The sequence below is a fragment of the Lampetra fluviatilis genome, chromosome 74 (genome assembly GCF_964198595.1).
Source record: "Lampetra fluviatilis chromosome 74, kcLamFluv1.1, whole genome shotgun sequence".
Classification (NCBI taxonomy): Eukaryota; Metazoa; Chordata; class Hyperoartia; order Petromyzontiformes; family Petromyzontidae; genus Lampetra; species Lampetra fluviatilis.
The window spans coordinates 456,891-578,786 of record NC_136348.1 but is presented as its reverse complement, the minus strand read 5'-3'; the positions used below and the strand labels follow the sequence as shown (position 1 = coordinate 578,786).

Sequence of the window (121,896 nt, the reverse complement as noted above, 5' to 3'; positions counted from 1 at the left end):
CCACCACCCGACACAGCCAATTAGTGAGGTTTGTCACGTGCAACTGAATGTGCCAATTTAGTTACGAGTCCAATTCAGTCCAGAATCATTGTCACGATCAAGATTGCACCGCTTTCAAAGTGATGCATGGGTTATTCGCCCCCTGCCTATCTTTCCCCGATGATTTGTTCTGTTTGTAACCAACCAGCGTCGATGCAGGTCGTTAACTCGATTCGTAAACGTCAACTAGTGGGGTTTCTCCGGTGGTGCTGCTGCTGAAGTCACTAATTTGCACCTTTTGTTCCACGTGACAAACCTCACTTATTGGCTGTGTCGAGTGATGGTGGTGGGTTCATGTACGCGATCTGACCCAAGCACCTTGGATTATGAACACGCACGTCCGTTCGCTACACTCGTTTCTTTGTCTGCTTTCATTTCAGGTTCAAGGTTGAAGCAATCACTTCTCTATACACAGATTCGGAATTGTATCCCCGCCCCTTCCTGTTTAGGACGCCGTGGTGGCTGGGAGATGTTACCTCCCTTGCCTGGTATGCAGGAGGACGTGGGTTTGATCCCGACCCTGATGACGCCTGCTGCTGTATATTTGGAGTCTACGCGTCTCGCTCTTCCCGCGGTGGTCACTGCGTGCATTTGTCTCCAGGTCCTCTGGTTTTCCCTGCACATTTAGAATCAACATCACGCATTCGCAGGAATTTGCCTGTCGCTATTAATTTCTACGTGATGATAAGCCACTTCGTTGAGCTATCATTCGTGATGGCCAGGTTGCTTCTGAAGGAGAGCTGCATTGCAGTTCTGTAGGCCTTACACTTTGTATAATAAAAGTTTGTTTAATGTCTCTCTCTCTATATATCCATGCATTTAAGAGTATTTGGCTGCCGCTATGAATTCCCACACGATGATGGTGATGATGATAAGCATCTTGGTTGATAAGCCTCTTGGTTGATAAGCCTCTTGGTTGATAGCCAGGGTCGCTCCTGAGAGAGCTGCTAACATAAACAGTTTCAGTTGAGTGAACCCCCAACTCCGAAAAGACTCCGAGGCAATTTTTTATTTTGTCAATCGTCAAGCAACACAAGCACGGACAACGAATAGGCCAGGCACGTTGTGGAAATCGTCGCATTGTGAAATGTACCATAGCTATAATAAAAGTTCGATATTGCACTGAGCCTATAGCAGATAAGGGTTATCTCCTATTCGACCTTCAGTGGTGGTTAGTGCAAATATCTTATCGTGGGACTAAATCACCCCCAGGTGGTGTGCCCGGTTCTCACTGTAGCCGATTGGGTTTACGCAGACACGGCCCAAACACATCACAACACAAACATGAAAACGTATATTAAAATAACTTAATCGTATATCATGGGAAATTGCGAGAGGTTTAATCACATAGCTTATCTTTGGTATGGTGTCAAAGCATTAGGAGTTCAGCGAAATGGCTCCCTTTAGAATTGCCAACGCATTGCTTAGCAAGTGGTTGAAATCCACGTTACAGCAACAGCGGGTTGCCGCGGTGGCTAGGAGGTGTTGTCTCCCTCGCCTGGTATGCAGGAGGTCGTGCGTTCGATCCAGACCCTAATGCCTGTTGTATATTTGGAGTCTGCCTCTCTCTCTCTCTCCCTGTGGTGTCCACTGCGTGTTTTTTTTTCCGTGTCCGGGTTTTTCCCCTCCACATTTAGAATCAACGTCACCACGCGTCTAGTAAATTTGGCTGCTGCGGAAATTGCCACGCGACGATGACGATAATCAGTCACTTCGTTGAACTGCTCTAATTTGTGATAGCCAGGTTCACTTCTGAAAAAGAGCTAAATAGCTCAGTGGGGCATGAGCTGGTTAAATAAAAAATAGTTTAGTATTAGTTTAGTTAGCTCAACCAAGTGGCTTATCATCGCGTGAATACGTAGAGACGTTGATTCTAAACGTGGAGGGGAAAACCCGGAGGACCCAGAGACAAATCCACGCAGTGACCACCACGGGGAGAAAGGAGAGACACAGACGCGTTAGTCTACAGCAGGCATTAGGGTCTGAATCGAACCCACGACCACTTGCACACCAGGCGAGGGAATTCACATATCGTTCATGCGGCTGATGGGATGTGTCAGATATGGCTGCATTGATTATGTGGAGAGATGCCTAGCCCGCCGCCTCTGTTGGATTAAATAGAATTTTACTTTACGTTGTGATATAATCAGACGTGCATTTGCTTATTTATTGGTTATCCAGACCGTCATTGTTACGGCTACTCTTCTTGTGATCCAACAGCGTTTGTATGTATGTTGTATGTATGTTGTACATATGTGTGTGTTGTATTATGTATGTTGTATGTTATGTGTATGCATGTGAACTTCTTTGGCACCGTGCATAACCATCCGTGTTCATTGTAGGTGCGGGAAGAGGACAACAAACTAAACAACAACAAGCAGCAGTTCTAAAGAAATGGGTTTGTCAATCAAGACGTTGAATTTAAAAGTGCAGGATAGCCCCCTGTGGCTTCCTACTATGGGAAGGGGAGACGGCGTTCCGGGCAGCCGCAGAAGCGCATCCGAAAGCGCCGCACGATGATGGCCACCAGAGTTCGCGTGATGGCCGTTTATGCTCCTTAACGAGGCCAGCGGTGAGGTGTTGTTGTGGCGAGCACTTTGTGTGTGCAATGAGCACCACTTTTATCATGGATTCGTCCTGCGTAGTCAGATATTTTTTGGCATCTGGTCATCATCGTCGTCATCACCACCATTTTCATGGTCCGGTAGCTTTTGCTTCAAAGCAGTGCATTATGAGATCCTCCTGTAGGATTATGCGTCGAACTAAACCCCTCCCCCCCCATAATTAAAAGGCACCGCAGTGGCGAGATGTTAACTCGGTCTGTCTTTCATCATCACGACGGTGGCGAGATGTTAACTAGCTCGCCTGGTATACAGGAGGTCGTGGGATCGATCCTGACCCTGACGATGGCTGCTGCCGCTGTATATTTGGAGTCTGCGTCTCTCTGTCTCTCTTTCATCATCACGATGGTGGCTAGGAGATGTTAGCTAGCTCGCCTGGTATACAGGAGGTCGTGGGTTCGATCCTGACCCTGACGATGGAAGCTGCTGTATAATTGTAGTCTGCATCTCTCTGTCAGGGGGTCGCTTGTGAACAAGAGCGACTACACAGCAGCTCGGCGGGGCCGTACAAGTGGTACAATAAACAAAATAGTTTGATAATAATAATAGGGTTGTTCCCCTTTTTTCCTGACAACAAAACTGAAAACTTTTTTTACGAGGAATCATGTCTGCATTAACCAAAAAACACACTCTGATAATATGATGCATTGTCCTTGAAACTGATTGGTCCACACCAGAGACGGCTTTCTTTTATTCCTTGTAAAAAGGTTTCAGTTTTGTTGCCAGAAAAAAAGGGTAAAAACCTATTATTATATTTTGGTCCTGGCAAAGGAGGCCTCGTGATGTAGATGCTTACCCTGAGCGATCATTACTCTGATAGTGCGTTGTCTTTTAACTGTACGCCTTTTGGCGATTTTTAAACCGTCATCATCTATATCCATTGCTTTAGAACTGCTGCTGCTTGTTGGTGTTGTTATAGTTTGTTTTCCTTCCCCGCACCTCCAATCAGCGTGTTTGGCTACATTCGGTGTCAAAGTTTAAAATACACACAACATACACACTACTATACACTACATTCTATGTATAACACATACGTACAACATGATTACACTTTACACACACGATACATACACCACACATATACTCGTGCTCTCGTGTCAAAAGCAGGGTAACGGAGATCACCAAAGCCTTCTTTGTTACCCCGGCTGCCTGTGAATGAGAATGGTTTGAAAGCGTTTTTGTTGATGTCAACATCATTGTTTGTTTAAATAAATACACTTTTTTTATTTTGGCAGGTGGCAGGCCACCGAGCTGTCTTTCCGCGTTCACCTCTGTGGGTCTCTACAGTTCTCTGTGGGTCTGTGGATCTCTATGGGTCTTTGTGTTTCTGTGCGTATATGGTTTTCTGCGTTTCTGTGTGTCTCTGTGGGTCTATACGGGCCTTAATGGGTCTCTATGCGTCTCTATGCATCTCTATGGGTCTCTGTGTTTCTGTGGGTCTCTATGGGTTTCTGTGTCTCTGTGGGTCTCTATGGATCTTTATTGGTCTCTGTGTATCTCTATGTATCTTTATGTAGCTCTATAGGTCGCTATGCATCTGTATGTCTCTGTGTATCTCTATATGTCTCGGTGTATTTCTATAGATCTCTACATATCTCTTACTCTGTGTCTATATGCATCTCTGAGTCTCTATGTATCTCCACGCGTGACAGAATTTGGCTGCTTCTAAGGCATCATATGTGATCTCGTCTCGTGTAGATTCACAAAGCAGCACCGGCACTTTATCACAATTATACATCATCATAAACTTGTACTTTGGATGGTATTGGTTAAAATGTAGTGGTAGTGACTGGGGTTGGGGTAGTGACAGGGGCTGGGGTGGTGACAGGGGCTGGAGTAGGGATAATGACATTGACACAGAGTGACACTCAGACACACAACAAGAACAACCGCCATTCGTCATTAAGTGGTGGTGACGTCACCACGGTGCTTGTGCCAGGCTATGTGCACGTTAAGGCCATGTGAAGTGTCGAATACCTGCTGGCAGGAGGTCACGGGACAGACCCAGGTGCCATGAGTTGCTTTACTGAGATGACTGGCCGATGCACCACCTGTGCCCCCGACTGTGCATACTTGCTGTGTTTTAGCCACCCGGCGCACTGCTCGTTGTTGTGAGCATCGCTCCCCGGCCCTCCATTGCTGTTGGAGGGCAACTGCCTCCAACTGCCAAGTAGCGTCCTTCACGAGCCTCCTCCACAGAGGCCGATCATGACACGGCTGGTACCAGTCATCGGCAACTACACTCAGCTCCACATCCTCTTGTGCCACATCAAACCCATTTCTTCTCTAGCCCGTGCCACGCCCATTTAGCCCCCTCTATCCGGCTGAACAAAATATATTTAGGCATACGTGCAACATGACCCAGCCAACACAGCCTTGCCTACCGGAGCTCACCGATCTTTAAATGATTTGTGAGCTCCTCACACAATCCAGCTTGGTTAAATCCAGGATGGATCGTAGTTCGGCTAGCCTAAATGTTTCTAACCAGCAAAGATGTTTCAATAGGGGGGGTCCACGTTTCGCAAGCGTAGAAAAGAGAGGGCAAGAGAAGACCCGAAGCTTCGTTCCAGAGCGACAGACCAGGTAGCTTCCACACAGTGGTATGCAGTCAATGAAAAGATAATGCCGCTCGACTGATTTGAGGTGAGACCTCTGCTTTCAAACCGAAGCTGGTCATGAGCACACTTCCCAGGTATGGAAAACTCTCCAATCTCTCCATAATTTCCCCATCACCAATGAGGAACTGAGGGTGTGGAGTGTTTGATGGCACAACATACCCAGGCAGGTGTTTAGTTTTAGTGGGGCTGATGGTAAGGCCCCACCTTTTCATGGCACACTCAAGGTTCATCAGCAGCACCTCCAACTGCTCCTCTGAGCAGCAATCGCCAAATCATCAGCATACATAATGTTGATGATCCTCCCATTGTATCTATACAATATGGAAATTCCTCCTGTACAGCCATCGAAGGCTTCACGAATTATGTGGTCAAAACATATGTTACATAATGTGGGAGCCAGAGGACATCCCTGTCGCACCCCAATGTGAACAGGCAATGGTTCCGACTCCCAGCCACGTCGTTTTACCCGGGCCTGCCCACAATCATGAATGTCCTTAATGATTGTGAGCACAGTCATGGCCCCGGAAGCACGAAGAACAACCCAGAGCCCAGGCCTACTGATGGTTTCATAGGCCTTGACCAGGTCAATAAAGCAGAGATGTAGGCCCTGTTGGAATTTCCTACACCTCTGCTGTAGTAGACGGACAGAAAATTTGGCATCTGTGCAAGGCCACCCTTTCCTGAAACTACCTTGGGGTTTAGCAAGCCTCTCCTTCACCCCCATTTTGCCTCGCGATGTTATCCAGGCTGAGGGATTTCCCCTCCCCCAAGACCTCAGAAATGCTCAGAAAATCTGCACACATTTCTTTCCCCTAATGATGGTGATAGGTGTGGTGCTGAAAGTTACTTTTTTAATGGAGTTAAACAGTGATTTGTGATCGCGGACTGCTGAGACAGACTCCATCTCCTCAGCAACCCGCGACCACCCATCCTTGCAGCGTATCATGGCTCTCCAAACCTACGAGCGAATGCTGCAGGAAACCTCTTTCTCCGACATGGGATGCTGTAGACAGTGTTAGTTAGGCCTGTCGCTTTGCTCAGCCAGCCGGAACACCACCTCCATCAGCCAAAATGGCTGGAAGGTTTAGACCGTGTACCCAAAGCAGCCATTGTAGCTTTATGAGGCACAGTCCTAAACCTTACTCATTTCCCCTCGGCATCAGGAGGAGGGGACGATGCCAACCCCAACTGCAAGAGATGAAGAAATTCTTGCTAGCAAATTTCATCAGCTAGCTGAGACCAGGCCACTGTGGGTTTGAATGGGTTCCTAGATGTACACCTACCACCAAAGTGGAAGAATGGCAAGCGCATCTTACAGATGACAAGCCGATGGTCAGTGGGCAGATCAGCTCCACGGTAGGCGCTGGTGTTAAGGACATTCGCCCGTATCCACTGTTTTGTCACTATATAGTCTAGCAGATGTTCTTGCTTGGACCCAGAATGCATCCATGATGTTGTATGGATGCGCTGATGCTGGAACAGCGTGTTGGTAATTACATCCCCAATGGACTGCACAAGAGTCTAGCAGCCTTCCACTGTTGTTGTTGAGCTGATCTGGCCCCATGCCTTCCAATCACTCCAGCCCAGATGCCAGCATCATGACCAACTCAGGCATTAAAGTCTACCAACAGGATGACTCTATCCCGAAGGGCCACTTTAGCTAGCACCTGTGACAGGAGGTCATAGAAGGCATTAGCCTTGCCTGCATACCTCTACTGATGTTCGTCTTCGGTGGGGGCAAAAGTACCCACCACAACCATTCCTCCGCCTCTGGCTGATGGAAAGATGAGCCCACAGTAGCCTGGGGCTTACAGCTTCCCACAGCTCACAGGCCATGCTCCTACGCCCCCATCATTATTTTGTTCAGAAGAAGAGCCACTTCCTGTTGTTTAGCAGTCTCCTTCCCGGAGTAGAGGATTGTCCACCCCTCATGGTGGCAGGAGCCAGGGCCAGTCCACCAGACCTCCAGAATACCACAGATATCCAGGCAGCACTGGTCCAGTTCCCGACAGAGGAGTGGCAGCCTCTCCCTCAACAGTGAACATTCGAACATTCCACGTGGGCAGCCGCAGCGTCTTTTTGCGTTTCTGGAGGAATCCCAAGGGTAATGATTCAGTCTCCTGGCTTTTGTCGAATGCTGTTTGGCCAGGAGACGTCATAGACGTCTGTCTCCCCGGGGCCTCCGGCACAAGCTTAGCTAGATATTAATCGCGTGGTTTTGTGGTAATTAATTGAAGGTGGATGGGTTATAAGCCCCTCACACTCATCTAGAGCCCCCATTTGGCCGCTGTGGTGGCTACAAGTGCCATGAGGGGAATAGCCGATTTTGGAATTGGCCTCCCCTGCATGGTGTTGCTCACATTCACCACAGCATTACCATCCTGCGCACACACAGGACACACACATGGACACATAAAGAGACACATAGAGACACACAGGGGGTCCTTACTTGTATCTAGCCGTAGGCTGTTCCTCTAGCCAATGGAATCGGCAGCAATAGCAACAGCAGCAGACAGTTGACGTCATGTGACCCTGAAAGACAAATATCCCCCATGTAGCCTTTAACAGACTGTAGAGACAAGGGCTGTTATTGCGCAGCACCTATGAAGGTAGTGATGATGATGGTGGTGGCGGTGATTCATTCAATTTTTTTTTTAACTCGCCACCGCTAAACCAGGTACTCATTTGAGGCTGAGTCGACCTAGGAGGCCCAGAAATGGTTCAGATAATCGTCACTGGTGTTGGTCATGAGCAGAAAACAAACTCGGGTCAATGAGTTCGTAGTCCAGCGTGCTAACCACTACACTCCCGCCACTATAACCACCACTACCACCACCACCACAATCGCCACTACCACCACCACCATCACCATCCCAGTCAGGGGTGCCACGGTGGCTAGATGTTAACTCTCTCGCCTGGAATACAAGAGGTCGTGGGTTCGATCCTGACCCTGACGCCTGCTGTATATTTGGAGTTTGCATGCCTCTCTCCCCGTTGGCATGTGGATTTTTCTATGGTTCCTCCGGGTGTTCCCCTCCACGTTTAGAATCAACGTCACACGTTTAGTCATTTGGCTGCTATACATTTCCACATATTTCTAAACGTGGACAGATAAAACCGGAAGACCAGGAGACAAACCACACCGACTAGGACGGTTGGCTGTGTACGGCGCGAAAGAAGTTCGACGTACAACATTACACGACACACCACTTCGTTGAGCTAATCATTTGCGATAGCCAGGGTGGCGGCTTCTGAATACAAGTTCTTCGCAGCTCAGTGGGGCCTTACGCTTTGGTAAAAAAAAAATTTGTCATCTACAAATGTTACGGGAAATGAGCACAGGAAGTGGCAGCAGGTGCCTCTGTGCGATAACAACGCTCGAATCCATGACAAGTCAAACCGCCGAACCCACCACCAGTGACTTTTGAAACACCCCCAAAACCCACTGAGGGGTTTTTCCCCCAAAATGAATTCCGGGCAAGCAAACTTGATGCTTGATGATAAATCTAACGGTTGTTCAACTAAAAACTCCGCCATTGCGAAATGGGGTTTTAAAGGATGCTTCTTCGTCCTCCTGGCCCTGATTCCAGTCGGTATTTGTGTTTCCTAAATGAAAACTTATTACAACTCGACATTGTTTTTTTGTCACCGTGTGTAAGGCCAACTGAGCTTGTTAGTTTCTTTTTCAGAAGCGACCTTTCAAAAATGGCTTTCACAAATGATAGCTAAACGTAGTGGCTAAATTATCATCGTCATTGCATAGAAATGGATAGCAGTAGCCAAATACTCTAAACACGTGGTGACGTCGATTCTAAATTATTAGGGGAAAAACCGGAGGACCCGGACAAAGATCCACGTGACCATGGGGAGAGAGAGACGCGAACTCCAAATATACAGTAAGCGTCAGGGTCGGGATCGAACTACCGACGACCTCTTGTATTCTAGGCAAGGTAGTTAACATCTCACCACTGTGGCTAAACGCATAGATACCCATAGAATAGATAGAAACCTATTATTTTTGTCTTTCGGTGACTTCACCGGAAATGGTGCTGTCCACCCACCCCCTCGTTTTCCACAGTGTCGGCCTTCATAGGCGCTTCTGCTGCTACTCGCTACTACAAACAACACTTCCCCAACAGCCTTTTAAGGCTACACAGGGGATCTTTGTCTCTGTAGGCAGAAGTAGCGCCGCAGTGAAATGAGCTTTCACTCACCACTTCCTTTGTTGCCAGAATCTCTCTCTGTAGACACAAACACAGACAGACACACATCATGCACACAGAGACACATCACGCGGATGATGAATCACACGATGTAGCCATCGCGAAGTCTCATTCAGATGATGCTGGATGCAATTACCAGTGAAATGTCACTGTACTCAAATTGTAACTGTTGTGGATTTATTCTCCAACACACCAGTGGGTTGAAGTGGTAACTAATTGACGCGTTGTTCACGTGACAAACCCAAAAACCTTTATTGTGAATAATATTGGTTGTTAAAGCCTCGTTGCTAAACTATCTGTGTGTGAGTCACAAACACACTGTGAACTTCCCTGCTTAAGCCCTGTTTGCGTGACGAATGGACACATCTGGAGGCCATTACAGAGAACAGTGGTGCAGTCATCTGAGGCCAAATCTGGTCTCTGCCTAAAACCAAAAAGTACAAACTGGTTTTATTTCACCAGGTGTAAGGCCCCACTGAGCAAATGTGTAGCTCGTTTTCAGAAGCGACCCTGGACCATCGCAAATGATGTCAGAGTCAGAATGTTTATTTAGACTGCAGGAGGAGGAATCCGAGGAGCTATGAAGCTCTTTTGTCACAGATGTCTAGTAGGGGCACAGGGGCAATAACGTTACAATAAGCACACGATACACAATCACGATAGGAGTGCAACGTACAAGAAAGGAAAACGAATCATGCAAAAACATATAAATACAACACTGAACCATCCCCATTGTACCAGGCAAAGCCCACCGAGTTATTAATTTATTTTTCAGAAGCGACCTGGCCATAACAATGGATAGCTCTACCAAGTGGCTTATTATCACCACGAGGCCAAATACCCTAAACACGTGGCGACATCGATTCTAAGTAATATTTAAAAATACTTTTTTTTAAACACGCTTTTATGAAAAGTACCGTACGAGTAATGGCAGAACTCCACAACTCCAGGAAGTGGCCGCACAGCTTGCCATAACGCAAGGGGCTGTGGTGATTTACAGCCAACGTTAGTTGAGCGTGGACAATTATACCCAAGCCGAAACATAAGATATAAAAAAGATTGTTTAAAAAAATGTTTTTGATGGAATATAGTATTATCATCAGTAAGACATAAGTATACCAAGTTCGCAGTCGATACCACATTGGGAAGTGGGTTAAAATAGAGTTACAAGATTTGAGGATACGACAACAACAACAAATATAAGCGCGTATATACCGGAGGGCACGGAGAAAAATCCATGCGACCATGGGGAGGGAGACATGCCAACTCAAATATACAGCAGTATCAGGGTCGGGATCGAACCCACGCCTCCTGTATACCAGACGAGGTAGTTAGCGTCTCGCCAACGTTAAGGCAGCCAGCCTGCTAGCTTGGTGGTTGGGTGACCCATGAGGTCTCAGGGTGTGCGGTTTGGCCTTGATATTATGTCGAGGGCACCTCCAATTATGACGGTTGGCTAGGTACGGTACAAAATAAGTTCAACACACATACATAGACTCATATCGAGACCCAGAGACTCATCACACAGGGAGCCCTAGACTCGCACAGAGACCCATAGACTCACACAAATAACCAGACTCACAGTGAGAGACACAGACTCACACAGAGACCCACAAACTCACACAAAGAACCATAGACTTACACAGATACCCATAAACTCACCACCACACAGATACCCATAGACTCACACAGAGAGACACAGACTCACAAAGAGACCCATAGACTCACACATAGACTCATAGTTTGTTGTTCTTTACCTCGCATCTCCAATTAGCACAAATAAGTTCAATATACAGTTTTGTTTATTACATGGATACAAACGTGGGAAGGAGAGGCTACGATGTGAGTGTGTTTATGTTTGCATCGTGCTGTGTTGAAACTGGGCACCACTCACCGCTTCCTTTGTGGGAGGAATCTTTCTCTGGAAACAGAAACACATCGGAGACACATCACGTGGACGGTAAATCACGCGGCATACCCATAGGACAATTCATTTCGGTTTCTTTGAAATTAATTTGTGTGTCCTTATGTCTGCAGCCAACACAGCCTTGCCTGCCAGAGTAGCTCACCGATTGGAATGTGTCTACATCATTCAAGGATCTGTGAGCTCCGCACACAATCCAGTCTGCTTAAACCCAGGATAGATCATAGGCAGGCCAGCCTGAATGTTTATAACCGGTGCAGATGTTCCATTAGGGAGGTTCACGTCAGGAGACGTCATGGACGCTTGTTACCCTGGGGCCTCCGGCACAAGCTTAATTAGATTTTTATTTCGCGATTTTGTGGCACACACATGCACAGACACATGCACACACACGCATGCATGCACGCACACACACGTACCTGTTGGAATCCTGGTTGGAGACGCTGAAACAACACAACGACAAGAACATATAAATCGTTATTAGTGTTTATCACACTTAGTCCACAGCACTGCCTGGCAATTAAACATTACTGTCCGTATGTATCTACGTATGTTTAACTTATTTGGTACTGTACGTATTCAAATTGAGTAATCGGAGGTGCGGGGGAAGAACCAGAAACGAAACACAACAACAACAACAATCTGCAGCAGTTCTAAAGCAATGAGTTGATGACGATGGTGAAGATGATGTTAAAGTCCATCATAGCTCCCAGTGGCTTCCTAAAATCGGTAAGGAAGAACGTTCCAGACGGCCGCAGAAGCAGCAGCACATCTAATTGGCTTTCTGGAGGTGGCGGGTTTAACGACACATATATTTACGCGATCTAACACAAAAAAACCTCTATTATGGTTCTGTAGTGTATAGTGTATAGTAGTGGGTAAATGGTTGTTGTGAGTTTCAAGTTGATTTTGTTTTAAAACTACAAATAGACTGTTTTTAATTACCAGATATAAGGCCCGCAACTGGGCTGCTGTTTAACTCTTTTTCAGAAGCGACTTCATTGAGCTGCCATCACAAATGATAGCTGCTCAACGAAGTGGGTTAATCATCAGCATCATCACCTGGACATCGATAGCAGCACCTACATACTCTAAACGCGTGTTTCTAGAGGTTCGTAGAGGCCCATACAGACACCACTGAGATCCACAGACTCGTATAGAAACTCACAGAGACCCACTGAAACCCATACCCATAGAGACCCAGAGACTCACAGATACCCAGAGACTCATGGAGATCCATAGAGACCCATACTCACAGAGATACATACTCATAAAGACCCAAACTAAATTTTTTGTACTATTTTATAATTCCTGTCTTTGCCAGGCAAACGTTTAAAAAATATATAATAATGAACCTGATATGATTTTTGACAATTTGTATCTACGATCAGACACAAACAACTACTCCAAACATTAGTTTTTTTTCCGAAAAATAAACTAAAATAGTTGACGACTTGATTCAACATCTTATATTTAAAGACGTACCCTTCGAAAACTGCTCAATTTGAAGATTCCGTTCTTTTTTGTATTAGACAAAACAAAAATGTATTAATGTAATAGTCTACACGAGGGGAAGCTCTCCTATATTTTTTTTACCGTTGTCGAATTATTCAGATGTGAACATCACAAAATGCGGATTTTTTTCGTTCAAAACCGCTTGAATCTGAAATCTCAAAAACAATAAAAGATAGAACCCAACTAATGATTCTCACTGTAGTTTTATTTGCCATCTAACGCTATCTTATCTAACTAAAAAACCCAAAATCTTATATTTTGAACGGTTTCTGAATGACACCAGGAACAACACGTGTTTATGGGTCACTTAAAATCGAGATTTGGGGGCCTAAAAAAAAAAAGAAAACTCTCGGATTTTCAGATTGTTTATGTTGTTTGTGTCATAAAAGCTACATGTGTAGCAAATTTCAGCTTTCTACCTAGTCGGGAAGTACTTACCCCTAAAGGTTTTTGAGGCATACAGATTAAGGTCTCTATTGGGAAAGATTTTACCAGGAAAGGAACACTGGGGCTGTGTAGCTCTTTTTTCAGAAGCGACCTGGCCATGGTAAATGAGAGCAGCTCAAGAAAGTGGCTTATCAAGTTGGAATTTACAGCAGCAGCCACATACTCTAAACGCGTAGATACATGTACATTTAGTGTATAGTCTATATAGTGTAGAATGCAGTAGTTTAGCCTATAGAAGTATTAATAATACACATATAATAGCCCAGATCTGTCCTTCTGTGACTGTGAATAACACCCCCAGATTGGTTGAAGTGCGTCACGTGACCACGAGCCAGCAGCCAACCAGAGGTGTGCCCCTCCCAAACATGCACGCTCCCGGATTGGTTGAAATGCGTCACGTGACTGCGAGCTGGCCACTTCCTGTTGTGGTGCGCCCCGCACCTCGGAGGCCCGAGAAGCAGCAACATCATGGCCACAACGCCGGAGACGCAGCCACGGAAAGCTGAGGGTCGATCCAGTCACACACGGCTCACTCGTACACAATCGCATGCAGCTCAGAGGAGACGGGTGAGTCAGAGTGAGGCAGAGCCGTGCTCTGTCCACTGCTGCCCTGAGGGACCCCCGTGCTCTCCGCTGCTGGCTTGAGGGAGAGCCGCGCTCTCTCCACTGCTGCCCTGAGGGAGAGCCGTGCTCCGTCCACTGCTGCCCTGAGGGAGAGCCGTGCTCTCTCCACTGCTGCCCCGAGGGAGAGCCGTGCTCTGTCCATTACATTAGTACTCGAGGTTTTTGGTGCTTAAATCCACTGCTGGATGAAGGCCCATCGCACGCTGTGCGAGTGGATCGTAAGGATTTACTTGACCAGTCTGTTAGGGGCCGCCGCACGCTGTGCTTGTTGGGGGGTGCCGCAGGCTGTGGTTGTTCAGGGCCGCCGCAGGCTGTGGTTGTGCGGGGGCGCCACAGGCGCACTACTTTATCTATCTTTGTATGACGAGTATGATGAACGCTTGAGAAAGAGAGAGAAGAGCGAGGAGAGGCCAAGGAGAGGCGGCCCACTCTTCTCTCTCTATTTGCCTTCATCATGTTCCTTAAAGATATTTCCACTTCCAGTAACAAATTATGGACGAGGACGAAGATGCCATCGCAAAAAAGCATCGAAAGGCAAACGAACGAAAGCAAAGATGGTTGGCCAAGCAAAGTCAGGAGTCGCTCGAGAGAATTCGTGCAGCACATTGTGAATCTCAACAATGTTGCATCAATCGACAAACTGCTGAGCAATCGCAGCGTGAAGCAGATGCCGCAGCTCATCGACTTGGAATCGTGGCAGAAAACCCTAAACAATCGCTGTCGCGGCGTGCAGTGTTCATTCAATCATCACTTAGTTCCAGGGCGTCAGAAACAAGCGATCCGCAATTAAGTCATCAATTTCGATGACAATCGAGTAGAGGCGCACAGTAGTAGTGCACTGAACATCATCTGCCAATTCTGCAACTCGAGGAACTTCATTCCAGGATTTTTCTGTTGCGTGTAGTCACTTTAAGATGTTTCTTGTTCATGTTTTTGTTTGTTGCAGTTGCACCTGATTCAAGAGCCGCATGGCTCACAGGGTTATACCTAATAAATGAAACTGAAATGAAACTTAATCTCAGAACGCCCTGTTGATCGGAAATTCACTTCGTGCTGCCTTAAGGGCAAATTCAAGTTGCCAAAGGACATCAATGGAGTTGTGCTGGAAAATCCTGAGTTTCTCCGCACATTGCTGACTGACCCAACTCATCTGCATCCTCTCTTCCGCATCACATACGATCCTACAACAGCGTGGTCTGCTTCGTATCGATGGGAACGAAGATCGTCGATTTGCCAGGACGAGGCCCATATGTCTTCAAGGTTGACGGCCAGACATATCACCGCACATCTCACCTGCAGCCACTTGACAATCAAGCACCGCAGTACGTGCAGCTGTACGTGCTTGACAGCATGCACGCAACAGAGATCCATCAAGAGCACACCGCGAATGCTCAGTGTCGTCAACCTATCCTGGACGAAATTGATCGCTTTTTCCGCCGGCACAACAAATTCGCTAACAGCTACCAGTTGATGTGCGAAGTCGAAGCACGAGAAGTTGACCGGGCACTTCAAGCGGGAGAAGAAATTCCGTTGGTCAGCATGGTGCTGAGATGTGATTGTCAGTCGGATCAATTACGATACAACGCACCAACATCAAACGAAGTCGCGATGGTCTTCGTCAATGAGGATGGCGAGTCGCCGTTCGAGCGTGACATTCACATCTACCTGAGGAATCCACAGAATTCCAATCAGCAGTTCATCAACCTAAATATTTTTAGTACCAACATGGATCCCATGACGTACGCGATTCTGTATCTGTACGGTGAGCCCAGATGGCAACCGAACTGGCAGTGCGAGGCTTACGAGGGAGCACAACTGAATAGAGTTCGGAACAATGTCAGCATGCTTCAGTGTAAAGGAGCTCAAAGAGCGATTCGAGGCAACTTCAATCCAGTCATGAGTGCCGGAAAGCTGACTCAACAATGGTTGGTGGATTCGTACCTGCAAATCGAGGCCAACAATCTCAACTACAATCGCAAAAATCAGCAGTGACTGCGAACAGAGCAGTACCAAGGTTTTGCAGACCACGTCGCAAACTTAGCCCAAAACGCAAACATTGCAGCTGGCGTCGCAGTCATCCTCCCTTCAAGCTTTGAGGGATCGCCGAGAAACATGCGCAAGCGATGCTATGTCGATCTTTGCGAGATGGGGTGCACCCAATCTCTTAATAACGTTCACCACAAATCCGAGCTGGCCAGAAATCACCGACAACCTTTGACCTGGCGAGCAGCCATCAACTCGACTTGACTTGGTGGCACATGTATTCAAAATAAAGTTGGATGCTCTGATCGACAATCAGATTAAACACGGCGTGTTTGGAGAATCTAAGGCGCACGTCTATGCCATCGAGTTCCAGAAGCAAGGCCTTCCACACGCCCACATCTTGGTGACTCTGCGAAATTCCAACGCGGGACCATTCACGACTGCACGAGATTGTCACGAGATGCATGATGCACGGTCGTGCGGCACTGCAAACCTACGCGCCCCCTGCATGAACGATGGAAAGTGCAGCAAGGAGTTCCCAAAAGTTTTCAACAACACCACAATCCGCAATGTGGGGAGAGTGGTGGGAAATCCGAGCCACCTGATTGGCCGGGAAGGCCAGTGGATCAGCGCCGAATTCTCTTTGATGTAGAGAACAATAAAAGGCGAGAGAAGGTAGAGATAAAGTTGGTCGTGTTCTGCTCAAGTCAGGATCGGAGCAGTCAGTTTGCCGGCCACTGGATTGTCTGTGAGACGAGTCTCAGCGCAGCCAGGCCCCACTCCCAGCGAGAACCTCGTGCAGCCTAGCCTCTCCTCGGCTTCCCGCACATCCGAGCCAAACCGTGAGTAGGTAAGATAAGAGTTGGGGTTTAGAGATTAATTCCAAGTAGACGAGGTAGGTCGGGTTTAGACCATCGGGAGATAGGTTAGCCTTGCCTTGCTGACTCAGACTGATTCGGGTAATAGTAGCTCGCAGACACACCGGGAATAAATCGTTAGTGATCGATAACAGCCTCGTGTGGTTTTTACGAGTGTGAGGAAAGTGCATGGTGGTGTGTGCGCTCACCGTAACGCGTGTGGTCAGTGCGTGGTGCCACGGTGGAAGAAACGCTGCACCCGAAGGACTCCGCGAGTGCGTGTTTCGTCCTGTGACCCCTGACCCCCGCGCTGTGTGCGTGCTTACACCAATCCCGAATATCCATCCCAACAGCCCTTTAAATCATCTCCAAAAAAAACCCAATCGGCTACGCGTATACGAGTGACGTCCCTGCCCTCTGACCCCTGACCCCCCGTTCCACGCGTGTGATTGGTGCGCGAGGTCGGGAGAGCGGAGACGTTGCGTTTGAGTGTCTGCGCATATACATGTGAGGGCTGTGGTGTGCCGAGGGTCTTCTACTAACGTTGGGAGGAGTGTGAGTGAGGAGCGAGGAATCAATTCCAGGCAGCCGAATCATGCCCCACAAACAGGACCCGAGGACTCGAGGGGCTGCGGCGCGAGGAGAGGAGCCGGAGAGCGGCAGCCCTCTCCCCGAGAACGAGGAGTTCAGCAGCAGCGGCTCTCACACGAGTGAGGAATCTGGAGGCGGCAGCCCTCCTCTGGTCAACCCCCCGCCGGGGGAGGACCCGGGGGCCAGCAGCCTCAACAGCTGCTCACCTCGAGCTCTCAATGTCCTGAGTGCATTGTCTTTGTGCTATTCACCTTTTGGCGTCCTCTGGTCTAACACTGTTTGAAACTAGGCTCTACTGAAAGCTCTCTCTGGTATGGACCAATCAGTTTCAAAGACAATGCATCATATACTACCAGAGCATGTTTTTTGTTAGCATGTTTACCACAAGCATATATGGTTAATCCAGACATTATTCCTTACAAAAGGTTTCAGTTTGGTGTTTAACATCTTAACACCTGTTTTATTGCCAGAAAGGGTAAAACCTATTTTTATATGGATGTTGTATGTATGTAGAACTTATTTGGCACCGTACGGAGATGACCGCGCTAATCAGAGGCTGTAAAGCCTCCTGGCGAGTCTGGGCTCATCCCCAACGCCCACCCAGCCAGATTTGCGATTTAATGAGGCAGTGCAACATATGGCCAATGGTTTTTTTGTTTAACAAGGTGATGAGTCTCATTTTCACGAGCGAGCAAGTTGGGGAACAGCTGAATGGGTGGGTGAGATAGTGAATGAGCGAGTGACTGAACAGGCGAGTGAGTGAATGAGTGAGTAGCTAAGTGAGTGAGTGAAAGGGTGAGTGGGTAAGTGAGCAAGTGAGTGCATGAGTAAGTGAGTGGGTGAGTAGGTGAGCGAGTGAATGAGTGGTTGAATGACTGAATCAATGGGTGGGTGAGTGAGATGGGTGAGTGGGTCAATGATTGAGTATGATGATAAGTTTAAGTTTAAAGCCGCTTACACGATGTAACACAATTTTTGTTCCTGGGTAGTAAGTTATTTCGTAATTGATTATGCCTAAAAAGTATAGAAAATGGCTATTGTTCCCCACAAACATTACTTTTGTGACCAGGACAGCTATATTCTAGATTTGAAGCTTTCGTGACTGCAAGGATTCATACTCTTAGTTTTTTCGGTAAAGTCACGTAGGTAAAAAATGAAATTCAAATTAATAAAAATAAAACAATAAAATCACGACGTTTCGGAGGCAACACAAGCTTCCGTCTTCAGGTGAAACCGTCACAGCAAAATATCTGTACCTTATATAGTGGTTAAGGGGGGAGAATGCTAAGAAACCCACTAGTAACATTAGCAAAAACGAACGCTCTGAACTCGAACTTAAAAAAGAGAGATGATATAGTCATCCTCTCGGCAGACAAAGGCAATGCCACGGTCATCATGGATAAAGAATCATACAACAACAAAATCCTGGACCTACTTAATGATGGTAGTTACTCCAAAATGAAAAGCGATCCTACTAACAGCCTAACGACAAAAACCAACAGTATCATCACTAGTTCGACTTCCCTAATCGAACCAACTAAACGTCCCTCTCTAAAACCCTCGGCTGCTAGACCTCCCAGACTCTATGGTCTTTCCAAGATCCATAAAGAAGGCACCCCGCTACGACCCATCGTGTCAACGATTAACTCCCCTACCTACAACTAGCCCGTTTTCTATCAGACACTCTACTTCCCTTCACAGGCAAGACCTCTTCGGCAGTACTCAACTCAACCCAACTAGTCTCTTTGGTCAAGGACATGGTACTATCTCCTGATGATATCCTCGTTAGTTTTGATGTAGTATCTCTGTTTACCAAAGTTCCAGTGCCTGATACCCTAACAATAATTGAGGACTTGGTCCAACATGGATTGAATTCGGATGTACCTGCGCTGGTTAGGCATTGCCTCACCAACACTTATTTTACCTGGAATGGCACCTTCTACAAACAGAATGAGGGTACCCCTATGGGCTCCCCCTTGTCACCAGTGATAGCCAACATGTTCATGGAAAAGTTTGAATCAGACACCATCCAGACATCCACACTGCATCCTTCCCTGTGGAAGAGGTATGTGGATGACACTTTCGTCATTTGGCCACATGGCCTCCCAGCATTGAACCACTTCTTGGACCACATCAATTCCAGACATCCATCCATCAGATTCACCATGGAAGTGGAGAAAGATGGCAAACTACCATTCTTAGATATTCTGTTTGAGAGGAGACCTGACGGATCCTTGGGACATTCTGTTTACAGGAAAGCCACCCACACAGATTCCTACTTGAAACCGGATTCTCATCACCACCCATCTCAAAATAATTCTCTCATCAAAACGCTATACCACAGAACTCATGGCATTTCTGACCAACACCACCTGGCCAGTGAATTGAGACATGTACATCGGGCCCTCAGGATGAACGGATACTCTGAACGCACCATCCGCCAAGCTGTTTCTCCCACCATACAGAAACAGCCACTTGAAACTCCGATCAAAACTGTCACGTTACCATACATAGCAGGCATGACCAAAAAGATCTCCAAAATTCTAAACAAACATAAGATCCAAGTCCGATTCAGTACAGTACATAAAATCCGTGATTTGATTCCATCTGTGAAGGATGTCATCCCTGACTTGCAATACCCTGGAGTCTATAAACTGAGTTGCAGCTGTGGTGACTGTTACATTGGGGAAACGAAACGCCATGTCTCTGATCGTGTCCGCGAGCACAAGTCAGATTTGAAACACGGCAAAATTGAGTCGTCTGCCGTTGCCGATCATTGCTACAACTCGGTGGGCTCTCATGAGATTGTTTTCTCCGAGACTAAGGTGCTCTGCAAGCCTTCTGGCTACCATCAAAGGGTTGTATATGAAGCCATTCAGATATACAAACACAGACATAATTTCAACCGTGATGATGGGTACAAACTTAGTAATCATTGGAAATATGTTATCAACCATGCAAAAAAGATTTAATTACACATTTTTGGACCATCTTATCTGACAGGCACTATTTTACTTCACCGAGTGTTAACATCCCTAACGTTTAACAGTACTCTTTATTGTCAGCCAACACTGGTATAAACATGGGCATTTCCGCTCCTTTTCTATTATGTACATCCACAGTTACTTGCGCAACACGTCCCTGACCACGAGTCCATTCATCCCACAGTGACTTGCGCACAAACAGCATAACAAAGAGCGGCTTAATCGTATCTAATTCATTTACCCACCCCCCCTCTCCCCCCTGCCTTCGATTTCTCCCTTGTCTCACGCGCAGCCCCCCTCCCTTTCTTATCTATGACCCACCCCCTCTCTCTCCGCCCTCCGCCGATCCCCCCTTTGTCTCACGCTCAGCAGTCGTTTATGATTCTTGGGCTACGCCCATTTCTACCATTTATAAGCAGCCTGCATCAGCAGCTTTCCTCCTACCTTATATCACTTCTTGTTGCAGCAGCTCTTTCTCCTTCGTCAGCAGTCCCCCTGTTGTGTTGATCTCACCTGATGATGGTTGCTTGTGTTGCGATCGAAACGTCGTAATCTATTATTTTCTACTTACGTGACTTTACCGAAAGAACCAAAGAGTACGAGTAAAAGATATATCCTTAACAGGCTGCCGGGGCAAGTGCTGGTAGCGAGCACATTTACGTGCGCCCCACATTTACATGACACATGTGCACACACTCACACTATACATCCTATGGGCCCCAATCCGTACCCTGGCAGGCACTCTACTATCATCATCCAGTGAGTTGCAACCACGGCACACAGACACTCGTTGCTGATACAGTGGGTTCAAGAACTTATGGCAATAGATAAGCAGCACAGCAGCAGGCCCTGCTATTTTAGCTACTCACACCACTGGGAGTAGCCAATATGAGTGTCGCAGTGGAAATTCTACAGCTGGATGTGTCATACTGCACGTGCAATCTCATTCAGACTCTACTAGTCTAGACTCTACTAGTCCAGCAGCTAGAGCTGAAATCTGTACTGTCTGAGGTAGCAAAAATTGAGTAAACATCGATTTATTTCCACGGCTAAAACGAGTGAATTACTGGAGAACCCCACTCATTTCAAAATGGCTATCACGTAGCTCAATGTGTTGTTGGCCACTTAAGGAAATAGGATAGCCATACAAATGGCTATTCATGTTTGTCACTAAGTCCGCAGCACTGCCCAGAAATTCCTATCCACGTTAAATCCAGACACTTGTTATCTAGCTTCTGCAATCACTATCCAGGCTCGAAACAGCTTAGCATCATTCAGAGTGATTTTGTCATAGATCAGGGCATGAATAGGTATCTAGGAATGAAGCTGTGTATTTAACAATGACGTAATTTATTGCGAAGATTTTGGAGTGTGCTAGAAGAAGTCTAAAGTATTCACAGCTGCATAGCAGGGCCTGTTGGGACAGAGACGCTTACACACGCAGCTGCACCGAGTCGCGTCTCCCCATCAGACTATTCACAAATACACATCAGAGACTCACAGACACTGCACTCACCAACAACAACGTCGAAGGATTCTTTGCCGACGTCAGCATCGGGCATATTCCTCACCTCACACCAGTATCTTCCATTGTCATTGTGCTGGACAGGATTAATGGAGAGTTGTAGAGATTTCTTGACCAGGTCAGCAATGCAGGACATGCGCATTTTAAAGGCATCAGGTATTTGCTTCATCGAGTTTTCTATATACTTGCAGATCTGCAAGACGAGAGACATGATTAGAGGGCGATGGAGTCACACCAGATGGCTTGAAGAGGAAGATTAAACCCCGATGACAGACCGGGTTAGTGCTACACACACACCTGAGATGCAGGGCCGTGCATTATCCAATAGGCCACAGTCGGCACTGTGCCGAGCACCTACGGAAACTTAAAGGGCCTTACTAAACTAAGCATTACTTTTACGAGAATTCACCGTAACGAGCAATTTGAATTTGTATGAGAATACGTTTTATTAGCCACACATACTTTTGGTGAATATGCAAACAAAAACATGCTCTGGTAATATACATCAATTTTACAGGTAGGAACAACAGTTCCACACTGCCCACCAGGGATTATTTGTCAGTCGTGCATAGCCCCTCCCAAACATGTACGCTCCCGGATTGGTTGAAGTGCGTCACGTGACCACGAGCTTTCTGTCGTGCACGAATGCGCTGTCCAACCAAGTTCCTACCTGCCCACTCCGAAAGAACGTGTTTAATTGGCCCAGTTTGTTCATATAACAAGCAACCCATTTGCAAAACGAGCAGATGCATCCCATGGGGGGTGGTGGGGACCCACCCCGACCTCCACAGCTGTTGGTTTAGCAGCTACGCCGTGCTAAGTGGGCCGCATGTGGGTGCATGGGGAGCGGTGGGTGGCAGGTGGGGGCCTCGTTGCAGCACTGTAAGGAGTGGGTGGGGGAGGGGTGGGGCAACGATTGGCACTACGTTGCGCTACAAACCCGGCGACCAGAGTTTGATTGCTGCTCACGGCTAATGCCGGCGACAATTATCTGAACTGATCCTGCACCTCCCATAAGTTGGCTCGGACTCAAATGAGGACCTGGCACGGTGTGTAACCATCACCATTGGGGAGACAAAGGTGGGCGGGCGGGCGTGGTGCTGGCCACTCACCCCCTTATGTGATGTGCCAGCCTTCATAGGTGCTATTCGCTAACAGTCTCTTCAGGCTATACAAGGGGTGTCTTAGTCTATGTATGTGTAATGACCGAAAAGATCCCAAGCCAATGTGCAGCCTAATGGTTATTTCAAAGATACACTAAGATCTACGATTGGTGGAAAGAGGTCTCCACGGGGATTGGTCGGAAGGCAGGCTTTTGAAGTGATTGGAGGAAAAGGTTTTAATGAGAATAGGCAGGAACCAGAGTGGAAACAATGGGCAATGGTTGGGAACCATTAGAGGGGAAAGACAGGGATTGTCTAAGGGAAATACAGTGAGGGAACATTCGAGAAAGGGGACTGGAAAGATATAAAAGGACAGAGCACAAGGGGAGGGGACGTTTGAGGGAAGGGACGAGCTACAGCATGAAGAACCAAGTCCGGGCTCAGTATAGTCAGTGTCTTTAATAAAGAGGCTACAAGTATCCAGTCATCCGAGTCCTTACATATGTGTAGTGTCCAGCAATGGCAACTGCAGTGGACGAGCAGTACACACTCGGGTGAGCATATACACGGGTGTGTCGGCAGGGCGGAGAAACTGGGGCAAGGGTCATAGAAGACCCCATCTGGAAGCCCCTGGAACCCGCTAGTTGGTTCAAAAAGGGAGGCGTGGTGAGGGCGGAGCCAGGATGCGCCAGGTAGCATAAAAGCAGTGGAGAGCGGAAGCTCGTGGCTGCCGGTTCTGGGAAGTGGACTCGTCTCGTCGTCGCTGTCGTCTTCGCTAGATATTGCGCGGCCAGATAGTTGTTGGCTGTCTCGGTCGGCGCTGTCAGTGTAACACGGTCAGGGTTGTGTTAAGGCTAGGCTAGACGACTTGGGAGAAGTGAGGGCGAACCTGTGAATCTGAAAGTGTTGAATAAAGAAGGTACCTCCTCAAGAACCTTGTCTCCCGCTCCACTGACACTACATATGTATGTACATTCAACTTCTTTCGCAGCATGAGATCTCTTTTACCAGTGGCAAAATATAATGGTAGGTTTTTACCCTTTTAACTGGTACAAAACTGACACCTTTATAGGTGTCAGTTTTGTACCAGTTAAAAGGGTAAAAACCTACCATTATTCTTTCGCACCGTACAACCATGCTAAATCGGAGGTGCGGGAGAAGAACAAACTAAATTCAACAAAAAAAGAAGTTCTCAACAAATGAGTTTGTCAATCTAGATCAGGGGTCCTCAAACTACGGCCCGCGTGCCACATGCGGCCCGCCGAGGACATTTATCCGGCCCATGGTCACTGATTGGGCTGCGCTCGTGAGCACTAATTGGGCTGCGCTGGTGAGCACTCATTGGGCTGCGCTGGTGAGCACTCATTGGGCTGCGCTGGTGAGCACTCATTGGGCTGTGGTGGTGGGCACTGATTGGGCTGCGCTGGTGAGCACTGATTGGGCTGCGGTGGCGAGCACTGGCCCCCTGTTTAAAAAGTTTGAGGACCCCTGATCTAGATGATGATTTAAAAGTGCATCATCGCTCCTAGTGGCTTCCTCCGTCTGGAAGCGTTCCAGACGGCTGCAGAAGCGCATCTGAAAGCGCCGTGCAATGATAGGGTGGCCATCGTCTTTGTTCAATTGCCAACAAAAAGCCACCACTGCTGCGAAGATGAGCGGAGTTTTTCGTTATGGTTTATGCTCCTTGACGAGATTAGTAGCGAGGTCTTGTGGTTCATTTATGGCAAGCACTTTGTTTGGAATGCGTGCGACCTAAAATGTATTCATTTGGTAACCAAAAGCCAATGCAGCTCGGCGAGCACTGGACGGACATGGTCCGGTCTTGCAGTACCTGTCATGACACATGCCAAAGAATGTTGTACATGCTGCGGGTTGGTAATATTTTTGCAAGATGTCCCATGGAGTTGCAGTAATCGAGCCTAGTCGATTCTATACGACACGTCACCGTGTCGGCTGTCATGACTCAATAGTGGTTGAATGTGTCCTAGAGCCCTGATATGATAATTACAGAACATGACGATATTTTCCACGTGGTGATCAAATTACATATTCTGGTCGAGTATGGTGCCGAGGCTCTTTAGAGGAGGAGAAAACTGAATCCTGGTGTCTGCGACCACCACACTTGATCCTCCCACAAATTATTTCCCCTCAGCCCGAGTACAAACCAGGAGAACTTCCGATTGTTTTGGATTAAGCAGCATTTTGTTTCGTGCAAACCACACGTGCACCACTCGTGTGCAATTTTCGAGGTTACCAAGGCTCTCCGTATCTAACTTTGACTTCACTGCAGTGTACAATTGTGTATCATCAGCATATTGATGGCACTTGATGTCATTTGATAAGGTGACATCGACAATAGGAGAGAAGTATCTTAAAAATAGGAATGGGCCCGAGTACGGACCCCTGTGGTATGCCAACTTGGCATGGCATAGGCGGTGACTGTTCATCACCCAGCTTGACGAACTGTGATCGACCATGTAGGAATGACTCAATCCATCACAGTGCCGTGCCCGATACACCAAACCTTAGCCACCCAATGAGTATCTCATGGTCGATAGTGTTAAAGGCAGTTGAGAGATTGAGGCCAACCAACGTTGCAGTGCACCGGTCATCCACGATCTTGTAGAAGGTCATCAGTGTTCTTTAGTAGGGCCATCTTCGTGCTGTGGAACTTTCAGCACACCGACTGCAATGGGTTGAATCTTCCAGTCATGGGGAAATAACCCAGACACACAGGTGCTTTATGACCTTTGAAATCGTACTCGGCTTTGAGATCGGGCGATAGTTTGCTGTGTCATTTCTCAAGCCAACTGTTTTCAGGAGCCGTGTTACCTGCACCATTTTTAAATGGTCTGGTAAACAGCCCTTCGCCAAATGGAATATTTGCCAGGTGAACTATCAGCAGCGCAAGCACGCCCGAGCATGATTTGAGAATCGACGTGTGGATGTAGTCGAGCGGCGAAGTCTTATTTGCCAGCCGTGTGACGAACAATGACACCCCTGTCACCGATGTTGGTGGCAGGGTATCGAGTTTTGCATTGGTTCCAGGTTGATCAAATATCGTCAATACGATCTTGTGTGAGAGTGTTGATTTCAAATGTGTGGCTATAAGGAGGTGACATCATCTAACCTATATAATTCATTCTTTGTCCGTCCATCCGTCCGCGTACGCTCCCTACCGGGGGATTTAGCTCTCGGACCGTGGGGTTCGGCGAGATTAAATTTTGCAGGTGGGCACGCCCCCGGCCCCGCGGTAAACTTAGGCATTTCCGATTTTTCGTCTCTAAACTTTAAATCGGACCGATTATCGATTTAGTGAGATTTATCTTTATTTATTTAACGCTTTATTTATTTATTTACTCTTGCCGGCCGGCGCGGACCACGGCGGTTGCCCCTGGCAACGGGTAGAGACGCGTTCGCTGCGGGGTGGACGCCATTTTGAATTACCATTAAAAATATGCGCACGCATTAACACGCCATTCTGAGGTAAATTCATCAAAGTTTCACGTCCTCTTCACTCCCCCCCCACCCCAATGTGTGCAATTACTATTATAGGGTCGGTAGATAATAAAATTATAGCGATTAGACAGTATTATTGTAGCGCGGGGGGGGGGGGGGGGTTAACGGCCCCAGTACACAGCCTCAGCTGGGTAGGCAATCTAGGCAAGGCCGGAGGCTCTGCACGGTACTAGGCCTCGACACCCCACCCGTGTCAAGCGACGACTTTGTGGTATAAACTCGATAAACCCGGCGGTGCCCGGGGGGAAAATACATTTAAAATCTTCTGAAAACTTTAAAACATTACATACCAATGAAAATAAAACTGTGTAATTAAAACTCTAAACCCGACCGCGCCAAGAATCGATTCTCTGAATCGCGAAAAGGAATCGAAGGTTGTAGATTCACTTAGAATCGCCTTATTCCCGTTTAATATAAGTTGGTTATAGAGTTGATATAAACTGCTACGAATGGGAAATATCCCGCGTTGACCGGGGCTAAAATATAATTAAAAACTCCTGAAAACTTTAAAACATAACATACGAATGCAAATAAAACTCTGTAATTAAAAATAGAAACCTCCTATGCGCCAGGAATCGATTCTTTGAATCGCGCAAAGGAATCATCGAAGGTTGTAGATTCCTTTAGGAGCGCCATTAACATGTGGTGAGGGGGAGAGTGGTGAGTGAGGGGGAGAGTGGTGAGTGAGGGGGAGAGTGGTGAGTGAGGGGGAGAGTGGTGAGTGAGGGGGAGAGTGGTGAGTGAGGGGGAGAGTGGTGAGTGAGGGGGAGAGTGGTGAGTGAGGGGGAGAGTGGTGAGTGAGGGGGAGAGTGGTGAGTGAGGGGGAGAGTGGTGAGTGAGGGGGAGAGTGGTGAGTGAGGGGGAGAGTGGTGAGTGAGGGGGAGAGTGGTGAGTGAGGGGGAGAGTGGTGAGTGAGGGGGAGAGTGGTGAGTGAGGGGGAGAGTGGTGAGTGAGGGGGAGAGTGGTGAGTGAGGGGGAGAGTGGTGAGTGAGGGGGAGAGTGGTGAGTGAGGGGGAGAGTGGTGAGTGAGGGGGAGAGTGGTGAGTGAGGGGGAGAGTGGTGAGTGAGGGGGAGAGTGGTGAGTGAGGGGGGGAGTGGTGAGTGAGGGGGAGAGTGGTGAGTGAGGGGGAGAGTGGTGAGTGAGGGGGAGAGTGGTGAGTGAGGGGGAGAGTGGTGAGTGAGGGGGAGAGTGGTGAGTGAGGGGGAGAGTGGTGAGTGAGGGGGAAAGTGGTGAGTGAGGGGGAGAGTGGTGAGTGAGGGGGAGAGTGGTGAGTGAGGGGGATAGTGGTGAATGAGTGGTGAGGGTGGCGAGTGGTGAGGGTGAGTGGTGATTGGTGAGGGTGAGTGGCGGTTGGTAGTGGTGATTAGTGAGGGGTGAGTGGTGAGGGTTAGTGGTGAGCATGAGTGGTGAGGGTGAGCGTTGAGCGTGAGTGGTGAGGGTGAGTGGTGATTGTTGAGGGTGTGATTGGTGAGGATGAGTGGTGAGTAGTGAGGGTGAGTGGTGAGGGTGAGTGGTGAGTGGTGAGGGTGAGTGGCGGTTGTGAGTGGTCATTAGTGAGGGGTGAGGGTGAGCGTGCGTGGTTAGGGTGAGTGGTGAGGGTGAGCAGTGAGGGTGAGCAGTGAGGGTGAGTGGTGATTGGTGAGGGTGTGATTGGTGAGGATGAGTGGTGAGTGGTCAGGGTGAGTGGTGAGGGTGAGTGGTGAGCGGTGAGGGTGAGTAGTGAGGGTGAGTGGTGAGCGTGAGTGGTGAGTGGTGAGCGTGACTGATGAGGGAGAGTGGTGAGGGAGAGTGGTGAGGGAGAGTGGTGAGGGAGAGTGGTGAGGGAGAGTGGTGAGGGAGAGTGGTGAGGGTGAGTGGTGAGGGTAAGTGGCGGTTGTTAGTGGTGATTAGTGAGGGGTGAGTGGTGAGGGTGAGCGTGAGTGGTGAGCAGTGAGGGTGAGTGGTGATTGGTGAGGGTGTGATTGGTGAGGATGAGTGGTGAGGGTGAGTAGTGAGGGTGAGTGGTTGTTGTGAGGGTGAGTGGTTGTTGTGAGGGTGCGTGGTGAGGGTGAGTGGTAAGAGTGAGTGGTGAGAGCGAGTGACGGTTGTGAGAGGTGATTAGTGAGTGGTGAGGGTGAGTGGTGAGGGTTAGTGGTGAGGGTGAGTGGCGATTGTGAGTGGTGATTAGTGAGGGGTGAGTGGTGAGGGTGAGCGTGAGTGGTGAGGGTGAGTGGTGAGGGTGAGGGTGAGCGGTGAGGGTGAGTGGTGATTGGTGAGGATGTGATTGGTGAGGATGAGTGGTGAGTGGTCAGGGTGAGTGGTGAGCGGTGAGGGTGAGTGTTGAGGGTGAGTGGTGAGCGGTGAGGGTGAGGGTGAGTGTTGAGGGTGAGTGGTGAGTAGTGAGGGTGAGTGGTGAGCGTGACTGGTGAGTGGTGAGGGTGAGTGGTGAGGGAGAGTGGTGAGGGAAAGTGGTGAGGGTGAATGGTGAGGGTGAGTGGTGAGGGTGAGTGGTGATTGGTGAGGGTGAGTGGTGAGGGTGAGTGGCAGTTGTGAGTGGTGATTAGTGAGAGGTGAGTGGTGAGGGAGAGCGTGAGTGGTGAGGGTGAGGTTGAGTGGTGAGCGGTGAGGGTGAGCAGTGAGGGTGAGTGGTGATTGGTGAGGGTGCGATTGGTGAGGATGAGTAGTGAGGGTGAGTGGTTGTTGTGAGGGTGAGTGGTGAGGGTGAGTGATGAGGGTGAGTGGTAAGAGTGAGTGGTGAGGGTGAGTGACGGTTGTGAGAGGTGATTAGTGAGTGGTGAGGGTTAGTGGTGAGCATGAGTGGTGAGGGTGAATGATGAGGGTGAGTGGTGAGGGTGAGTGGTGAGGGCGAGTGGTGAGGGCGAGTGGTGAGGGTGAGGGGTGAGTGGTGAGGGGTGAGTGGTGAGGGTGAGTGATGATGAAGAGTGGTGAGGTTGAGTGGTGAGTAGTAAGGGTGAGTGGTGATGGTGAGGGTTAGTGGCGAGGGTAAGTGGTGAGTGGTCAGTGGTGAGCGGTCAGGGTTAGTGGTGAGGGTGAGTGGTGATGGTGAGGGGTGAGTGGTGAGTGGTGAGGGTGAGTGGTGACGGTGAGTGGTGAGGGAAAGTGGTGAGGGAGAGGGGTGAGGGTGAGTGTTGAGGGTGAGTGGTGAGGGTTAGTGGTGAGGGTGAGTGGCGATTCTGAGTGGTGATTAGTGAGGGGTGAGTGGTGAGGGTGAGCGTGAGTGGTGAGGGTGAGTGGTGAGGGTGAGCGGTGAGGGTGAGCAGTGAGGGTGAGTGGTGTTGGTGAGGATGTGATTGGTGAGGATGAGTGGTGAGTGGTCAGGGTGAGTGGTGAGCGGTGAGGGTGAGTGTTGAGGGTGAGTGGTGAGGGTGAGGGTGAGTGTTGAGGGTGAGTGGTGAGTAGTGAGGGTGAGTGGTGAGCGTGACTGGTGAATGGTGAGGGTGAGTGGTGAGGGAGAGTGGTGAGGGAAAGTGGTGAGGGTGAATGGTGAGGGTGAGTGGTGAGGGTGAGTGGTGATTGGTGAGGGTGAGTGGTGAGGGTGAGTGGGGAGGGTGAGTGGCAGTTGTGAGTGGTGATTAGTGAGAGGTGAGTGGTGAGGGTGAGCGTGAGTGGTGAGGGTGAGGTTGAGTGGTGAGCGGTGAGGGTGAGCAGTGAGGGTGAGTGGTGATTGGTGAGGGTGCGATTGGTGAGGATGAGTAGTGAGGGTGAGTGGTTGTTGTGAGGGTGAGTGGTGAGGGTGAGTGATGAGGGTGAGTGGTAAGAGTGAGTGGTGAGGGTGAGTGACGGTTGTGAGAGGTGATTAGTGAGTGGTGAGGGTTAGTGGTGAGCATGAGTGGTGAGGGTGAATGGTGAGGGTGAGTGGTGAGGGTGAGTGGTGAGGGCGAGTGGTGAGGGGTGAGTGGTGAGGGTGAGTGATGACGAAGAGTGGTGAGGTTGAGTGGTGAGTAGTAAGGGTGAGTGGTGATGGTGAGGGTTAGTGGCGAGGGTAAGTGGTGAGTGGTCAGTGGTGAGCGGTCAGGGTTAGTGGTGAGGGTGAGTGGTGATGGTGAGGGGTGAGTGGTGAGTGGTGAGGGTGAGTGGTGACGGTGAGTGGTGAGGGAAAGTGGTGAGGGAGAGGGGTGAGGGTGAGTGTTGAGGGTGAGTGGTGAGGGTTAGTGGTGAGGGTGAGTGGCGATTCTGAGTGGTGATTAGTGAGGGGTGAGTGGTGAGGGTGAGCGTGAGTGGTGAGGGTGAGTGGTGAGGGTGAGCGGTGAGGGTGAGCAGTGAGGGTGAGTGGTGTTGGTGAGGATGTGATTGGTGAGGATGAGTGGTGAGTGGTCAGGGTGAGTGGTGAGCGGTGAGGGTGAGTGTTGAGGGTGAGTGGTGAGGGTGAGTGTTGAGGGTGAGTGGTGAGTAGTGAGGGTGAGTGGTGAGCGTGACTGGTGAATGGTGAGGGTGAGTGGTGAGGGAGAGTGGTGAGGGAAAGTGGTGAGGGTGAATGGTGAGGGTGAGTGGTGAGGGTGAGTGGTGATTGGTGAGGGTGAGTGGTGAGGGTGAGTGGGGAGGGTGAGTGGCAGTTGTGAGTGGTGATTAGTGAGAGGTGAGTGGTGAGGGTGAGCGTGAGTGGTGAGGGTGAGGTTGAGTGGTGAGCGGTGAGGGTGAGCAGTGAGGGTGAGTGGTGATTGGTGAGGGTGCGATTGGTGAGGATGAGTAGTGAGGGTGAGTGGTTGTTGTGAGGGTGAGTGGTGAGGGTGAGTGATGAGGGTGAGTGGTAAGAGTGAGTGGTGAGGGTGAGTGACGGTTGTGAGAGGTGATTAGTGAGTGGTGAGGGTTAGTGGTGAGCATGAGTGGTGAGGGTGAATGGTGAGGGTGAGTGGTGAGGGTGAGTGGTGAGGGCGAGTGGTGAGGGGTGAGTGGTGAGGGTGAGTGATGACGAAGAGTGGTGAGGTTGAGTGGTGAGTAGTAAGGGTGAGTGGTGATGGTGAGGGTTAGTGGCGAGGGTAAGTGGTGAGTGGTCAGTGGTGAGCGGTCAGGGTTAGTGGTGAGGGTGAGTGGTGATGGTGAGGGGTGAGGGGTGAGTGGTGAGTGGTGAGTGGTGAGGGTGAGTGGTGAGTGGTGACGGTGAGTGGTGAGGGAGAGTGGTGAGGGAGAGGTGTGAGGGTGAGTGTTGAGGGTGAATGGTGAGGGTGAGTGGTGAGGGTGAGTGGTGAGGTTGAGTGGTCAGGTTAAGTGGTGAGGGTGAGTGGGGAGAGTGAGTGCTGAGGGTGTGGTGAGAGTGAGTGGTGAGGGTGAGTGGTTAGGATTTGTGATGATGGTGAGTGGTGAGGGTGAGTGTTGATGTTGAGGGTGAGTGGTGAGGGTGTGTGGTCAATAGTAAGGGTGAGTGGTGAGAGTGAGTGGTGGGTGGTGAGGGTGAGTGGTGAGGTTGAGTGGTGAGGGTTAGTGGAGAGTGGTGAGTGGTTATTGGTCAGTGGTGATTGGTCAGGATGAATGGTGAGTAGTGAGGGTGAGGTTGAGTGGTGTGGTTGAGTGGTGAGGGTGAGTGGTGGTTGTGATGGTGAGTGGTGAGTGGTGAGGGTGAGTGGTGAGGGTGAGTGGTGAGGCAGAATGGTGAGGGTGAATGGTGAGAGTGAGTGGTGAGGGAGAGTGGTGAGGGTGAGTGGTGAGGGTGAGTGGTGAGGGTGAGTGGTGATGGTGAGTGGTGAGGGTGAGGGGTGAGTGGTCAGTGGTGAGCGGTCAGGGTTAGTGGTGAGTGGTGATGGTGAGGGGTGAGTGGTGAGTGGTGAGGGTGAGTGGTGAGTGGTGACGGTGAGTGGTGAGGGAGAGTGGTGAGGGAGAGGGGTGAGGGTGAGTGTTGAGGGTGAATGGGAGGGTGAGTGGTGAGGGTGAGTGGTGAGGTTGAGTGGTGAGGTTAAGTGGTGAGGGTGAGTGGGGAGGGTGAGTGCTGAGGGTGTGGTGAGAGTGAGTGGTGAGGGTGAGTGGTGAGGGTGAGTGGTTAGGATTTGTGATGATGGTGAGTGGTGAGGGCGAGTGTTGATGTTGAGGGTGAGTGGTGAGGGTGTGTGGTGAATAGTAAGGGTGAGTGGTGAGAGTGAGTGGTGAGGGTAAGGGTGAGTGGTGAGTGGTCAGTGGTGAGGTTGAGTGGTGAGTAGGAAGGGTGAGTGGTGAGGGTGAGTGGTGGGTGGTGAGGGTGAGTGGTGAGGTTGAGTGGTGAGGGTTAGTGGAGAGTGGCGAGTGGTGATTGGTCAGTGGTGATTGGTCAGGATAATGGTGAGTAGTGAGGGTGAGGTTGAGTGGTGAGGTTGAGTGGTGAGGGTGAGTGGTGGTTATGACGGTGAGTGGTGAGTGGTGAGGGTGAGTGGTGAGGGTGAGTGGTGAGGCAGAATGGTGAGGGTGAATGGTGAGAGTGAGTGGTGAGTGGTGAGGGAGAGTGGTGAGGGTGAGTGGTGATGGTGAGGGGTGAGTGGTGAGGGTGAGTGGTGAGGGTGAGTGGTGAGGGTGTGTGATGACGAAGAGTGGTGAGGTTGAGTGGTGAGTATTAAGGGTGAGTGGTGATGGTGAGGGTTAATGGTGAAGGTGAGTGGTGAGTGGTCAGTGGTGAGGGATCAGGGTTAGTGGTTAGGGTGAGTGGTGATGGTGAGGGGTGAGTGGTGAAGGTGAGTGGTGACGGTGAGTGGTGAGGGAGAGTGGTGAGGGAGAGGGGTGAGGTTGAGTGGTGAGGTTAAGTGGTGAGGGTGAGTGGGGAGGGTGAGTGCTGAGGGTGTGGTGAGAGTGAGTGGTGAGGGTGAGTGGTTAGGATTTGTGATGATGGTGAGTGGTGAGGGCAAGTGTTGATGTTGAGGGTGAGTGGTGCGGGTGTGTGGTGAATAGTAAGGGTGAGTGGTGAGAGTGAGTGGTGAGGGTAAGGTGAGTGGTGAGTGGTCAGTGGTGAGGTTGAGTGGTGAGTAGGAAGGGTGAGTGGTGAGGGTGAGTGGTGGGTGGTGAGGGTGAGTGGTGAGGTTGAGTGGTGAGTAGGAAGGGTGAGTGGGGAGGGTGAGTGGTCAGTGGTGAGGGAGGGGTCAGGGTTAGTGGTGAGGGTGGGTGGTGAGGGTGAGTGGTGAGGTTGAGTGGTGAGGGTTAGTGGAGAGTGGTGAGTGGTGATTGGTCAGTGGTGATTGGTCAGGATAATGGTGAGTAGTGAGGGTGAGGTTGAGTGGTGAGGTTGAGTGGTGAGGGTGAGTGGTGGTTATGACGGTGAGTGGTGAGTGGTGAGGGTGAGTGGTGAGGCTGAGTGGTGAGGCAGAATGGTGAGGGTGAATGGTGAGAGTGAGTGGTGAGTGGTGAGGGAGAGTGGTGAGGGTGAGTGGTGATGGTGAGTGGTGAGGGTGAGTGATGACGAAGAGTGGTGAGGTTGAGTGGTGAGTAGTAAGGGTGAGTGGTGATGGTGAGGGTTAGTGGTGAAGGTGAGTGGTGAGTGGTCAGTGGTGAGGGATCAGGGTTAGTAGTGAGGGTGAGTGGTGAGGGGTGAGTGGTGAGGGTGAGTGGTGAGTGGTGACGGTGAGTGGTGAGGGAGAGTGGTGAGGGAGAGTGGTGAGGTTGAGTGGTGAGTAGTAAGGGTGAGTGGTGATGGTGAGGGTTAATGGTGAAGGTGAGTGGTGAGTGGTCAGTGGTGAGGGATCAGGGTTAGTGGTGAGGGTGAGTGGTGATGGTGAGGGGTGAGTGGTGAGGGTGAGTGGTGACGGTGAGTGGTGAGGGAGAGTGGTGAGGGAGAGGGGTGAGGTTGAGTGGTGAGGTTAAGTGGTGAGGGTGAGTGGGGAGGGTGAGTGCTGAGGGTGTGGTGAGAGTGAGTGGTGAGGGTGAGTGGTTAGGATTTGTGATGATGGTGAGTGGTGAGGGCAAGTGTTGATGTTGAGGGTGAGTGGTGAGGGTGTGTGGTGAATAGTAAGGGTGAGTGGTGAGAGTGAGTGGTGAGGGTAAGGGTGAGTGGTGAGTGGTCAGTGGTGAGGTTGAGTGGTGAGTAGGAAGGGTGAGTGGTGAGGGTGAGTGGTGGGTGGTGAGGGTGAGTGGTGAGGTTGAGTGGTGAGTAGGAAGGGTGAGTGGGGAGGGTGAGTGGTCAGTGGTGAGGGAGGGGTCAGGGTTAGTGGTGAGGGTGGGTGGTGAGGGTGAGTGGTGAGGTTGAGTGGTGAGGGTTAGTGGAGAGTGGTGAGTGGTGATTGGTCAGTGGTGATTGGTCAGGATGAATGGTGAGTAGTGAGGGTGAGGTTGAGTGGTGAGGGTGAGTGGTGGTTATGACGGTGAGTGGTGAGGGTGAGTGGTGAGTGGTGAGGCAGAATGGTGAGGGTGAATGGTGAGAGTGAGTGGTGAGGGTGAGTGGTGATGGTGAGGGGTGAGGGTGAGTGGTGAGGGTGAGGGGTGAGTGGTGAGGATGAGTGGTGAGGTTGAGTGGTGAGTAGTAAGGGTGAGCGGTGATGGTGAGGGTGAGTGGTGAGTGGTCAGTGGTGAGGGATCAGGGTTAGTGGTGAGGGTGAGTGGTGATGGTGAGGGGTGAGTGGTGAGGGTGAGTGGTGACGGTGAGTGGTGAGGGAGAGTGGCTAGGGAGAGGGGTGAGGTTGAGTGGTGAGGTTAAGTGGTGAGGGTGAGTGGGGAGGGTGAGTGCTGAGGGTGTGGTGAGAGTGAGTGGTGAGGGTGAGTGGTGAGGGTGAGTGGTTAGGATTTGTGATGATGGTGAGTGGTGAGGGCAAGTGTTGATGTTGAGGGTGAGTGGTGAGGGTGCGTGGTGAATAGTAAGGGTGAGTGGTGAGAGTGAGTGGTGAGGGTGAGTGGTTAGGATTTGTGATGATGGTGAGTGGTGAGGGCAAGTGTTGATGTTGAGGGTGAGTGGTGAGGGTGAGTGGTGAGGGTGTGTGGTGAATAGTAAGGGTGAGTGGTGAGAGTGAGTGGTGAGGGTAAGGGTGAGTGGTGAGTGGGGAGGGTGAGTGGTCAGGGGTGAGGGTTAGTGGTGAGGTTGAGTGGTGAGTAGGAAGGGTGAGTGGGGAGGGTGAGTGGTCAGTGATGAGGGAGGGGTCAGGGTTAGTGGTGAGGGTGAGTGGTGAGGGTGAGTGGTGAGGGTTAGTGGTGAGGGGTGATTGGTGGTGGTGAGGGTGAGTGGTGAGGGTGAGTGGTGATGGTGAGTAGTGAGGGTGAGTAGTGAGGGTGAGTGGTGATGGTGAGTGGTGATGGTGATGGGTGAGTGGTGACGAAGAGTGGTGACGTTGAGTGGTGAGTAGTAAGGGTGAGTGGTGATGGTGAGGGTTAGTGGCGAGGGTAAGTGGTGAGGGTGAGGGTGAGTGGTTAGGGTTTATGGTGATGGTGAGTGGTGAGGATGAGTGGTGAGGGTGAGTGGTGAGGGTGAGTGGTGAATGGTGAGTGGTGAGGGTAAGTGGTGATGGTGAGTAGTGAGGGTGAGTGGTTAGGGGTGAGTGGTGGGGATGAGTGGTGAGGGTGAGTGGTGAGGGGCAGTGGTGAAGGTGAGTGGTGAAGGTGAGTAGTAAGTAGTGAGGATGAATGGTGAGTGGTGAGGGTGATTAGTGAGTAGTGAGGGTGAGTGGTGAGGGTGATTAGTGTGTAGTGAGGGTGAGTGGAGAGGGAGAGAGTGAGTGGTGAGCGTGAGTGGTGAGGGTGAGTGGTGGTGGTGAGGGTGAGTGGTAAGCGTGAGTGGTGAGGCAGAGGGTGAGTGGTGAGGCTGAATGGTCAGGGTGAATGGTGAGATTGAGTGGTGAGTGGTGAGGCTGAATGGTCAGGGTCAATGGTGAGAGTGAGTGGTGAGGGTTAGTGGTGAGGGTGTTTGGTGATTGGTGAGTGCTGACGGTGAGTGGTGAGGGTGAGTGGTGAGGGAGATTGGTGAGGGAGATTGGTGAGTTGTGAGGGTGAATGGTGAGGGTGAATGGTGAGGGTGAGTAGTGAGTGGGAGTGGTGAGTGGTGAGGATGAGTGGTGAGGGTGAGTTGTGAGTGGTGAAAGGTATTGTCAAAGCCCACCGGGCTTTGACAATACCTTAGTATCTGTGTATATGTAGTAACGCTCACGACTCGTTCACACCGGAGTTGGAGGCACACTTGTTTATTTAACACCAACGTTGTGACATACACATTTGAGGGGGTATCGGCCCCCTCACCCGTCTATCTGAGGACACACCTCTCTAGCTAACCCTAGCCTGCCTCTGAGTCCTCCACTAATGGGCTAGGGGAGGCTATCTTGGCCCGACACTGGTCAGTCGGGCCCGGTACCCAGAGTCCAGACCAGCACTGGCTCTGGCTCTGGTACCACGCCACTGGCTCGAGCCTGCGCGGTCCTGATAAGGACGGCGTACCAGGGGGAGTCCAGGGCTCTATCTCAGACGTCTTCCGCCTCCTCTTCTTTAGCTAAACATCACTCCCGAGCCCTTCGATACAATCCCCTTTTATACCCAACCCCTCCCTGAGGGGTGGGGCCCCGGGGGATCATAACGACCGAATCGACCCCCCAGGGTGTCTGGCGCGGACGTCGCAGAGGGCACCTGCTTGTGCACACATGTAGCCCCGCCTACTGTGTTTGTTTACCATAGGCTGCCATGCATAACGGGCTCTCTGTAACAGCCCTACATCACTCCCCCCCACATAGCATGCAGCCGTCCCGGCTGCCAACATACAAAATTTGACAATAAAGGTGCCTTCACCCCCTGACGTGTGCCTCACTATTTTTGAACCATAACAGGAACCAGAACAAGACACAACAACAAGATGAGAAACAACCCGTCGCACCCCCCCGAATAAATACGAATTCCGTAAAAAAACAGCTTATATACAACCAGCAGGGAACCCACCCCGCACACACAACAAACGGTGAACCCAACATATGTACATCCGAGGAGCGGGAAACACACCATCCACACAACAGCCAATAAACACAACAGCTATGTACACATTTTCCGGCCTCACAACAGTTTGCGCATTTTAGCGCGCGTCCTTGCAGCGGGCCCCTCACACGGGGTAACCCCGCGTGGCGGACCATCAGGTGGCGACTGTCCGTCTTGAGGTGAGCATTCCTCTGACTCCGCGTGACCCTCGGTATCCGCAGGAGGGGTGATCGGGCGTGAGCCCGTCACTCCTGATGCTCCTGAAGGTGGCACAGCCGGCAAGGCATTTGGTGAGAGCGACAGAGACGGACCCAGCAAGTCGGCCGACCCCCCACATGTTTGGCCACGCGCGTGTGAAGTGGGGTTGTGTACCGCAGCGAAGGGTTTTAATCTGGAGGGGTGCACGAACCATCGCCGCTTCCCCCACTTGATGCGCACGCACTGCGGACGTAACACCTCCACCACTTCCACAGGGCCCCGCCACGGCCGCACAAGTTTAGAGGAGGTTGCCAGTGGCACCTGGGGGCAGTGCAACCATGCCTTGTCCCCCGGCTTCCACTGCAGCATGTGCGCTCGACTCAATCTGAGGCGCTCATTTGCCTTCTGACGGAGGTCAGAGTTTTGCATTGCAGCATCCCGTGCCTCGGTCAATTTGTCCAGATTAAATTTAACGTGGTCAGCCAGATTAGTTTTTCCCTGCGGCACGGGGATCCGCAACTGGGCACGAACAGGCGGGTCTGGTTCTCGGCCGTACATGAGGTAAAAGGGAGAAAACCCCGTAGCCGCATGGGGTGCCATCCGGTACGCCGCCAAGACCCCCTGAATTTGTAGGTCCCAATCCGTTTGCGAGTCCGAAACTTGTTGTGATAACATGGACGAGATGGTGCGATGCAAACGTTCGACCATCCCGTCAGTTTGTGGGTGATATGGGGAGGTCCGAATTTTCTTTGTGCCCAGGAGATCGCAGACTTGTCTGAGTAGTTTACCGGAAAAATTTCTGCCCTGGTCGGTCAGCAGCCTCTCCGGAGCACCTTTGTCCAGGACATAACCCTGAACAAAGGCCTCCACGATGGCTGCTGCCGACTGGTTGGCCAAAGGCCAGGCCATAGGCCAGCGTGTAAAATACTCGACACCCGTCAACAAATATCTATTCCCTCTGGGGGTGGCGGGGAATGGTCCCAAAATGTCCAGAGCGACCAGCTCGTTTATCCTGGACACTTTGATCGATTGCAAGGGCGGGTTAGACTCCCGTGCCGGCGGTTTGCGTTGTGCACATTGAGGGCACGATCCCAACAAATCCCCCACATCCCTCGTCATGCCAGGCCAGTAAAAATCAAGTTGCAGCAAGGCGAGAGTCTTTTGGGTCCCCAGGTGTAGGAGGCGCTCATGAGCGGCCCATACCACCCTACCCCGCAACCCAGTAGGGACAACCAGCCGATGTCGACGTGACTTCCCGTCCCAATGCATTAGCAGACCTTGGCACATTTCCCATGCGTCGGAACCACCTCTTTTTCCCCCCGCCGCACCGCCAACGCGACGTCGCCACCCGAGGAGGGAGACATCCTCCATCTGGAGGCGCCCCCATTCAATGACGGGCAACCCCAACAGGGAATCTTTGCCCTGTTGTTCGATCGAATTAGGAACCATTGCATCGTCGTCGTTGGCGGCCGCCAAGACAGGTACCGATGTGTCCCCTGGAGGCCTGCAACGTCCAGACCCCAGGAGGCATGCACACTCGGAGGTGGTTGGCAAGCGTGACAGAGCGTCCGCGTTGGTGTGGCGAACGCCCTTACGGTATGTGGTTTGGAAATCGTAATCCTGGAGGACCTCCAACCATCGGGACAATTGTCCCGATGGCTGTTGAACCCTCAGGGCGTACTGCAGTGCCGCATGATCTGTGCGGACGGTGAAATGCCGACCGTACAGATATGGGCGATACTGTTGGACGAAATGGACAATTGCCAACAGTTCCCTACGGGTGACACAATACCGTTGCTCCGCTGGAGACAACACCCGACTGCCGTACGCAACCACATGTTCCACGCCGTCAACCACCTGGGAGAGCACGCCCCCAATACCCGTGTTGCTCGCATCGGTGTCGAGCAAGAACGGTTTTGAAAAATCAGGGTAAATCAGGGGAGGAGCGTTTACCAAAGCATCCCGAAGGGAGCAAAAAGCAGCCTCCTCCTCCTGACCCCAGCAAAACCGAACCCCTTTAGATGTTAAAGCATGTAGGGGTTTGGCGATAGTCGCAAAATTAGCGACGAAGCGTCTATAATACGACGCAAACCCAATAAAACTCCTAACCTCTCCCACTGAGGTGGGAGTCGGCCAGGAGCTTACACACTGCGTTTTGGCGGGATCGGTAGAAATACCTGAGCGCCCCACGATGTGCCCCAAATAACGCACCGACTCGCGTAACAAATGGCATTTTTGGGGCTTAAATTTCAAATTAGCAGCCCGCATCTTTAGGAAAACCGCCCGCAACCTCTGGAGATGTTCCTCAAAAGTTTTGCCAAAGACAATGACGTCATCCAAATAAATCAGGCACGACTCCCATTGCAATCCAGCCAAAACCAATTCCATCAACCGCTGGAAAGTTGCCGGCGCTGAGTGTAAGCCCATCGGCAACCGGTTGAATTGAAACAGGCCGTGCGGAGTACGGAAAGCAGTTTTAGGCTTTGAATCATCGTCCAGAGGAAGCTGCCAGAATCCCGAAAGTAAGTCCAATGTGGAGAAGAATCGCGCTCCCGCCAAGGCGTCAAGCGATTCGTCCATCCGTGGGAGCGGGTATGCGTCGGCAACCGTAATTTGATTAAGGCGCCGAAAGTCAACGCAAAACCGCAACGAACCGTCCTGCTTCTTAACCAGGACGATCGGCGCTCCCCAAGGGCTGTTGGAGGGAGAAATTATGTCGGCGGCTAGCATGTCATCAACAGCCGATTTGACATGGTCCTTTTCGGCGGGACTCAACCGAAAAGGATTTTGGCGTATTGGCGCGCTGTCACCCGTATCAATATGGTGACGCAGCAGATGAGTGCAGCCCAAATCGTATTTATCCCGACTGAAAACGTCGGAAAATTCCCTCAGTAGTGTCTTAAGACGTTGGCGCTCTAAATTTGACAGGTCCGTCGATCCCGCGCAAAGCGCCTCGAGCCACCCTTCATCGCTGTCTGAATGTGGTCGCGGTGCAGGGGCAGCGCCGACATGACTCGCGACGGGTTCCTCACAGGGCACCGGCGTTGCGTGAGCAAGCACGGTCCCCTGTGGGACCACCACCGTCTGCGAGCCCACATTGAGGACCGCGATGAAGGGTTCTCCATCCCCTCTCACTATGGTCTGGGCCGGGAGTAAATTAGGTCCACTGACCCCGGCCCTAGACGGTCCCAGCAAAACCCCTTGAGCCCCAATGCCCTTAGCGAAGGGCCGCCGAAGTCTCAAAGGAATTAACATTTGCGCCCCCGGAGGAACGCGCACCGTTCTATCTACGAACGCCGGCACCGTCGCGAACGCCGTCCGGCTCGTAGCGGGGGATGGCAAAAACGCCATGCGTCGGCCCGATGGGAGCTCAATGCATCCCTGGTCGATTAATATCCTAATCGGCATTTTGGCCAGGAAATCCGTCCCCAGCAGGCACGGAACCGCCAGCGAGGAGGAAACAAAAATCGGCCCAGATAATTTAATATCCCCGACACAAATTTGGGCTCGAATTTGTCCGATGATGCCAAGTGAACCCCCGTTAGCAGCAAAGAATGGCACGTTAACAGGCATCAAAGGACGGCTTTGGGCAGGGAGAATGTTATAAATCAACTCCGAAATAATGGTCGCCGATGCTCCTGTATCGACCAGGATGCGCACCTCGACCCCATCGATGTGACCCACAACGGCCGACGACCCTGACGACGCGGCTACAACCCGATGGGCCAACACGGACCACTGGCTGGGTTCAATCTGAGTACCCAGAGCGGTGCGTGTTGGTGCCATGGTACGCGATATTGGCCCCCCCTTCGCTGCGGTGTTTAAGTGTGCGACGGGCGTGTGCGTGGGCCAAACGTGAGGGGTGCCGCGACTCGCCGGATTATGATGGTGGAGCTTGTGACGAGGGCCGGCGTCCCGTTGAGGTGTCGTCCTGCGCTGCCCAGGAGAGCGGCACCCCGAGGCGACGTGGCCCCGGATGCCGCAGTTGTAACAGCGTGGAAGCGCTGGTGACGACGATGGATGTTGTAGACGGCTTGAACCGGCCCGGTCCTCCCGTACTCCCGCTCCATGCTGCCGTTGATGGTCGATGGCGCAAACCTCTTCCGCCGGGAGGGTGGCTGCAGCGACGGCACGCCCGCTCGCCGCCTTGCTGGCCTTCCGTCGTTGAGAGGACAGGTTTGCGTGGAGAAGACGGGCCGCTTGGAGGGAGCACATCTCTGCATCGTCGTGTGCGACAATGACGATGTCTAAGTCGTCCGCCAGCAAAAGTATCTTCTCTGTCACCATGGCGTCGACACCCTCGTCATCCATTCGTGGAAAGGCCTCCTTCGCCAGTGCCAGGAGGCTTGTGCGGTACGCCAGGGGCGACTCCTTCGTCCCCCGCTGGCGATCGTAAAAGAGTTGGCGACAGTCCGATGGTGGACCATATACCGCCGACAGCACCTGCATCGCCTTCCGCAGCGTGGAGCGCCTCTCCTTCGAAGCCGATGTTAGAGTGGCGAGGGCGTCGCTGTCGAGAAGTGCTGGCAGCGCGCGGAGAGCCTCGGCGTCTGTCCACTGTGCCATCTCCTGGTGAGCGAGGAAGCGCCGCTGGAAGCCGCCCCAGTCGCCATCCTCGCCCACAAATTCCTTGAGTGGAGGTAGCCGCTGATGTAAGGCAGCGGCTGCAGAGGAAGAATGCACTCCCTCGTCCGCCTCACTCAAGTCAGCGTCGGCACGAACCAGCGATGGCATCGCCGGTCGCACCCGTGGTGACGTTCCGCCCGTTGGTGGTGACGCGGCAGGTACTGTACTCCCGCCGTTGGACGCGATGCTTAGAGCGGCCACGCCCTCAACAGCAGCTGCGGCGATGGCGGGAGTTTCAAAATGTTGCTCCGTGGAAATGGCGGGAAGGCGCTGTGATCGTCGGCTGCCGTTGCCCCGTGGCGGTCCCGCAGCCCCCAGCTGCGTGATGGTGTCGAGCATGGCGGCTGCGGCGTACAGCAGCTCGGTCAGCTTCGCGTGCGCCTCCCTCAGCCCCTCCATCGACGGCTCCCCTTCCTCCAGCTGCTGTGGCGTGGATGCGCCCAGCCCCGGCTGGTCGATGGCATCTTCAGCCGTCTCGGGCCCTCCGACTGCAGTGGTGTCTTCTGCCTCTGGTACCCCGACTCGAGTCGTCCGGCGTGTATCCATGTTCGTACTTTGTTTCACTTCTGACGCCAGATGTAGTAACGCTCACGACTCGTTCACACCGGAGTTGGAGGCACACTTGTTTATTTAACACCAACGTTGTGACATACACATTTGAGGGGGTATCGGCCCCCTCACCCGTCTATCTGAGGACACACCTCTCTAGCTAACCCTAGCCTGCCTCTGAGTCCTCCACTAATGGGCTAGGGGAGGCTATCTTGGCCCGACACTGGTCAGTCGGGCCCGGTACCCAGAGTCCAGACCAGCACTGGCTCTGGCTCTGGTACCACGCCACTGGCTCGAGCCTGCGCGGTCCTGATAAGGACGGCGTACCAGGGGGAGTCCAGGGCTCTATCTCAGACGTCTTCCGCCTCCTCTTCTTTAGCTAAACATCACTCCCGAGCCCTTCGATACAATCCCCTTTTATACCCAACCCCTCCCTGAGGGGTGGGGCCCCGGGGGATCATAACGACCGAATCGACCCCCCAGGGTGTCTGGCGCGGACGTCGCAGAGGGCACCTGCTTGTGCACACATGTAGCCCCGCCTACTGTGTTTGTTTACCATAGGCTGCCATGCATAACGGGCTCTCTGTAACAGCCCTACATATATATGTAAGGTTATTAAGAAATATATTTTTCACCCGGGCAACGCCGGGTACTTCTGCTAGTCGGCTATAAAGGGGATCTTGCAGTGGTTCATCATGTGTGGTAGAAATGTTACATTTAATGTTTTATTAATTTCTTTTCAAATTATGAAAAATTTATTTCTCACGAAAAAGCTGGTCAAGAGTGGGAACAAATGTGGGGCTGAAACGTAACTTAGCTTTTTTACATGGGAGGGAGTCAATGGGAATATGATGATCGTTTAACGAGTTTGCTAAGCGACAAATTTTCGCAATGTTATCTCGCTTGTCAAGCCAGACACGTGTGCATTATACATCATTGGCAGTCCCTTGTCAATCCACTGCTGGATGAAGGACTTTGTACACCCTGCGTTGCTCACAGGAGAGGGATTGGGGTTTGACCATACTTCACCACGCTGGTCAGTGCTGGGTTGGTGATGGAAGATGGGGCCCGGGACCAGTTTGTGTCTCACTCTTTACCACCGATGTGAGCCGTGGCCTGGAATCGAACTCAGATTGCCACAGAACAACTGCACCACCGCTCCGCCCAACCGTCAATACAATATTTAAAATATTTCACCATTAAATGCAAACCGGTGGCCATGAATGATGTGAGAGTCAAGGAATACAAATAAAATTAGATTGAGTTTTTGGCTTAGATCGCCCCGTGAAAACATCGTGTGTCATAAACCCTGCCCCAGCCAACACAGCCTATGAATTAAGTAGTCACGAAAACAAACAGGCACAAACTATCACTTCTTCAGCACAACAGCGGAAATACTGGAGGGATATCCACACGCAGGATTTTCACGATTCTGACCCAAACGTAAATTATGAAACACAATATTGATCGCTAAAGCCTCAGTGGGAAACCAGATTAAAATCTTACACATCACGAAACTGACCTGCTGCTCTTGATCATTTCCAAGAATCCAGCTCATTTCAGTTTTTAGACCTGGCTCTTTACTTGATGAGAAGCTGCAGGAAAGTTTTAAGTTCTGTCCAGGATTGACCTTCGCTGGGCCCGTGATGGTAACGTTTACTGCTTCAAGAAGAGTGGCGTATTCTGTAAAGATAGCAAACCGCAACTTCAGTGTACACAGTGGAATCTCTCCAAGACAGAAAAGGGGTAGCCAGAATCCAGAACTTTTACAAAAGGATTCATGGAACATTGACAGGGAGTTGACAGCACGGGTAGCTGGGGGAATGGAGTCCCCGGCTTTGTGGGAAGCAAAGGAGAAAAAGCGACCTCCCATTAAGTCAAGGTCAGCTGGGGGCTTCAGAGAAAATCCTCAGCTGCCGGGGTAGAGAGTAGGTGGAGGGAAGTGGAGTGAGATGAGAGGGGAGAGGTAGGAGAGTGTTTGGAGGGGAGTAGAGTGAGATGAGAGGAGAGAGGCAGGAGATTGTAAGGAGGGGAGTAGAGTGAGATGAGAGGGGAGAGGTAGGAGAGTGTGTGGAGGGGAGTAGAGTGAGATGAGAGGGGATTAGAGTGACATGAGAGGGGAGAGGCAGGAGAGAGTGTGGAGGGGACTAGAGTGAGATGAGAGGAGGCAGGAGAGTGCGTGGAGGGGAGTAGAGTGAGATGAGAGGAGAGAGGGAGGAGAGAGTGTGAGGGGAGTAGAGTGAGATGAGAGGGGAGAGGGAGGAGAGAGTGTGGAGGGGAGTAGAGTGAGATGAGAGGGGAGAGGGAGGAGAGAGTGTGAGGGGAGTAGAGTGAGATGAGAGGGGAGAGGGAGGAGAGAGTGTGGAGGGGAATAGAGTGAGATGAGGGGGAAGAGGAAGAAGAGTGTGTGGAGGGGAGTAGAGTGAGATGAGAGGGGAGAGGTAGGAGAGTGCGTGGAGGGGAGTAGAGTGAGATGAGAGGGGAGGGGTAGGAGAGCGTGTGGAGGGGAGTAGAGTGAGATGAGAGGGGAGTAGAGTGAGATGAGCTGGGAGTTGAGTGAGATGAGAAGGGAGAGGGAGGAGTGTGGTGGGTAGTAGAGTGAGATGAGAAGGGAGAGGCAGGAGAGTGCGTGGAAGGGAGTAGAGTGAGATGAGAGGGGAGAGGTAGGAGAGTGCGTGGAGGGGAGTAGAGTGAGATAAGAGGGGAGAGGTAGGAGAGCGTGTGGAAGGGAGTAGAGTGAGATGAGAGGGGAGAGGTAGGAGAGCGTGTGGAGGGGAGTAGAGTGAGATGAAAGGGGAGAGGTAGGAGAGAGTGTGGAGGGGAGTAGAGTGAGATGAGGGGGAAGAGGAGGAAGAGTGTGGAGGCGAGTAGAGTGAGATGAGGGGGAAGAGGAGGAAAAGTGTGTGGAGGGGAGTAGAGTGAGATGAGAGAGGAGAGGTAGGAGAGTGCGTGGAGGGGAGTAAAGTGAGATGAGAGGGGAGGGGTAGGAGAGCGTGTGGAGGGGAGTAGAATGAGATGAAAGGGGAGTAGAGTGAGATGAGCTGGGAGTAGAGTGAGATGAGAAGGGAGAGGGAGGAGTGTGGTGGGTAGTAGAGTGAGATGAGAGGGGAGAGGTAGGAGAGTGCGTGGAGGGGAGTAGAGTGAGATAAGAGGGGAGAGGTAGGAGAGCGTGTGGAGGGGAATAGAGTGAGATGAGAGGGGAGAGGGAGGAGAGAGTGTGGAGGGGAGTAGAGTGAGGTGAGAGGGGAGAGGGAGGAGATAGTGTGGAAGAGACTAGAGTGAGATGAGAGGGGGGGGGGGTAGGAGAGCGTGTGGAGGCGAGTAGAGTGAGATGAGACGGGAGTAGAGTGAGATGAGAGGGGAGAGGTAGGAGAGTGCGTGGAGGGGAGTAGAGTGAGATGAGAGGGGAGAGGTAGGAGAGTGCGTGGAGGGGAGTAGAGTGAGATGAGAGGGGAGAGGTAGGAGAGTGCGTGGAGGGGAGTAGAGTGAGATAAGAGGGGAGAGGTAGGAGAGCGTGTGGAAGGGAGTAGAGTGAGATGAGAGGGGAGAGGTAGGAGAGCGTGTGGAGGGGAGTAGAGTGAGATGAAAGGGGAGAGGTAGGAGAGAGTGTGGAGGGGAGTAGAGTGAGATGAGGGGGAAGAGGAGGAAGAGTGTGGAGGCGAGTAGAGTGAGATGAGGGGGAAGAGGAGGAAAAGTGTGTGGAGGGGAGTAGAGTGAGATGAGAGAGGAGAGGTAGGAGAGTGCGTGGAGGGGAGTAAAGTGAGATGAGAGGGGAGGGGTAGGAGAGCGTGTGGAGGGGAGTAGAATGAGATGAAAGGGGAGTAGAGTGAGATGAGCTGGGAGTAGAGTGAGATGAGAAGGGAGAGGGAGGAGTGTGGTGGGTAGTAGAGTGAGATGAGAGGGGAGAGGTAGGAGAGTGCGTGGAGGGGAGTAGAGTGAGATAAGAGGGGAGAGGTAGGAGAGCGTGTGGAGGGGAATAGAGTGAGATGAGAGGGGAAAGGGAGGAGAGAGTGTGGAGGGGAGTAGAGTGAGGTGAGAGGGGAGAGGGAGGAGATAGTGTGGAAGAGACTAGAGTGAGATGAGAGGGGGGGGGGTAGGAGAGCGTGTGGAGGCGAGTAGAGTGAGATGAGACGGGAGTAGAGTGAGATGAGAGGGGAGAGGTAGGAGAGTGCGTGGAGGGGAGTAGAGTGAGATGAGAGGGGAGAGGTAGGAGAGTGCGTGGAGGGGAGTAGAGTGAGATGAGAGGGGAGAGGTAGGAGAGTGCGTGGAGGGGAGTAGAGTGAGATGAGAGGGGAGAGGGAGGAGAGTGCGTGGAGGGGAGTAGAGTGAGATGAGAAGGGAGAGGGAGGAGAGTGCGTGGAGGGGAGTAGAGTGAGATGAGAGGGGAGAGGGAGGAGAGTGCGTGGAGGGGAGTAGAGTGAGATGAGAGGGGGGAGGTAGGAGAGTGCGTGGAGGGGAGTAGAGTGAGATGAGAGGGGAGAGGCAGGAGAGTGCGTGGAAGGGAGTAGAGTGAGATGGAGGGGAGAGGTAGGAGAGTGCGTGGAGGGGAGTAGAGTGAGATAAGAGGGGAGAGATAGGAGAGAGTGTGGAGGGGAGTAGAGTGAGATAAGAGGGGAGAAGTAGGAGAGCGTGTGGAGGGGAGTAGAGTGAGATGAGAGGGGAGAGGTAGGAGAGCGTGTGGAGGGGAGTAGAGTGAGATGAGAGGGGAGAGGTAGGAGAGAGTGTGGAGGGGAGTAGAGTGAGATGAGGGGGAAGAGGAGGAAGAGTGTGGAGGCGAGTAGAGTGAGATGAGGGGGAAGAGGAGGAAAAGTGTGTGGAGGGGAGTAGAGTGAGATGAGAGGGGAGAGGTAGGAGAGTGCGTGGAGGGGAGTAAAGTGAGTTGAGAGGGGAGGGGTAGGAGAGCGTGTGGAGGGGAGTAGAGTGAGATGAAAGGGGAGTAGAGTGAGATGAGCTGGGAGTAGAGTGAGATGAGAAGGGAGAGGGAGGAGTGTGGTGGGTAGTAGAGTGAGATGAAAGGGGAGAGGCAGGAGAGTGCGTGGAGGGGAGTAGAGTGAGATGAGATGGGAGAGGTAGGAGAGCGTGTGGAGGGGAGTAGAGTGAGATGAGAGGGGAGAGGGAGGAGAGAGTGTGGAGGGGAGTAGAGTGAGATGAGAGGGGAGAGGGAGGAGAGAGTGTGGAAGAGACTAGAGTGAGATGAGAGGGGAGGGGTAGGAGAGTGCGTGGAGGGGAGTAGAGTGAGATGAGAGGGGAGAGATAGGAGAGCATGTGGGGGGGGAGTAGAGTGAGATGAGAGGGGAGAGGTAGGAGAGAGTGTGGAGGGGAGTAGAGTGAGATGAGGGGGAAGAGGAGGAAGAGTGTGTGGAGGGGAGTAGAGTGAGATGAGAGGGGAGAGGTAGGAGAGGGCGTGGAGGGGAGTAGAGTGAGATGAGGGGGAAGAGGAGGAAAAGTGTGTGGAGGGGAGTAGAGTGAGATGAGAGGGGAGAGGTAGGAGAGGGCGTGGAGAGGAGTAGAGTGAGATGAGAGGGTAGAGGGAGGAGAGAGTGTGGAGGGGAGTAGAGTGAGATGAGAGGGAAGAGGTAGGAGAGTGCGTGGAGGGAAATAGAGTGAGATGAGAGGGGAGAGGGAGCAGAGAGTGTGGAGTGGAGAAGAGTGAGATGAGAGGGAAGAGGTAGGAGAGCGTGTGGAGGGGAGTAGAGTGAGATGAGAGGGGAGAGGTAGGAGAGCGTGTGAAGGGGAGTAGAGTGAGATGAGAGGGGAGAGGTAGGAGAGAGTGTGGAGGGGAGTAGAGTGAGATGAGAGGGGAGAGGGAGGAGAGAGTGTGGAGGGGAGTAGAGTGAGATGAGAGGGGAGAGGGAGGAGAGAGTGTGGAAGAGACTAGAGTGAGATGAGAGGGGAGGGGTAGGAGAGCGTGTGGAGGGGAGTAGAGTGAGATGAGACGGGAGTAGAGTGAGATGAGAGGGGAGAGGTAGGAGAGTGCGTGGAGGGGAGTAGAGTGAGATGAGAGGGGAGAGGTAGGAGAGTGCGTGGAGGGGAGTAGAGTGAGATGAGAGGGGAGAGGGAGGAGAGTGCATGGAGGGGAGTAGAGTGAGATGAGAGGGGAGAGGTAGGAGAGTGCGTGGAGGGGAGTAGAGTGAGATGAGAGGAGGCAGGAGAGTGCGTGGAGGGGAGTAGAGTGAGATGAGAGGAGAGAGGGAGGAGAGAGTGTGAGGGGAGTAGAGTGAGATGAGAGGGTGAGAGGGAGGAGAGAGTGTGGAGGGGAGTAGAGTGAGGTGAGAGGGGAGAGGGAGGAGATAGTGTGGAAGAGACTAGAGTGAGATGAGAGGGGGGGGGGTAGGAGAGCGTGTGGAGGCGAGTAGAGTGAGATGAGACGGGAGTAGAGTGAGATGAGAGGGGAGAGGGAGGAGAGTGCGTGGAGGGGAGTAGAGTGAGATGAGAAGGGAGAGGGAGGAGAGTGCGTGGAGGGGAGTAGAGTGAGATGAGAGGGGAGAGGGAGGAGAGTGCGTGGAGGGGAGTAGAGTGAGATGAGAAGGGAGAGGGAGGAGAGTGCGTGGAGGGGAGTAGAGTGAGATGAGAGGGGAGAGGGAGGAGAGTGCGTGGAGGGGAGTAGAGTGAGATGAGAGGGGAGAGGTAGGAGAGTGCGTGGAGGGGAGTAGAGTGAGATGAGAGGGGAGAGGCAGGAGAGTGCGTGGAAGGGAGTAGAGTGAGATGAGAGGGGAGAGGTAGGAGAGTGCGTGGAGGGGAGTAGAGTGAGATAAGAGGGGAGAGATAGGAGAGAGTGTGGAGGGGAGTAGAGTGAGATAAGAGGGGAGAAGTAGGAGAGCGTGTGGAGGGGAGTAGAGTGAGATGAGAGGGGAGAGGTAGGAGAGCGTGTGGAGGGGAGTAGAGTGAGATGAGAGGGGAGAGGTAGGAGAGAGTGTGGAGGGGAGTAGAGTGAGATGAGGGGGAAGAGGAGGAAGAGTGTGGAGGCGAGTAGAGTGAGATGAGGGGGAAGAGGAGGAAAAGTGTGTGGAGGGGAGTAGAGTGAGATGAGAGGGGAGAGGTAGGAGAGTGCGTGGAGGGGAGTAAAGTGAGATGAGAGGGGAGGGGTAGGAGAGCGTGTGGAGGGGAGTAGAATGAGATGAAAGGGGAGTAGAGTGAGATGAGCTGGGAGTAGAGTGAGATGAGAAGGGAGAGGGAGGAGTGTGGTGGGTAGTAGAGTGAGATGAGAGGGGAGAGGTAGGAGAGTGCGTGGAGGGGAGTAGAGTGAGATAAGAGGGGAGAGGTAGGAGAGCGTGTGGAGGGGAATAGAGTGAGATGAGAGGGGAGAGGGAGGAGAGAGTGTGGAGGGGAGTAGAGTGAGGTGAGAGGGGAGAGGGAGGAGATAGTGTGGAAGAGACTAGAGTGAGATGAGAGGGGGGGGGGGTAGGAGAGCGTGTGGAGGCGAGTAGAGTGAGATGAGACGGGAGTAGAGTGAGATGAGAGGGGAGAGGTAGGAGAGTGCGTGGAGGGGAGTAGAGTGAGATGAGAGGGGAGAGGTAGGAGAGTGCGTGGAGGGGAGTAGAGTGAGATGAGAGGGGAGAGGTAGGAGAGTGCGTGGAGGGGAGTAGAGTGAGATGAGAGGGGAGAGGGAGGAGAGTGCGTGGAGGGGAGTAGAGTGAGATGAGAAGGGAGAGGGAGGAGAGTGCGTGGAGGGGAGTAGAGTGAGATGAGAGGGGAGAGGGAGGAGAGTGCGTGGAGGGGAGTAGAGTGAGATGAGAGGGGAGAGGTAGGAGAGTGCGTGGAGGGGAGTAGAGTGAGATGAGAGGGGAGAGGCAGGAGAGTGCGTGGAAGGGAGTAGAGTGAGATGAGAGGGGAGAGGTAGGAGAGTGCGTGGAGGGGAGTAGAGTGAGATAAGAGGGGAGAGATAGGAGAGAGTGTGGAGGGGAGTAGAGTGAGATAAGAGGGGAGAAGTAGGAGAGCGTGTGGAGGGGAGTAGAGTGAGATGAGAGGGGAGAGGTAGGAGAGCGTGTGGAGGGGAGTAGAGTGAGATGAGAGGGGAGAGGTAGGAGAGAGTGTGGAGGGGAGTAGAGTGAGATGAGGGGGAAGAGGAGAAAGAGTGTGGAGGCGAGTAGAGTGAGATGAGGGGGAAGAGGAGGAAAAGTGTGTGGAGGGGAGTAGAGTGAGATGAGAGGGGAGAGGTAGGAGAGTGCGTGGAGGGGAGTAAAGTGAGTTGAGAGGGGAGGGGTAGGAGAGCGTGTGGAGGGGAGTAGAGTGAGATGAAAGGGGAGTAGAGTGAGATGAGCTGGGAGTAGAGTGAGATGAGAAGGGAGAGGGAGGAGTGTGGTGGGTAGTAGAGTGAGATGAAAGGGGAGAGGCAGGAGAGTGCGTGGAGGGGAGTAGAGTGAGATGAGATGGGAGAGGTAGGAGAGCGTGTGGAGGGGAGTAGAGTGAGATGAGAGGGGAGAGGGAGGAGAGAGTGTGGAGGGGAGTAGAGTGAGATGAGAGGGGAGAGGGAGGAGAGAGTGTGGAAGAGACTAGAGTGAGATGAGAGGGGAGGGGTAGGAGAGTGCGTGGAGGGGAGTAGAGTGAGATGAGAGGGGAGAGATAGGAGAGCATGTGGGGGGGAGTAGAGTGAGATGAGAGGGGAGAGGTAGGAGAGAGTGTGGAGGGGAGTAGAGTGAGATGAGGGGGAAGAGGAGGAAGAGTGTGTGGAGGGGAGTAGAGTGAGATGAGAGGGGAGAGGTAGGAGAGGGCGTGGAGGGGAGTAGAGTGAGATGAGGGGGAAGAGGAGGAAAAGTGTGTGGAGGGGAGTAGAGTGAGATGAGAGGGGAGAGGTAGGAGAGGGCGTGGAGGGGAGTAGAGTGAGATGAGAGGGTAGAGGGAGGAGAGAGTGTGGAGGGGAGTAGAGTGAGATGAGAGGGAAGAGGTAGGAGAGTGCGTGGAGGGAAATAGAGTGAGATGAGAGGGGAGAGGGAGGAGAGAGTGTGGAGTGGAGAAGAGTGAGATGAGAGGGAAGAGGTAGGAGAGCGTGTGGAGGGGAGTAGAGTGAGATGAGAGGGGAGAGGTAGGAGAGCGTGTGAAGGGGAGTAGAGTGAGATGAGAGGGGAGAGGTAGGAGAGAGTGTGGAGGGGAGTAGAGTGAGATGAGAGGGGAGAGGGAGGAGAGAGTGTGGAGGGGAGTAGAGTGAGATGAGAGGGGAGAGGGAGGAGAGAGTGTGGAAGAGACTAGAGTGAGATGAGAGGGGAGGGGTAGGAGAGCGTGTGGAGGGGAGTAGAGTGAGATGAGACGGGAGTAGAGTGAGATGAGAGGGGAGAGGTAGGAGAGTGCGTGGAGGGGAGTAGAGTGAGATGAGAGGGGAGAGGTAGGAGAGTGCGTGGAGGGGAGTAGAGTGAGATGAGAGGGGAGAGGGAGGAGAGTGCATGGAGGGGAGTAGAGTGAGATGAGAGGGGAGAGGTAGGAGAGTGCGTGGAGGGGAGTAGAGTGAGATGAGAGGGAGAGGCAGGAGAGTGCGTGGAAGGGAGTAGAGTGAGATAAGAGGGGAGAGGTAGGAGAGTGCTGGGAGGGGAGTAGAGTGAGATAAGAGGGGAGAGGTAGGAGAGTGTGTGGAGGGGAGTAGAGTGAGATGAGAGGGGAGAGGTAGGAGAGCATGTGGAGGGGAGTAGAGTGAGATGAGAGGGGAGAGGTAGGAGAGAGTGTGGAGGGGAGTAGAGTGAGATGAGGGGGAAGAGGAGGAAGAGTGTGGAGGCGAGTAGAGTGAGATGAGGGGGAAGAGTAGGAAAAGTGTGTGGAGGGGAGTAGAGTGAGATGAGAGGGGAGAGGTAGGAGAGGGCGTGGAGGGGAGTAGAGTGAGATGAGAGGGTAGAGGGAGGAGAGAGTGTGAAGGGGAGTAGAGTGAGATGAGAGGGGAGAGGTAGGAGAGTGCGTGGAGGGGAGTAAAGTGAGTTGAGAGGGGAGGGGTAGGAGAGCGTGTGGAGGGGAGTAGAGTGAGATGAAAGGGGAGTAGAGTGAGATGAGCTGGGAGTAGAGTGAGATGAGAAGGGAGAGGGAGGAGTGTGGTGGGTAGTAGAGTGAGATGAGAGGGGAGAGGCAGGAGAGTGCGTGGAGGGGAGTAGAGTGAGATGAGAGGGGAGAGGTAGGAGAGTGCGTGGAGGGGAGTAGAGTGAGATAAGAGGGGAGAGGTAGGAGAGCGTGTGGAGGGGAGTAGAGTGAGATGAGAGGGGAGAGGTAGGAGAGCGTGTGGAGGGGAGTAGAGTGAGATGAGAGGGGAGAGGGAGGAGAGAGTGTGGAGGGGAGTAGAGTGAGATGAGAGGGGAGAGGGAGGAGAGAGTGTGGAAGAGACTAGAGTGAGATGAGAGGGGAGGGGTAGGAGAGTGAGATGAGACGGGAGTAGAGTGAGATGAGAGGGGAGAGGTAGGAGAGTGCGTGGAGGGGAGTAGAGTGAGATGAGAGGGGAGAGGGAGGAGAGTGCGTGGAGGGGAGTAGAGTGAGATGAGAGGGGAGAGGGAGGAGAGTGCGTGGAGGGGAGTAGAGTGAGATGAGAGGGGAGAGGGAGGAGAGTGCGTGGAGGGGAGTAGAGTGAGATGAGAGGGGAGAGATAGGAGAGAGTGTGGAGGGGAGTAGAGTGAGATGAGGGGGAAGAGGAGGAAGAGTGTGGAGGCGAGTAGAGTGAGATGAGGGGGAAGAGGAGGAAAAGTGTGTGGAGGGGAGTAGAGTGAGATGAGAGGGGAGAGGGAGGAGAGTGCGTGGAGGGGAGTAGAGTGAGATGAGAGGGTAGAGGGAGTAGAGAGTGTGGAGGGGAGTAGAGTGAGATGAGAGGGAAGAGGTAGGAGAGTGCGTGGAGGGAAATAGAGTGAGATGAGAGGGGAGAGGGAGGAGAGAGTGTGGAGTGGAGAAGAGTGAGATGAGAGGGAAGAGGTAGGAGAGCGTGTGGAGGGGAGTAGAGTGAGATGAGAGGGGAGAGGTAGGAGAGCGTGTGAAGGGGAGTAGAGTGAGATGAGAGGGGAGAGGTAGGAGAGAGTGTGGAGGGGAGTAGAGTGAGATGAGAGGGGAGAGGGAGGAGAGAGTGTGGAGGGGAGTAGAGTGAGATGAGAGGGGAGAGGGAGGAGAGAGTGTGGAAGAGACTAGAGTGAGATGAGAGGGGAGGGGTAGGAGAGCGTGTGGAGGGGAGTAGAGTGAGATGAGACGGGAGTAGAGTGAGATGAGAGGGGAGAGGTAGGAGAGTGCGTGGAGGGGAGTAGAGTGAGATGAGAGGGGAGAGGTAGGAGAATGCGTGGAGGGGAGTAGAGTGAGATGAGAGGGGAGAGGGAGGAGAGTGCATGGAGGGGAGTAGAGTGAGATAGGAGGGGAGAGGTAGGAGAGTGCTGGGAGGGGAGTAGAGTGAGATAAGAGGGGAGAGGTAGGAGAGTGTGTGGAGGGGAGTAGAGTGAGATGAGAGGGGAGAGGTAGGAGAGCATGTGGAGGGGAGTAGAGTGAGATGAGAGGGGAGAGGTAGGAGAGAGTGTGGAGGGGAGTAGAGTGAGATGAGGGGGAAGAGGAGGAAGAGTGTGGAGGCGAGTAGAGTGAGATGAGGGGGAAGAGGAGGAAAAGTGTGTGGAGGGGAGTAGAGTGAGATGAGAGGGAAGAGGTAGGAGAGTGCGTGGAGGGAAATAGAGTGAGATGAGAGGGGAGAGGGAGGAGAGAGTGTGGAGTGGAGAAGAGTGAGATGAGAGGGAAGAGGTAGGAGAGCGTGTGGAGGGGAGTAGAGTGAGATGAGAGGGGAGAGGTAGGAGAGCGTGTGAAGGGGAGTAGAGTGAGATGAGAGGGGAGTAGAGTGAGATGAGCTGGGAGTAGAGTGAGATGAGAGGGGAAGAGTGTAGTGGGTAGTAGAGTGAGATGAGAGGGGAGAGGCAGGAGAGTGCGTGGAGGGGAATAGAGTGAGATGAGAGGGGAGAGGTAGGAGAGCGTGTGGAGGGGTGTAGAGTAAGATGAGAGGGGAGAGGGAGGAGAGAGTGTGGAGGGGAGTAGAGTGAGATGAGAGGGAGGAGAGAGTGTGGAGGGGACTAGAGTGAGATGAGAGGGGAGAGGTAGGAGAGTGCGTGGAGGGGAGTAGAGTGAGATGAGATGGGAGAGGTAGGAGAGAGTGTGGAGGGGAGTAGAGTGAGATGAGAGGGGAGTAGAGTGAGATGAGTGGGGAGAGGTAGGAGAGTGCGTGGAGGGGAGTAGAGTAAGATGAGAGGGGAGAAGGAGGAGAGAGTGTGGAGGGGAGTAGAGTGAGACGAGAGGGGAGAGGGAGGAGAGAGTGTGGAGGGGAGTAGAGTGAGATGAGCGGGGAGTCGAGTGAGATGAGAGAGGCGAGGCAGGAGAGTGCAAGGAGGGGAGTAAAGTTAGATGAGAGGGAAGAGGTAGGAGAGTGCGTGGAGGGGAGTAGAGTGAGGGGAGAGGGAGAGGGAGGATAAAGTGTGGATGGGAGTAGGGTGAGATGAGAGGGGAGAGGTAGGAGAGTGCGTGGAGGGGAGCAGGGTGAGATGAGGGGGGAGAGGGAGGAGTGTGTTGGGGAGTAGAGTGAGATGAGAGGGGAGAGGGAGGAGAGAGTGTGGAGGGGAGTAGAGTCAGATGAGAGGGGAGAGGCAGGAGAGTGTAAGGAGGGGAGTAGAGTGAGATGAGAGGGGAGAGGTAGGAGAGAGCGTAGAGGGGAGTAGAGTGAGATGAGAGGGGAGTGGAGTGAGATGAGAGGGGAGAGGTAGGAGAGTGCGTGGAGGGGAGTAGAGTGAGATGAGAGGGGAGAGGGAGGAGAGAGTGTGGAGGGGAGTAGAGTGAGATGAGAGGGGAGAGGGAGGAGAGAGTGTGGAGGGGAGTAGGGTGAGATGAGGGGGGAGAGGGAGGAGTGTGGTGGGGAGTAGAGTGAGATGAGAGGGGAGAGGGAGGAGAGGGCGTGGAGGGGAGTAGAGTCAGATGAGAGGGGAGAGGCAGGAGAGTGTAAGTTGGGGGGTAGAGTGGGATGAGAGGGGACAGGTAGGAGAGTGCGTGGAGGGGAGTAGAGTGAGATGAGAGGGGAGAGGCAGGAGAAAGTGTGGATGGGAGTAGAGTGAGATGAGAGGGGAGTGGAGTGAGATGAGAGGGGAGAGGTAGGAGAGTGCGTGGAGGGGAGTAGAGTGAGATGAGAGGGGAGTGGAGTTAGATGAGAGGGGAGAGGTAGGAGAGTGCGTGGAGGGGAGTAAAGTGAGATGAGAGGGAAGAGGTAGGAGAGTGCGTGGAGGGGAGTAGAGTGAGATGAGAGGGAAGAGGTAGGAGAGTGCGTGGAGGGGAGTAGAGTGAGATGAGAGGGGAGTGGAGTTAGATGAGAGGGAGAGGTAGGAGAGTGCGTGGAGGGGAGTAAAGTGAGATGAGAGGGAAGAGGTAGGAGAGTGCGTGGAGGGGAGTAGAGTGAGATGAGAGGGAAGAGGTAGGAGAGTGCGTGGAGGGGAGTAGAGTGAGATGAGAGGGGAGTGGAGTTAGATGAGAGGGGAGAGGTAGGAGAGTGCGTGGAGGGGAGTAGAGTGAGATGAGAGGGGAGTAAAGTGAGATGAGAGGGAAGAGGTAGGAGAGTGCGTGGAGGGGAGTAGAGTGAGATGAGAGGGAAGAGGTAGGAGAGTGCGTGGAGGGGAGTAGAGTGAGATGAGAGGGGAGTGGAGTTAGATGAGAGGGGAGAGGTAGGAGAGTGCGTGGAGGGGAGTAAAGTGAGATGAGAGGGAAGAGGTAGGAGAGTGCGTGGAGCGGAGTAGAGTGAGATGAGAGGGGAGTGGAGTGAGATGAGAGGGGACAGGTAGGAGAGAGCGTAGAGGGGAGTAGAGTGAGATGAGGGGGAGAGGCAGGAGAGTGTAAGGAGGGGAGTAGAGTGAGATGAGAGGGGAGAGGTAGGAGAGAGCGTAGAGGGGAGTAGAGTGAGATGAGAGGGGAGAGGCAGGATTGTGTAAGGAAATTGGGAGTCGGTCGAGGGGGTGGGTGGAAGAGTTTGCGTGATGCGTGTCGTATTGCTGCGCTAACGTGGCTAGGAGATGTTAACTCCGTCGCCTGATATGCAGCAGGTTGTGATTTCGATCCCGACCGTAAAGATGCCTGCTGATGTATATTTGGAATTTGCGTCTCTCTCTCTCCCTATGGTGGTCACTGCGTGGATTTTTTATCTTCCACATTTATAATCAACGTCACCACGCGTTTAGAGTATTTGGCTGTTGCTGTGAATCTCCACGTGATGATGATGAGCCCACGTGGTTGAGCTACTATGATTTGTGATGGCCAGGTCGCTTCTGAAAAAGAGCTGCTACAGCAGCTCAGTTGCGGGCCTTAGCTTAGATCACTGCGACATCCCCTGCGGTGGTCTTTCAGAAATGATTCGCGTACAGTGCTGCAAAAAATGGTACCCACAACCTTCAGCTCCCCCCTCCCTCCATGTTGTTTAAACCGACTAGAGGATGATGATCGTCACGTGCAAAATGAAAAAAAATGTTGTTGACACGTACAGTACTCGGTTGTTTGAGCTCCCAAAGTCAGACGCGGGGGCATGAATACAGCACGTATGTATGTTGAACTTCTTTCGCACCGAATGTACCCACCCAACCGTGCTAATCGGAGGTACAGTAACAGTGTGAGCGGTGTGACAGTTAAAACTGCGCACTCACCCAAAACGAGCACGAAGCCGATTATGATCATCATCAGCGTGCGCTGCTGCTGCTGCATCATTCTTGTCTCCAAATCGGACACCAGCAAAAAAAAACACCCTGCCCTTGCTTGGAATGTAATGGTGCTGCATGCACCCGAAGCAAGCCGCTCCTCTCTCTCCTCTCCCCTCTCCCTGTGCAGCGGTCGGGGCGCGATGCCACTCCCCCCTCCTCCTCGTTGGCCGCTTCTCGCCGGGCCCTCGCCGATCGCATGGCTGGCTGGCTCACTACCACCCGGGATTGTCTCGCACACGCCCACGATCACCACCACACAAGCGAACACGGAGGGTGCAGGCGTATCGCTACTCGGCTGTCTCGCAGCAGCACTCGGGTGATTAAGTCCGACTGCTAGCACACAAAGGCTAATGCTAAAGGGCTGTATGAATACACGCGCACGCCTCGCCGTTAATGTTATGCCAGTGTGTGAACATGCTGTGGAAACGCCGGCGAGCGGGTTTATTGCACCCCGCCCCTGCCCTAATTAATCACGCGGCACACTGCAGGCGCGCGTTTTTCACACACGCGCGAGCGTCGGCGGCTGTGTATGTTTTAATATACGTGTAGTGACAGAACGGTCACTACTGTGTTGGCCTGTACGAAGGCTGGGGGCCCCAAGGGGGTGCCTGGGGGGTCACGTGGTGGAGGGATCCGGACCTTCCCAGAGGTGGGGGAAGTGAGGCGTGTCCTGGGAAGGGAGGCGTGGCCTGAAGAGAGCCAGCCACGCCGGGGCGGAGCCAGCCACGCCAAACCAGATATAAGCGTGGTGTGAACGCAGAGCAGGGCTGTTGTACTGTACTCCAAAGTGAAGACATCATCGGTCGTCAAGTCCCGAGTCGTCGTCCTGGGCCAGGCAGGCCGTTGCCTGCCTGGTCCAGTCTGTGTCGTGTTCCAGAGTGTTAGTGAGTTGAGGAAGGTGGTCACCACCTCATGTACAGCGTTATGTTATTTACCGTTTAATAAATAGTGTTGCCTCCAAGCTGCGTGTGTGTGCACCTAATTCGAACCTACTACATTTGGTGTCAGAAGTGGGGTCATCGAACTTTCGCTGATTAATTTGAAGAAGCTGTACCCTTCGCTGCCATGGTGTAAAAGCTGGCAGCGAAGTGCAAGACCCAACCGGAGGTGCGGATGGACGGTGTGGGTTGCACCTGGCCTCTCCCTGCGACGACCCCGGAGTCCGGGGCCCCGGTGGTGTGCCCCGGGGGATGGGCGACTGCAGCCTGCATGGGAGGAGGCTGCGGGCCCGGGCTGGTCGCCATCGACGGCGAGTTGGAGCGACGTCGCTCGTCAACTCGACCAGCTGCTGGTGGCAAGGGAGTGGCCGGGTGTTGGTGAGTGATGGCGAAATTGCAAGATGACGCAGCTGTGGCGTTCGCGCCGTTTCGGCGGTGCCGGCGTTCCTGCCATTTCACTGCGGCGGCGTTCCCGCCAGTTTCACAGCGCCGGCGTTCCCGCCATTTGCACCATGCCGGCGGTTCCCGCCACTTCAACGTGCCGGCGTTTCCCGCCATTTTTTTTCACGTGCCAGCATTCCCGCGGCGGCGGCGTTCCCGCCATTTCAACGTGTGGGCGTTCCCGCACTTCCCACAGCGGCGTTCCCGCCTTTTTCACCGCGGCAGTGTTTTCACGGTGGCGGCGTTCCCGCCTTTTGCGCCTTGTGTGCTGCGCCGGCCTGGCGGCGCGCCGCTGCAGCCCTGTGATTACGGGCCTCCCTCCCCACATTGAAGTAAGAAGAGCGGGGGAGGGCATCGGTGGTGAGAGCGAGAGGGGCCCGTGATTGAAGAGAGGGGTTCGACGTTGGAGACACTGCTGGGAGGGACTTTTTCAGTTTGACTCTGCGGTTTTGTGTTCCTCGTGGACGGGTTTTCCCTCTGTTCTTTTTGCATTTTGGCTTGTGCGAGTGTTATTTGGTGATATATTGTTGTTGTGATGTTGTGGCCAGGAAGCGGTTGGCTTAGGGCTTTTGGTTTGCTATTCATAGGGATGTTAGTTGGGTGCTTGGTGTTGTGGTGTGTTGCTGTGTGGCGTTTTTGATGCTTGGCGTAGGGGTTTAGGATTGTGTGTGTTGCCATGTGGGGACTGGATGGAGCATTGCGCCAAATGATTGACTGTACGAACTTCGTATACTGCATATACTGTATTAATCAATTCGGCGATTCTTGGGGATTGTGTATAGTTTTTTTGCTCTCAAAATTCGAATGCCCTGAGTCCCATGGTTAATGTTGAAGGGGATTTTGAAATGACAGGTTCGGTTTGTTTCAAACTCACTGGTTGGTTCCTGTCCGTTGTTGCACAGATGATGTCTTTTGTGCGGGAATGCTCCTTGTGTTCTACGTGGATCGGGGGTGCGTTTCCGTTAATTGCCATCAAATTGCGTTGCTCTCTCCACTCGGTTGGTACAGCTGCATGCTGCAATGCGAGTCTCGGAGATGATGTGTACGGATACGGGATGTGAGGTGTATTGTTGTGACCATTGAATATTCGGGATCGTCACAAATTGTGCGTACCTGTTCGGCATTGGATCAGTTCTGTGGGGGATCATAATTCAAATTGTATGTGTTGTGATGGTGTTAAATTGCGATGGTGACATGCGGCCAGGGATTTGGAATTGTGCTGCTGGCTGTCACCTATCTTGGGGCGCAAGTCCTGACCAGGATGGCCCAGTGAGTGTTGCGTGTCTAACATGAACGTTGTGGTCCCGTCATGCAATGGCTGACGGCTTGACCTGACAGCCCGGAGATTGAAACACTCCGTGGCATGTCTAGCCTAGTGGGCTGTGCGCTCACATGGCTCGGAGAGTGTGGTCCCGTCATGCTATGGCTGACGGCTTGACCTGACAGCCCGGAGATTGAAACACTCCGTGGTATGTCTAGCCTAGTGGGCTGTGCGCTCACAGGGCTCGGAGAGTGTGGTCCCGTCATGCAATGGCTGACGGCTTGACCTGACAGCCCGGAGATTGAAACACTCCGTGGCATGTCTAGCCTAGTGGGCTGTGCGCTCACATGGCTCGGAGAGTGTGGTCCCGTCATGCAATGGCTGACGGCTTGACCTGACAGCCCGGAGATCGAGACACTCCGTGGCTTGTCTAGCCTAGTGGGCTGTGCGCTCACATGGCTCGGAGAGTGTGGTCCCGTCATGCAATGGCTGACGGCTTGACCTGACAGCCCGGAGATTGAGACACTCCGTGGCTTGTCTAGCCTAGTGGGCTGTGCGCTCACATGGCTCGGGGAGTGTGGTCCCGTCATGCTGTGTCTGACGGCTTGACCTGACAGCCCGGAGATCGAGACACTCTGTGGCTTGTCTAGCCTTGTGGGCTGTGCGCTCACATGGCTCGGGGAGTGTGGTCCCGTCATGCTATGGCTGACAGCTTGACCTGACGGCTCGGAGGTTGAGACCCTCCGAGGCGCGTTGAAACAGTGGGCTGGAGATTCGTAAGGTTCAGGTGGAGTTGTCCTGTTACGTTGAGACTGTATCCCTCAGTTGTTAGGGTGCATGTTGTGCAGTGGGTGAACGATGGGTCGTCTCAGCTCGGTCGGTACAGCTATATGCTGCGATGCGAGTCTTGGAGAGAGACTGGGTCGTCTCAGCTCGGTCGGTACAGCTATATGCTGCGATGCGAGTCTTGGAGAGAGACTGGGTTAAAATCCCACCGATATGGCCGACGCGTGCTGCTGGTTGTGACGCCGCGTCGGAAAGGCGGTGGGGTGGTAACATGGAAATTCCCCCCCCGATATGGCCGACGTGTGCTACTGGTTGTGACGCCGCGTCGGAAAGGCGGTGGGGTGGTAACATGGAAATTCCCCCCCCGATATGGCCGACGCGTGCTACTGGTTGTGACGCCGCGTCGGAAAGGCGGTGGGGTGGTAACATGGAAATTCCCCCCCCGATATGGCCGACGCGTGCTACTGGTTGTGACGCCACGTCGGAAAGGCGGGGGGTGCTAACGGGTGACTGTCATTGCATGCGTGATTCTAACGGGGGAGGGGGCTGTGCTGGAGCGTAAGTGGGTTAGCCAGTTTTCATGTATATTTGTTGTTAATTCCCCGTTTTCTATGCGGTTCCCTTTTACCCTCGTCGATTCTGTATATATTACGGGATTGTATTTCTTATCGGTCGCCGGTCATTTATTGATGTTGCTGGTTCGGAGGCACACCTTTTCGATGTTTCACAGTTGTGTTACAGCCGGGGACGGCTGTGTGTTTATACAGGGGGGGGGGGGGGTGATGTAGTGACAGAACGGTCACTACTGTGTTGGCCTGTACGAAGGCTGGGGGCCCCAAGGGGGTGCCTGGGGGGTCACGTGGTGGAGGGATCCGGACCTTCCCAGAGGTGGGGGAAGTGAGGCGTGTCCTGGGAAGGGAGGCGTGGCCTGAAGAGAGCCAGCCACGCCGGGGCGGAGCCAGCCACGCCAAACCAGATATAAGCGTGGTGTGAACGCAGAGCAGGGCTGTTGTACTGTACTCCAAAGTGAAGACATCATCGGTCGTCAAGTCCCGAGTCGTCGTCCTGGGCCAGGCAGGCCGTTGCCTGCCTGGTCCAGTCTGTGTCGTGTTCCAGAGTGTTAGTGAGTTGAGGAAGGTGGTCACCACCTCATGTACAGCGTTATGTTATTTACCGTTTAATAAATAGTGTTGCCTCCAAGCTGCGTGTGTGTGCACCTAATTCGAACCTACTACATTTGGTGTCAGAAGTGGGGTCATCGAACTTTCGCTGATTAATTTGAAGAAGCTGTACCCTTCGCTGCCATGGTGTAAAAGCTGGCAGCGAAGTGCAAGACCCAACCGGAGGTGCGGATGGACGGTGTGGGTTGCACCTGGCCTCTCCCTGCGACGACCCCGGAGTCCGGGGCCCCGGTGGTGTGCCCCGGGGGATGGGCGACTGCAGCCTGCATGGGAGGAGGCTGCGGGCCCGGGCTGGTCGCCATCGACGGCGAGTTGGAGCGACGTCGCTCGTCAACTCGACCAGCTGCTGGTGGCAAGGGAGTGGCCGGGTGTTGGTGAGTGATGGCGAAATTGCAAGATGACGCAGCTGTGGCGTTCACGCCGTTTCGGCGGTGCCGGCGTTCCTGCCATTTCACTGCGGCGGCGTTCCCGCCAGTTTCACAGCGCCGGCGTTCCCGCCATTTGCACCATGCCGGCGGTTCCCGCCACTTCAACGTGCCGGCGTTTCCCGCCATTTTTTTTCACGTGCCAGCATTCCCGTGGCGGCGGCGTTCCCGCCATTTCAACGTGTGGGCGTTCCCGCACTTCCCACAGAGGCGTTCCCGCCTTTTTCACCGCGGCAGTGTTTTCACGGTGGCGGCGTTCCCGCCTTTTGCGCCTTGTGTGCTGCGCCGGCCTGGCGGCGCGCCGCTGCAGCCCTGTGATTACGGGCCTCCCTCCCCACATTGAAGTAAGAAGAGCGGGGGAGGGCATCGGTGGTGAGAGCGAGAGGGGCCCGTGATTGAAGAGAGGGGTTCGACGTTGGAGACACTGCTGGGAGGGACTTTTTCAGTTTGACTCTGCGGTTTTGTGTTCCTCGTGGACGGGTTTTCCCTCTGTTCTTTTTGCATTTTGGCTTGTGCGAGTGTTATTTGGTGATATATTGTTGTTGTGATGTTGTGGCCAGGAAGCGGTTGGCTTGGGGCTTTTGGTTTGCTATTCATAGGGATGTTAGTTGGGTGCTTGGTGTTGTGGTGTGTTGCTGTGTGGCGTTTTTGATGCTTGGCGTAGGGGTTTAGGATTGTGTGTGTTGCCATGTGGGGACTGGATGGAGCATTGCGCCAAATGATTGACTGTACGAACTTCGTATACTGCATATACTGTATTAATCAATTCGGCGATTCTTGGGGTTTGTGTATAGTTTTTTTGCTCTCAAAATTCGAATGCCCTGAGTCCCATGGTTAATGTTGAAGGGGATTTTGAAATGACAGGTTCGGTTTGTTTCAAACTCACTGGTTGGTTCCTGTCCGTTGTTGCACAGATGATGTCTTTTGTGCGGGAATGCTCCTTGTGTTCTACGTGGATCGGGGGTGCGTTTCCGTTAATTGCCATCAAATTGCGTTGCTCTCTCCACTCGGTTGGTACAGCTGCATGCTGCAATGCGAGTCTCGGAGATGATGTGTACGGATACGGGATGTGAGGTGTATTGTTGTGACCATTGAATATTCGGGATCGTCACAAATTGTGCGTACCTGTTCGGCATTGGATCAGTTCTGTGGGGGATCATAATTCAAATTGTATGTGTTGTGATGGTGTTAAATTGCGATGGTGACATGCGGCCAGGGATTTGGAATTGTGCTGCTGGCTGTCACCTATCTTGGGGCGCAAGTCCTGACCAGGATGGCCCAGTGAGTGTTGCGTGTCTAACATGAACGTTGTGGTCCCGTCATGCAATGGCTGACGGCTTGACCTGACAGCCCGGAGATTGAAACACTCCGTGGCATGTCTAGCCTAGTGGGCTGTGCGCTCACATGGCTCGGAGAGTGTGGTCCCGTCATGCTATGGCTGACGGCTTGACCTGACAGCCCGGAGATTGAAACACTCCGTGGTATGTCTAGCCTAGTGGGCTGTGCGCTCACAGGGCTCGGAGAGTGTGGTCCCGTCATGCAATGGCTGACGGCTTGACCTGACAGCCCGGAGATTGAAACACTCCGTGGCATGTCTAGCCTAGTGGGCTGTGCGCTCACATGGCTCGGAGAGTGTGGTCCCGTCATGCAATGGCTGACGGCTTGACCTGACAGCCCGGAGATCGAGACACTCCGTGGCTTGTCTAGCCTAGTGGGCTGTGCGCTCACATGGCTCGGAGAGTGTGGTCCCGTCATGCAATGGCTGACGGCTTGACCTGACAGCCCGGAGATTGAGACACTCCGTGGCTTGTCTAGCCTAGTGGGCTGTGCGCTCACATGGCTCGGGGAGTGTGGTCCCGTCATGCTGTGTCTGACGGTTTGACCTGACAGCCCGGAGATCGAGACACTCTGTGGCTTGTCTAGCCTTGTGGGCTGTGCGCTCACATGGCTCGGGGAGTGTGGTCCCGTCATGCTATGGCTGACAGCTTGACCTGACGGCTCGGAGGTTGAGACCCTCCGAGGCGCGTTGAAACAGTGGGCTGGAGATTCGTAAGGTTCAGGTGGAGTTGTCCTGTTACGTTGAGACTGTATCCCTCAGTTGTTAGGGTGCATGTTGTGCAGTGGGTGAACGATGGGTCGTCTCAGCTCGGTCGGTACAGCTATATGCTGGGATGCGAGTCTTGGAGAGAGACTGGGTCGTCTCAGCTCGGTCGGTACAGCTATATGCTGCGATGCGAGTCTTGGAGAGAGACTGGGTTAAAATCCCACCGATATGGCCGACGCGTGCTGCTGGTTGTGACGCCGCGTCGGAAAGGCGGTGGGGTGGTAACATGGAAATTCCCCCCCCGATATGGCCGACGTGTGCTACTGGTTGTGACGCCGCGTCGGAAAGGCGGTGGGGTGGTAACATGGAAATTCCCCCCCCGATATGGCCGACGCGTGCTACTGGTTGTGACGCCGCGTCGGAAAGGCGGTGGGGTGGTAACATGGAAATTCCCCCCCCGATATGGCCGACGCGTGCTACTGATTGTGACGCCACGTCGGAAAGGCGGGGGGTGCTAACGGGTGACTGTCATTGCATGCGTGATTCTAACGGGGGAGGGGGCTGTGCTGGAGCGTAAGTGGGTTAGCCAGTTTTCATGTATATTTGTTGTTAATTCCCCGTTTTCTATGCGGTTCCCTTTTACCCTCGTCGATTCTGTATATATTACGTGATTGTATTTCTTATCGGTCGCCGGTCATTTATTGATGTTGCTGGTTCGGAGGCACACCTTTTCGATGTTTCACAGTTGTGTTACAGCCGGGGACGGCTGTGTGTTTATACAGGGGGGGGGGTGATGTAGTGACAGAACGGTCACTACTGTGTTGGCCTGTACGAAGGCTGGGGGCCCCAAGGGGGTGCCTGGGGGGTCACGTGGTGGAGGGATCCGGACCTTCCCAGAGGTGGGGGAAGTGAGGCGTGTCCTGGGAAGGGAGGCGTGGCCTGAAGAGAGCCAGCCACGCCGGGGCGGAGCCAGCCACGCCAAACCAGATATAAGCGTGGTGTGAACGCAGAGCAGGGCTGTTGTACTGTACTCCAAAGTGAAGACATCATCGGTCGTCAAGTCCCGAGTCGTCGTCCTGGGCCAGGCAGGCCGTTGCCTGCCTGGTCCAGTCTGTGTCGTGTTCCAGAGTGTTAGTGAGTTGAGGAAGGTGGTCACCACCTCATGTACAGCGTTATGTTATTTACCGTTTAATAAATAGTGTTGCCTCCAAGCTGCGTGTGTGTGCACCTAATTCGAACCTACTACATACGCGCTCCTCACACACACTCAAATTACCAATACCACACCGAGGTTCCACCCACTCACCCACAAATCACACTGCACCGATACTCTGTACTAAAGTTTATTAACGGCGCATCTAAAGAAAAACCCTGTGTGGCCCGGAGCAAATATTCAACGAGCAGCGCCTAACCCTAAGGTGTACCCCCACTCTATTACTCACCTCACAGACGCACTCACGGTGTCGCACGGACGCTGTGGAAGTCGAAGGGACGACGATCAGAGAGGGCTCTGCCTAGGGCCGACGCGTAGCTGCACTGGCTAGCATATCACGGATGCTGCGTGCGGCTGGGAGTCGGTCCAGATGGCTGAACGACTGGAGGAGAAGTCTCCTGAGCCGTTTTTTCCTGGCCTTTTTATCCCCTTAATTTTTTAATCCCATGACCTCATCTGGCGCAGCCAATCGTGCGATTACCTGTGATTTCAAACTGATGCCCCGCCCTTACCTGGAGCGCTACTTTCCATTACTCCTCGGCCCATTGTCTACGCGCCTGCATTCCTCACCCCTGACTCAGTCGCTAAACCCTGAGCGGCCGCCCTGCTCAATACACACCAGCGGTGTCCACAGGGGTTCCCTCCCCCCTCCTAGTCTGCACTGCCCACGTAATTTTTCACCCTGGCCCCTCCCCAGTGCTGTGAGCATCTCATTGCGGTTAGCCCGGTGAACTTCTGTGTGCCCATACAATTTTAAGCCAATTTAAAGGAGGCCGTAATGTAATTTGACTTGGGGGGGTCGGCCAATCTCCTGGCACCGGGAAACCATGGGACATCCCTGCTAGGGAGCCTTCGGATGAAAACCCATGGTGCCAGGCGATCCCCCACAGGGACCCTACGTGTATGCGTGTGTGCGGCGTGTGTGCGGCGTGTGTGTGTCTTCAGGGCGGGGTCGCGGCACTTGCGGAGTGGCTCTGTGGTCGTGGCACCACACCGTGTTGTCACAGGTGCAGGATGGGGTGGAACGGGTCATCGCATATGCCAGTCGGACCCTGGGCAGCTGAGTTACTGTGTTACTCGGCAAGAACAGTATCTGGTGGTCTTCGTGTGCAATCAGTCCCGGCCGTACTTGTATGGCCTGAGGTGTCGTGTATATACAGGTAGTCCTCTACTTACGATAGAGATGCGTTACGACGACCCCATCGTATGTCGAAAATATCGTAAGTCGAAGATGGCCTAGCCTACCCAGGAATCTTAAAGAATGGTGATAATTTAGCAAAACAGAGCAATTTACAGTACTGTGCTGTATAAACTATATACTGTATCTATGTATTAATTACAATACTGTATTGCACAGTAAAATTTTAAGTAAAAAACAAGGTAAATTCTTAGCCTACCTATATGAACTGCAATGTAATAGAAAGTTTTTTCAGGAAACAAACTTATCTGCTATGAAAACTTTTAACATGCATTGAACATATGTATCATATCGTGGTAACCTTAAAATGAAATCGCTAAAGCTACATGTCATACATGCATTGAACGTATTGTAACATAACATATCATATTGTACTGTACTCACCAAGATTCTGTCTGTCGTCTGCATACTTGAACGATGTTAGGTTATTGATGGCTACATTAACTTAGTTTGCGGAAGAGGAGGATGGCGATGATAAAGTACAGTATCGTACAATGTACGCTGCTGCGTTAGCCTGCCGCGCGAAATATAAAATATTTTACAATTTTGTCATATCGCTATCGCCATCGTAAGATCGAAATACCGTAAGTCGGACTATCGTAACTCGAGGACTACCTCTACTGACCATTATGCCTTGCAATTCCTCCTCACCTTCAAGGAGCTATGGGGGCAGATGGCCCGGTGGCTGACGCAGCTGCAGGAGTATAACCTGCAGATCGAGAACAGGGTTAGACGGATGCATGCGTATACTGATGCACTTTCAAGGCAAGCCAGGGTGTGCCTCCGAGACGCAGGCTGGGGAGGCCTGCCCGTGTTTTATGGGGGGGGGGGGGGGGGGAGTTGTCGACAGGTGGCGACCCCCTTGGGGGGCCCAGAGATGTTACCCCCTATGTGAGAGTGCCGTCGGTGTCGCAGAGGTCCCTGCCGGGGAGGTCGCGGTCTCGGGGGAGCTGCCCTCCGGGCACGGACCCCACACCCATGGGCCCGGTGGGGCACTCTGGCCAACCCGGCCAGAAAACAAGAGGACATCGGCTGCGCGTGCCCCGGCTTGAACATTGAGTGACTACAATAGGCACAGCAGCAGGACCAAGACCTGGTGGTTGCTGGGGTGGCCCTTCGGGAGAATAAGGCCACCTGGAGTGGGTTGTACTCTCGGTTGTGCGTGAAGGATAGGGTGGTACAAATGTAGCCAATGCTGGGCAGCCGGGGTGCATCTGTGTTCCTATCCAGGTGCAACCCCGGCTGCTGAAGCTGGTCGACGACCACCCACTCAGGGGCCATGACGGAGAACGGCGCACCCGGAAGACCCTGCATCGCCAATAACTTTGGTCCAAACTGACCCAAGACGTGGCCACTTGGGTACAGGGCTGCCGTGCTTCTCAACAGTGTGGGCAGAAATCAGCATAGTATCAGGTACCCTTGAGGCCGTTCCGCCTGAGCCGAGCTAACCAGCTGGTTGGAGACGACCTACAGGGGCCATTCTCACGATCCCACCAAGGCAACCGGTATATAATCGTGGCTGTAGAATATATCACTCGTTACCCAGTGGCAGTGGCCATCTCCGATAGGACGGCCCTTGTGGTCGCCCGAGTATTTATTGAGCATTACGTGCTCTGCTCAAATATTGGATTCCCGAACATTACCCAACAGGGTAATGAGTTTGAAGCTGAGTTATTTCATATGCTGTGTCGAGAGTTCAGAATCCAGAAGGACCAAACCACAGCGTATCACCCTCAGGCAAATGGTATGGTGGAGCGCATGAACCAGACCCTGGTCAGGAAGCTCAAGTGCATGGCAGCCAGCCATCAGGAGGATTAGGACAAACACCTCCCTTACGCCCTGTTTGCATACAACACCACGATACACACCCTGTTCCTAATGATGTTTGGTCGTGAGTCTCGCCTAACTGCAGACCTGTTGTTCGGCATTTGCTTGCCGCAGCCACAGGAGGGGAGCCAGCCTGTGGAGCACCAGATGGTGACCCTGCGCATGGCCCATGGCCGGGCCTACCAGCAGGGGGAGGCCGCCCACCAGTGGCAAGAGCAGGGCACACATTCCCATGTGGAGGCCCCCTCCTACTCGGCAGGCTCTAAGGTGTGGCTGTATACCCCGTGTGTAGGGCCCTGGCAGGTGGGGAAGCTAATCACCTACTGGCGAGGAACCTGAACCGTGGTGCAACAGATCTCCCCCTGGACAGTCCTGATCCAAGGCGGAGAGAGGGGTTGGGAAACGATGGTAAACATCTGCTGATTGAAACCCTGGTAGGCAACTCCTGCCAGGGAGGCGACCGCCTCTCAGGTGCCCCAAACCCCGAACCCCCCATGCCCCCCATACCTGATGGCTTTACTGTGTACATGGGCCCCACTAGGCCCGAGCCCCCATCAGGTCCAGCAAGGAGGCGGTGGGCACGGCAGCACCCAAACTCCTCTGCACCTGAGTTTGTTCCCCAGACAAGTGATGTCGGAGGGCAGGAGGAGCCTCTGGAATGGAGGCATAGACCACCGTCGGGGTCTGGTGAAGCTGAGACGCCACCCGTTAGACCAGCAACGAAAACTGGGTGGATCCCATGGACTCTGTGGCGCTACCTGATTGGAGCGACCCAGGCGAGGTGCTCCAGTCAGCACGGAGCGGGCAAGGGCACCTCGGGGGGCTATGTGGTGTCACGGCCTCGAAACCACATTCAATACACACATAGTAATAGGTTTTTACCCTTTCAACTGGTACAAAAACAGATACCTTTATACAAGAGATCATGTTTGCAATAACCACAACACAAGCAGTCAAAATGCAAACAAACAGAAACAACTCTGATAATGATAATGATATGCACTGTCCTTGAAGTTGATTGGTCCACACCCGAGACAGCTTTTCTTAGAGCCTAGTCTCCATTGGTGTTGGACCAGATGCCGCCAAAAGGCGTATAACTCAAAAACAGTGCACTATTATAGTATTAAGAGCTCGGGGTAAGCATTTACACTATGAGACATATCCTTTACCAGTGGCAAAATATAGTTATAGGGTTTTACCCTTTCAACTGGTACAAAAACTGATACCTTTATACAAGGGATCATGTTTGCAATACACAAATATGGCACACACGTAGTGTCCTGATGTTTGACCGCCTGGCAGTCGGGTACTAATCTGAGGTTTCTTCTGAGGAATATCCAATGGTTTCCCGATGCTAGGACATTGTCCTCCCCCTCCTCCGGCCTCCTGTTCCTCCGGCCTCCTCCTCCTCCGGCCACCTCCTCCCTCAGGCCTCTGGCCTCCGGCCCCTGAATTGGTTATTAGCATAACAATGTAAAACCCTTCCAGGTTATCTGCAATGAATTCACATTCAGCGGGGTAAAGAGGGTGGGGCAATGGGGCAGGCACTAGTGGCGTCAGAGGGAGGTGCGACTTAAACCCCTGGGGAGCGTGTAATTCGCTGTGCGCAATTACGTGACCCAGGCCTCGGGATATGCTATAGAGAGGGCCCTGGGGGCGTAAACAGGGGGTTCTTTTTAAGCGCACCTGGGAGAAGTCGCGAGCCTCGTCTCTTCTCGACTCACAGCGTCTGTGAGACGCCGACAATTGCAGTTATGAGGCACAGTGAGGGAAAAAAGTATTTGATCCCCTGCTGATTTTGTACGTTTGCCCACTGACAAAAAAATGATCAGTCTATAATTTTAATGGTAGGTTTATTTGAACAGTGAGAGACAGAATAACAACAACAAAATCCAGAAAAACGCATGTCAAAATTTTATAAATTGATTTGCATTTTTAATGAGGGAAATAAGTATTTGACCCCCTCTCAATCAGAAAGATTTCTGGCTCCCAGGTGTCTTTTATACAGGTAACGAGCTGAGATTAGGAGCACACTGTTAAAGGGAGTGCTCCTAATCTCAGCTTGTTACCTGTGAAGTATTCGGAATGACGGCAGGAAACCACTTGACGGGTAGCACACTTTTTATTAAACCTTGACTTGTCACGATACAACGTGTGGTCACTATTCCTCACACTACACACACTTCACTTGACACGTGTGGTCACTACCTCTCCCACTACACACTCCACTTGACACGTGTAGTTACTATGGCTCACGCTGCATGCTCACACTGCATGCTCACACTGCACTCCAGCCCCGTAACGTCCGTGGAGCCTACAGGCCCACCCCAGCTTGGGCGTGGGTCACAACCTCTGGGTCCCGAGGGCCGGCCCTCACACGGACGTTCGGCCCCGGGTCCCAGGGTCCCGCCTCTGGGTCACACAGAGCCCCGGCCCTTACAAGGACAGCGGGACTAGGTGCCGCAGGGCCCTATCTCTTCCTCCTCCGTCTTCAGTCTTCGCTGGTCACCAACTGCCCGTGCGCCTGTGCACACCACCTTATATAGCCCCCGCTCTCAGGAGACGGAGCGTATGCGGACCTCGACGTGAGCATCCCCCTTAGTTGACCAATCCCGCGCGCTTGCCCCAGGATCCCATCGCTGTCAGCGCGCGTCACCGATACCCAGCCAATCACTGCCTCATAACCCCCGACCCCGCGCTGACCCCTGATCCTTCACCATCAGCGCGCGTCACCAACACACACAGCCAATCACTACGCGCTGGCACACGCTCCCTACCCCAGCGCGTATCACCACTACATCACCCCCTCCCACATAGCTCGCAGCCGGCCCGGCTGCTAAACAACACAACACAACATCAACACAACAAAACCCCACCCCCCAGTGTGCCCCGTAACGCAACAACAACAACACAACGACACAACACCCGACAACAACCTATGTACAAACCGACAAACAACACAATAAAAGCAAGTCCAAGAAAAAGAACGTGTCCAGTGTCTCTGTGACTATCGATCCCCCCCTCCGCTCGCTCCTCCACCAGGGTGATAGAGCGGTCGAGCGGATGAGGAACGCAGTGACGAGGCGCTCCGGCCGCATCGGCCCCTCATTCGGTTGGTCATGAAAAGTTGCGAGACTTAGCGCGAGTCCGCCTGGCCGGTCCATCGTATGGGACGGGACGCTGACGACCGTCTGGTGGCTCCGGCACCCCTGGAAGGCGCGGATCGGGCCTGGAAGGACCGGCCGCGCCGCGGGGATCCGGCCGCCGGTGGTCGGCAGCTGTCAGTTCCGAGACACCTGGGAGCGGATCAGGCGGAGACATGTGAGGATCAGGTGGAGACATTTCCCCCCTTGGGTCGTCGGTCACGTCACATGCTCGGCCCTCACGACACAAAGGGAGGCCATATGGAGGCGAGAACGGTTTCAGTCGGGAGGGGTGGACGTACCAACGGCGCTTTCCCCATTTTATCTGAACACACTGAGGGCGTGCAACCCGCACGACCTCCACGGGTCCCCGCCATGGCTTCAACAATTTAGGCGACGTAGCCAAAGGTGCCTGAGGGCAGTGCAGCCAGGCCCTATCGCCTGATTTCCAGTTGTGCACGGACACCTTCCGTGCACGCAAACGCTCGTTGGCAATTTGGCGAGCCCGCGAATTAAGCCGTGCGGCCTCCCGTGCCTCGGTCAGCTTATGAATGTTAAATTTAATATGTTCAGCCAATTTCGAATTCGTTCGTGGCGCGGACAGTCCCAGCTGCGTTTCCATGGGCGGGTCGGCTTCCCGACCATACATCAGATAGAATGGGGAAAATCCCGTTGCTGCATGGGGGGCCATTCTATACACGGCGAGGACCCCCGGGACCTGCAGGTCCCAGTCAACATGTGCCTCACACACCTGCTGGCACAGCATAGAAGTCAAAGTCTTGTGGAGTCGCTCCACCATCCCGTCTGTCTGTTTGTGGTACGGGGAGGTACGCACCTTCTTAGTACCCAATAGGTCGCACACCTCTTGCAGCAATTTACTTGAAATTTTTTTCCCTTGGTCGGTCAGCAAGCGTTCGGGAGCCCCCTTGTCCAGAACGTAGCCCTGGACAAAGGCGTCCGTCACAGCCGCCGCCGACTGGTTGGCGAGTGGCCACGCCATAGGCCACCGGGTAAAGTATTCGACACCAACCAACAGGTACTTATTTCCCCTAGGCATGACTGGAAAAGGCCCCAAAATATCGAGCGCAACGAGCTCGTTAGTGCGCGAGACCTGAATAGATTGCAGCGGTGGATTTGACGCCACGGGCGGCGGTTTTTGTCTGGCACAATCAACACACCCCTTTAGAATATTCACCACATCACTCCCCATCCCCGGCCAATAATAGTCACGCTGAAGCAGAGCAAGCGTTTTGTTTACTCCCAAATGCAAGAGGCGTTCATGTGCGGCCAGGACAACTTTCCCCCGCACAACGGAAGGCACCACGAGTGCGTGCCGCCGGGACAAATTCTCCCATCTCATTAACAGGCCCTGCTTGAGTACCCAGGAGCCAGTTCGCTGCCGGCCCTCCTCGGGACCCCCCGCCCTGCGACGCAACGCTAGCAGGGAGCTGTCAGCCATTTGGAGACGGCCCCACTCAATCAGCGACAGTGAGAGCAGCGAGTCCTCTCCCTCAGGGGTAGCGGGAACATCACCGATCGGTGCATCCGCGGTCGCGGCCAACGCCCCCATACTTTCCGCAGCTGGCGGTTTACAGCGCGCCGATCCCATTAAGCACACACATTTGTGACAAGGCGACAATCGCGACAGGGCATCGGCGTTAGTGTGGCGCAACCCCTTACGATATGTGGTCGTGAACTGATAGTCCTGGAGGACTTCCAACCACCGTGACAATTGGCCCGAGGGTTGGGCGACCCTCAATGAATACTGAAGCGCCGCGTGGTCCGTCCGGACCGTAAAGTGACGGCCATAGAGATACGGTCTAAATTGCTGTACAAAAAAAAACAATAGCCAGCAACTCGCGACGGGTGACGCAGTAGCGCTGCTCCGCCGGCGACAAAACCCTGCTACCATAGGCGACCACCCTTTCGACTCCCCCAACGACCTGTGAGAGCACCCCCCCAATGCCCGTGTTGCTAGCATCCGTGTCTAGCAAGAAGGGACTTGTAAAGTCAGGATAACGCAAGGGCGGGGCACCCACCAAGGCGTCCCGGAGGGAGCAGAACGCGGCCTCCTCCTCCGGTCCCCATCGGAACTTGACTCCTTTTGCCGTTAGAGCATGCAAGGGTTTTGCAATGGTGGCGAAATGCTCAACGAATCAGCGGTAGTAAGAAGCAAAACCGATGAAACTGCGCACGTCCGAAACCGACGTGGGCGTTGGCCATGAACTGACACAGTTCGTCTTCGCGGGATCGGTAGAGATCCCCGAAGAATCGACAATGTGGCCCAAGTATCTCATGGACTTACGAAGAAGGTGGCATTTGGCCGGTTTAAACTTTAATTTAGCCGATCGCATCCGCAAGAACACCCCTCTCAATCGCTGGAGGTGTTCCTCAAACGTTTTACTGAAAACAATGACATCGTCTAGGTAAATCAAGCAAGTATCCCATTGCAAGCCCGACAAAACCAACTCCATAAGGCGCTGAAACGTCGCGGGAGCGGAGTGAAGTCCCATGGGTAACCGGTTAAACTGGAACAGGCCCCCTGGAGTCCGAAATGCTGTCTTAGGTCTAGACTCGTCGTCGAGTGGCAGCTGCCAGAATCCCGATAATAAATCAAGAGTAAAAAAATATCGCGCACCAGACAATGCATCGAGGGACTCATCCATTCTGGGGAGCGGATACGCGTCAGCCACGGATATTTTATTCAGGCGACGGAAATCTACGCAAAATCGCAAGGACCCGTCTTGCTTTTTAACCAGCACAATAGGTGCTCCCCAAGGACTGGAAGAAGGCGAAATAATGTCGGCCGCCAGCATATCGTTGACGCCCGACTGAACGTGTTCCTTCTCAGCAGGACTCAGCCGGAAGGGATTTAGCCTGACCGGTGCCGCATCGCCTGTTTCAATATGGTGGCGCAACAGGTCCGTGCACCCAATGTCATATTTATGCTTACTGAACACATCTGAAAATTCTATCAGCAACGCACCCAACTGTACCGTTGACAAATCGTTCGAGTCCGCGCACAGCGAATCGACCCATTCAAGGTCCTCCCTCGATGGATTGTTCTGCGTCGGGCTTGGATCAACATGCGCAACCAGGCGCTCTTCCGCAGGGACCCGTGCCGCGTGAGCTAGCACAGTGCCCTGCTGAATAACGGCCGGCCGCGACCAGCGTTTAAAACCATCACGAACGGGTCCTTGTCAGCCCGAACCAAAGTGTGAGCCACCGACAAATCGAGACCCCCGACAGCCCTATTTGAAGGACCCAAAAGCATGCCCTGTTCCGAGGTCTCCCCAACCAATGGTTTCCTCAACCGGAGGGGAATTAACATCTGTGAACCCGGGGGCACGTGCACGGTCTGTGTCGCCAGCGCTTGTATTGTAGCGCACGCCGTCCGAATTTCGGTAGGATTCGTCAAAAATGAAATACGGCGACCCGATGGTAGCTCAATGCAACGCTGATCGATGAAAATTTTAATGGGCATTTTAGCCAAAAAATCTGTGCCCAACAGACAAGGAACCGCTAAGGAAGAAGAAACGAAAACGGGTCCCGACAATTTAATATCTCCAATGCAAATGGACGCCCTAATCTGGCCGACAATGCCCAACGAGCCCCCATTTGCCGCGTAAAATGGCACGTCCACCGGGAGCAGAGGTCGACATTGGACGGGGAGAATGTTGTAAATGAGGTCTGATATAATAGTCGCCGACGCCCCCATGTCCACTAACACCCTGACCTCGACCCCGTCAATGAATCCCGTAACGACCGATGATCCCGCCGACGCAGCCACTATCCTGTGCCCCAACTCAGACCATTTAATGTCCCCTCGGTCCCGCACGAACCCCCCTCGCCGAACCGAATCCCCGATCCCTAACCGGTCTTCCTCTGCCGCAACGCGACGGCCCATGTGTGTCGTGCATGTAGGCCGAGCATGTGAAGTGCCGTGACTTGCCGGGGGTAGTAGGGATGACTTGGGGCCTTGGTCGTCGTCCAGCCGAGGTCCCATGGCACGCTGACGTGGAGCGCGGCAACCGGACGCCACGTGGCCCCGGAGGCCGCAGTTGTAACACGTGATGAGGGACGTCGGAGGTCTCGGTTGCTCCAGCTTGCGGGCCGATCGCAGAGGCGAACGACCCCCCGACCTCCAGTCCCCCGGTCGTCCCGCGGTGAACACCTCCTCTCGTGGGCTGACGACTTGGGGCTCGGTGACCACCGGGCCAGGAGCTGATGCCACGGCAGCAGTGCAGACGACCCCCTGTTTACGCTGGAGGACCTCGTACGCCTGTATACTTGTTGCGACCCGCAAAGAAGAAATATCGACCTCGTCGGCCGTGTTGATGGGGACCCCCAGGTCCTGCGCCAACTTGAGCAGTTGCTCCAAGACCATTGCGTCCTGGCCCTCCTCGTCCATACGAGGGAACGCGGCGTCGGCGAGAGCCAACAACGCCGTGCGGTAGGCGAGCGCGGTCTCCGTGTCCGCCTTCCGTCGGGCGTAAAAGTGATGGCGACACGCCGAGGGAGGTCCGTAGACCTTGGCCATGAGACCCAGCGCAGCCTTAAGCGTGGAGCGGTCCGACCTCTGTGCGGACCTGAAGGCCGCGAGCGCGTCGTCGTCCAACATGGCAGGCAGTGCCCGCAGCGCCGTAGCGTCGGACCAGGCCGACATTTCCTGATGCGCCAGAAACCTGCGCTGGAATGCGCCCCAGTCCCCGCCTTCCGCTTTGAAGGCTGACAATGTGGGAAGGCGCTGCTGGAAGATGAAGTCGTCCTCTGCCACGTGGTTCCTCTCCGCCGCACCGTCGGTCTGCAAGATGGCGGCCCCAATGGCGGGTGGCTGATGGCGGTCCGCAGCGCGCGTTGATGACGTAAGCGGGCGCGCTTGGAGAACCGCCGCCACGTGTTGCTCGCCGTTCCCGCCAAAAGATGTCCGCGCAGTTGAAATGGCAGGAATCGCCAAGTCATTTTGGCGGGAATCTGCGGGGCGACCCTGTTGAATGTCCGCCGACGTCCCCGCTCCTCCCGACGTGTTGATTTCTGCCAGGATGGACGCGGCGGCGAGCAGCAGCTCTGCCAGACGGGAGTGCACCTCGCGGAATACGGCATCGGTCCCCAGTCGCTCGTCCGGCGCCCTCGGCGGGTCCTGCGGCGTCGGCATTTCCTCGTCCTCTCCCCCCGATGCCAGCTGGCCCGAGTCGTCAAGGTTATCCTCGCGGTCAATCCCGTGAGTCCGACGGGTCTTCCTTGTATGCCTGGAAGACTGTTTCACTTCTGACGCCAGTTGAAGTATTCGGAATGACGGCAGGAAACCACTTGACGGGTAGCACACTTTTTATTAAACCTTGACTTGTCACGATACAACGTGTGGTCAATATTCCTCACACTACACACACTTCACTTGACACGTGTGGTCACTACCTCTCCCACTACACACTCCACTTGACACGTGTAGTTACTATGGCTCACGCTGCATGCTCACACTGCATGCTCACACTGCACTCCAGCCCCGTAACGTCCGTGGAGCCTACAGGCCCACCCCAGCTTGGGCGTGGGTCACAACCTCTGGGTCCCGAGGGCCGGCCCTCACACGGACGTTCGGCCCCGGGTCCCAGGGTCCCGCCTCTGGGTCACACAGAGCCCCGGCCCTTACAAGGACAGCGGGACTAGGTGCCGCAGGGCCCTATCTCTTCCTCCTCCGTCTTCAGTCTTCGCTGGTCACCAACTCCCCGTGCGCCTGTGCGCAACACCTTATATAGCCCCCGCTCTCGGGAGACGGAGCGTATGCGGACCTCGACGTGAGCATCCCCCTTAGTTGACCAATCCCCGCGGGCTTGCCCCAGGATCCCATCGCTGTCAGCGCGCGTCACCGATACCCAGCCAATCACTGCCTCATAACCCCCGACCCCGCGCTGACCCCTGATCCTTCACCGTCAGTGCGCGTCACCAACACACACAGCCAATCACTACGCGCTGGCACACGATCCCTACCCCAGCGCGTATCACCACTACACCTGTATAAAAGACACCTGTTCACAGAAGCAATCAATCAATCAGATTCCAAACTCTCCACCATGGCCAAGACCAAAGAGCTCTACAAGGATGTCAGGGACAAGATTGTAGACCTGCACAAGGCTCGAATGGGCTACAAGACCATCGCCAAGCAGCTTGGTGAGAAGGTGACAACAGTTGATACGATTATTCGCAAATGGAAGAAATACAAAATAACTGTCAATCTCCCTCGGCCTAGGGCTCCATGCAAGATCTCACTTCATGGCGTTGCAATGATCATGAGAACGGTGAGGAATCAGCCCAGAACTACACGGGAGGATCTTGTCAATGATCTCAAGGCAGCTGGGACCATAGTCACCAAGAAAACAGTTGGTAACACTACGCCATGAAGGACTGAAATCCTGCAGCGCCCGCAAGGTCCCCCTGCTCAAGAAAGCACATATACATGCCCGTCTGAAGTTTGCCAATGAACATCTGAATGATTCAGAGGACAACTGGGTGAAAGTGTTGTGGTCAGATGAGACCAAAATTGAGCTCTTTGGCATCAACTCAACTCGCCGTGTTTGGAGGAGGAGGAATGCTGCCTATGACTACAAGAACACCATCCCCACCGTCAAACATGGAGGTGGAAAATTATGCTTTGAAGATGTTTTTCTGCTAAGGGGATAGGACAACTTCACGGCATCAAAGGGACGATGGACGGGGCCATGTACCGTCAAATCTTGGGTGAGAACCTCCTTCCCTCAGCCAGGGCATTGAAAATGGGTCGTGGATGGGTATTCCAGCATGACAATGACCCAAAACACACGGCCAAGGCAACAAAGGAGTGGCTCAAGAAGAAATACATTAAGGTCCTGGAGTGGCCTAGCCAGTCTCCAAACCTTAATCCCATAGAAAATCTGTGGAGGGAGCTGAAGGTTCGAGTTGCCAAACGTCAGCCTCGAAACCTGAATGACTTGGAGAATATCTCCAAGTCATTAAAATCCCTCCTGAGATGTGTGCAAACCTGGTGGCCAACTACAAGAAATGTCTGACCTCTGTGATTGCCAACAAGGATTTTGCCACCAAGTACTAAGTAATGTTTTGCAGAGGGGTCAGCTACTTATTTCCCTCATTAAAATACAGGTAACAAGCTGAGATTAGGAGCACTCCCTTTAACAGTGTGCTCCTAATCTCAGCTCGTTACCTGTATAAAAGACACCTGGGAGCCAGAAATCTTTCTGATTGAGAGGGGGTCAAATACTTATTTCCCTCATTAAAAATGCAAATCAATTTATAAAATTTTGACATGCGTTTTTCTGGATTTTGTTGTTGTTATTCTGTTTCTCACTGTTCCAATAAACCTACCATTAAAATTAGATACTGATCATTTCTTTGTCAGTGGGCAAACGTACAAAATCAGCAGGGGATCAAATACTTTTTTCCCTCACTGTATGTAGAGAGCGCTGGGTAGATTGATTCGGTAGGCAGAGTAAGAGAATAGCCCCACCGCTTTACACTGCCGAGTCACACTAGTGAGATTGCTGTTTTTTTTTTATAGGCCTGTGTTTATCGTTAATTACAAGTATTAGCACAGATTGTATGTGGAGTGGTGTTTGCGATTTCCATGTGGAGCAATCACCCTCCATTGTGGTGGAGGGTGATTGTGCAGTGAGGGTGAATGCGTGGTAGTGATCTTGAGGTAGCTACCATGTGTACATGAGCCAGTCCATTGTGTTGAGCGCCGGGCAGACATTTTGCATCGGCGACCATTTTGCATCGGCTGCTGCACACTTGCTAATTCGCCATACGAGTGACTGCACGCTCGGCCACCATTTTGAATCAGCTGCGGCGGCTGCGTGGACAGTCGTTGCGCAGGTGGCAGCGCGTTTCGTGGTCTTTTGCTAGCTGCAGCTGCTGTGTGCGCGGGCGTGTGTCTTTACTTAGCGTGGCCCCGGCCAGCAATACAACATGTCCTTTAGGGATAGCGCTAATAAGAGCAACCCCGCAAGCGCTACGACTCCCTCCTGCCCCCTGCACTAAACACACACCCGAACGCAGCGCACCCACGTAGTGTCCTGGCGGGGGGTTGCCTGGCACATCGGGTTTTAATCCGAAGGGCCCCTAGGGGGAGAGTCCCACGGTTTCCCGGTGCCAGGAGATTGGCTGACCCCCACAGGACGGGTTACATGGGCACAAAAATAAAAGGTTCCGTGGGCCAACCGCAATGAGTTATACACAACATTGGAGAGAGGACGGAGGGTGGAATATTAGGCACCCTGAACAAGGCACCCTGAGCAAAGAACGCTGAGCAAAGGACAATGGGTGGGGGCGTTATGGACGCTCCAGGTGAGGGCGAGGCATCAGTTGTAAATCGAAAGGTAGGAGCGTGATTGGCTGCGTGACGCTACGCCCCCCAGGCCTTTGAAGTTTAGAATATAAAGGTGGGAGCCCCGGGACGATTAGTGCAGTTGTCTACAACCTCCGGGCCGTCTCGACCCACTCCCTGCCTGCCGTCCTGCCTCTTCAAGCCGCTCACAGCATCCGTGTGATGCCAGCGAGTGCTGCCGCGAGACAGTGATTGGGCAAGTCTTCTCTCGTCCTCCTCCCTCCGACTCTCTCAGCGTCCGTGGGATGCGCGAGTCCAGTTTCAAGGTACGTGGCAGGACGTTTGAGTAGCTGGGTTCATAGGCAGAGGTGCGCTATGCTCTCCTAGCGAAATATTCCTCCTCTGGGTAAAGCGTATTGGAGCCATTAATAAACTCTAGTACAGAATATTGGTGTAGTGTGAATTATGTGTGTGTGTGCAGAACCTCGGCGTAGCATCTGTGATCTGTGTGTGGCACGTCTGCGTGCAGAGACGGTGCGTTCACGGTGAGGCGTGCCCCATGGTCCTATCCCCGCCGTTCCTTTTCCACTAGCATTAGCCTCTGTTTGCACAGCGAATTAAGGCGTATCCAGGGAGGGGGGTGGTGTGAATATTCATACCGCCGCCGTTTCTGTTGATTAGCGCGGGATAACCTCGGCAGTGGTAGGCCAGCCGTTAAGATATGTCCCTCGGAGAGCGCGCTGGCGCGGGAGGGCCGATCACCCGATCGGTGGGGGCTAGGCGAGAAGGGGCCCAAGAGGAAGACGGTGGAGTGGAGGGGGTGGACGTCGCGCCCCACCCGCTCACGGGGAGCGGGAAGGTGGACGTCGGTCCCCACAGATTGGTGTCAGAAGTGGTACGATACCCCACACCTCTAAGAAAGAGAGGCGCCCCACTCCAAGTGAAAGTAAGATATTTGTTCACCGGGCGAGGGATACCGTCACATATGCGAAAGATATTAATGGCTGGACGGACGCGCAAGCGCTGCAGCAGCTAAATATTAATTTGGATGGGCGGGCAGCCGACTTTGTGGAAACTCTACCCACAAGCACACAAGCGCATTGGGGAGAGGTAATGCACGCCTCGGCCAACGCTTCTGTGTGTATGACCGTGAGGAGGCAAAGGCTGCATTAAATGTGCGCCGCCGCCAGCCCGGCGGCCCCCACACAGACGAGGAGGGGTAGAAAGGGGTGGACGGGGTGGATGTCGGCCCTCACAGCTCTGCTCTGAATCACCCTCGCCCCTTCAACGTTAGGGACTCCTCACGGTCTCGAAACTAAAGCGAGGAGGACCCCCGGTGCGTGTGCCCTTCACCCGGAGGCTGTCACGCGGAGCTGGAGGTTGGGTGCTGGAGGTGGGTGGCGGAAAGAGCTGCCATCTCGGCACCACCGTGACACGCCCATGGCGTAGCTACTTGTCGATGAAGAGTGATGCTCCATTGGCGTTTGGCCAAGGAGCCGAGTCCTCCACCGCACACCGATATTGCCTTCAACAGACTGTCGGGGCAATTGCTGTTCACCTACGAAGGCCGGCACTGGCACACGAGGGTGTGGATGGCCAACACCACGCCCAGCCGTCTTTGTCTCCCTAGTGTATATGTTTACACACACCAGGTACTAATTTGAGGTTGAGTCGACCTAGAGGAGGCTCACGACCGGTTCAGATAATCGTCACTAGTGTTGACCATGTGCGTGAATCGAACTCGGGTCGCGGGTTTTTAGGGCAGCGCAGCGCTAATGGCTACATTACGGAGCATCTCCAGTGCCGCGCGCCACCACCAGCACCTCCAGGTGGGTGGAGAGCCCCAGCTGCTCGGTTGCCTATGCCAATGCTCTGGGAGTTCGCTCTATGAAGACCCTGTGCTGGTGCCATAGCCTTCAGGATGATCTCCTGCTCGAGACGGTTCCTCTCCTGGCTGGTGTTTGTTATCCTCCTGGGTTACCTAGGACCTGTAGAGTGGACTGCTGCTCGTCTCCCACCCAATAATCCTGCGCTGTGTTTTTACTCCATTGTCAGTCAACCCATCAAACTCACTGGCAGTGTCGCTTAATACATCACACACAACACAATGACACCTCCCATATTATGAATTCCTTCCCTCCAGTCTACACGACTCTACAATTTCATGATATTGTTCGTTTCATAAGGTCTTTCTACATGTCAGAAAACACCTTTCGGACAACACTCTATTACAAATGCATTGTATTTTTATATTGTGAATTAGGTCGGGTGTTTAAACCAATCCTGGCTCCATTACACGCACATCTTCTCCATCAATCACCCTTAATTCAATAGATTTCAAAAATAGACAGAGTAGCCACAGAAGCCAGAGAGATGCAACACATAGAGCGCCATCATGTGGGGAGGAGTGGGAAGGAGCAAATATCCAGCCCCAGACCTCGCTACCCTCCCCAAGACTGCCTAGAAGCTTGAGTGCTGGCCTCCAGCTGAAGTTCAGTGCTGTGCAGATATGGAATCGGTAGACTGTGTGTATGTGTTGCATGATTGTGTAGGGCCATAGGCGTGAGTGAAATTCTGACTTTACACCTTATGTGATGCCACAGCAACGAAGCAGCTCTGCCGGCGCTACTCCTCCCTCGCAACCCCTCACACGAGCACACACACACACCCCCACGTAGGACCTCGTGGAGGAGTCACCTGGCCCTATGGTTTTCACCCGAGAGCCCCCTCGTGGGGGTGCTCCACGGTTTCCCGGGGCCAGGCAATTGGCAGATTCCCCCCAGGTCGAATGGCACTGCGGCACCGTGTATTTACTTGAAATTACATGGTCACGGCAAGGCCACTCAAGCAACCGCAGTGAGAACACATCCATGGGCTAGGTCATCCTGGGGGGGGGGGGGGTGGCTAAGAGCTAGAGCGCGTAGACAATGAGCTGAGGGAGTAAAAGCCGCTCCGCGACAGCAACCCGGGGGGGATCTCTTTGAAGTGAGGTGGTTCGCCCACGGGTAAGTGGACGATTGGCTGCGCGGATTAGGGGGCTAGAGGACTGAGTGAGCACGCAAGGAAAGCGCTCTGATTGGTCAAGAAGACCCAGCTTAGCCGGGGATCTCTTTGAAGTAAAAAGGCATAAAAGGGGGGAAGAGGGGGAGCAGTCCAGGCCTTCTCAAGTCAGCGATCGGGGCAGTCAACCTTCCAGCCACTCGAGCGTCCAAGTGACGCGTCGGAGCGCAGCCAGGACACGACCCTGGCAGGAACTTCGTGCAGCCTCGTTTCTCCCCGACTCCCTGCACGTCCGGGCAGAACCGTGAGTACGTGAGAGAGGTGAGAGGTAGCGTAGGGATATACCGAGGGATTTAATATAAATAAATGAGACGCTGCTCGCTGGGGGATTCTGGCTCTGGGCCACGTGGGGTCTTCATACAGTCGAGTCAGTAATAAACTCTAGAATATAACAACAGCGCCGTGTGATTTCGGTGAGTGTGGAGAGAACGTGGACGCATTGTGGGTATGTGCGTACGTGGAAAGCGCGCGCGTATTCAGTGATACAGCTGCCATGCATCTGTGCCCGAGGTTTGCGCTCGAGAGCGTGTTTACACAGCGCGCTTTACGCCGTGTGTTTGCGTTGCCACGCTCGCGTTAAGGGTGTAGACGTGTGCGTAATAATAGTAATGGTGGTGGTTATAGTGGTGGTGGTGCTGCTGCTGGAGCTGCTGGTGGTGGTGGTGGTTATAGTAGTGGTGGTGGTTGTGGTGGTGGTGCTGGTGGAGGTGCGGGTGCTGGTGGTGGTGGTTATAGTGGTGGTGGTTGTGGTGGTGGTTATAGTGGTAGTGGTGGTTATATTAGTGGTGGTTATAGTGGTGGTGGTGCTGCTGATGCTGCTGGTGGTGGTGGTCGTGGTGCTGGTGGTGCTGCTAGAGCTGCTGGTGGTGGTTGTTGTTGGGAGGTGGTGACTGCGCCCGCGCATATTCATACGGCTATCTTTAGCGCGAGCTGTGGGCAGAAGCGTGCACGGGTACGCGCGCGCAAGGAGTCACTTCCGAGTGTTTTGGGGAGTATACACGGGGAGTGTGTGGCTAACTACAGGTGGCCGAGAGCCAGCCAACGAGTCATGCCTCACAGAGAGGACGCGGAGGCAGCGAGGCCGATGACTCGAGCGGCGTCAGTGCGGCAGGAAGAAGGGGAGGAGGAAGGGGGAGAGGAGGCGGGGAGCATCAGCTCCCACACTTATTCATGTGGCTTTGTGGTTGTATTTCTCTGGGATGTTTGGCACCATTTGAGGTTCTGCTCACATCTATCTCCCTTTGTGTGTTTGTTATTGTTTGCGATTACTGCGGCCTGTCATGTTCTGTTGACCAATAAATAAAATTGTGAGATGACGTTATTCCTTCCTTTTTTTGTTTATTTGATTCCATAAATTAGGTTTACCTCAAATGTCCACATGGTTCATCATCAAGACTGCTTTAATGCACTCACTGAATAAAGTATAATGTACGATCTGACACTCACAGTCAAGTTTAAGATGAACGACATCGGAATGCACTGAATCGTGTCAATCATAAAATCGGAAAATAGCATGAAAATGTTTACTAAGCATAACAAAGGACATTTTTATATAGCGACTTAACATAGCAGTCTGAACAACTATATGAACAGATTATCATACACATTTGCATATAAATTGAACATCAATACTGTTGTTTTGTATGCTCTTTGAACCGCAGAATGTAATTTAAGATAAAAACGGAAATTTTCACGATGGTTGCCGGATCGACTGAGCATAATCGATACAATAAACGGTCAACAAGGCCAAGTTTGCTGAACTTCGAATCTGAGGTGTGGGATACGGGAAAAGACACGCCCCTTCGTGCAACATCACGCCTATGTTCTCCCATATATGGACAGATCTCTGATCGGTGATTTTGTCAGATGTCAGATTTTATTGTATTACAGCGCCATGGTAGCGAGATGTTATCGCCCACGCCTGGTATGAAGAAGGTGGTGGGTTTGATCCCGTATCTGTCGCCTGTATATTTGGAGTTTGCACATTGTCTTTTGCATTGACTACGTGGATTTTTCTCTGGCTCCTCTGGATTTTTACTCAAACATTTAGTATTTGGCTGCTATAAATGTCATTTGTGGCCAGGTCACTTCTGAGTGGCCCTCACGTGTGAAAATATTTGTTTTTGTTGTCATAGTTTTAGTTTACGATACACAAAGACCGACTTGAATCCGGGCCAGGAGGACGATGCACATGACTTGTCACATGTTTATCATTGGGAGGGCGATCTAATACGCATTGATGCGTAGTATTGCAGCTAATACATGCATAGCATTGCAGCTAATACACGTAGATTAACTTTTGGTGTCTTGAAGATGAACTATTATTGAGCGGGTATGCTGACAGACATCCATTGTTGGGTGGCAGAATACTAAGATTGTGCATGACACTGCCCCCTTGAATTACAAAAGTTCATCTGCAATGAATTTCTGTATTGAGAGTAAATGAAAGAGTTAGCCAATATATTCTGGTACCTTCCCCGAGATTCTGTGGGGGAATTGTTATTTTCTGTTTGGGGCGGAATACTTTACCCATTGGCCGATGGCATGACCTCTCCCAGATCAAACAGCAACATCCATCACAAAGGCATTTGTAAATCTGTAGGTGGTGTATAAGCCCCCCTCTCCCCAAGCAATTGCTAACTGACCAAGATATCGTCATTTTTAGTTCCAGCTGCTGAAGGAGATATGTGCCATGTTGGCAAGTAAAAAGCTCACTTTTTCACCCGCAGACAGTTGCAATGGTCGGAAGACTGCATCATACTATTTCTTCCATGCTATGCAAAGTAGTCAACAAAAAGCAAACCTACTGGGATTTGCACATTCCGGGAGATCCCACGACGAATGGAATGGCTCCACACGCTTCTACGGGATTTTTACTATTCTAGTTGATGTACGGCCAGGGGCCCGCATCTCTGAATGATAAACAGGCCAAAGCATCGGCCCCTGCAAGCTCCTGGCCGACGTCCTTCAGCCACACATTAACTTCCTTGTAGGAAGCAAGAGAGGCTGCTATGGCATCCTCTGCAGCAGGCCAAGCTGTAAACGAATGGGTTCGGGCAACCTATCAAACTCACTGCCATTGTCACCTCATCCATCATACACAACACACCCATATACTTTCTCAAACAATGACACCTCCCATATTGTTCATTATTTTCCTCCAGTCTACAATATTCTAACATGTCATGATATTATTTCTTTCATAAGTTCTCCCACCTGTTACCCGTGGCTTAAAATTAATCATAGACATGCCTCTCTACATGCTAGGAAACGCAATTTTATATTGTTGATTAAGTCGGGTGTTGAAACCAATCCCAGTCTAATTACCACCACATCTTGTCACAAATAGATTTAAAAAACAAACAGAGGCTTGGGCATTGTCCATTTCAATATTCAAGGCCGTATAGCTACATTTAAACAATTCTAAAATGTCTTCTTGGTTCTTTCGGTAAAGTCACGTAGAAGGGAAGTAATAAAATAATATTATGTTTTATTTTTATTATTTTATTACTTCCCTTCTACGTGACTTTACCGAAAGAACCAAGAAGATGAATCCCTGCAGTCACGAAAGCTTTAAATCGAAATTCTAAAATGTCTTCAATATCTTCTGTCTGTCTGAACCAGGGCTTACCTTATGTACAAATCCTAGTCTAATATAAATTTAAGGTTATTATATATTTCGATAAGACGTACAATCAAGAGGAGGAGGTGTGGCAGGAAATGTGAAAAATTACCTACCTTACAACTGTGTCGACCCTGGTTATGCTTCTTCTCCAGCTAACCAACATTTTACTCTGATGTGTTCCTATAAACCATCAATTAATTAAATATAAATAAATCCCTGGATGAAATTACGTCACCCATTACAAAATGTAAACTATTAATCATATGGGACCTAAATTGGAATAGGCGAAACCTATTACATGATTCGTTAAACTTTACAAACCAGGACCATATAAATAAACTGGTTACTTCAACAACTTGATCCAATATAAAAAAATATTCAGATCGCTCATCCGTATTTGATATCTTACTCACACATTTCCCGAGTACATTTTTAAAAGTGGCAGTTTTAGTTAACCTTCTCAGTGACCATGCAATTCTCTTTGGCATTAGTCATACAAAAATAACTAAAATAACATAATTAAACAAACGAAGGTATTCATATACTTGGGTTTACTAAGTGATAAAAAGAGATGTTTTACGTGAAAACAAACATTGTTTCTCATTTGATTGCACCTGCAAATTGTTGAAGCTATCATTCTACCACAGGAGAGGGTGAACAATATAGAGTACTAGGGGTTACGGCCTTTGGCCAGGAAAGTCACGAAAACATTTGCAAAACGGACGTCTTCCAGCAAGCATCCGATGCTCCGTTTTGAAGTTTTAAAATGAAACATCTTTGAATTGTATTATGCTTTGAATTAGATCATTTTATTTCTTCATTAAAGCTGATATCATTTTACATCTGGAAGACAGAGCTAAACCCATTTCAAACCTTTAAAAACAGTCTGACTCAGCAGCAGACCATGCTTTCCCACTTGATGATGGACGCTTGTGTTGCGCCCGAAACGTTGTGATTTATTTTATTTTATTGTATACCTACGTGACTTTACCGAAAGAACCAAAGAGTATGAAAACGAGATTTCGTATGAATTTTCTCTCGTCGTTAAATAGATGGCATTGCTGGGGGTTCGGTTCGATGCGGACTTTCACCTGTTTGGGATTGCGGGATCGAGATAAGCTGATAAAGAGCTGGCCGTGCGAGAAGACCACCGTCTGCAGATCGATTCCAACGTAATCGAACGTCTGTCCCTGCGCCTCCGTCGTTCATGCACGAGGCGCGTAGGTTTGCAGCGCCCCCTGCATGAAAACGACGGAAAGTGTAGCATTCATCACAGATAGATAAAGTTGTGCGCTTATGTAAGATAAGCAGTATGACCAGTTTTGGGACCAGTCTAGGTGGAATTAATGGGGGTTGGGTGCCCCTGAGCAGTATAAAAGGCAGTGCGCAGAGCAAAGCAAGCAGGAGCCATATCTCTTAGCACACCATACAGTATTGGAGGAAGAAGGGCTTGAAGGCAGGATCAGCGGACTGGACTCTGGGCAAGGGAGACTTGCAGAGCCTTAAGTAGAATTGTCATCTGGTGTCGATTGTGGTTTGTTTGGAAAGTATTATCGGAGGTTAGGCTGGTTGTATTTGTGTTTCAGCGCCCAGTGAGGGCCTATGCAGGAATGAGGCTGGAATGTGGCAAGCTGTAGACGCCAGAAGAGAGAAGCGCAGCTGATAGCGGGGCCAATTGCACCATGTCACTGCTGGCTCCTGTGACTCGGCGAGGGGGAGTTAGCCTGTGTTTCTGCTGCGTGTGGGTTGGGATATACTGTTGTGTTCGGGATGCAGAGTGGTGGCTAATGTAAGACTCGCATTGATGGTTGCATGGTGATAAATGGTGTGGCCAGGGGGAGTCACACAATTGCAGTGTAGTGTGTGTGTGTGTGGCGAATTCGCGATACCCGTAAGGTAAGTTGGTTTTGCGGCACGGGAATATGTCCTGGAGCTCTCAAGGCGAAATTGTAATAATAGACCCATGTTTATTTATAAAAATTAATTCACAGCGGCCTAAAGCCTACAACTAGGCCTAAAGCCTAGAACTAGGCCTCAAACTCTCCCTTCGTATCGTCCGATTAGGTGTAGCAACATCGCCCCCTACTGCAAACACTTGGCAGGACCCTACAAAAACCTTTAGACTTGGTGAGGCTTTCCTGGCTAAAAAAGTGTAATAATACATTATGTTTATATTCTTTGGTTATTCGTTCCTACCAGCCCACCCCGCAGGGACCTGTTTTAAAAGCCTCTTTGTCTGGCTGACATTAATACACATTCTTAAAGACGTGTATCTGAGACCTCCGTTAATCGTGTGGCAACCCACCCACATCACACAATCACCCCATTACGGTAGAAAAATGTCCTGGCTCACACTAAGACAATTACAATATGGGAGAGCAGAATTACCCCCCCCACCGCGCCATTCTCCCAGCTATCCCGTGACTATCATTCTGATCTTTCAATTATCACTGAATCTACCATACAGGACCCAACATTGTGACCTCTTTCAATCTCACGTCACTTGGTGCATGAATAAATCTACGTTGGGCCCTGTTTATCCATAACATTCGTATTGTCAAATCTATGCTATGCTGTGTTGTCTTGGTGTGGTCTGGGACTGTTTTTGCTGTTTTGCTGCCTTGCCCAAGCTTGGGAATAGATGTACTTATGCAATTTAAACGTTTTTGTGATTGTTACCTATCCTATATTTTGCACTTCTGTCGTGTTTTTCATCTCGTTTGTTGTAATTTTCTTATCCACCCCTACTGGAAATCTGTAATAAAAAAGAGCTTAATCGGATTTCTCCTGGATAAATGCATTATATTTCTGATTCTTTCGTTTATAAGGCCACACACACGGTATTGAGCTGTTATGTCCTTGCTGTGCCATCAACTGCTAATCGGAGGCCAAAAGCTGAAACCCAGATTAAAACCCAGGATATCAGCAGTTCCAACTCCGAGTCTCTGACCTCTAACTCAATCGGTGACACCGTGCTTCATGTTGTATGTATGTTGAACTTCTTTCGGACCGGATGTAGCCATGTGATCATGTGTAGGGTCTGTTGGGAGTGAGGAATGTGGTGTCTTGTTTGCCTGCTGCATGCGTTTTGGCTGGGCTACCCACTGTCTGCATTGACAAGGGAATAGATGCCCGAGGCATCCTCGTGTTCACTCTTCTCCTTGCTCTTCTTCTTCTTCCTCCTCGTATTCTCCACGTTTACCACGGAGTACAGGGAGGAGCCTTCGGGGCTCGTGGTGTGGTCGGCTGTGGCGGCGCCAGCCAGAGAGTAGATGCAGGCGGCTGGCTCCTGTCCCGCAGTCGAACGGTTCCCGCGATGCTCCAGCACGGCATACACTGCAGTACCCTTGGGGAGAGAAGGATATCACTGTGAGGCATTGACTGTAGGCATACAACCCGGTGCATAACGTTAACTCGTTGTGACCTCTCATGTATTGGATTCCACCACCGAAACCTAAAATTGTTTTGTTATATACGACGCAAATTCCAACTATATATAAATCACACAAGCTACAGCACGGTTGGCTATGGAGTGAAAAAGGTTCAACATACATGGAGAATGTCATGGCTGGTAATAAGCATGCAACTTCATTGACTTCATTGATGACTGGGTTTGCCTTTGAGCCGTGGGGTCAACCCCCACAGTTCAAAACTCCTTTCCCCAAGACATCCTGTCCACTCCCTACCTCTGTTCAAGCCCAGACTCATCAAGACCTTCCTAATTTCCGCTGCCTCTGTCTCTCATCCATGCCTTCACAGAGACCCATCGACTTAAATAGAGTTATGACTGACGCGTTTTCTCAATAAAAAATATTCTCAATTCTTCTCAATCAATCGATCTTCATGTTTTATGCCAATATCGCCCTCAATAAAGTAGGTATCGGCGCATATTACAACAGAATGAGAATAATACAGGGGGCACGGAGCAACAGGAAAGAGAAAAAGAAACCCGTGACATCAGCGGCTAACATTAACTGAGCGAAGTAAAGTGCAACCACTCGCAACGAATAGCATAAGAAAGGTAAATACAAATGAATAAAATAAATGAAAAGTAAAATTTTACTTTTACATTTTAGGTTTTCTGGGAAGGCAAGTCTGAATAGATGTCTTGCACGGACCAGGGAATTGAGAGATGCTCTTCAGACACTTATGTACAGCATCTTCAGCCATAGACTAACCAAGAGACTCATAGACTTACGGATTATATTCTCGCGTATGGAAATATGTTCAGGAGCTAAATGCCAATGTGGAGATCGTGTAGTGTTGCTAGTCCACCATTGAAGAAAAACATACTATTGTAATACGAGAGTTCACCGACGAGCGCCGATCAGTGGATAGGCTCCGCCGCTTGGGTCATCACCCAATCAGAGGGATGGGCCAAGGTTAGGGGCGGAGCTCAAAAGGCTCGGGGGAAGTAACCATCTAGAGGGTTCGTGAGGGGGCGTGGCTGTAGGCGGGGATTGGTGACGTAGGCCAGGGGATATAAGGGGAAGCGGAAGAGAGCTCGGGGCCAGTGTGTGGAGTCAGAGAGCGGGACCACGTCGCTCGCCTCCGGGACGCCAGCGGCCACGTAGCGGGCCGGAGGCTTCCTCCCAGCGCACCACCTGTCAGCGGCACGCGGGAGAGGTTGAGAGAGAGCAGGCGCGAGTAACCACCCAGCCGTGCAGAACGGAGTGCAGCCGTGTCAGAGAGAGAGAGAGTGAGCGGCGCTGTCCAGATGTGGAAAGAAATAATAAAGACGAAGACACAAGCCCAGATCATCGTCGCAGTGGTTTATTTCACTATAGTGGTTTACCACATTATCAATAAAATTTTCCTAACTGATATCCGAAATTGGATGACCTCCAACTTTCTTCAGTTCCATGTCAAAAAGACAGCTCCTTCTTGTCGGCACAAAAAAAGCCATTAGAAAACCTAGATACGGTTGTTCGTAATTCAGTAGGTTGTATGATAATTCACTCATCATCTGTAAAGAGTTGGGGAGCTGCCTTGAATTGTCATTTAGGACTCGGGAAGCATATTTTTTACGTGACTCAGACTGCCGTTTACCACCTCAGAAACTTGTGCAGTGAAACGCCCTTTTTTCAAGTCAAAACAATGCAGAAAAGTATATATAAAAAATAAAAAAAAACATTATTTTACCCTTTCTGTAAATCAAAGAGGTGTTAAGATGCTCAAACACCAAATATAAATATTTTGCAAGGAATCACGTCTGCATTAACCACGTCACGTGGCTCGCTCACCAGGCAGTGATGCCGAGGCAGCCTCGCCCACCCAGGAGATTTGCCCATGGTGCGCGAGCGCAGCTACTTCGCCACGCACCGCAGCTGTTGGCCTCTTCAGGCAACCACGTCGGGCGGCTCCTTCACCAAGCCACAATGCCGCTGTCACCTCACCTCTCCAGGGCATCTGTGCCGGGTACGTTGGTGCGGATACCTTGCCACCCCATGTGGCTGTCGGCCGGCTATAGTGTCCGCATTGGGCAGCTAGACAACTGGGCCATAACGCCTCTATGGCCTCGCCTGCACAGGGCCGTCATGCCTGGTGCGAGACCGTAGCTACCTCACTGCCCTGTGCAGCTTTTGGCCTGCTCCACCAACCACGTCGGGCGGCCACACCCATTGAACACCGACATCGCTGGGGCTTTGTCTACCAAGGACCTATGGGCCAGGGATGTAGACCTCAACTGCTCGCTACTCTGCGCACTGAATGACCAGCTCTGGTGACTATGTTGGGTGGCACCTGCATGGTGCTGCACCGTCGTCGGGGCTCAGCCTACCCAGGCACACTGTGCCTGGGGCACGGGTATGGTAGCCTTGCCGTCCCGTGCGGTTGCTGGTCTGCTCCTCCAACCGCATTTGGTAACTCCATCACCAATCTGCGACATCGCCATGACCTCGCCTTTCTGGGGCCACCATGCTCGGTGCGCATGTGCGGTCTCCTCAACGCCCCATGTTGTCAGCCAGCTCTGTCGACAGTGTCGGGCAACCCCCCCATCGTGGCACAACGTCATAGTGGCCTCGCCTGCCCAGGGCCGCCACGCCATGCCGTAAGTGTGGCTATCTCCTCGCCCTGAGCGGCTGTCGACCGGCTCCACCAACCAAATACAAACATTATTTTGTCGTGCCACATCACCGCTGGGGTCTCGCCTATCCATGGCCTTTTGGCCTGGGAGGTGTGTCTATCGACCTCACCCTCCACCCATGAGCTCCATTCACCTAGGCCTCTGGAATTCCTGTTCAGTCTATAACAAGCCCACTTCCACCCTAGGCACCTTTTACTCGAAAACCTTCAACCTCTAGCAATTATAGAAACCTGGATATCTACATTCAACACTGCCACCCCAGCTGCGCTTTCTACTCCCTGCACCAAATTCATCGATTCCCCACGACCATCTGGCAAGCCTGGTGGCGGCGTTTGATTGCTCTTCTCCTCGAACTGGATCCCATCGCCTCCACTTGTTGGCCTTCCTTTATTTCCCTTTTTCGAATTTCAACTATAATCTGTCCATCCTCAACTGATATTTATTATTCTGCCCCCTCCCCATTAGTCTTTTCCAAATATTAATTGAAGAAGATCTCTCAAATTTCATTCTACCCTCCTTAATATTTCCCTTCCTGTCAGCATCATACCTACCTGCCCCTCTCCTCCTTCCTCCAATTATTCTTCAACTTTATAAAACCTTTTCCCCTGCGTCTCTCCTGGAGCTGTCAAAGATAACCTTTTCCTCCCTTGATCCCCTACCACCTTCCTTGCTGTCATCTGTTATTGTGGTGCCACGACCGCGGAGCAACTCCGCAAGTGCCGCGATTGTCCACTACCCCCACCCTGAGCACACACACTTACGCAGCACTTGCACCCACGGGTGAGTTAAAACCGCTCGCCGATGCTCGCACGTGTTTACACACGTGTGTGTGAAATAAGCGCCTGCAGGGACGCGTGATCATGCCACCGTGTTCGCTTTTGAGGTGGTGTACATGGGAGTGTGCGGGATTACCCCGGGCGGTGGTGAGCCAGCCAGTTAGCTATGTCCCTCAGAGAGGGCACTCGCGTGGGAGAGGCAATCACGTGATCGGTGGGGGCCCGGCGAGAGGTGGCCGACGAGGGGGAGGAGGGAGTGGAGAGAATGGACGTCACGCCCTGCCTGCCCAGCGGGGGCGGCAGGCGGCGGCCCCCACAGATTAGTGTCAGAAGTGGTATGACTCCACATCTCCAAGGGAGAGAGGCGCCCCACCCCAAGCGAAAGTAAGGTATGTGTTCACAAGGCGAGGGATACCGTCATGGAAATCGTTTGCCCGGAACCTCACGTATGCGAAATATATCAATGGCTGAACGGACGCGCAAGCACTGCAGCAACTAAATATTAATTTGTATGGGCGGGCAGCAGATTTTGTGGAAACGCTACCCACATGTGCACAAGCGCATTGGGGAGAGGTAATACACTGCCTCGGCCAATGCTTCTGTACGTATGACCGTGAGGAGGCAAAGGCAGCACAGCGAGGACCTCCGCAACTACGCCGAGGATGTACGCTCGCTAACGCAGAGCACACGCCCGGGGTACGTGGCCGAAATCATTGATGACCTTGCCGCCAAGAAAGTGCAGCAGTATCTGACTAGCACCACGTGGTGGCAGCCAGATGCGAATTGCCCGTATCCCCCATTTAACACCCTTGTCAAGCGCGCACACATGTGGGAGAGATTTGCTCGTGAGCGTGCGCAGGTCCGAGGGCTGGGACGGGAGCACACCACCGCAAGCCTCCTTCCAGAGGAGGAGGAGCTCGCCAGGACGATGAGGAGTGGGACGAGGGAGCCTCTGGATCCCAGTGAGACAGCCCCAGGATGGGTGGCAGGGCTACAGACCGGCATAGGAGATATCGCCAGGAATGTGAACAAGCTGCAGTCTACAGTGGAGACAGTCCAGGCCGATGTAGGGGGGATAACTGGGCGAGTTTCCCAACTAGAGGCAGAGCTCGAACAAATGCGCACTCTGAAGTGAAGGGGGAGTGAGCAAGGGGCCTCTTTTGGAGCCACCACCCTTCCCCGTGCATGTGTAGTAGGTTCGAATTAGGTGCACACACACGCAGCTTGGAGGCAACACTATTTATTAAACGGTAAGTAATATAACACTGTACATAAGGTGGTGACCACCTTCCTCAACTCACTAACACTCTGGAACACGACACAGACTGGACCAGGCAGGCAACGGCCTGCCTGGCCCAGGACGACGACTCGGGACTTGACGACCGATGATGTCTTCACTTTGGAGTACAGTACAACAGCCTCGCTCTGCGTTCACACCACGCTTATATCTGGTTTGGCGTGGCTGGCTCCGCCCCGGCGTGGCTGGCTCTCTTCAGGCCACGCCTCCCTTCCCAGGACACGCCTCACTTCCCCCACCTCTGGGAAGGTCCGGATCCCTCCACCACGTGACCCCCCAGGCACCCCCTTGGGGCCCCCAGCCTTCGTACAGGCCAACACAGTAGTGACCGTTCTGTCACTACACATGCTATATATGCGACCAATGGGGGCATCTCGTGAGAGACTGTCCCCAGATCACCCACGCAAGACAAGCGCCAGGGTTAAACACCAAGGCCTCCCGAGAGAAGGGACCACCGAGGGGTGCAATTGACGTGGTCCCAACACGAATAAACTGTAATGATAATGGCGAGAGAGTGACCCCCACGCAGATGCCGGCAACAACACCCAAGAACCCGGTGACTGGCTGCGGGAACTGGTGGCTTGCATCACGGGGGCCACGTTGCTGGTGGAAGGGCAGGTGAACGGGTGGCGTACCAGGATTCTGCTGGACATGGGGGCAGTAGCCTCACTGGTGAGGTGCAACACACTGCAGCATGGTCGGGGTTGACGTGGACCGCCTACAGGGCTCTGATCGCACGCTGCACACTGCAAGTGGAGCTGGGATGGGACTGCTGGGGAGGGTCACCCTTAAGGTCCGTCTCGGACACCAAGTGTGTACCCAGGAGTTCTATGTGTCGAGCGTGTTATGCCATGAGTGTTTTGCAGGTACCGACCTCCTGGAAAAGTTGGGGCTCAACATATAGCCCTGCCAGCGAAGCGCCACCGTGGAGGGCAGCCTTGGACACAGGTGCACCCCGACCCATTAAACTCCCCGCATACCGAGTAAGCGCACCCGAACGGGCGCAGATTAAAGAGGCGGTCGCGGATATGCTCCGCAATAACATAATCCAGCCCTCGGTGAGCTCCTGGTCTGCCCTGGTTGGACTGGTGACGAAAAAAGATGGGTCAACCCGGTTTTGTGTTGATTATCCAAAGCTGAATGCGGTTACCCTCGGCGACGCCTTCCCCATCCCCCGCATCGATGACACCTTTGACAGTCTCGCGGGGGCGTGATATTGTTCCACCCTCGATCTGTCGTCCAGGTACTAGTAGGTGGAAATGGCTGAGAAGGATCGGACAAAGACCGCATTTACCACCCCAATGGGACTGTTCGAGTTTCGAGTGCTTCAGTTCCGACTCACTAACGCACCTGCGATGTTCCGGCACAGTTGATCGAGTTGGTGATGCGGTGCTTGCAATGGGAACAGTGTCTAATTTACCTGGATGACGTGATGGCATTCAGTAGGTTCCTGTCTGAGCACTGGCCCAGGTTACAGGAGGTGTTCCAAGGCCCGCAAGCAGTCCATCTCAAGCTCAAGCCGCTTAAGTGTCATATTGCGCAGCGCAAGGTTAGGTACCTAGAACGCTGCGTCAGTGAGACAGGGGTGCACACCGATCCTGAAAAGGTACGCGCCATAGTGGAATGGCCACGGCCGAGGAACGTGACAGAGATCAGGTCAATTTTGGGGCTAGCCACTTATTATCGTCGATTTGTGAAGGGATTCGGCGAGATTGCACGCCCCCTCACCCAACTTACTTCCCCTAATAATCCCTACCATTGGACGAAGGCCTGCCAGACAACCTTCACCACCCTAAAGGACCACCTCACCCATACCACCACCCTGGCTTTCCCTGACTTTTCCACAGATTTTATCCTGGACACCGACACCTGTAGCAGTGGGCTGGGTACTGTGTTGTCACAGATGCAGGATGGGATGGAGGCAGTCATCGCATATGCCAGCCGGACCCTGAGCGGGGCCGAACTGAATTATTGCGTGACCTGTCAGGAACTATATGCCATGATTTTAGCATGTCAGCAGTTCCGGCCGCATCTATATGGCAGGGAATGTTGCGTGCATACTGACTTATGCTCTGCAGTTCCTTCTCACATTCAAGGATCCACGGGGGCAGATGGCCTGGTGGTTGATGAAGCTGCAGGAGTATAACCTGCAGATCGAGTACAGGGCTGGACGGACATACGCAAACACGGACACATTGTCGAGGCGACCAGCAGTGTATGCCAAGACGCCGGCAGAGGAGGCCTGCCCTTGCTTCACTGGGGGGATGCTGCCAACAGGCAACGGCCCCATTGGTATGCCCTAAGACTAACCCCCCTCCGTTGAGAGAGAGTGCCGTGTGTGCCACAGAGAGGTGCCGGGGGCCCGGGGGGCCACCCGGCGGGCATGGAGCCCGCACCCAGGGGCACGACAGGATGCTCTGCCCCACCCAATCAGATCCAAGAGGACGTCGGCTGTGCATTCCCTGGCCTGGACAAAGAACAGCTGCGATAGGCCCAGCAGCGGGACCCGAGTCTGGTGGCGGTGGAGGCGGCCCTGTGGGAGGAGAAGGTCGCCGTATAGAGACCCTGGAGTGGTTTGTACGCCCGGTTGTGTGTAAAGAATGGGGTGGTGCGGGAACTAACCAATGCCGGGCAGCCGGGGTGCATCTGTGTGCCCGCCCAGGTGTGGCCCCAACTGCTACGACTGGTGCACGACCACCCGCTCTGGGGCTTTGATGGGAAATGGTGCACTCGGGAGACACTGCGTCCCCAGTATCTCTGGCCCAAACTGACGCAAGACGTGGCCGCCTGGGTACAGGTCTGCCGCGCTTGTCAACAGTGTGGGCAGAAACCGTATCAGGTGCCCCTGAGGTCGTTCCGTGTCAGCTGGGCAAACCAGTTAGTTCGGGTCGACCTACAGGGGCCATCCCACGATACCACCGAGGCAACCGGAACATTCTCGTAGCGGTGGAGTATTTCACGCGCTATCCAGTGGCAGTGGCTATCCCCAATAACACGGCCCTTGTGGTTGCCCGGGCATTTGTGGAGCATTACGTGCTTAAACATGGGATCCCCGAATGAGTCATTACTGACCAGGGTAGTGAGTTCGAGGCAGAGCTATTTCAGGCACTGTGCCGGAAGTTTGGAATCCAGAAGGACCGAACCACGGCATACCACCTCCAGGCAAATGGTATGGTTGAGCGCATGAACCAGACCTTAACCGGGAAGCTCAAACGTATGGGGTCATCAATCAGCAGGATTTGGATAAACACCTCCCCTACGTTCTGTTTGCCTACGCCACCACGGTGTACACCTCCACTGGGCAGACCCCCTTCATAATGATGTTTGGTCGGGAGTCTCGCCTACCGGCAGATCTCTTTATCGGTGGAAGCCAGCCCGTGGAGCACCTGATGGGGACCCTGCGAGGGGCCCATGGCCGGGCCTATCAACAGGGGGAGGCCGCACATCAGTGACAAGAGCAGGGCGCCCGCCCCCGTGTAGAGTCCCCTTTCTACTCGGCGGGCTCTAAGGTATGGCTGCATACCCCACGCGTCGGGGCCGGACAGGTGGGGAAGCTGACCACCTAATGGTGTAGACCCTGGACCATGGTGCGGCAGATCTCCCCCTGGATGGTACTGATCCAGGGCGGGGAGAGGGGCCGAGAGACGGTGGTCAATGTCCGCCGATTAAAACCATGGAGGGCGGCCCCGGTGGAGGAGGCACCCGTCTTCTCCGCGTGAGTATTAGGGCGGGGTGAGTTAAAACCGCTTGTCGACGTTCACGCGTGTTTATGTGCACGTGTGTGTGAAATAAGCACCTGCAGGGGCGCACATGGTTACGCCACCGCATTCGCTTTTGAGGCAGTGTACGCAGGAGTGTGCGGGATAACCCCGGGCGATGGTGAGCCAGCCAGTTAGCTATGTCCTTCAGAGGGAGCGCTGACTCAGGGGGGCCGATCACACGATCGGCTGGGGCCCGGCGAGAGGCGGCCGACGAGGGGGAGGAGGGAGTGGAGGGGGTGGACGTCGCGTGCCCACCCGCCCAACGGGGGGCGGGGGGGCGGGCGTCGGCATCCACATTATCCCTACTACCATTTCCCCTAGCTCTCATCAACTCTTCACTGTCATCTGGCATATTCTCTAACTCCTTCAATCCCGCCATCATTCTACCCAATTTCAAAAAACCTTCACTAGATCATTCCATCCCTGCACACTATCGCCCTATTTCCTTGCTTTCCTACTTCTCTAAACTCCTCTAATGCCTAATTTACATCTGACTCACTTCCTACATCTCTTCTCACTCTCTCTATACCCTCCACTAGTCTAGTTTCTGTCCGCTCCATTCCACTGAAACCGCTGTCCTCCACATGCACAACCACTCACCTAACTCACTTCACTCGGGCCTTTCATCTGTCTGAATTTCGCTCGACCTGTCTGCGGCTTTTTGACACCCTTGATCACTCTATCCACTTATCCACTCTGTCTGACCTCAGTATCTCTGGCACCCCACTTCATTGGCTCAGCTCTTACCTCACTTCTTCTTCATCTTCCCCCATCACAATTGGCATCCCCCAGGGATTTGTACTAGGTCCTCTCCTATTCTCCCTCTACACGTCCACCATCAAGCCCATAATGTCTTCTTTCAATCTCTCGTATCACCTATTTGCCGATAACATTATTATCTTATTTTCCTTTGAGGCTCTTACCCCTGACCTTTCCGACCACATCGCATCCTGCCTAATTGCCATCCATGCATGGATGACACAACATTTTTTTCTCCTTAATCCTTCTAAAACCACCGTGCTCTACTTTCCTGCATCCCACTCTCCTCCTAACTTCAACCGCTTCAGTCCAAATGATTGGCATCACTTTTGATTCCTCATTTTCCTTCACTTCCCACATCACCAATACCATTCGCACATGCCGCTTCCATCTTTTCAATACCAGGAAAATTTGCCCCCTCATCAGCATCACCACTGCCAAACTTCTTGTGCACTCCCTAGCTTTGCGTGATGTTTAAGGGTGGTAGCAGGTGGCAGGGGGTAATTAAGGGTGCAGGGCACTGATTGGCCGAGAGGGGTTGTTGTCGGAGAACGGCGCCAGTGTGTCTGGAAAAACATGCCATGTGGCAGCGAGTGGCATCGCGGGGGATGCCCTGGTTTAATTAGGGATTAATTAGTTCGGGGATAAAGTCAGGGGTTTGTCGAGGAGACGGGAGTTCGTGTCTGCGAGGAGACAACAGATTGAGAGACGGAGCAGCAGAGTGAGTATAGCGTAGGGTAGCAGTGGAGAAGTGTATGGTAGCAGTGGAGAAGTGTAGAGTAACAGTGGGACGATGGAGAGTAGGAAGTGGCTGGAGCGTAGAAGGAGAGCTGATGTAGTTACGACGGAGTGGGAGGGCGGAGCTGATAGAGAGCAGCCGAACTGGAGAGAGAGAGAGAGAGCGGAGAGGAGAGTCGACGGAGGAGTAGAGGAGAGCGAGCGAGGCCAATGGAACGCGGCGAGCGAGCGGGGAGAAGAGTTGTGGATCGGTGTGAGCGGGGGAACTTGAGCGGTGTTGACGGAAGAGATGTTGAGCGACATACGCGGAATAAAGTAACGAGGAAAGACAAGAAGCTGTCGTGTCGGTTCGAGCACTACAACTGGCGTCAGAGGTGATTAAAGAACCGCGCCGCCATGTAAAAAAAAGTCACGAAAAGGAAGAACATACCGGCGGGCTCGTCGGCCGACAGCAGCGATGCAGACCCCCGTCGGGGGCTGGAGACTCCCGCTCCCCCGACGGACCTGGCTGATGGGGCGCCTCCGCGGGAGGAGGGCGACCCAGACGACGATGATGAACCAAGCCCACCTCATGTATGGAGAGCTGCGATGGCTGAGTGGTTGAGTGGGAGGCCAGGATGACGGCGCTTGCGAAGGAGTTTGAACGATTCATGCTAACAATATGGGAGGCGCCGACGGGATCGGATCAGCCGCCGCACGAGTTCGCCACACCTGCGGAGGCCGGCGGCGCTGCTGTGTCTCCCGATATGCCTGGAGCAGAGCTGGACGCTGATGAGGCACCGGGGTCGCCGACTCCAAGCTCACAACGCCGGCTGCACGTGGAACGTTTTGATGCAAAAGTTGGCGACAGGACGGCATTTACACGACGGTTTCGGGCGACGTATAAGTCGCTCGGGTGAACGGAAGGTGACGCGTTACGTGCCCTGCCGACGGCCCTGGACGACGATGCGCTGGCGGCGTTCTACGGGTTCTCTGTGGAAGTTCGCTCGTCATTGACGGAGACATTCGCGGCAACGCAGAACATTTACGAGCCGCGATCGGTCGCCAAGCGCAAGTTTCAGTTGAGACGGCGGGCGGAGACAGAATCTCTCCTCGCATACCGCAGTGCGCTGTTGACCCTCGGCCAAGCGGCTTAGCTGGCGATGGACCAAGCCGCCCTTGACTCCTTGGCCCAGGAGAAACTGTTGCTGATGGCGAAGGAGCTACGGGTGGTCCTTTCACTTCCCAGCAACAGCGACGACGACGGGTCGCCAGGAACATCCAAGCCAAACTGGATTTTCGCGACGAACCAGCGGCGGTGATGGCACAGCCTCTGGTGTTATGCGCCGGTGTGGCCGGGGGCCCGTCAGAGTTGGAGGAACCGGGGTCGCTGGCAACAGCGGCCACACAGCCGCTCGTGAGCCTGCCTCGCCGCCCCGGGACGTACGGAGGTGGCGCCCCGTTGACATGCTACGAGTGCGGGCGTCGAGGACACTTCGCACGTGACTGCTGGAGACGGTGAGGCATCTTCCCGAGGACGTCGGGAGACTACAACCGCGGATTATCCCCGTTCAAGGACCAACAGGCAAGTCGTGACACATTTAATACACGGCCGTATCCTTCACCTCACCCATCCACGACACCACACACTGTAAATCCGAAACGGCGTGAGAATTATTTTTTATGTTTTATTTTAATTATTTTATTATGTCCCTTCTATGTGACTTTACCGAAAGAACCAAGAAGATAGACCTCAGCCATCTTGCGGCAGGCTGCTTACAACGTACCCCTTCGCTCTGCCGGTATGGCCCTGAAGATGGCAAGTGCTTCGTATCTGTGTTTACCAAAGTTCCAGTGCCTGACACCCTAGCAATAATTGAGGACTTGGTCCAACATGGATTGAATTCGGATGTACCTGCGCTGGTTAGGCATTGCCTCACCAACACTTATTTTACCTGGAATGGAACCTTCTACAAAAAGAATGAGGGTACCCCTATGGGCTCCCCCTTGTCACCAGTGATAGCCAACATGTTCATGGAAAAGTTTGAATCAGACGCCATCCAGACATCCACCCTGCGTCTTTCCCTGTGGAAGAGGTATGTGGATGACACTTTCGTCATTTGGCCACATGGCCTCCCAGCATTGAACCACTTCTTGGACCACATCAATTCCAGACATCCATCCATCAGATTCACCATGGAAGTGGAGAAAGATGGCAAACTACCATTCTTAGATATTCGGTTTGAGAGGAGACCTGACGGATCCTTGGGACATTCTGTCTACAGGAAAGCCACCCACACAGATTCCTACTTGAAACCGGATTCCCACCACCACCCATCTCAAAAGAATTCTCTCATCAAAACGCTATACCACAGAGTTCATGGCATTTCTGACCAACACCACCTGGCCAGCGAATTAAGACACGTACATCGGACCCTCAGGATGAACAGATACTCTGAACGCACCATCCGCCAAGCTGTGTCTCCCACCATACAGAAACAGCCACTTGAAACTCCGATCAAAACTGTCATGTTACCATACATAGCAGGCGTGACCAAAAAGATCTCCAAAATTCTAAACAAACATAAGATCCAAGTCCGATTCAGTACAGTACATAAAATCCGTGATCTAATTCCATCTGTGAAGGATGTCATCCCTGACTTGCAATACCCTGGAGTCTCTTTAAACTGAGTTGCAACTGTGGTGACTGTTACATTGGGGAAACGAAACGTCATGTCTCTGATCGTGTCCGCGAGCAGAAGTCAGATTTGAAACACGGCAAAATTGAGTGTTCCGCCGTTACCGATCATTGCTACAACGCTGTGGGCTCTCATGATATTGTTTTCTCCGAGACTTAGGTACTCTGCAAACCCTCTGGCTACCATCAAATGTTTGTACACGAAGCCATTCAGATATTCAAACACAGACATAATTTCAACCGTGATGATTGGTACAAACTTAGTAATCATTGGAAAGATGTTATCAACCATGCAAAAAAAAAGATTTAACTACAGATTTTTGGACCATCTTATCTGACAGGCACTATTTTACTCTACCGAGTGTTAACATCCCCAGCGTTTAACAGTATTCTCCAGCAGCATAACAAAATGCGGCTTAATCGTATTTAATTCATTTACCCACCCAGCAGCATAACAAAAAGCAGTACTTGACCACTTCACAACTCCTCTCCTCCCCCACGGCCCTTCCTGGCTCCTCCCCCCTTAGCCACTATATAAGGTCGTACCTCTTGGGACTTCTCTTCACTTGATACAGATATTTTGCTGTGACAGTTTCACCTGAAGACGGAAGCTTGTGTTGCCTCCGAAACGTCGTGATTTTACTGTTTTTTTTTTAAATTAATTTTAATTTCATTTTTTACCTACGTGACTTTACCGAAAGAACTAAGAGTATGGAATATTGTCTCTCCTTCTTCCAGCCCGTAGGGGGCTCCAATTGTATTGGTTAAGAAACGAGATGGTTCCCTGCGATTTTGTGTCGATTATCGTAAACTAAATAAGATTTCGATGGCGGATGCATACCCGCTCCCGCGCATTGATGACTCGTTGGACGCCTTGTCCGGCGTGAAATTATTTTCCACTCTTGACCTCGTATTGGGCTTTTGGCAATTGCCCTTGGACGAGGAATCTAAACCGAAGACGGCATTCCGAATGCCACAGGGGTTGTTCCATTTTAACGTGCTTCCGATGGGGCTGCACTCCGCGCCAGCCACCTTTCAACGATTAATGGAACTCGTATTGTCCAGATTGCAGTGAGAGTCATGTTTGATATACCTTGACGACGTCATTGTATTCAGTAAGTATTTTGAAGGGCATTTGCAACGACTACGAGCTGTGTTTGGCCGGGTACGGGACGCCAATTTGAAATTTAAACTCCAAAATGTAATTTGTTGAGAACGTCTGTCAAATATTTGGGTCATGTTGTCAGCGAGGCGGGATTCGCCACTGACCCGGAGAAAATGAGTTGTGTACGCACTTGGCCAGTGCCGAAAACCATGTCAGAGGTACGTAGCTTCGTGGGATTTACGTCGTACTACCGTCGATTTCTCAAGGATTTTGCCATGATTGGGAGGTCACTGCATACACTGACCGCTAAGGGTAAAACGTTCCTATGGGGTGACGAGGAACAGCGTTCGTTTGAAACGCTTCGGGACGCTTTAGCTGACGCACCGCCGCTCGGATATCCGAATTTTGGAGAGATATTTATTCTGGACACTGATGCCAGTGATACGGGCATATGCGCTATGTTGTCACAGAAAATTGAGGGGGTGGAAAGAGTCGTTGCATACGGCAGCCGTGTGCTGTCCCCGATGGAGCAGAGATATTGTGTGACGCGCAGGGAATTGTGGGCGATTGTACACTTCGTGCAGTTGTATCGGTCATATTTGTACGGAAGGGAATTCTTGGTCCGCACTGACCACGTGGCGCTGCAGTACTCCTTGCGGATTGATCAACCCTCAGGTCAAATGGCCCGGTGGCCTGAGGTCCTGCCGGGATACTCCTTTACGGTCCAACACAGGAAAGGGACGCGTCATGTCAATGCGGACGCTCTGTCCTGGTTACCTCAGCCGTCAGGCTCGTGTAGATGTACCGAAGGATCGCTGTGTTGCGGTCCACCACTGCAAGGCATTCCGGCCATGGCTGCTGCAGCCGATTCAGGCCCAGTTGACGGGGCCCCTGCTAAAGAGCCCGGGTTGCTTGGATTGTCACGGGATTGTTGGGCGCGCTTACAGGCGGACGATTCTTCGCTTGCCAGAATGAGGCTTTGGGCCTCCCGTTCCAAAGGGTCGGAGGATCGGGCCTTCCTTCGGCTCATAGACGACCTCCTAGTGAGGTGGGATGTCGTGTTGCAGAAGTTTTGTATTATTGTACCACTGTGCTTGAGGGGAAAACTTATTCGCGACGCGCACGAGCATTTGATGCACTTGGGTGAGAAGAAAACCGCATTGACTTTGAGTAAAGATTTTTACTGTACGTTAAGGCCTGTCACGAGTGCGCACAGCGGAAGGCGCCGGCGCAATCATATCGAGTACCCTTGCAATCAATACGGATTTCACGGGTAAACGAAATTGTTGCCCTGGATATATTGGGACCGTTCCCCGTCACCCCGCGGGGTCACACATATTTGCTGGTGGGGGTTGAGTACCTCACTCGGTGGCCTATGGTATGGCCGCTAGCGGACCAATCGGCAGGATCGATCGCGGAGGCCTTCCTGCAGGGTTACGTTTTTGATAAGGGTCCTCCGGAGCACCTGCTTACTGATCAGGGCAAAACATTTTCCTCCCACCTGTTGAAGGAAGTGTGTGACGCATTGGGTATGAAGAAAATTCAGACGTCCCCGTACCACCCGCAAACCGACGGGATGGTTGAGCGTCTTCATAGAACGTTGACGTCTATGTTGTGCCAGCAGGTTAATTCGGCTCAAACAGATTGGGATCTACATGTTCCGGCGGCCCTGGCCGCTTATAGATTAGCCCCGCACGCCTTAACGGGGTATTCACTCTTCTATTTAATGTATGGTCGTGAACCGGAGGCCACGGCCCTGGTCAAACTGGGGGTAAAAACTAAAGGAAAGTTGTCAGCGGTGCTTGTCCCCATGCAAGTGGCATTGGACCGTTTGAAAGAGGCTAGGGAGGCCTCACTGGGAAATACGGAGCGGAGGCAGGCGGCTAATGAGCGCCTACATGGTACACAGCCTCCGCGGGACCCATGGCAAGTGGGAGACAGGGCTTGTATACTCTTAGGTTTTTTCGGTAAAGTCACGTAGGTAAAAATTAAAATTAATAAAAGTAAAATAAAAATCACGACGTTTCGGAGGCAACACAAGCTTCCGTCTTCAGGTGGAACCGTCACAGTACGATTGCTGTATCAAGTAAGAGAAATTCCTGTCCTTGTATATAATACTGGTTGAGGGGGGGGGAGGAGCCAAGGTAGGCACCTGGATCTGAGTTTTGTATTATTATTGTGAGGTTGGTGCGGCTGAGGCTGCTGCTAGGAATGAGCCTTTGTTGTGTAGACTGGTTGAACTGGGAGGTGCCAGAGTTGTTAAGGTGTGGCTGCTATAAAGGTGCGGCTGCTGTAAATGGGACTGAGCCTTTGTTATGTAGATGAAACAGCCCTTTGCTATGTTGCTGGGTGGGTAAAACTTAAAGCAAACCAGTGTGTGAAAAAAGAAGAAACTGTACGGTAACTAAAGAATAGTGCCTGTCAAATAAGATGGGTCCAAATATGTGTAGTTAAATATTTTTTGCATGGTTAATAACATCTTTCCAATGATTACTCAGTTTGTACCCATCATCACGGTTGAAATTATGTCTGTGTTTGTATATTTGGATGGCTTCGTGTACAAACCTTTGATGGCAGCCAGGAGGTTTGCAGAGTACCTTGGTCTCGGAAAAGACAATCTCATGAGAGCCCACAGCGTTGTAGCAATGATCGGCAAACGTGGAAGAATCAGTTTTGCCGTGTTTCAGATCTGACTTGTGCTCGCGGACACGATCAGAGATATGACGTTTCGTTTCTCCAATGTAACAATCACCACAGCTGCAACTCAGTTTGTAGACTCCAGGGTATTGTAAGTCAGGAATGACATTTTTCACAGATGGAATTAGATCACGGATTTTATGTACTGTACTGAATCGGACTTGGATCTTATGTTTGTTTAGAATTTTGGAGTTCTTTTTGGTCACGCCTGCTATGTATACTAACGTGATAGTTTTGATCGGAGTTTCAAGTGGCTGTTTCTGTATGGTGGGAGAAACAGCTTGGCGGATGGTGCGGTCAGAGTATCCATTCATCCTGAGGGCCCGATGTACATGTCTTAATTCACTGGTCAGGTGGTGTTGGTCAGAAATGCCATTAGCTCTGTGGTATAGCGTTTTGATGAGAGAATTCTTTTGAGATGGGTGGTGGTGGGAATGCAGTTTCAAGTAGGAATCTGTGTGGGTGGCTTTCCTGTAGACAGAATGTCCCAAGGATCCGTCAGGTCTCCTCTCAAACAGAATATCTAAGAATGGTAGTTTGTCATCTTTCTCCACTTCCATGGTGAATCTGATGGATGGATGGATGTCTGGAATTGATGTGGTCCAAGAAGTGGTTCAATGCTGGGAGGCCATGTGGCCAAATGACGAAAGTGTCATCCACATACCTCTTCCACAGGGAAGGACGCAGGGTGGATGTCTGGATGGCGTCTGATTCAAACTTTTCCATGAACATGTTGGCTATCACTGGTGACAAGGGGGAGCCCATAGGGGTACCCTCATTATGTTTATAGAAGGTGCCATTCCAGGTAAAATAAGTATTGGTGAGGCAATGCCTAACCAGCGCAGGTACATCCGAATTCAATCCATGTTGGACCAAGTCATCAATTATTGTTATGGTGTCAGGCACTGGGACTTTGGTAAACACAGATACTACATCAAAACTGACGAGGATATCATCAGGAGATAGTACCATCTCCTTGACCATAGAGACTAATTGGGTTGAGTTGAGTACTGCCGAAGAGGTCTTGCCTGTAAAGGGAAGCAGAGTATCTGATAGAAAACGGGCTAGTTTGTAGGTAGAAGAGTTGATCGTCGACACGATTGGTCGTAGCGGGGTGCCTTCTTTATGGATCTTGGGAAGACCATAGAGTCTAGGAGGTCTTGCCGCCGATGGTTTTAGAGAGGGACGTTTGGCTGGTTCGATTAGGGAAGTCGAACTCGTGATGATTTTGTTAGTTTTTGTCGTTAGGCTGTTAGTAGGATCGTTTTTAATTTTGGAGTAACTCCCATCATTAAATAGGTCCAGGATTTTGTTGTTGTATGATTCTTTATCCATGATGACCGTGGCATTGCCCTTGTCTGCCGAGAGGATGACTATAAAATCTCTCTTTTTTTTGGTTCGCGAGTTCAGAGCATTCGTTTTTGCTAATGTTACTAGTGGGTTTCTTAGCATTCTTAAGAATAGTGGCTATTTCAGCTCTTGCTACATCCGCATGGATGTATCCTATGCCTCTGAGGGCTACATCAATCTGAGAAATCACATCCTCTACTGGTATATATTTAGGGGTGACAGCGAAATTTAGTCCTTTGGCCAGTACCGTTTTCAGATTGTCAGAAATTTGGATGTTACTCTGATTAATAACGGTCTTGTTGACATCAGGCTTGGTTGCATTGTCTGATGGTGCCAGTGGGCACATCACCGAAATTCCATCAGCCCTGGCAGGGTCCCATTGATTTTGTGGAGGTTCGAAGGGACCAGAGTGTTCAGATTCGGTGCGGTCGCCGATTGTGGCATGTTCACCCGTTGCGGTTGAAGAAATATATATTGCCTTATGATGCGTCATCTCCCATCCCGGAGCGGCCTGTATTGGATGTGTCCGACGAGCGTATTGTGCGGCGACCGGAGAACGCACCTCAGCAGTTTACCCCCCGTGTGTCTGCAGGATCACCATTTTTGAGTCAGGGGCCGCCCCTGGATGCATGGGAACGGAATGCGGTCTCGCCGGGGAGCGGTCGGTGCAACGAGGAGAGGCGCACGTATCGGGCAAGACGCTGCCCCGCCTTTGTCCCCTGTTCACCCGGGCCGGGGTGATGGGCCGGCTGCGGGAACCCGCTCCCGAAGAGTGACTTTTTCATGACATTGTGTAGCGTAGAAATTGTGTTGCCTTGTCAAGGGGGGGATTGTGTAAGGGTTGTTGTGTGTTGCTGGGTGACGCGTTATGCTTAGCCGGGACGGCTAATTCTTTAAACATGGTGGGGGTGATGTAGTGCTTTAGATACGCGTCACACGCTGGGGTCGGTGTGCGCGCACGCGGCGGACAGTGGGAGCAAATGAGGACACATGGCGCTGATTGGCTGGTCGTTGTTGTTGTCCAAATTAAGGTGGCGTGATGTTTAAGGGTGGTAGCAGGTGGCAGGGGGTAATTAAGGGTGCAGGGCGCTGAGAGGGGTTTCGCCAGTAAATACAACTAGCTTAATCAGGCGAGAGCCAAATTTGTGGAGAAGTCCTCCTGTTTCGTACCTTAAATAGAGGCGTAGATGTGGTGACCACCCTTCTGCGCTCTTACAACACGTCGGAGGGGGGGGGGGATTACTGAGGCAACGTACATTATGCGAGCCTTTTGAACTTGTCCTTCCTGTCTATTGTGTGTATTAAAATAGCCTCCTACCGCTGTTATTGAGCTGATTTGGCCCATACCTTCCAATCACTCCAGACCAGGTGCCAGCATCATGACCAACTCAGGCATTAAAGTCACTTCATGCTCTTCTTGCATGAAGTGGAGGAGGGGGGGGGGAGAGTTAATTAATGTACGTACATTATGCATGTGCATTATGCGGGCCCATTGATCTTGTACTTCTTTTCCATTGTGTGTACTAAAATAACCATACCACCATCCTTATACTTATAACATCTGGTGGATGTGCCACTGAATCCCGAGATGATGGCTATATTCCTTTATTTTGCTGAGGACGAGATTGCCAAGTGATAAGGTCTAAACTAAGGTGACACTGAGGATTTTTTAGGTGATTTTCAAGAGTAGCTGATGGTGGTCAGTAGATTTTTAGTTTGCGACACTGATACGCCGCTGCCTTATGTCTACATACTCGGGTAAGGTTTTTCAGCATTTCAAAGGAAATTATTTTTACCAGAACCAGTGCTTTAACTACGAGGTGCAATCAGCACTGTAAATTATACCTGAGTAGAGGTCAATGCAGTATATAACTGTGTCATCTGTATAGGTGCGATTGTCACTGCCATGAGATCGGATAACAGACATCAAGTAATAATTAAAAATGTTGTGGTCAGACAATTAAAGAAACTGTTCCTAGTGTAATGCGGGCGTAAACGACCTTCCGGATGTGACGTCACGAGGGGAGGAGTTACGTCACGTGGGGGAGAGGGTTCAGGTCTATAAGGGGAGAAACCAGAAGAGGAAGGGGAGTGATTGGAGACTGGGAAAGAGTGAGGCCACGTAGGGCTGAGAGTGAGTGAGTGGCGAGATCGCCACATACACGGGGAACGAGGTTCAGCACCGTCGGCCAACGGTGACCGACCCCGGAGCAGCAGGAGCAGCGAGGAGGCTGCAGGTGGCAGCGGGGGTCTGCACACGGAGTTGGCGGCGGGGGTCTGCACACGGAGTTGGCAGCGGGGGTCTGCACACGGAGTTGGCAGCGGGGGTCTGCACACGGAGTTGGCAGCGGGTCTGCAAGAGAGGAAGGAGGCTACAATAGGGACAGCAGCCTGGGGCTGCAAGCTGAGGGTCTCTAAGGGAGTGCCGTGAGGGAAAAGCTAAGAACCCAAATAAAGGACACGGAGTCAGAGAGAAGCGTCCGAGTCTTTTATTACACTGGAGTCAGAAGTGTAACGGCATGGCAAAACAACTGAGAAAAAAGAATATTCCGTCTCCGGCATCGGCTTCATCTTCCGACGACGATGACCTTCCTCCTGAAGTCGGCCGGACTCTGGGAGAGGAAGAGATTCGTGCTGGGACGAGTGCGGGTCCGGGGGTCCAAGAGGTCGCCGTGTCGGCGGACCCGTCTGCTCCAAAGGACGCGGATTCAAGATGGAGCCAGATGGCGGAGCAACTTGAATCTCTCAAGAACGTCATTACACAGTTGTGTGAGCTCGTCACGCCGAGGGCGGCGTCGGAAGGAGATGTTGGTGGTCCGCAGGAGTCCGGGTTGTCTTCGCTGTCGCCGCCATCGGCCACGCGGCACGAGGACGCCATCTTGGGCGTGGCGCACGACGAAAAGCGGGAAGCCGCCATTTTGGGCCCTCTGCGACGGCCGGCCGCCATCTTGTCGACACCACGTTGCGACGCCATGTTGAATTTGCCACCGGAGGAGTCAGCGGCTGGAGGGAGCATGCCAAGGAGTCGCAGTCGTCACCTAACAACTGTCAAGGAATTCTCCATCGGGGGCGATTGGAGTGCGTTCGCCTGCAGATTTCTGGCAGCGGTACGCTCAGCGAGGTGGACTGACGCCGAGGCACTAGAAGTTCTTCCGACTCTTCTCGATGACGAGTCCGTTAGATTTTTTCGCTCTATAAAAGCCGCGAAGAAGAAGACTCTGCGAGGTGTGTTCGACGAAATGGCGGACGCTTACGAGCCGCCGGATGATGCTCATCGCCGGTTTGTGCAACGACAACGCGCACCCGAGGAGTCACCGGTGGCGTATAGGGGCGCGGTGTTGGAGCTAGCTATGGCCGCTTACCCGGAGACGGAGCCTGACCTGCTGGAACCTCTCATCCTGGGGAAAATGCTGGAGTTGTCCCGGGATCTCGGCATTCCTATGCCGGTGTGTGGTCATGAGAAGCTCACATCCCGGGCCGCGGCGAAATGTCTGGACGCCCAGTTTAACCTTCGCCGCTGGAAACAAGTTACGGCGTGGACGGGTGGGCCTATCGTCGAGGGGGGTGCCGTAGGGTGGGACCCTAAAAAGGCAGTGTACGTGCCGGATGGGAGCAGCCAGCAGGAGCTGTCAGCTGCCTCCGCTCTGTGGCCGGCCCGGGGTGGGCCGGGGCCGCGGGCTGCGCCGCCGATACGGCCGCGTCGGGACGGGGTGCCCGCCGCGCGCCGCAACGACATCGATTGCTTCCGCTGTGGGCGTAGGGGCCATTATGCCAGGGACTGCTGGGCCCGCGTTCCTGGTCCGCCCCAGCAGGAGGCCTCGACAGCGGACGCTCCCAAGAAAGATTCTCCAGCACAGGCAAGTCGGTGCGCACCAGACACCCGGCAAGGCTTGACACCTCACTCATCGCCGTTGTCATGCGATGCGGATGTTGTTAATAACGGGAGGCCATTTTCTGCGCCTTGTCGCTCGGTAACGCAGTGGCGCAAGTTGGCTCGGCGGGTTGTCGCGGCCGCTACCGGTTCGTCCACTGTTCCTCGGTCGATCCAAGTGGTGGACGTTCGTATTTTGGTGGATTCCGGTGCGTCCGCGACCATCATTTCGGATGTAATATTCCATCTTTTGAACATCCCACCAGGGGCCGTGAGTCCGGCTTACGCTTCCTGCGTCGCTGTGAACGGGGGTAGCATGGGAATTGTGGGCCAGGTGGACGCTAACATATCTATCGGGGGAGTGTCGGCCTCGGGAATTGTGTTAATTTCGAGGTCCCTTGCGGTTCCTTGTCTGTTGGGTACTGATTTTCTGGCAAAAATGCCCATTCTAATTCGAATTCATGAAAACTGCATTGAATTACTGGGGGGCCGTCTAATTGCATTTTTACCGTCCGCCTGGGGGCGACCTGCTCCTGTCGCCCAGGTGCAGGCGTTGTCGGATGTATCGGTTGATATTCCACCTGGCTCACAGATGCTCCATCCCCTTACGATATCGGAAGCCGGTGCCTGGTAGGCAGGGAGCTTTTGGGGTTTTGTTGTCACCGTCCGCCGCTATTACGGGCGGATCGGCGCTGGTGGGGGCGCAAACTATTGTCCGGCCAGATCAGCGGCCGTTTTTGCAGGTGCTTAACGCGAGTACCGAAAGCGTGTGTGTGCCGGCTGGTACCGTTGTGGCACATGCCACTACGGCGTTTACGGCTCATGGTGATCTGTCCAGCGGGGGGGTGGTTGGAGGTGTTTCACACCATGGAGCGGTAGATGATCGCTGGATCGCTGAATTGTGTGGGGAGAATTCTGCCCTTTCCGGCGAACAACGTTGTGCGATTCGTAAATTATTATCGAGTTATTTTGATGTGTTTAGCTCCGACGATTTGGACTTGGGACGCACCTCGCTGCTTTATCATCATATCGACACAGGGGACACTGCCCCTATTCGGTTAAACTCGCGTCGGATGAGTCCGGCTGAGCGAGAGCATGTTCGAGGGGCAGTGGACGACATGTTGGCTGCGGACATAATATCTCCGTCTAACAGCCCATGGGGCGCGCCTGTTGTGTTGGTTAAAAAGAAGAATGGCAAATTGCGATTTTGTGTAGATTTTCGTAAGTTAAATAAAGTGTCGGTAGCAGATGCGTACCCCCTGCCGCGTATGGACGATTCTCTCGACGCCTTGTCGGGGGCGAAGTTCTTTTCAACGCTAGATCTCTCTTCGGGCTTCTGGCAGCTTCCCCTTGACGAGCCCTCGCGAGAAAAGACTGCTTTCCGTACGCCGCAGGGGTTATTCCAATTTAACTGTCTTCCGATGGGGTTGAATGCGGCCCCTGCCACTTTTCAGAGGTTGATGGAGTTGGTATTAACGGGGTTACAGTGGGAGACATGTCTGATATATTTAGACGATATTATCGTCTTCAGCCGCACATTTGACGAGCATTTACTGCGGTTGGAGGCTGTATTCACCAGGATGCGTTCTGCTAATTTGAAATTCAAGCCAAAAAAATGTCACCTACTGCAACACTCCATACGATACTTGGGGCACATTGTTAGTGCGGACGGGGTGGCCACAGATCCGGAGAAAACAGCGTGTGTCCGTGATTGGCCAACCCCGGCCACGGTGGGTGATGTGCGTCGGTTTTTGGGGTTCGCCTCTTATTATCGGAGGTTTGTTCCAAATTTTGCTACGATCGCGAGGCCTTTGCATCTCCTTACGGGAAAAGGACACAAATTTGCTTGGGGACCGCCGGAGGAGGCGGCGTTTCGAAGCCTGCGCAATCTATTGGCTACGGCACCGACGTTGGATTATCCGGATTTTGAACATCCCTTCATTCTGGATACGGATGCGAGTGACACTGGCATTGGGGCGGTGTTGTCTCAGTCAAAAGGTGGTGTTGAACGCGTGGTGGCGTATGGTAGTCGGGTTTTGTCTCCCGCTGAAACCCGCTACTGCGTCACTCGCAGGGAACTTTTGGCTATTGTTTTTTTTCTCCGCCAATTTCGACCGTATCTGTACGGTCAGTCGTTTATTGTCCGCACGGACCATGCGGCCATGCAGTATGCTCTTAAGATGGACCAACCATCCGGCCAATTGGCGCGGTGGTTGGACACGCTGCAAGAATTTTCCTTCCAAATTCACCATCGGAAGGGTGTGCGTCACGCTAATGCGGACGCGCTTTCCAGGTTGCCGCAGCGATCCCCTTGAGCGTGTGCATCGGGGACGCATAGGTGTGGACCGATTCAGCACCCCCCTCAGCCTGTCGCGCTGGCAGTTGAAGTGCCTGAAGCTCCGCTTGAGCTGGGACCGGTTGATGGGGGACCGGCTGATGGGATTTTGCGTCTCCCGAGGTCTGTGTGGATTCGGGAACAAATGTTGGACGATTCCTTGGTGACGTTACGTAAGCGACCTGTGAAGGCAAGTGGGGGACTCGGTGCGGGGGGTGTGCCGGAAACCGCTCTCCGAGATGGATTGCTGATGTGGAGGGAAGGGATACAGGAACGCTGGCGTCTTGTTGTACCGGCATCATTGCGGTACGAATTGATTAGGACTCTGCATTGTGACACACTTTTACATCTGGGGGTGCAGAAGACCCTATTGACTCTAGATTTGAAGCTTTCGTGACTGCAAGGAATCATCTTCTTAGGTTTTTTCGGTAAAGTCACGTAGAAAGTAAAATAAAATAAAAACAAAAATCACGACGTTTCGGAGGCAACACAAGTCTCCGTCATCAGGTGGGACCGTCACAGCCAGATTAGCTGTATCAAGTGAGGCAATGATTCAAGATGTAATCCCTTAAAAGCGAGTTGAGGGGGGAGGGAGAGGGAGGGGGGAGCTCATCAGACTATGGTAGCCAATGAAAGGAACGTATCGGGAGGGAGGGGGGGCGAGGCCAAAAGGGTGGGCGATGGACGTGGAAGCGCTTGTGCGCAAGCGGCCAATTACTGCACACGCCAACACAATGGAGCGATTGTGCGCAAGCGGCCAGCCACTGCACCCGCCAACACAAAGGGCAGAGAGGAGGAGGGGAGGTCTAATACACATGATAGACAAAAGAACGAAAATGATGATGGGTACAAACTTAGGGGGAGCTCATCAGACTATGGTAGCCAATGAATGGAAACGTATCGGGAGGGAGGGGGGGGGGCGGAGGGGGGGGCGAGGGCAAAGGGTGGGCGACGGACGTGGAAGCGCTTGTGCGCAAGCGGCCAATTACTGCACACGCCAACACAATGGAGAGAGAGGGGGAGGGGGGGGTCTGATACACATGATAGACAAAAGAACGAAAATGCCCATGTTTATACCAATGCTGGCTGAACAATGAAGAGAGTACTGTTAAAATAACTGGGGATGTTAACACTCGGTAAAGTACAGTAAAATAGTGCCTGTCAGATAAGATGGTCCAAAAAATTTGTGATTAAGTCTTTTTTGCGTGGTTGATAACATCTTTCCAATGATTACTAAGTTTGTACCCATCATCACGGTTGAAATTATGTCTGTGTTTGTATATTTGTATGGCTTCGTGTACAAACCTTTGATGGTAGCCGGGAGGTTTGCAGAGAACCTTGGTCTCGGAAAAGACAATTTCATGAGAGCCCACCGAGTTGTAGCAATGATTGGCCACGGCAGAAGAATCAGTTCTGCCGTGTTTCAGATCTGACTTGTGCTCGCGGACACGATCAGAAACATGACGTTTCGTTTCTCCGGACACCCTAACAATAATTGAGGACTTAGTCCAACATGGATTGAATTCTGATGCACCTGCGCTGGTTAGGCATTGCCTCACCAACACCTATTTTACCTGGAATGGCACCTTCTACAAACAGAATGAGGGTACCCCTATGGGCTCCCCTTTGTCACCAGTTATAGCCAACATATTCATGGAAAAGTTTGAATCAGACGCCATCCAGACATCCACCCTGCGTCCTTCCCTGTGGAAGAGATATGTGGATGACACTTTCGTCATCTGGCCACATGGCCTCCCAGCATTGAACCACTTCTTGGACCACATCAATTCTAGACACCCATCCATCAGATTCACCATGGAAGTGGAGAAAGACGGTAAACTACCATTCTTGGATATTCTGTTTGAGAGGAGTCCTGACGGTTCCTTGGGACATTCTGTCTACAGAAAAGCCACCCACACAGACTCCTACTTGAAACCGGATTCCCACCACCACCCATCTCAAAAGAACTCTCTCATCAAAACGCTATACCACAGAGCACATGGCATTTCTGACAAACACCACCTGACCGGTGAATTAAGACATGTACATCAGGCCCTCAGGATGAACGGATACTCTGACCGTACTATCCGCCAAGCTGTCTCTCCCACCACACAGAAACAGCCACATGAAACTCCGACCAAAACCATTACGTTACCATACATAGCTGGCGTGACCAAAAAGATCTCCAAAATTCTAAACAAACATAAGATCCAAGTCCGATTCAGTACAGTGCATAAAATCCGTGATCTGATTCCATCTGTGAAGGATGTCGTTCCTGACTTACAGTATCCTGGAGTCTACAAATTGAGTTGCATTTGTGGTGATTGCTACATTGGAGAAACGAAACGTCATGTTTCTGATCGTGTCCGCGAGCACAAGTCAGATCTGAAACACGGCAGAACTGATTCTTCTGCCGTGGCCGATCATTGCTACAACTCGGTGGGCTCTCATGAAATTGTCTTTTCCGAGACCAAGGTTCTCTGCAAACCTCCCGGCTACCATCAAAGGTTTGTACACGAAGCCATACAAATATACAAACACAGACATAATTTCAACCGTGATGATGGGTACAAACTTAGTAATCATTGGAAAGATGTTATCAACCACGCAAAAAAGACTTAATCACAAATTTTTTGGACCATCTTATCTGACAGGCACTATTTTACTGTACTTTACCGAGTGTTAACATCCCCAGTTATTTTAACAGTACTCTCTTCATTGTTCAGCCAGCATTGGTATAAACATGGGCATTTTCGTTCTTTTGTCTATCATGTGTATCAGACCCCCCCCTCCCCCTCTCTCTCCATTGTGTTGGCGTGTGCAGTAATTGGCCGCTTGCGCACAAGCGCTTCCATGTCCGTCGCCCACCCTTTGGCCTCGCCCCCCCCCCCGGCCCCCCCCCTCCCTCCCGATACGTTTCCATTCATTGGCTACCATAGTCTGATGAGCTCCCCCTAAGTTTGTACCCATCATCATTTTCGTTCTTTTGTCTATCATGTGTATTAGACCTCCCCTCCTCCTCTCTGCCCTTTGTGTTGGCGGGTGCAGTGGCTGGCCGCTTGCGCACAATCGCTCCATTGTGTTGGCGTGTGCAGTAATTGGCCGCTTGCGCACAAGCGCTTCCACGTCCATCGCCCACCCTTTTGGCCTCGCCCCCCCTCCCTCCCGATACGTTCCTTTCATTGGCTACCATAGTCTGATGAGCTCCCCCCTCCCTCTCCCTCCCCCCTCAACTCGCTTTTAAGGGATTACATCTTGAATCATTGCCTCACTTGATACAGCTAATCTGGCTGTGACGGTCCCACCTGATGACGGAGACTTGTGTTGCCTCCGAAACGTCGTGATTTTTGTTTTTATTTTATTTTACTTTCTACGTGACTTTACCGAAAAAACCTAAGAAGATGACCCTATTGACGCTGCAGCGAGATTACTATTGGCACGGCATGACGACAGATGTCGTCGGTCACGTTCGCGCGTGTCCCGATTGTGCCCGCCGGAAGCCACCTAAACATCCATATGTGCCGCCGATACAATCTATTCAGGTATCTCGAGTTAATGAATTGGTGGCGTTAGATATTTTGGGACCCTTTCCGCCATCCGCTAGGGGAAATAAGTATTTGCTAGTAGGCGTGGAGTACCTCTCCCGCTGGCCGATGGCGTGGCCCTTGCCCGACCAGTCAGCAGCGTCCATTACAGACGCCTTTCTATTTGGGTACGTTATGGACAAGGGGGCGCCGGAGAGGCTTCTCACGGATCAGGGCCGAAATTTCTCTTCGAAATTGCTGGGGGAAGTGTGTGCGGCTCTCGGAACTAAGAAGATACGGACATCCCCCTACCACCCACAAACGGATGGTATGGTGGAACGGTTAAATCGGACCCTGTCCGCCATGCTGTGTCACACGGTCAGTGAAAAACAATCAGATTGGGATTTGCATATCCCTGGGGTGCTTTCGGCGTATCGAATGACGCCGCACGCGGCTACTGGATATTCGCCGTTTTTTCTTATGTATGGTCGTGAAAACGTGCCGCCAATTAATGAGCAGTTGGGAACCGGAGCGAGGGGACCTGCTAAACCTCTTCCTGATTATATTCAGGACAACGTTCGCCGTGTCACTGAGGCGAGGGAAGGAGCCCGCATGGCTACGGCCAAAGCCCAGGCCCGGAACGAGCGGTGTGCTCGACGTTCAAAGGGGGAGTGCCCCTGGAAAACGGGGGACCTGGCCTGGCTCCATTGCCCACAGGTGCGGCCAGGTACCTCTCCTAAATTACATAAACCATGGCAAGGGCCGGTTCGCCTCATCGAGGTTCCCAACCCACAGTCGGCGCGTGTTCGGGTTGGATCGCAGCGTTGGTTCGTACACACATCTCGGTTGAAGCCATACGTTGCCCCTCGACCTGATGCGTCATCTCCTGAGGTTGCCTTGCCGGGGTCTGTTGCTGCCGACTCGCCCTTGCCTGTGCCTGCTGACCTTGCAAGAGCACCTGTCGTACCCCTTACAGACAAGCCGGCCGTGACGCAGCAGGAGGGAGGACGCTCCGCTCGCGGGGTGCCTGCCACGGCTGCGGAATCTCCGGGACCTGCAGCCCTTCCTACCCCGCCACGGACGCGATTGCAGGACACTTCTGAATGGGACCGGGACGGTGGCAGGCCTCCAATAGCGACGGACGAACTTTATCCTGTCGCTCTCAAAACCCTGCCACGTTCCCGCTCGGCGGGTGGGCCGCCAACCGTCCGGGACGGCCCGGCGACCCGCACTCGCTCGAAATCCCTCACATTTCGTTAACTTTTGTGTTGTGTTCTTGTTCTATATTGTTGTTGTATGCTTCGTGTCCTTTAACGTATTCGGTCTTTTACACTCGCATTACTTGTTGAGTTGTTGTTCAGCCGAGGTCAGCTGGATTTTCTCTACGGGGGAGGGTGGTGTAATGCGGGCGTAAACGACCTTCCGGATGTGACGTCATGAGGGGAGGAGTTACGTCACGTGGGGGAGAGGGTTCAGGTCTATAAGGGGAGAAACCGGAAGAGGAAGGGGAGTGATTGGAGACTGGGAAAGAGTGAGGCCACGTAGGGCGGAGAGTGAGTGAGTGGCGAGATCGCCACATACACGGGGAATGAGGTTCGGCACCGTCGGCCAACGGTGACCGACCCCGGAGCAGCAGGAGCAGCGAGGAGGCTGCAGGTGGCAGCGGGGGTCTGCACACGGAGTTGGCGGCGGGGGTCTGCACACGGAGTTGGCAGCGGGGGTCTGCACACGGAGTTGGCAGCGGGTCTGCAAGAGAGGAAGGAGGCTACAATAGGGACAGCAGCCTGGGGCTGCAAGCAGAGGGTCTCTAAGGGAGTGCCGTGAGGGAAAAGCTAAGAACCCAAATAAAGGACACGGAGTCAGAGAGAAGCGTCCGAGTCTTTTATTACACTAGATAGGCCTGCATCGAGATCTACGCAGTTTTCCCGAACACCTGTAATAGATATCCGAGACCAGAAAACCGGTAAAGTTTGCGGCGACAGTGCTCGTGTGCGACGTTGGAGTTCATTTTCCATTATACTCGTTTACATTGACATGCCAATCTCTCCTTTAACACAGCTGCTGTGCGTGCGTGCAGCGACGGGGACTCCTTTCCATCTCTGACCCCACCTACTTACCCACCTCAAACCTATATATAACCTCTTGTTGCAGCAGCAGCCCTTTCTTGTTCAGCAGTTCTACTGCTGTATCTTTCCACCTGATGACGATTGCATGTGTTGCGATCGAAACCGCCGTGTCACTGAGGCGAGGGATTTATTTTTCTATCTACGTGACTTTGCTGAAAGAACCAAAGAGGATGGATTCCTGCAGTCACGAAAACTTCAATTCAAGATTGAAGGTAAAGTTTGTTTGGACCTTTAACGATGCATTGCTTTGTCGATTAAATATTGATTATATTGATCGAATGCTATCCTCAATAATACAACAATAAGATTGTGGAAATGTTAACATTACATTTAAGCTGAGGGAACAAAATGGACGAATGGGAATGACAGTGCAAACGAGGAAGAACATAGAAGGTAAACAATAACAAGTGATGGAGACCGTAAAAATATAACAGACAATACAAACGAGATGGAAATACAAACACGAGGTAACACCAACAAGCTGGACAATGTGAATGAAAATAAGACAACGAGACGGCAAATATAAACGAGAGACAATACAAAGGAGATAGGCAGAACAGCCGAGATGCATGGTGTTCCCTGCAAGTGTGAAAGCTTTGTGAGGAAGTGGGTCAACATTCCAATGAGACAACACGGGCATTGCTGTTGAGTCTCAGAGCATCAGACCAGAGGTCTTTGTGGTTATGCGCGTGGGTCTGTAGTTCAGCACTGTGGAGGCAGTGAGGATTGGTGGATCGCACAAATGCGAAACTGGCTTCCCTTGGGCGTTGAGGAGGTGCCATACGCTGACTCGCCAAGAGAAGGCAGTACAGTACAACAATTAGACTAATATTTGTCCCTTATGTATGGGATACTGTTACCCCTCCTCCAGTTGCTCTGGTTTCTTCTCTCATGTATAAAAACGCAATAATTGGCTGAAAACATCTTCGTATATTGTTAGCACCGGCTAAACATCTGTCTGATGCTGTCTTCTCGCTTATCTGTGGTTCCTCCTAGTGTCTTTGGATCAGTGTGTTACAAGTTGAAATCATTATTAACAGCAGTGACCCCAATAAATCCGTTGAGTGTAGGGGAGGAATTTGGTGGCTTTTTTTTCATCATCAGACTGGAGCTATATTACGATAATAATGATCAGGATGATGAACACAAGATAAACACCCTTACCGGGATGCCTGTCGGTATTTCTGTGCCATCTGCAGCCACTGTTTGGATTGGAGTTTCGTTGTTTCTTGCCTCATTTCCAACATCATATGGAAACTGCAGCTCAGGGTTGCTCCTGGTGAATGAAATGCACAAGTGATGTTGTTTCGTGTTATGGTCGAACAATAAGTACACACTGTCGTACATGTACAGCTATTTAGTGAATACACTGCTGGATGAGGGTCTTTATCCCATACGGGTCTCCGGGGTTATTTGACCGCTACTCTGCTGGTCAGCACAGGTTGGTGAAGGCGAGGTGGGGGGAAAGGTTACAGATGTTGGGAGCAATGAAATATCTAACACTGATGGGTATTGCTGCAGTGGCCTTTGTTGGCAACGTACCCCCACAGCAGCCTGTGGGGATACGGGGTGCCATGGTGGTGAGATGTTAACTATTCTGCCTGATATAGAGGAGGTCGTGGGTTCGAACCCTATAATGACACCTGTATATTTGGAGTTTGCATATCCTCCAGGCTTTTCCTCCATATTTAGAATCAACATGCGTTTAGAATATTTGGCTGATATACATTTCCACACAGGCCACTTCGTTGAGCTATCATTTATGGCCAAGTCGCTTCTGAAAAAGAACTACATAGCTCAGTGGGCCTTACCTGGTAAAAAAAATAGTTATAAATAGTACGTTCTATAGCCTATCACGCCTGTTTCATGTACGGTGGTTCCCCATCCAAGCGATACCCAGACTCAAAGTCTGCTTAG

General features: G+C 52.4%; 1 protein-coding gene across 1 annotated transcript; it reads right to left on the bottom strand.

The window, feature by feature from the left end:
• Positions 1–1,033: 1,033 nt before the first annotated feature.
• On the bottom strand, positions 1,034–57,534 carry LOC144953351 (myelin protein zero-like protein 1). The gene is made up of 8 exons (XM_078883917.1): positions 57,369–57,534; positions 44,297–44,457; positions 21,943–22,144; positions 11,845–11,868; positions 11,396–11,422; positions 9,493–9,519; positions 7,728–7,810; positions 1,034–3,809 (listed from the first exon to the last, which is right to left on the bottom strand). Exons 1-7 carry the CDS (start codon positions 57,427–57,429, stop codon positions 7,734–7,736), a joined length of 579 nt encoding a protein of 192 aa, XP_078740043.1. The 5' UTR covers positions 57,430–57,534; the 3' UTR covers positions 1,034–3,809; positions 7,728–7,733.
• Positions 57,535–121,896: the final 64,362 nt, after the last annotated feature.

Coding starts and splice junctions, on each gene's coding strand:
- LOC144953351 (XM_078883917.1), bottom strand. CDS start 57,429: ATGATGCAGCAGCAGCAGCGCACGCTGATGATGATCATAATCGGCTTC. Junction 11,869..21,942: donor ATCCTTCGACGTTGTTGTTG/GTGAGTGCAGTG, acceptor GTGTTGTTTCAG/CGTCTCCAACCAGGATTCCA. Junction 7,811..9,492: donor TTCTGGCAACAAAGGAAGTG/GTGAGTGAAAGC, acceptor TTTGTCTTTCAG/GGTCACATGACGTCAACTGT.